Source organism: Myotis daubentonii, chromosome 1 (genome assembly GCF_963259705.1).
Source record: "Myotis daubentonii chromosome 1, mMyoDau2.1, whole genome shotgun sequence".
Classification (NCBI taxonomy): Eukaryota; Metazoa; Chordata; class Mammalia; order Chiroptera; family Vespertilionidae; genus Myotis; species Myotis daubentonii.
In genome coordinates this window covers 67,103,791-67,242,105 of record NC_081840.1, presented here as the reverse complement: position 1 = coordinate 67,242,105, position 138,315 = coordinate 67,103,791, and the positions used below count along the sequence as shown (strand labels likewise).

Below are 138,315 nucleotides of genomic sequence, written 5' to 3'. Positions count from 1 at the left end.
ATAGTCCCAGCCCTCCTCTAGGGGCCCCCACACTGGCCGGTGGGGAGCTGAGCGTCCCAGGCCTGGATTCCGGGGCTCCCGGGCACCCTGCCAGGAAAAGACACTCAGAACTATGGGGTAGAAGCAGAAAGTGCCCTTCGTTTGGAATGGAAATCCAGAGCCTACTAACCCCTTCCTCTCTCAGGTTTCACTGCCCCCGTGCAAACATTGGCTATGTTCCATCTCTAACCTGCTGTTTGCCATAGGCATGGTTTCCAGCCACTGGCTAGCTGTGTCTTTTGGGCCGTTACTTAGCCTCTCTGCCTACCATTTCCTCGTCTGTAAAACGGGGAGATAGTAGCACCTACCCACGGGGGTGCTGCAGGGGTGTGTGGCCAGGCCCAGAGTGAGGGCACCCAGCGGCTGTGAGCTAGAGCCAGGACTAGGTGCTGCTGCCACCTAGAGGTCGAACCTCACACGTGGCCGGTCCCTGGCTCCCTCCCGGCCCCACCCACTTGTCACCAGAGGTCCAGGTAGGGTAAGGGGCTGGATCACAGGTCTGGCTTACCCTCACTCTCACTGCAAGACCACCCAACATAGGGACTGGCCCGAGAACGGAAGAAAGGGTGGGAATTCTTGCTGGTGCTGCCTGGCCATGCCCCCATCCCCTCTGGAAGATATACCCTCCGAGCAGAATCCAAGCTGGCAGCCGTGTGCCTGAAGGCGCTCCGGCCCACGCCCGCTCCAGGTGACCCTTCTGCCCCCCGGTCCCTCGCTCTGGGCTTCTCACTCACGATCCGCTTGGCCTGGGGGAGGTGAGTGTGGGCACTGTGGCAGAGCTGGGGGAGGAGAGGCTGCACACCGGGCCCCGGGGCTGCCCCCACCACCCTGCTCACCTCGGCTTTGTTTTCCATGGTCACGGCCAGCTCCACCCGCTCCCCCAAGCAGAAAGTATCAGCGAGGTCCCCCACCTCCTCATCCTCCGGCATCTCATCGGCGGCTCCAGGCCGAAGGGTGCTCCTTGCCCAGTTCCGGCTGACCACCCGCTTCTCCTGCAGAATGAGGTGCTCTGCCCTCAGGCCTCGTGGGCAGTGCTGGGGGCTGGGTCCTTCGGGTGGCTCCCCAGGCTGGGCTCCACCCTGCCCCTCCCTGGAATGCCCACAGAGAAGCTGACTCCACGGGTGTTCACATGCCAGTGGCATTAGGTTATCGAGGCCTGGGGCCACCCTGGGGCCCAAGATGCCACAGTGACCGGTCATCTCTGAGCTGGGAAGTGCAGAGCAGTTGGACAATGGGGCTTTGTCCCTCATCCACTGTTCCTAGCGTTCAGTCCCAGTTCCCTGACCCCTGGGGTTTGGGGTTTGGGAGTAGCCCAGGCTTTGAGGCCCATGTACAGGGCTGTGGGGCTGAAAAGGGTATGAGGAGGCTTCTATTTGTTGGCCTTTCAGCTGTGGCCCTTAGGGGATGGGGGACAGCAGTGGCTTGGGCTGCGTGGGGTTGGGGGCTGGAGAGTAGCCCAGGACTGTAAGTGGGAGAAGCAGAGGGGCAGGGGTGTTGTCCTCCCCTGACGTGGGCTGGGCCTCCACCTCCTGCCGCCTGCCCTGCCTGCGGGTGGGGCTTACACCGGGAACCTGGCTGATGGTGACGGTGAGGCTGTCAGGGCACAGGAGCTCCGGCGTGGTCACAGCCATGCCCCCCTGCTCCGCCTGCCGCCGGTCCTCCTGGATCTCCTGGGGGACGAGCCGGGGTCAGCATAGGCCCCAGAAGCACAGAGACACAGACGCCGGCGGGACACCAGGAGGCAGTGTCCCACCAAGACCCTCCGGAGCCTCTCAGATGGACCACACCCACCCTTGCCCCGTCCCCAGCCGGAGCCCTCAGGGAGAGACCACCGCACAAGGGGTGCGGGTCAGACAGGGACGCCCAGCTGGTCCTCCCGCCCCTGGCACAGCCCACTCACCTGGTACCTGCGTAGTAGGGCCTGGTTCTTCTTGCGAAGAGCAACTATCCTCCGGTCCAGCTCTGCATCCTTCTCTTCCTGCCTGTTCATCGGGGACTCGGCTCCGTGAGGCCCCTGCAGAGGGCAGGGGGCCCGCGACCCTGACTGCTGGGCCCAACACTCACCAGTGCCCCAACCTCCCCACCAACCTGATTCTCACCACCCAAGGAACAGACCTGAGGCCCAGAGCTGGGGGCACAAGGGGAGACGGCACAGAGAGGGCCCAGCCCCGTCCCCCCTCCCTCCCCCCACACACACCCCCCCAAGGCCTGTCTGCCCATCGCTCTGCATTCTTGGGCTCAGGTCAAGGCCTCCTACCCAGGCCCCAGGCTCCCAGCAGGGGGCTGCCCCTCCCCCGGCTCTCCAGGGAGCGCCACTGCTGAGCACAGCCTGGAATGGGAGTTATAAATGGCTCTGGCAGCAGAACCTGCCGTGACTGGGAAGTTGCCAGGGGATTCAGGAGGCCGAGGAGCGAGTGGTTTGGCTCGTAGGCCGAGAACCACAGTGAGAAGAGAGGCCCCTGATTCGTCCTGAACTCCCAGGCCCTGGACCCCACTTCCCAGGCCTGCGCCCAGCCTGTGGGAAAGCGCTGTCCCCAGGGGTCCAGCCTCTCCGCTGTGAGCTGCTGGCAGTGGGCACAGGAGGGAGCCGGCTCCAGGGAGGCCCAGGTCCCTCCCTGTCTGGCTGCAGGGTCTCCTTGGTCACCAATGCCCCTGCCCAGCCCTCCGCCTGCCTAGGCACAGTCCTTTTCCTCCCAGGCCCAGCTGTCCCCAGCTGCCGCCAGAGCGTGGCTTCCTGATGTCTCATCCCTCTCCCAGCCCCAAGAAGCCCTCCACCAAGGGCGAGGTGCCACTCACAGCTGAGTGCATGGCAACAGCAGGCACGGAGAGAATTCCAGAGCAGCCCCGGGGGAGCCGAAGCAGGAGGGACGCTGGAGCCGCTGGAGCCAGGCCTCTGCCGGCCTCTCCCTGCCGGCTTCGCTGCTCAGCACACGAGATCATGTTGTGATTACAAAAGACTCCTCTGGGCTCCCGGCCAGGAACGCCTCGGCCGCTGCCCCCACCCATCCACCCTCAGAGGGCGAGGACCGGGCCGCCGGCAGCCAGCTGGTCCTGCCCAGCACCTCTCCCTGCCCTGCCCCAGTGTCCCCAGACAGACCCACAGGACTTCTCCCTGGCAGGTCGAGCCGACACAGGGGACCTGCCCCAGGCCCTGCTTTCCCCATGGCCCTGTGCCCAGCAAGGCCCCGCCTGGCCTGCCTGCAGCCAGATGGGCGGCCTTTAGCCCTCCCTTTAGTAGAGAAAGGCCCACAGGACACAGGACACAGCCCCTCGGCAACCTGGTCTGAGGGCCCCCGCCGCAGAGGAGCCTCCCTCCCTCTCCTCCCCAGCCCTCGTGAACATAATCTGAAGCGATCAAGAAGCTCACCTGATCTAGTCTCTGCTACCAAATACTACTCATACCTAAAATAACACCATTAGTCACTCATTCCTTTAGGCTGAACGTCGCCTTTCCTGTGTTTTAAAGCTCAGCCCCTCCTGGGAGGCTCAGCCATTTGCGTCTCTTTGGAACGGGGTGAAGGGTCCTTGCCACCACAGCTCACAGCTGGCCACCAGCCTCCCCTCCTCAGGCTCCTGACTCTGGGCCCAGGCTCTCTAGGGCTGGCCCTTTCGGCCTCCCTGACCCGGAGAAAGGAAGCAGCCTTTCTTGGGAAAGTTTCTCGCTCAACTTTCCCTGTACAGCTTCGGCTGCCCCTGTGCCCAGGGGAGCAGCTTGCCTGCGTCCCCTACCTCCCCGATTGACAAGGCCTCCGTTTCCCTAATCCCATGCCATGTCTCGTGCCCTTCTGGTTCCAGAGCAGAAAGCTCCTCTGCCCTCTCTGTCTTCCCAGCCCAGCCAGAGGTCCCACCTCTGCTCCTCTGGAACCCCCTTCCTGGGACCCTCCCCTCCCCACCACGGTTAGCCTCTTCCCTGGCCAGGCCCTCACACAGCACCCTAACCGCTCCTCAGTCTCCACACACCCAGAGTTCCCTTGCAAATGCCCCTGCTCTCTCTTCCTTTCCTGCCGGATGTTCCCACTGAGTCAGACTCATCTACTTTCCCAGCAACTGAGGCACCCAGGCTCCTGGCCCTGGGCCTCTCTCTCAGGCACACTCGCCCCATCTCCACCTTCTCCATGCGCTGCCCCCCATAGCCGCTGAGTTCCAGCAGAGCCTCTGAAGGCGGGCGGGGGGGGGGGGGCGGGGGAGGGCCAGGCCCCGGAGCGTGGCCGGCAGGCTTCCCGTCGGCTGCCCACACCGTGTTGGAGCCGGAGGCCTGCAGAGCATCAGCCTGGGAGAGGAGATGCAGCTGAGACGAATGTTCTCGACCACGTTTGCCACCCCGGCTCCCAGACCAGGCCGAGGAGGAGGGGTATAGATAGAAGAGGCTGCAAGGGTGAGGCAAGGTCTGCTGTCCCCCTGGGTCCCACTCCCAGCCAGGGGAACAGCAGGCACAGGTGGAAATCCAGCCGTCCCGGGAGAGGGTGACCCAGCGCTTCTGGAAGGGCCTGCCAGGAGGGACTCCACTGAGCTGGTGGCAGAAGCCCATCGGGCTGGAGGCCCACGTGCCCCGGACAAACCCGCAGCCAGAGCCCCGCAGTTTCTGGTCCGGGGCTGCCCACAGGACCTCCAGCCTGTGAGCTACATTGCCACACCTCAGAGCGGCCTCCACACACTCCTGTTTTCTCCGGGGCCTTATTTGCCTGTGTGCTCTCCCGCTGGACAGAGGCTCTCTGAGGGCAGAAATGGGTGCCCTTGGCACAGCGCCCTCGCAAACGACAGCCCCCCCCCCCCAGAATGAATATGTGAGGGAATAACCCATGCCATCCTGGGCGCAGCTGTGCGTATCTTATATATAGACAGGCTGTGCCTGCCTTTCACCCAGGCCGCAGGCAGCCCTGAGGGAGGCGGGGGCTGGTGACGGCCACTGAGAGGGAATCCCCCTTCCCTGTCTGGGGGAGGCAGGAGATGACCAGCGTGAGATTCCTGGAGACCCTGATTCTGTTACTCCGTGCCACCACTAGGGGGCAGCAGAGTCGCAAAAGCCCGGTTTGGGGGGGCGTGGTCTTCCCCTTCACTCCTCCTGCTCCCCCAGCTCCGCCTCCTTAAGTCTCTAATGCCCACCTCCCCACTCCACCAGGATGGAGGTGAGGAAGCTCAGAAAGGTAGCCGCATTTGCCTAGCCTGCACAGCCCCTATGAGGCACAGATGCAACTACTAGAAACCACCAGGGCGCCTGCCTCCCTTGCCCAGCGCTCTCCCCCGCCCCTCACAGGTCTGGGTCACATCTCTTCCCTTTGGAAGGTATTATGGGTCTATGGTCCACAGACCCAGAGCCAACCCTGAGGGCAGGTGGCTGCAAGTCTGGAGATTCTTGTCGAGGAAGAAAAGAGGAGGAACGCTTGCAGGGGAAGAAAGGCCCTCTGGACTACTCGCTGAGACGGGAGCACCGATCAGGCAGGGGCCACGCCCATGGAGCCGGCACTACTCAGGCCCTGGCCACTGTCTCCAGAAAGGGTGATGGTTAAATACAAGCACTCCTTGCCCTTCCTCAACCTTGTCATAATGGCAGATTCCAAATTAACTCCACCCCTTGCTGGCTGCGTGGCTTTTGGTAAGTTCCTTCTGCCTCTGGTCCTCATCTATAAAATGAGGTGTAACTACTTCGAGTCACTGGCAAATGAAATGAAAAAACACAGTAACATCCGTATGTGTCTCTACTAGGGTGAAGCTCAAAATAGTTTTCTTGCCTCAGGGAACCTTGATAGCCACCTCTGGATGCTTTCTCTGAGGCATCCCAAAGGAGCGGGGGCTGCACACACTGTAGACGCGTGGTGTGTGGAGACCTTCTGTGACCTGGTGCAGGAGATCCTGAGGCACGTACATGCTCAGCATCCTCTCTGCGCCTCCCTTCACGCTGTTCCCTGCCCGGAAAATCCTCCAAGGCCGGGCTCCTGCCCCACCCGCTCCAGGAGTCTTCTCTGCCTGCCCCCCTCCCCCAGGCCTTGTTGCCTCTGAACTCCAGGCTCCGGCTGCCACCCATCTCCAGCACCGGAGCTCCTGGCAGCAGTCCCTGTGCTTCACCTGCCTCTGGATCCCACCGGGTCCAGTTCCAGGCTCACGTCCCGGTGCCTGGGACCATTCTTTTTCACCGGGGCTAACCCTTAGAGGCCACTGGGCCCACTAGACAGCTCTGGGTGGGTGGGTGGATATTGAGGAAGAGGATGGGCAAAGCTAGATTGCACGAGAGCCCAGTTACTAGGCAGCAGCCCTGAGTCAGAAGAGACAAGAAGGTGGCTTAAAGCACAGTGTTCTTTTCCTACAGACCCACTTCCCCCACTCCCCCTATTCCTGGCTGAAGACACTGCTGTGCTCAGTCCTACTGACTAGGGCAGCGGCCGCCAGCCGGTGGTCCGCGGACCGCTGGTGGTCCGTGAGGTCCGAAAGGTTGACGACCGCTAGACTAGAGTATATGCAGGCCTTTCAGGTCCGGCCAGGCCTGGCCCTGGGTGAAGACTCAGAGTGCATGAGATTGGGCCAAACGGACCAATCCTGGGTAGGCTCCAGGTGCCAGGGACAAAGTCTGGGCCCGCCTCTCCCAACAACACACATGCCAGAGTGGGGCAGGGCCAAAGCCCTTAGACTGCAGCGGTTCTCAACCTTCCGGCCCTTTAAATACAGTTCCTCATGTGACCCAACCATAAAATTATTTTCACTGCTACTTCATAACTGTAATGTTGCTACTGTTATGAATCGTAATGTAAATATCTGATATGCAGGATGGTCTTAGGCGACCCCTGTGAAAGGGTCGTTCGACCGCCAAAGGGGTCGCGACCCACAGGTTGAGAACCGCTGCCTTAGAGGCATCAGGAAGCAGAAGGAAAGCTGGTCTGGGGACCCACCCCTCCGTTCTATCTCAGGGCACACCCGGGCGGGGCCTCTAGAGCTTTCCAGCTTTAGGCCTAGCAGTGGGAGGTGAACCCTTGTGTGGCACTGAACCCCCAGGGTCTCCCCTATGGGGACCTTTCTTCTCTCTGGAGGCTGCAAAGTAACTCGAGTGTTTTTCTCAGAGCTGCCCACACCAGAGGCCAAGTGCTGCCCCGTCAGGGCACCTACTGTGTGCTTCACCTGGCTGGGGGGACAAGGAGGTGAGCACACAAATAGGAAGCTGTGTCCAGAGCTGGGGGGGGGGAGGGGGGTCTGGGCCAGGCAGAGCAGTGGGGGTCCAGGGAGAGTGAGCAGGAGGCCTCAGAGTATTAGCACAACTGGGGGTGAGCACAGCGGAGAGGGGAAGGACCGATGCAACATCAAGGACTCAGGCCTGTGGACCCTGGAAGCGTGGAGCAGACGGGCTTGCCTGCGTGTGCCCAGGGTGCTCCTCCCTCTGGGCAGGCAGAGAGGGTTGCATGGGATAGACAGGCTCTCCTCCACCTTGAAGCTCACCTCAGGGGCCGCTCATGGGAGTGAGGTGCGGGTGGAGCCACATCCTCTAGGGATAGGTAGGGCAAGTTTTGAGGGGTAGAGAGCTGGCTGGTCTCATAAGAAGGAACGGCCAGGGGTGGTGTGCCCCATCTCTGGGTGGCGTGCCCTGGACTAGAGGCTTCAAGGCAGAAGAGGTCAACTACCGAGAGAGAGAGAGAGAGAGAGAGAGAGAGAGAGAGAGAGAGAGAGAGAGAATGCTGAAATGCCCAGGGCACCATATTCACCAAGGGGAAGAGGAAGCAGCCTGGGGGTGGGGCGAGCAGGAGGGCGACCAATTGTCCCCGTTTGCCTGGAACTGACCCCATTTTAGCACTGAAAGTCCTGCCTCCAGAAACCCCTCAATTCTAGGCAAACCTGGACATTTGGTTGGTTTCAGGGGAAGGACGGTGTTGCAAGAGGCTGGGGCGGGGAAGGGACTTCTCGGGAGCCTGTCAATGAGATGCCAGGGGCCAGCGGTGGAGCCCTGCCCACAGGAAGATCCCTGTGCGAGCGAGGGAATTTCAATAGGTCCCCGGTGCTCATGCTGACAATAGTAGCAACACCTCCCACTTACATCTGACAGTGCCAAACCCTCACACACCTGATGCCATTTGATCTGTCAAGCTCTGAAATCCACGAGTTAGCCAGGGCAGGTGTTATTAGCTTCTCTTTGGCCCAGGAGCCTGGGTGGAGGGGTGGAGGCCTCCCACTCACCTGCCTGCAGCACTCAGGCGCCTGCCCCCGCCCCGCCGCACACTCTCCAGGGCGTGCCCGGCGCTGGCCACCTTTGCCCTCCTGCAGTGAGAAACCTGTCCACCCAAAACAAGTAAAGAGCCTGCTGTGCTGCCTCCCTCCCCACCCACGGAGCCCAGGAGCAAGGGGCCTTGCAGGCTCTGCTGAGAGAGATGGGATGCCACAGAGCGGGACGTGGCGCCTTCCGGCCTTCACTGTCTGTGCGCACCTTCCCGAGACCCCGGCCCATGGCCTCTACCACTAGCAGACGCCCTCCCGCCTCTCCTCTCCCTGAGCCCAGACCCTCACCCAGCAATGTCTCCTTTGTGCCCCAGGCCTCCTTTCTCTTCCACGTGGCGCCTTTCTGGCAGTAAGGCGCCACCTCCCTAGCCAGGCAGTAAGCCCAAGCACTTGGCGCGCGCACCCCCGTCAGGCACGGAGCCGAGGGAAAGAGGGACACGTGCGGCTGAGGTCCTGCTTGCACGTCGTAGGGCTGGCTAGGGAGGACCAGAGCATCAGGCTCTGCTGTAGGCCGACTCTCACCTGCTGGCCTCCCACCCCAGCCAGGCTCCTCAGTCTGTCCTAGCTCCCCTGTCCCCTCATCAAGGCAGGTCTGCCGCCTCTCTTCCTCCCACCGCGCCCCTCAGTGAGCTCAGACCTTGACTCCAGAGATGGTGAGAACGGAGGCCCTGAACCCTGAGGCCAGAGCAGGGAGCCCTCACAGCGCTCCTCGAGCCTGCAGCCCCTCAGCCCCTCAGCCCCCTCGGGCCCTGGAGGACATAGGCCTCCCCTGAGGCTCCCTGCCAAAGCCGGGGTGTGTGGAGCGGGAGGTCATGTTTTCAGGGGCCCTGAAGGAGAAAAGGAGGATTCCTGGAATGGGGTCGGGGGCATGGAGGGCTGGCGAAGACGGCCCTGGGTGGACGCAAGTCCTGCCATTCACGCAGTGTGGGCTGAGGGCTGGGAGCACTGTGAGCACCACGCCTTCCTAAACTTCCCCGTGGGCCTCCCCCTTCCGTGCCCTGCCCCCCCCCCCGCCCCCCCCGGCTCACAGCAAATGCACAGGTGATGCAGTAGTAACTCCCCACCGAGTCATGGACCGAAGTCCTTTGCCCACAATGTTACCAAAGCAGGCCGCTATTGTTCCGAAGAGCATTCCTGAAAGGAGAGACAACTGTTGGGGGGGGTGGGGGGGAGAAGGGGTCCAGGCTAGACTCAGATCGCTGTGGTTGGGACTAACTGTACCCTGGCTGGGTGGCCTCAGGCAAATTTCCTAACGCCTCTGAATCCTGGATTTGTTTTTATCTACAAAAGAAGGGAAAATAAGACTAATCTTCAAGAGCTGATATGAGATAATTCTATATAAAAAAAGGCTAATATGCAAATGGACCGAACAGCGGAATGACCAGTCGCTATGACGTGCACTGACCACCAGGGGACAGACGCTCAATGCAGGAGCTCAATGCAGGAGCTGCCCCCTGGTGGTCAGCGGGCTTCCACAGGGGGAGAGCCGCTCAGCCAGAAGCCAGGTTCACGGCTGGCGAGTGCAGCGGAGGTGGCAGGAGCTTCTCCTGCCTCCGCAGCAGCAGCGCTAAGCCTGTCTGACTGATGGCATAGGCCCACTCCCGCCTAAGTCAGACATCCCCCAAGGGCTCCCAGACTGGAAGAAGGCACAGGCTGGGCTGAGGGACCCCTCCCCCCCCACCAAGGGCACAAATTTTGTGCACCAGGCCTCTAGTTGATACTATAAAGGAACCTGATACACAGAAATACTTTTCTGTCCACCATGAAAATAATGGAGAATCACTCTTTTTCCTTCTCTCCATTTTTCAAATAATTTTCTGGTGTGGTTGTTACTTCTGTTTTCACAGCCCTAAGTGAGAACAAATTGACGTACCATAAACTGCACAAATTGTGCGATTTGGTAAGTTTTGTCTGTGTATAATCCATGAACCATCACCACAATCAAGATAATGAAAATATCCATCAAACCCCAAAGTGTCCTGGTATCCCTTTCTAACATCTCCTTCCATCCCCTCCCATTTCCAAAATTCTAGAATTTTCTAGATAGAATTATACAGTATGTGTTGCTTCTTTCACTCGCAGTTATTTTGAGATTCAATCATATTTTAGCATATAGCAAAGTTCTTTTTTGTTGTTGTTAATCCTCACCCAAGGGTATTTTTTTCATTGATTTTTAGAGAGAGTGGAATGTGGGGAGAGGAAGGAGAGAGAGAGAGAGAGAGAGAGAGAGAGAGAGAGAGAGAGAGAGAGAGAAACATTGATGTAAATGAGACACATCGATTGGTTGCCTCCTGCACATGCCCAGACAGGGGCCTAGGATCAAACCTGCAATCCAAGTATGTGCCCTTGATAGGGAATCAAACAGACCCTTTGGTGTGCAGGCCAATGCTCTAACCACCTTGCCACATCGGCCAAGGCCAAAGTTTTTTTTGTTTTTTGTTTTTTTCTCCAAATATATGTATTTATTGATTCAGAGAGGAAGAAGGAGGGACAGAGAGAGAAGCACCAGTGATGAGAATCATTTATGGGCTGCCTCCTGCATGCCCCCTACTAGGGATGGAGCCTGCAACCCAGGCCTGTGTCCTGACCTGGAATTGTACCATGACCTCCTGATTCATAGGTCAACGTTCAACCACTGAGCCTCGCTCATCAAGGTCATCCCAATTTTTTACAGTTTTATTTGTAAAGCCAAGGCTGCACAGGTGCCGTTTGGATGAGCACCGGCTGTGACTTAGTGGAGTTTTAGGCGGTTAGTCTCCTTTGTAGCCTTGTCAGGACGCAGCCTTTGGCATGTTTTCGTGTGCTGAGAGCACGCGTGTTTGTGTGTGGTGAGCGCTGAGCTGGAGTTGCGGCCATGACGGTGCATTTGCTCCCCTGCTGAGCTCCCTGCTGCTCGGGGTCTGCAGTCTGTTCCGGCTTCAGGGTCTGTGCCGCTGTCCTTTCTGGGCGATGAGAAGGTCCCGCGTGATGTGCCGCCATGAAAGCCAGTCCCCTCCAGGTCCTTCCAACCCCGGGAATGGGGGAGTGGAGGGATAGGAAGCAGGTGGGGTGCAGCCCTAGCAGCAGTGCAGTGTGAACGGCTCCCCAGGCTGAGGATGTGGCCCTGGAGGGACAGGTGAGGGAGCTCCTGGCCCCTCACACGTTCCTTTACCTACAGTCATGCCCCTGCTGGGGCAGGAAGGGGCAGGGAACTCCCGTTCTTCTCTGGTCTGTGCACTCCTTTCTGTTCTGCGTTCTGCTGCTTCAAACCAAGGGAGGAAACCTGCCCTTTTCTGTGTCTACCTTATGGTTGTATCTCGTTTGGAATTCTTCAAGCAATTTACATCTCCTGTCTCATTCTTCTGTGCCATTGTGAAATCGCACAACGAACTCTCCACCCGAAGGACCTTGCCCGGGGCTGGCAGTCCTGGGCCCACGCGCCCAGAGCCTCTCCACCCGCAGACATGCTGGTCAGTGACCAAGCCTGACACCTCCCCAGCTGAGCCCCCGACTCTGAGGGCTGGAACAGAGACCACGCATCACTTTGCCGTCTCTGTGAGTCTGAAATCCTTGAATAGTCAGGTTAGAATTAGTAAAAAGCGGTTCCACCGTCTTGAAGTTTTGCATTGGCACCTCCACGGAAACCTTTCTTCTTAAGCTCTGGGGGCTCCCCTAACGGACCCAGCTGAGCCAGCAGAGGGGCCACAATGGCCTGAGGAACCCTCAGGTGCTCACAGCAACTGCACCCTGGGAAAAAGGGAGGGCACCCAGCTGCCCAGCCCAAGCCCCTCAGACCTAGGACTCGGGGGAGGGCCGTCTCGGGGCCGGGGGCAGAGAGGGGAAGCGGAGCTTCTGGAATCTGGGCTCTGACTCCACTTTGCTCTGCAGCCTCCATCCGAATCCTGGCACTGGAAAAAAAGCAGACCCTCCAGGGCACAGTCCAGGAGCTGCGGGGCGCCTCCCTGGTCCTGCAGGAGAGCAGCGTCAAGTGCACGGAGCTGCAGGAGAACGGGCAGCTCTGGAAGCAGGTAACGCTGGGTGGTGTCCGGAACGCTGGGTGAGCCGGGGGCCAGGTGACCCGTGGGGTGACAGGTGTGGGGTTTGCTTTAAAGCCAAGTTCAGTTTGTGACCTGACTGTGGGCTGGGTCGTTGGCTCCGCAGGCGGAAGAGTTGGGGACGCAACTACAAAAGGAAAAGGCCAGCAGCCAGCACTTGGGAGACCTTCAATGAAGAGCTGGAGGGAGACCTTGAGCAACGGTTCAACATCATACACACCCTGAGGGCGCACAGGGCTGCGCAGGTAGGCCCTCCAGAGCGCGTGCCCCGCTGGCGCCCTGCCTGCCAGAGGGAGCGTCCAGGGCCACAGCCATGTCCTGGTCATTGATCAGTGATTCCTGGGCGACCAGTTCCCTCTCTAGCTCCAGCTCAGACCAGCCATTCTCAGCCAGGGCAGGGAGACGGGGGCAGGTATGGCCTCCCAGGGGCACTGGCCATCTTGTTGATTGACAGAACTGGGGGGAGGAGAAGAGCCAGGCGGTCAGGCTGAGGTGAGTGCCGGCCACTGGCTGGATGACTGGCGGGCTCCCCAGGGCTCCTGTCCCTCCTTCCCTGTGGCCCCTCGTGTTTCCCTTGGACCCTCTGCTTCACGGGGACTGGAAGGGACCCTGGGGACACATGGGGGAGAGGGAAGGTGGGGGTCTATGGCTGGAGGAGACCCTTGCCCATCCCCGCCTCCTTAAGCCCTGCAGAGAGAGAAGCCACTCACAGAGGCTGTGCAGGCTCCTGTGAGTCTGTGCCTCGCGGGCGGGTTTCCCTCCTCAGGCAGCAGGACCAGCTCCAACAGGAGGCGGCTGCAGGAGCCGGGGAAGCTCCTGACCACCAAGCGGGGGGCCCTGCAGCAGGAGCAGGAGGCCAAGGTCCTGGCCGCAGAAGAGAACGAGAGGCTGCGGCAGGAGGTAGGCAGGTGCCCGCCTCCGCCCCTGCAGGGCAGCTTATAACGGGAGAGTTCACACTGTTTAAGTCCTCAGAACCTGCTGCATAGGTTGCATCTCAGCTCAGGCTGGCTGCGTGTTCAGTGCTCAGTGGCCACACGTGGCAGGGGCTGCCCGATTGGAAAGTGCACTTGGCCATCCCATGTCATGGGCCGTGTTGGCCCTTCCCACGGGTGTGATCACACCGAAACGGCATCTCTGTGACGTGGCCCTTTTCATCTTTTGGGAGCGGATGCCCAGCAGTGGAGTCACAGGGGCGTGCGGTGTGGGAGCCGTTGCTGATCTGGGTTTTAGCGCTCACCTGCATGAGGCAGACTTTGGAGGAAGAGAAACGTCACTTCAGGAGCCAGATCAAGAACCGGAGCAGAGCCGGAGCCTTCAACAAATGCTTCAAATGCAAAAACTTCCAGCATCACATCGGAGAAGTCTCTGAGCCTCATCAAGGAGCCCCCACTCCTGAGAGAAGGCAATGGCCGCGTCCTCAAAGTTCCTGTCTGTGCTGGACGCTGCGCCCTGGGCTGCGGGACCCGGGCGGCGCCGGCACCGAGGCTGGAGGGTCCGATGGGGTGAGGCTGAGGGGACTCTGTCGGCGGAGAGGAGTCGGGAGGCTGGGGACCCCAATCCCGGGTTTGGGGGCTCAACCAGCCTCAGGCCCGCCCTGCGCAGCCGGGACGCTGCCCACAAGCCTCCTCCTTCGCGCCACCAACGCTCAGCCGCGCGCTGAACCCTGCAGGTCCGTTAACCGAAGCCACAGGTCCGCCCCGAGGACGACACCGGAAGTCCCCGCCAAAGTTCTTTTTATTGTTGAGTAGTATTCCATCAAAAGCACGCACCACCATTTGTTTATTCATTCGCCTATTCATGGACATTTGAGAAGATCATGAGTTTTAGCTTTTCCAAACAAAGCTACTCTGAACATTCAAGGATAAGCCTTTGTGAGGATCTGTTTCCATTTCTCTCAGATATGCTACTTTTTTCTTTTTTTATTAAAATATTTTTCAATTACAGTTGGCATACAATATTACATTAGTTTCAGGTATGCAGCATAGTGATTAGACATTTGTATACCTTACAAATTGAACACCCAGATAAGTCTAGTTCCTATCTGCCAATAGATATGTTACTTTTTATATTTATTTTTTGGACTTAACAGTTTATTATTATTATTTTTTTAAATATATTTTATTGATTTTTTACAGAGAGAAAGGGAGAGGGACAGAGAGTCAGAAACATCGATGAAAGAGAAACATCGACCAGCCGCCTCCCGCACACCCCCCACTGGGGATGTGTCCACAACCAAGGTACATGCCCTTGACCGGAATCGAACCTGGGACCCTTCAGTCCACAGGCCGACGCTCTATTCACTGAGCCAAACCGGTTTGGCAGTTTATTATTATTTATAAGTGTCATTTTAAAAGCATTGATCCATTAAATCATGTAGAAATAAATATGCAAAAAGTTGGCAAAACAAAGCATACTTTAAACTTGTTTAAGTATAGAGATAATCTGAAATTCTGGATTTTTCAGTCACTTCATTATTATGCTGTGGCAGCCAAGTAATCCTTAACTTCAGTTGGAGTAAGCCTCCTAAATCCAGCTTCATGGCAGATTCCAGCTGCTACATTATCTTCTGTCACTGCCCTTCAAAGCTTTCCTTCAGGGTTAATAGGGCTGTATGAACGGCATCTTCAAGTTCTAGATCTTCATTATATCTTTTCTCAAGGAAAGTTTCCCATTCACCTGGTTCTTTCCCACTGCTGTGGCTTTCCAGGCAAAGTAGGCTCTTGATGGATCTAAATAAAATAAATATGGTCACCCTCTCATTCCAACCGCAAATTAGTAAAACTCTCCAATGGGCGAACATTACGTGACGGGGCGTATTCTTGCACCACAGAAGCTACTCTGCACCAGCTGAGCGGTGGGAATGGGTTCTTGGTAAACAAAATAAGATTGCTGAGTCAGATCCCAGCTCTGTGCCCAACACTCTAACCTGGGCGCGGGCCACCATAGCCAAGCCTGTATGTTTGGTGACTGGCTCCACTTTGTGTACACTTTGCTCATCATACAGAAAGGATTTCTGTTTCTCCTCAGTTGCCAAATACCACACCATTTGCAGCTTTAATTCCCACTGAAGCGGGGTGGGGGCTCCTCCAGCTACAGCAGCTAAAGCACATGCAGTCTGGACAAGTTTACCAGACGGCTGACCGTGATCAGCGAGGAGCTGTAACCTGCCCCAACCACACTCTGCCATCTTTACCCGGAGACTGGGTATGTAACTTTTTATCTGTTAATCCTCACTGGAGGATATTTTTCCATTTATTTTATAGAGTGGAAGGCGGGGGGGCGGGGGGGGAGAGAGAGAGAGAGAGAGATTGGGTGCCTCCTGCATGCGCCCTTGACCAGGAATCTAACATGCACAGGCAGACTTCTAACCACAGGCCATGGCTAGATGTGTTACTTTTTTTCATTTAATTGATTTCAGAGAGGAAGGGGGAGGGAGAGAGAATCATGAATCATGGATTGGCTGCCTCCTGCACGCCCCACACTGGGGATCAAAGTGGGCATGTGTCCTTTTGTCCTGATGGGAATCAAACCATAACCTCCTGGTTCAATAGGTCAACACTCAACCACTGAAACACACCAGCCCAGGCTAAGTGTGTTACTTTTTAAAAATGAATTTAATGCCGTTCAGGTGCAGGTAATTCTCCCAGGCTCTTTTAAGGACAACCTAGAACAGTGACTGTTTTAACTTCTCTGCTTTCTCTTGCAATTTCACATGGTTCTTGTTTTTGATTGAAACAGGAGCCACCCAAGCCCTCTGCCTGAGCATGGAGTCTCGGCTGGCCTCGGTGTTGCCCCACACTGTGAGCTCCAGGGTGGGCAGCAGGAGCTCAGTCCAGCCAGGGACTGTCATCATGGGAGATATTTTCCTCCTTCTTTAACCAGAAAAAATTAATTTTTAAAAATATGTAACAGCCAGGCTGGCATGGCTCAGTGGATGAGCATTGATCTATGAACTGATCTATAAACCAGGAGGTTACGGTTGGAGTCCTGGTGGGGGCACATGCCTGGGTTGCCAGCTCGATGCCCAGTAGGGGGCATGCAGGAGGCAGCCAATTGATGATTCTTATCAGTCATGTTTCTATCTCTCTCTCTCCCTCTCCTTTCCTCTCTGAAATCAATAAAATATATGTATGTATATTTAAAATATGTAACAGAAAAAACACAAAGCATAAACCACAGAAATGGATATATATATATATATATATATATATATATATATATATATATATATAATGTTTTCATTACTACCCAACAATAGCTACACTCCAACGTCACCAGATACTTACTGGGCACCTGCTAAGTGCCAGGAGAACTGCTAAGGGCCAGTCCCTGGGAATACTAAGGTGAGCACACAGTCCGGGGGGGGCAAGCAACATTAGAAGAAAGGACCAGGGAGATAGGAGTACAGGGGTACCTACTGTGTCTGCAGAGCGTAAGGGGAGGCCAGTGTAGCCAGAGCACACAGAGCAAAGGGTTGTGGCCCAAGCAGAGGTCAGGCTTAGTGGAGACCGGAGCACAGGGGCTTGCAGAGTGCAGAGCAAGTTGGCAGCCTGGACTTCAAAACCCCAGGCTCCTTTCTGTCTTGTCTAAGTTCCACCCCAAAAGCCCCTTTTTCTGACTTGTTCAATTTCCACTCGCAATATGGCTCCCTGGGTCGCAGCAGCGCATTTGAGCACTCAGGACCGGGACTTGGTATTCAGGGCACATCGTCCACCTGTCCCTTCCACCAGGTCACTATTTCCTCCTCCACCCATGGAAGCAGGTGAGAATCCTATCTATTTGGCAGGAATCAGTTGATTGAAGTGTGTGAAGCAGCAAAAGGCCTGGGGTTCAGTAGCAGCTCCACAAATATTTCGGGCCAGTCCCTGGGTGCTGAACAGTCTTGCCAGGGCCTGAAACCCCTGCCTTGGTTCCTGTTACCAGACCAATCAGGTAATGGGTTGTCCCCTACTCTCTCCACCTGCTACACACACACACACACACACACACACACACGTGCAAACTGCTTCCAGCTCCTCTTTGCCCAGATAAAGATTAGCCCATCCCCCCTTGTCCCCTCCCCACCCTCTGCCCATGATCCTCCCAGTGCAGCTGAGCCATCCCACCCTATACCAGTGATTTTCTTTTTAATACATTTTATTGATTTTTTACAGAGAGGAAGGGAGAGGGATAGAGGGTTAGAAACATCGATCAGCTGCCTCCTGCACACTCCCTACTGGGGATGTGCCCGCAACCAAGGGACATGCCCTTGGCTGGAATCGAACCTGGGACCCTTGAGTCTGTAGGCCGACGCTCTATCCATTGAGCCAAACCGGTCAGGGTTATACTAGTGATTTTCAACCTTTTTCATGTCATGGCACACATACTAGTGAACTACTTACTGAAATTCTGCCGCATGCCAAAAAATACATTTTTTTGCTGATTTGAACCCCCCCAAAAAATAGGTGTAATTTTGATTCATTCACACTAGACAGCTATTGTTGTGTTGGCTGTTATCACTTTTTTATTTGACAATCTAAAGGAAAAGAGGTCAGTGCCCCTGACTAAATAGTCAGGTATTGCATGTTTTTAAAAAATTCTTGTGACACACCGGTGTGCTGCAACACGCTGGTTGAAAACCGCGGCCCTATACAAATACACCCGCGGACCTGGGAGAGCCTCCGACTTCCCCCTGACCCCTGCTCTGCACTCTCAGGTAAGAGTCTGGCTCTGCTGGCTACGCAGGGCACAGGAGGGGCTCTCTGTGCGAGCCTGTGGTGGGTCTGTGTGGCCATAGTCTCTCTGGGTAGAAGTGTCTGTGTACTGAATTGGTATCTGTGCCCCTGTGTCTCTTAGTGTGGGTGTCATGCATCTGTGTGTGTTAGTCTGTGTCTCTCATCAATGCAGTGTGGGTCTGTGTGCTGTGTGTCTGTGTATCTGTGTCTGTTCACCTGCCCTGGTCCCATTCCTGGCCAAGCCCCTGAACCTCCACCTTCTGCTTGACTTATACTTGAATTTATAGCCTCTGCCATGCCAGGCAGGGGGGTTTTGCCGAGGGGTGAAGGGATTGAATGACTAGTTCCCTTTCAGAGCCACCAACTCCTATCCCTCAAGCACTTGTTCCGAATCGAGGAGACAGCCCAAGGCCTTTTTGTTTTTTAGGTTTAATTGACATATATTAGTTTAAGGTATGCAACAGTTTGTACCTTTTGATCCCCTTCTCTCATTTCACACCCCCCCCCCCCCCCGCCCCCGCCACCTTTGATAATCACCAATCTGCTTTCTGTGTCTATGAGCTGAGGGGTTTTTAAATTTTTTTGTTTGTTTTTGTTTTCTGTTTTTTTTTTAAATAGTCCACATATAAGTGAGATCATACAGTATTTGTCTTTCTCTGTCTGACTTATTTCACTTAGCATAATGTCTCAAGGTCCATCCATGTTGTTGCAAATGGGAAGATTTCCTTCCTTTTTTATGGCTGAATAATATCCGTGTGTGTGTGTGTGTGTGTGTGTGTGTGTGTGTGTGTGAACATTTGTGCTTCTATGTTCAGCAACTATATGAGTACCAGAGAGCCCTGATGTTAAGAATTTAGTCTTTCTGTTACATAATGTATTCTAATTTGTGGGTCAGGAAAAAATGAATGTACTGTGTGCGCACTTGGTCCATTCTGGGGTTGTCCATTGTGACCCCCCTGCCAGCCCCAAGCAAGATGAGGCCAACCTTGGCACCATCTTGAGTTCCTTAGTAGTCCATCCAATGAGAACACACTTGTTGGTGAATGACAACTTAGCTCAGACCCCAGGCCTCCCACCAACTTCCAATCCTGGTGGGAGGAGACAGGAACAAGCAGCTAGGACTCTGGAAGACTTTCCATTCACTTGCAAAGGTCTTTGGGTCCCTGGATCTTCCATAGGTCCCTCCCACTAACTCCATCCTGCTCTTCCCTGCTCTGGGTGAACTGATGTCACCAAGCCATCCTCTCCCACCTTTATGCCAGGTGTTTACTCAGGAACAGGGATCTATAGGATCACCATGAAAATCACATGGTAGGCACACAACATGAATAATTGACATGATTGACATTGACCCAAGTGGAACTGAATCTATAATAATAAAAGGGTAATATGCTAATTAGACCAGACGTTCGGACATCATTTCGGATGTCCTTCCAGATGAAGCCATGGCCGGAGGGAAGCCCCGGTCCCGGGTACCAGAGGGAAACTGGTGCCGGCAGCCAGGGGAAGGAAGGCCTACTCTTGCACAAATTCCATGCATCGGGCCTCTAGTTAATATATAATTGTGAGTCTGGGGGTCAAGTGTGAAGGTGTGTGGTTCAGGGACCAGTGCATGATGCTTTCATGTCTCTGTCCACCCACCATGCGGGTGAACCCACTGTATCCATTCAACACTCATATCTGGCACCTACTCAGTGCCCAGCTCCATACTGGGTACCAAGATGAGCCAGAGGGAGCAGTTCTATCCCTTTTATCCCTTGAATGGGCTGTGTGTATACATCCCTGAGAGAGAATAAGGAAAGGTGGAGATTTAGATTACAGTAAACTGAAACTTACCTGTTGAATCACAGGTGTTCCTTGTGTCACTCTCTGTACTTGCCCCATAAAGATGGAGCCAGGGAATTACTGTGGTTGGGAAGCTGTGGATGGAAGACGGAAGAGAGAAGGAAGAGAGGTAAAGGCAGGGGCAATCGATCAGCTCTAGTCCTGCATGCCAAGGATGTGTTTGTGTGATGGTGGTGGTAAGCTTCCAAAATGAAAGCAATCTCTTACACTTTGTAGAACACTTTACAGTTTAAGAAACATTCTCATACATCCTTCATCTTCAACCTCAGAGATAAAGCAGACAGATGCTTCTCCCATTGTACACATGAGGCCCGGGGAAATTAGGGGTTATGCTCAGGGGAGGCCATGGAGGTGTAGCTAGGCCTGGAGCCCAGAACTCAGCTCTTGGCAGCTGTGCCATTGGCTTCCCGCAAAAGGAACAAAAGCCCGGCCGGTGTATCTCAGCAACTGAGCGTCAGACTAAGAACCAGGAGGTCATGGTTTGATTCCCGGTCACATGCCCAGGTTTAAGACTCAATCCCCAGTGTGGGGCGTGCAGGAGGCGGCCAATCAATGACTATCTCTTATCTTTATGTTTCTATCTCTCCCTCTCCCTATCTCTTCCTCTTTGAAATCAATATATATAACAAATATAATATATATATATAAACAAAAGGCCATCCTGATCCTCAAGAAATATTTCTCCTTGAGTAGGCATTTCCCACCAAAGGAGCCCTTCAGAACACCCAAGACCACTCAGGTTGGGTACTAAAGAATGAGCCATTGGGTCGCAGCTGAGCGGCAGGGCAGGCAGAATGGCCCAATCTAACCAGACATCCTGCAGGAAAGCAACACAGAGTTGAGCAAGAGAGATTTTCAAGTAACAGGGGGTATGAGCAACGGCTAACAGAGGGAAATAGAAGATCATAAGCAGTAGCCAACAAACAGCTGAGGATCTGAGCAGAGACTGGGCTGAGAAAAGTGGGATAGGGGGAGGGGGAGATGAGGAGGCTGGGTGGGGCCTGTCTGGGTGTAGAAGCAGAAGAATCAGGGTTTGCCAGTGCAGAGTGTCTCCCTTAGTGTCATGGAGTTTGGCTGTGATTTGGAGGACAGACAGCCGACAGGGTGGGGACAAGAACCCACACTTCCTAACTGGCCCCACCCCACCTAGGAGGACTCAGCCAGCTCTTGAGCAAATGGGAATGCACAGCTGAACTTGGCACTAACTTTCAATATCCTGTTGTTGAGTGAATGAAGGAAGGAATAATGGTCAGGCAAGTGATCAAGTCTGAAGACCTTTGTTGGAGGTGGGGTGGGGGTGGGCACAAAATCAGCACCAGGGAGAGAACAGGCTTCTCGCTGCAGAACTAAATGACCAAAGCTGCTGCTTCTTGTCCCTTTCTCTCCCACAGGTCAGGAGGTAGGAAAGTTTCCCAGTCATCTTCCTTTCCCACCCTGCTGCTATGTCCTCCAGACCTCTAGCCGCCTTCTCAGACCTTCCCAATGAAGAGTGGGGAGCAGGCACAGCCATCGGCCCCATAGCGCTCATCCACCCCCTGCCGGTTACAGCCTTCTCTTCAGCTGCTCTCATATTTTCCATCTGTTTCTCTCCTTTCCTCTCACTCCCTTCCTGCCCCAGCAGCCCATCCTCTCTCCTGCTGCTTCCCCTCCTGTTCATGTTTCCTCCCTTCCTGGCTACCTCCACAGCCTTCCTGGCTGGCTGGCTTGCTCCCAAACCCCAACCACACTACAGGGCCCCGATGACCTGACTAGGCCAGAGAAGGGAGGGTGCCGGCTCTCGCCCCTGCTCCCCCAATCCCTCCATTGCTACCACCAGCAGACCCAGCTCCTAGGCCTGGAACTGGTCCTACCATAAAAATAGTCATGGAAGGAGAGGTGGGCAGGGTAGGAAGGGGCTATTTCCAGGCATCACCGAGCCTGGATGGGGCAGGGACTGCTCTCACATGGTCACAGGAAAGCCCCTAGTCCTGGAGCCTGCCTCCCCCTCATCCCCCATGCAGCCACCCCCATGGCAACCCCCACTCCCCAGGCTTTACCAGGTCCTAGGAGGCAGAAGCAGCCTGGGAAGGTATCCCACCCCTAGAGTAGGAGCATAGCCCTACCCCTGCTCCCTCAGGATCCCAGGCAAGGTCTTATCTCTCTTCTCTTCCCTCGGCCTGTGGCAAGAGGCAGAGCAACTCCTCTGACCTTGGGGCCTCCGGAGTGGTTCCAGCCAAGACTGAAGGTTAAACCACCCTCTTCCCAGGCCTCTGCTGGCTGAGGCAGTAAAGCATTGATTTTACTTTCTATTCGTTCTGGTTTCTTGAGTCTGGTCCCTGTTTAGGGACAGGCACAGGTTCACACACATTCCCATTGTCCTGTACCTACAACCATGCACATGCACCCATATGCATATATCTGTGTACACAGCAGGCATGTGTATGCACCACCCGTGCACATGTACACAGACACAGCTATTTTTATGTAACGAAGCACACACCCGTGTGCCCACACACTTGCATGCACTTCCTACATAGTGGACACAAAAAAAAAAGGTAGGACTTGCCACTTCCTACCTTTGGTCTCCTCCCACCCTCCAGCTGCCTTCCTCCTCCTCCTCCTCCACCGCCTCCTCCTCCTCCTCCTAATCTTCCTTTTCTCCTCCTCCTCCTCCATTCCTACAAATCCTGCAATTCCCCTGACCCTGCCTCCTGTCTCCTCCTTGCCTCTGGCCCACAGTGAGCTCCTCGGTAGCCTCCCCAGCCCCACCCTCACTTGGAAGTACAGTCAGCTTGCAGTTCCTAGCATGGCAAAACCTCTAGTCACTCCACAAGGGTTCCTGGGTGATGGAAGGGAGAAGATGAGATTGAGATAATTCTGCTTCTTTGTTACAGATAGAATAAAATAAGGCCCAGGGAGTGGGAGTCATATCTCAACTCAAGGAATGGAGAGAAATGAATCTAGCTTCCTCCCTTTTGTCTGCTCAGTACTCTGGTTTCATCAAAGCAAAAGGCCCAGAGCTAGGAACGGTCACTGCTGTCTGCCTCCCAACCCTCCAGCACCATCCCCTGCTAGGGCCCCAGAATCTTGAGTCCTCTACAGCAGGGGGCAGAGAGAAGGGAGAAGAGGAGTGTCGATTTGGGGTGAGATTGGCACTGACTCTAACATTGTTCATTTGGCTTTCCACAGGAGCACTGCCATGACGGTGGGCATGGCCATGACCCTGGCCCTGGGCACTGCCTGGAGGGGAGCCACGCCAAGGGTCCTGTGGGCCATCCCCTGGTTCACATCACTGAGCAAGCAGAACAAAGGCACAAGAATGGGAAGCCTGAGTGGGTTTCCCTGCTGACCTGACATGGAGCCTGAACCAGAGTCTTTTCTTCCTAAGAACAGCCTCCTAAAGGCTATGTTTTATTCCTTTTTTTTTTAAGAGAGAGAGAGAGAGAGGGAGAGAGAGAGACATGTGAGAGAGAAACATCGATCAGTTGCCTCCCGTACACGCCCCAACTGGGGATTGAACCTGGGTATGTGTCCTGACTGGGAACCAAACCCATGGCCCTTAGGTGCACGGGATGATGCTCCAACCAACTGAGCAACACAGGCCTGGGCACCATGTTTTACTCTTAAAAGAGCCTGTCTTCCTTCACATCCAACCTGTCGCTCAGGGGTCCAGCAGTCTCCGAGTTCCCTAGCTGTGAGAATGGGGTACCCAGCCAGGCATTCTTAGAACCTTGGCTCAGTGGTCCCCATAGCATCTGGCGGTATAAGGCCACCTCTCCTTTCACTTCTGCTTCCTCCCATCAGAGGGCCTCACATGTGGCCTATCACATACACCCTGACCTGGTGGGCCTTCCAACGTTCCATCTTACTTCACTTTATAGATCAGAAACCTTTAATGGATCCCTATTGTCCAGACGTATTTCTCACCAATCCCTGAACATACATTGAACTTTCCAGCCTCCTTAACTTTGCACAGTTCCTCACTGCCACCACCATCCCTGCCCTATCCCCAGGTCAGTAATTCCTTGCTTCCAAGCCACCTGAAGCTCCACCATCGATGGAGTTTTCCCTAAAGCCCATTAGGAAAAGAGAAGTCCGCTCTCTGCACACTGCCTCCTTCTCTGTAGCTTATATCAACTATCACATGGGCCTGACCACACCCTACCCAGTCAGCACCAATTTATGGGCTAGCCTTTTATCTCTCCAACCAAACTAAGGTACCCAGGGCAGGCCTACCACTTCTACACATCTAGATTTCCCTACCCCCGCCCCTTACTGACCTATGCCTTGTACAGAATGGCATTTGCACACAGCTTTGGGATATCTACACTCCAAATGCTTCTGGGTTCAAACTCTCCCCCCAGCCCCATTCTTCAACCAAGGCACTTCCCTGCACACACATCCAGCCTGCTTGCTGTGAAACCCTTTCTGCTTATGCAAACCCTACATCTGGGACCCTCTCCACTCGCCAACTCCCAGACTCCTTACATTGCCCTTATCTATTCTAGTCCTGCCACAGCCCTCTAGCCAGGCCTAGCCACAGCCCATCACACCTCCCCTCCCTCACAGTCATTCCCAGACGGGAAAGGCAGCAAGTGAGTGGGTACTGGGTACTTCCCAGGCTCAAGTAGGGTCATTATCAGAAAAGGAACCAGGGATTCTCTTGAGTGTCTTTCTTCCCCCTCTCCATTGCACTCCACGCAATAACAGAATTGGGGCTCCGTGTCTGATGGGCGCAGACTCAGGTCCAGGTCCAGATGAATGTACAGGAAGACCCAACTTGAGCAGATGCCCAGCCCCACTGGGGAGGAAAGGGGGTCGCTGATCGGAGCCGAGAGAAATGTGGGCCTTCACTCCTCAGTGCCCTGTGCCGTGCTCCCTCTTTCCGACTGGTAAAGTCTGCATTTCAAGTTGCGAGGCTCTGCACACTGTGCCCGGGTCGCGCTTCCTGGTTCCTTGCGGCGAGACCGATGCCGCTGAGGAAAGGCCGGTGTGCAGACCACAGCCAGAGAGCCGGACTCCTAACAGCGGCTCTCAGACTTGGCCTGGTTAAGGGGCCCACACCGCCAGCCCGGGGTCTCCAGGGTTAGCGAGCCTCCAGCTCCCGGCAGCCGGCGCCGCGGGTAGCCTCTGACCCCGCCCCCCGGCGCCGCGCCCATTGGTTGGGCTCCGGACCGGCCCCGCCCAGCAATCGGCCCGCCCGGCGCCTACGCATGCGCAGGAGCCCACCCCGAGACCGCTTCAGCACCAGCGCCCGGACAGCGGCACCGCCCACGGGCATGGACCGAGGTAGCTGCAGCAGCGGTAGCGGTTCGGCTCCCGGCCCGGGTCCGGAAGGGGAGCAGCGGCACGAGGGGGACCCTCTGGCCCCAGATGGCAGCTCCCCGGACAGGTAGGGCAGACCACTCCACAGACCCAACTCTCAGACCTTCTCAGCACCCCCGCCCCGGGTATCCCCAGTAGCCGCCATACATCACCCCATGCAATCCCAGCCCCTGTCGGAGCCCCTTCCGGCGCCTCCAGGCTCCAGGCCCCCTGGCCACGCCCTCATTCTGCCAAATCAATTTTCTCTCTCGCTGATACCCCCTACTGTCAGCTCCCACCTCCCTCGTCGCCCCGGGGGAACTGCCCCTCCCACTGTTCCTACCATACCTCTAAGGCCCGGGGTTCCCCCCACCCCACCCCATCCCACTCCACCCCACCCCCCACCCTACCCCACCGGCCTTCCGAGCCACTCCCTTTAGGCCCTGCCCACTCGCCTTCTCAGTGAGCCCCCAGCCTGCGGCCACCTCAGCCCGGGTTCCAGCGTGTCAGTGTGCTGGAGGGAGTGTGTGTATCGTAGACGGGAGGCTCGCCAAGGTGTGTGCCCTGGGGAGGGCGGACACTCGGCGGCCATGCCAGGGACTGTCTTTGTCCACTCTACCCTGCATGGCCAGCTGCGCACGTGTGGGCCAGAGTCCCCGCATGTGGCAGCTGCCTGACTCTCTGGAGGCACTAAAGTGGGCAGGCTCAGAGGCTCAGGCCACCGTCAGAACCATCTCCCGCCCCCCGCCCCCCCAAGGAGCCCCAGGAGGGCGGACGGAGGAACACATTCCCCGCTGAGGGCCCAGATCTTGGTGCTCCCCTCTCTCTGCCTCCACCATATGTGTGAGGGAACAGCCCAGCCAGGTAGCAATATGGCGCAATGTCTGTGCCCTGCTAGGTCTGCCGCCTCCAGAATCCCTCCCCTGACATGACACTGCCTTCCCATCCTTCCTGGGCTGAAATAAGAGGCATTCTTTGGAGGCTCAAAGCAGAGGTAGACACATGGTCTCCAGGCTGCTCCGATTAAAATGTACAGTCTGTACCTCAGAGCAAGAGGATGCCCCACAAGTGAAAAGAAATGTTTCCTTCCCTCTATTGTTAACACATCAGCCTGGACAGATTTAGCCACCTTTGCATCTGAAAGGCCCAGAGTTTTCTTCAAAGGGGTGAGACACAGGGTGGATGTGTTCCTGGACCAGGGTCTACCTGGGAGTGTCGCCTGACCAAAGAGCCAGGAGTGGACAGAGCAGGAAGAGTAACGGGGCAGAGCAGGATCCTGGGCCAGGAGCCTCCCCAGAAGGGACTGGAGAGTCATTTGGCATCTTGGATATTCTGCCAAGGATCAACACTGTCTGGTCTGCTCACCTCCCCTGCACATGAGGGTCAATCCTGAGCACAGGAATCACTTGCTCTCCTCCAACAACTCCCTGGGACCTCTGGCGCCTCTCTGTACATCCCCAGAGACGCTGGATTCTAATCAGGCAAATTGACTCTGGAGGATAGATTCATAGTGAATATGATGGCGTGCCTGTGTGCGCCCACACACAGTCCTTTACTAATGCATTGACTACAGAGCAATTTGAAAAGCTCATTCTTTGTGTTTTTATTTTCCTACTGGTGTGAGCTGCTTCCCCATCTCCCCTGGCCACTCTGCAGGGTCACATGGATGTCCATATGGCTATGTGTCTGTGGATTCGGGGGAAAGATTAATGCACATGTGCATTGCCCCTTATAAGCCTCCCAAGTGGGGACCCTGTGTCTGGAGCCCTGTCAGCAAGGCCCTGAATGCTGTGACTTTGGCCTCTTAAGGAGGCCTGCATCACTACTTTCCAACTCCCTGCCTGCCTGTCTCAGTCACTTGGCTTACAAGCCAGCCGGCCCAGGCAATCAGCCCAGAAAGTAGCTCATCCCAGTCAGAGCCATGGAACTGAGAGGGTGAGAATGAAAGCCTCCTGGGGAGGCAAGGTCTGGAGTGCTTAACTCATATTATTACTAGGTCTCCTGAGCATAGAGGGCAGCAGGGGCTAGCAAGAGAAAGCTTTTATTCTGAGGAGAGTTTGGCTGTTCTCCTTGAAAGAGTTGCGACAAAGGCCCAGTCCTACAGCAGTCAGAATGTGGAGTTTTCACATTTTACCATATTGCCCTGGCTGGTGTGGCTCAGTTGGTTGGGCATCATCCCATGCACTGAAAGGTGTTGGTTCAATTCCCAGTTAGGGTACATGCCCTGGTTGCAGGTTTGATCCCCGGTAGGGGGAGTGCAGGAGGCAGCTGATAGATCAATGTTTCCCTCTCCCTCCCCCTTCCTCTATTTCTCTCTCTTTGAAAAATCAATTTTAAAAAATTCTACCTGTTGACAATGACGGGCACAGTCAAAAAGAGTGACATTTAGGAACAGTAGATCCTAGGTCCCTGGAGAGGGAAAGAAGGGGTTAAAAGAAAAGGGATGGCTCCAGGAAGACCTTAGTAAAAGCAAATCAATGGTGGAAGCTGGAATCTCCCTTGAACAGAAGCCACCCAAAGGAGTTAGACTTATGAGGTTTGGTAGACTGGTCAAGGGAGTGTGCTCATGGTCTCCCCCAGCGCCCCCTGGAGTGCTGACTTCCCTTAATGAAAAAGAAACTGACGTGCTAAGTGGGACCGTGGCTCCTAGGACAAGTCAAGTACTCAGTGAGTGCTTTAAGGCCTTGGGAAGTTGGAATAAGCATCCTTGTTGCCCCACCCTCCTGACCTCTGGAAGGCAGGCCCTGCTCTAAAGAGGGAGACCAAGACTAATGGGTCATCTTCATTCTTCAGAATCCAACCCAGACCAAGCACCGTGCTCAGTGTGTGGTAGGTGCTCACAATATACCTGCAGAATAAAAATCTTAAAGAGGTAGATGTCCACACTTAAACACATAAACCCAGGCCATTTACGCAGCTTTCTTTTGGCCCATGGAGATGGGCCCATAAGGTCTTTTAACTGGCAGGACACTGGTTGCTATGTCATTAACTTTATGGGGTCATCTGAGGTCTTGCTTTAGAACAACATTGATCAAATTCCTATTTTTCTAAATGTTGTTAGTAAAAAGAAAAGTATCAGTGATTTAAATCATGACATCAAATTCCGATGAAGCTTTTGATGAACGAAAAAGAAAGTATTAAAAGAAAGGAAAGTATTTATAATTATATATGTAGTGAGATTCTCAGGGTGTGAGGAGTTCTCAAATAGAGATATATTATCTGAGGTGCCTAAAGAGGTCAAATTGTAAATATAAATATACTTCTTAAACTACATGCTCCCTGCAGCACTGAGTGTGAGGAGGGGCAGGAAAGCAAATGTGTCCCCACATATGTTATATCTGTTAATACCAAACCTGGGAGGGATCATTATCATCATACCCTTATGCCACAGACAAGGATGCCAGTGCTCTGAGAATTGTGTGTCTTTCCCAAGGTCCCAGAGCTAGAGGATGACGGGCCAGGAGGACACCACCACTGCTCCCCCATTTTGTTCTCAGCATAAGGGTCTGCCAGCCTTCTTGGAGGAAGAGGATGAGTTTGCCTATTCTTTGCCGCTCCTCTGCTTGGTCCCTGGGCAGAACCCCGCCTCTGTGGGCAATGCCCACTGGCATCAGGACTCCGGCCCACAACCCCTTCAGCAGTGCAGCAGGCAGGGCTAGAAGCCTGGTTGGTTCAGCATACGCCTTGCTCTCCCACAAGGGCTATGCAAGCTCTGGCAGGCCACAGGATCCAGGGAAATGGAGGGAAAGAGGCAGGGCTCTGGCAAGGCGACCCATCCCAGAACTCTGTTCTGTGGCCATCTCCTCGTGTTCTAAGTCTGGCAATTCTGTCACTGTGGGGGGTGGACTCCATCTGCCCCCACACCCAAGGGGTGCGCTGAGTCCCTACACAGAGTGTTGCCCTCATTAGTGATTTTGGAAGAGACAGCTATTTCTGAGTCCTCCTGGCAAGTTCCTGGGGGGTCCCAACTCTATCTCCCAACTGTGCACACCCTCACAAAGCAAACCTTCTGTCCCATGGCCCAAGGTTGGTGGAAAGGCAGTAACTGCCTTAGCCACACGTTCCCTGTCTATGCCCAGCCTTGTGAAGGCCGAGCCCTCCTCTGGGCTCCTTCAGCCCTCTGTGACCTCTCCCACAGCACTCAACATGTTAGACTGTCCACATCTCCCGCCTGCTCTGAGTGCCTAGAGGACAAGGGCTGGGACTTCTGTATCCTAGCACCACTATTAACAGACTGTCTGACACTCGGTATTCATTCAACAAACATTCCCTGGGCACCTTCTGTGCGCAAGGCACTGAGGATAGAGAGATGAACAAATGCTTCAGGCCCCTGCTCTCCTATAGCTCACATTTCATATGAGAAACAGGCAATAACCATGACAACTATATCATATAATGTCCAGTTGTGACAACTGCTCTGAAGAATTACAAAGCACGTAGGGGGATGGAGAAGTGGTGGGTGATTATTTAGAGAGGGTAGTCATGGGAGGCTTCTCCAAGAAGGTAATCAAACTGAGAACAGAGTGTGAGCCATGCAATTACCTGGGAGAGGAGCAGTTATCTGTGGGGACAAGAGTGTGGCAGGTGCTCAACAAATATCTAACAAGAGAATGAACCAATGACTGCAACAGAAAGAAAACAGGACTGCAAGTCAGAACTGGGCTCAAGGCCCAGCTCTTCACATCTCACTGAAACTCCGTTTTCAAATCTATAAACAAGGAAAGTACTTCCCCTGTAGGTTCTTGTAAAGCGTAATTAGGTCATACATGTAAAAGCATGTTTGTTGCCTAGCACAGTGTCTGGCATGTAGCAGGCTGAAAATAATTGTGTGTGTGTATGTGTGTGTGTGTGTGTGTGTTTTGAGTGCATGGACAGATGAGTCAATAAGACAATGGACCCCCAAGTAGATTGGGGCTATAGATCCACGGTCCCCACCCTCCTTGCCTGTCCTCCAGGACTAGTAATCGAAAACTCTCACCCTAGCCGGTTTGGCTCAGTGGATAGACCGTCGGCCTGGGGACTGAAGGGTCCTGGGTTCGATTTCGGCCAAGGGCACATGCCCGGGTTTTGGGCTCAATCCCCAGTAGGAGGCGTGCAAGAGGCAGCCAAACAATGATTCTCTCTCATCATTGATGTTTCTAGCTCTCTATCCCTCTCTCTTCCTCTTTGAAATCAACAAAAAAATATTTTTTTTAAAAAAAGAAAGAAAACTTTCACCAGTTTGCCTCACCCAATCTTCCCTGCCTCTTCTCTCCCCAGGTCCCAGAGCAAGGCTGTGGCCCCTGAGGCAAGCCCAGAAAGGAGCTGCTCCCTTCACAGCTGTCCCCTTGAGGACCCTTCCAGTTCTCTGGGGCCTCCACCGGCAACTTCTACCCTCCAGCCTGTGGGCCCGTCCAGCCCCTTGGCCCCTGCCCACTTCACTTATACCCGGGCACCAAAGGAATACCGAGGGGGCAGTTCCCTGCCAGGGCTTGGGGACCGAGCCGCTCTGTGCTCCCATGGCTCCAGCCTCAGCCCTTCCCCAGCCCCCTCACAGCATTATGGGGCCTGGAAGCCCCCATCTGTGCAGCACCACGTGATCAGCGTCAGGTAAGAGGGGTCTAGCAGCCTGCCAGCTGCCACTGGAAGGTAGGGCTGGGCTAAAAAGTAGGTCCACCCCCACCCCCCCGGACCCCCTCTACCCCCCCTACCCCCCGGGATCTGAACTCCATCATTCAGGCAGCCCAGGATGTCCCCTGCGTCTGATGAAGGAGGCAGCTTGGATGGAGGAGGAAGGGTTGTAGCTGTGGTATGAGAAAGCCTAAAAGGGTTAATGCCATCATCCTCTATCTTCCTACCCCCACCTCTCACCCTGTAAGAGGACTCTGACAAGCAAGTGTCTTTTCTTCTATTCCACAGGCAGGAACAGGCCTTCCGGATGCCGAAGAGGTAGGCCTAGGCCTTCTCTTGACCTCTAGAGTGACCAGGCTATGCCCACTACAGGTCCACTACTCCTTCTTGGTGGCTCCTAAGCTCACCATCCCCTCTACCTCACCCAACACCAATTCATGCGGGCTCTCCTCCTCTTTCCCAGCTATTCCCAGCTGATTGCTGAGTGGCCAGTGGTAGTGCTGCTGCTGTGTCTAGCTGTCATCCTCCTCTGCACCCTGGCTGGACTCTTGGGGGGCCACCTGCCCGACTTCTCCAAGCCCTTGCTGGTGAGGGGTCAAGGGGAGGGAGGGGGGCCCCAGGCCTGGCCACCTCAGCTCAGTCTGGGGCAACAAGTCAGAGTGGCCCAGCTGGGGGTGGGGTGGCAGTGGTGAGCTCTCAGCCTACAGAGAGAGTTGGGAAGAGGGTATAGAGGTGATACTCCCGTTCAACAATCCAGGCAAGTAGGCTGGCCTTCCCTGCTCCAGGGACTCAAGGGCGCAGAGCCAAGAAGGACCAGAGGGAAAACCCCTCCTCCTACTTGCCTCATCTTCCTCCTCCCGCAGGGCTTTGAGCCTCGGGACACAGACATTGGACGGAAGCTAGTGGTCTGGAGAGCACTGCAGACCCTCACGGGCCCCAGGAAGCTGCTTTCCCTCTCCCCAGACCTTGAGCTGAACAGGTAATGGGTTCCCATCCTCCCACACCACTGAGGGGAATGGGAGAAAAAATGAGGTCTCCAGAGAGAGGCCACTGGGTGACCTCCGCAAAGGTAGGTCAGAGGGGCTTGCTGGGGACCTCCGGGGAGTAGCGTCTGGCCTCCTCTGAGCACCCCACCCCTTGATGATGCCTGGCATTGCTTTTCTCTATACCTCAGCTCAAACCCGCACACCACGCTGAGCCCCACACCCTGGAGTAGTGCCCAGGAGGGCATGGTCCGGCCCCGGAGGATGGTGGAGCCCCTGGAGGACAGAGGGCAAGAGAATTTCTTCTGTGGCCCCCCTGGTAAGCTTCAGCTTGGCCAGTTCGTGGCTTTAATGGTGGTCCCGACCCCCACCTACTAGAACAGAAGGGGCCAGAAGAACAAATTTGGGCAGACAGAAAGGGAAGGAAGCAGCTGGCTATATTCAAGCGGAGGAAGTTGGGTTATATTTGGGAAGATGAGGCAGGTCTCAGGTGCTCCAGCCAGGTAGAGTCAAGCTGGGTGTGGGTGGGGCACACAAGCTGGGACGCAGGCCCAGGATGAAGCAGCCAGGAACAGGTTTCAGCCTCCTGAGAATCTGAACCTCATACGGGCCCTGGGTAAGAATCTTTCCTTTGGTGGGCCCAGGACCTGGGGCAACAAGGGCTGAGCTTTGGGGTGTGTTGCAGAGAAGAGCTATGCACAGCTGGTATTCATGTCCACCTCAGCGGGAAGCCTGTGGAACCTACACGCCATCCATTCCATGTGTCACATGGAACAGGATCAGGTGAGCTGACTGGGGAGGTACCAGGGGCTGGGTGTGGAGGGAACTAGGACACCAAGAACCTGACCCCGAGGAAATGCTGCTGAGCCAGGACTGCCAGAGTGGCCTGGGGAAGAGCCTTCCCTGCTTAGAAAATGATCCCAGTGCTGCTGAGAGGCTCCGGGGGGGGGGGGGGGGGGGGGGGTGTGTGTGTGTGTAGGAAGAGTCAGCTGTTTCCAGAAGAGCCAAAACACAAGTGTTGGAAGACAGAACATGCAGAGCCTGGGGCTTTCCTAAAGGTCCTAAAAAGGAGCTCAAGACTGTTAAAGAGGCCCCAGCCCAAGGGCCCAGGCCCATCAATCCAAGCGGTGCACACGGGTATCCGCCAAAAGACACTGCTGAAGAACATGTGCTCTGCCCCCGCCAGTCTGGCTCAGTGGATAGAGAGCAGTGATGGCGAGCCTTTTGAGCTCGGCGTGTCAGCATTTTGAAAAACCCTAACTTACCTCTGGTGCTGTGTCACATATAGAAATTTTTTGATATTTGCGACCATAGTAAAACAAAGACTTATATTTTTGATATTTATTTTATATATTTAAATGCCATTTAACAAAGAAAAATCAACCAAAAAAATGAGTTCGCGTGTCACCTCTGACACGCGTGTCATAGGTTCACCATCACTGGTCTAGAGCATCAGCCCCCGGACGGAAGGGTTGCAGGTTGGATTTCGGCCAAGGGCATATACCTCAATTGCAGGCTTGAGGTAACCAGTCAATGTCTCTCTCTCTCTTTCTCTCTCCCCCCTTTCTCTCTCTTCCTCTCTTCTTCCCATCCACTTTCTTTAAAAATCAATGGAAAAATATCCTTGGGTGAGGATTAACAAAACAAACAAAAAAGACCATGTGCTCTGGAGTCAGATGCTGATTTCAAGGCCAGCTCCAATACTCCCTAGGGCAGTGGTTCTCAACCTTCCTAATGCCGAGACCCTTTAAAACAGTTAGTTCCTCATGTTGTGGTGACCCCCAACCATAAAATTATTTTCGTTGCTACTTCATAACTGTAATTTTGCTACTGTTATGAATCGTAATGTAAACATCTGATATTCAGGATGTATTTTCATTGTTACAAATTGAAATAATTAAAGCATAGTGATTAATCACAAAAACAATATGTAATTATATATGTGTTTTCCAGTGGTCTTAGGTGACCCCTGTGAAAGGGTCATTCGACCTCCAAAGGAGTCGCGACCCACAGGTTGAGAACCTCTGCCCTAGGGGAATTCAGACTGCTGACTACCAGCGGCCCTCCCGCAAGCTGTGTGACTTCAGACATGTTTCTTAACCTCTCAGTGCCTCAGTCTTTGTATATATAAAGTGGGATAAGCCCTAGCCCGTTTGGCTCAGTGGATAGAGCATCAGCCTGTGGACTGAAGGGTCCCGGGTTCAATTCTGGTCAAGGGCACATGCCTGGGTTGCAGGCTCAATCCCCATTGTGGGGCATGCAGGAAGCAGCCGATCAATGATTCTCTATCATCATTGATGTTTCTATCTCTTCCTCTCTGAAGTCAATTTAAAAATATTTAAAATAAATAAATAAACAGAAAACAAATAATAAAGTGGGGATAAGAATGGTATTTCCTCATAAGGATGTTGTGACAAGTAAGATAGAGTTTGTAAAACTGTAACATAATGACTGGCAATAGTAATCTCAATAGATGTTACCATAGTCACCATGATCTCAGCGCCAAGGCCATACATCCAGCCGGTGGCAGAACAGAGCCTCTGGTTCCCAGGCGGGTGCTCTCTGTAAACTACACCAGCTGTTGTGATGTGTAAACTACAACAGCAAGTGGGAGAGAAAAGGAGGCATGAGGTCTGATAAAGACACAGACCTGTGCCTAAGAGGGTTGAAGCAGACAGAGGGTGGGGGGGCGCGAGGGTTTGGCAGTGACTCCGATCCTGGAATGTTTTGGCCTCCGCTTTTCTCACCGTTTGCTTCCAGTTCCCTGGACCTTTGGCCCTGTTCCATCTGTGACTGCCACTTCCACTCCGACTCCTGGCTCAGACAGTGTAGAGTTGAGGTGTGTGACCTGCAGGGGCCCTTAGGGCAGGACCTCTCAGGCTGGGGCCTCAGCACCATTCCTGAAGCTCCTCTTTGATGGAGTCAAGATGTTAAGTGCTGACACCTGGGCCACGAGCCAAAGGCAGCTCTGAGACAAGCCAGTTCTGCTGGGTTGTCAGGATGCCTCTCTCCCTCCGCTCTGCAGCCTGAAAGGAGGTGAGAAGGCCTTGGACAGGGCTGGGAAACCCGCCCCGGCACTGCCCTTGAGCTCTCTCCTGCTCTCTGTGCCCTACAGATTCGCTCCCATCACCGCTTTGGGGCTCTGTGCCAGCGCACAGCAGCCAACGAGTGCTGCCCCAGCTGGTCCCTGGGCAACTATGTGGCAGTGCTCTCCAACCGCTCCTCCTGCCTGGACACGACTCACGCAGACGCAGCCCGCATACTGGCCCTGCTCCGGACCTGTGCCCTCTACTACCACCGTGGGGCCCTGGGGCCCCCTTGTCTGGGACCTGGGCAGGACAAGCCCTCACGCTGTGCCCAGCTTCCCACCAAGTGCTCCCGGAGCAGCGCCGTCTACCAACTTCTGCACTTTCTGCTGGACAAGGACTTTCTGAGTCCCCAGACTGCTGACTACCAGGTGCCCTCCCTCAAGTACAGCCTGCTCTTCCTGCCCACCCCAAAGGGCGCCTCCATGATGGGCATCTACCTGGACCACCTAGCCACCCCCTGGGGGCTGTCTGACAATTACACGTCCATCACTGGCATGGATCTGGGCCTCAAGCAGGAGCTGTTGAGGCACTACCTAGCCCAGGACACGGTGTACCCCTTGCTGGCCCTGGCTGCCATCTTCCTCAGCATTGCTCTCTACCTGCGCTCCTTCTTCCTCACGCTCATGGTGCTGCTAGGGGTGCTGGGCTCCCTCCTGGTGGCCTTCTTTCTTTACCGAGTGGCCTTCCGCATGGCCTACTTCCCCTTCGTCAATCTGGCGGCCCTCGTCCTGCTCAGCAGCGTCTGCACCAACCACACCCTCGTCTTCTCCGACCTCTGGCGCCTCAGCAAGAGCCAGCTGCCCTCCGGGGGGCTGGTGCAGCGCGTGGGCCGCACCATGCATCACTTCGGCTACCTGCTGCTGGTCTCCGGCCTCACCACCAGCGCGGCCTTCTACGCCAGCTACCTGAGCCGCCTCCCGGCCGTGCGCTGCTTCGCCCTCTACATGGGCACGGCCGTGCTGGCGCACCTGGCGCTCGCGCTGGCCTGGCTGCCCTCTTCGTTCGTGCTCCACGAGCGCTACCTGGCGCGCAGCTGTGGGGGCCGGGGGCAGGGCCCGGGGGCCGGCAGCGCGCCCCGGCGGCTGGCGCTGGCGCTGCACCGGCGGCTCCGCGGCCTACGGAGGGCCGTGGCCGGGACCTCCCGCCTGCTCTTCCAGCGCCTCCTGCCCTGCGGCGTCATCAAGTTCCGCTACATCTGGATCTGCTGGTTCACGGCGCTGGCGGCAGGGGGCGCCTACATCGCCGGCGTCAGCCCCCGCCTGCGGCTGCCCACGCTGCTGCCGCCCCGCGGCCAGGTCTTCCGGCCCAGCCACCCCTTCGAGCGCTTCGACGCAGAGTACCGCCAGCAATTCCAGTTCGAGCGGCTGCCGGAGGGCGAGGGCGGCCACATGCCCGTGATCCTGGTGTGGGGCATCCTGCCCGTAGACACTGGGGACCCCCTGGACCCTCGCAGCAACAGCTCCCTGGTCAGTGACCCCGCCTTCTCTGCCAGCAGTCCCGAGGCCCAGCGCTGGCTGCTGGCACTCTGCTACGGGGCTCGGAACCAGAGTTTCTTTGGTGCCCAGCCGGAGGGCTGGCCCACGCTGTGCTTCGTGGAGGCCCTCCAACACTGGATGGCGAGCCCCAGCTGTGCTCGCCTGGGGCCTGGCCTCTGCTGTGGCCCCTCGGGCTTCCCCTGGGCGCCCCAGCTTTTCCTGCACTGCCTCAAGGTGATGGCTCTGGAGCAAGGCCCAGAGAGCACCCGGGACCTGGGGCTCCGCTTCAATACCCAGGGCAGCCTGACTGCCCTGGTCCTACAGTTCCAGACCAGCTTCCAGTACAGCCCGAACTACAGCCAGGCTCACCACTTCTACTCTGAGGTCAGCCACTGGCTGGCGGCGGAACTGAGCAGGGCGCCTCCCGGCCTCCGCCAGGGTTGGTTCACCAGCCGCCTGGAGCTGTACAGCCTGCAGCACAGCCTGAGCACCGAGCCCGCTGTGGTGCTAGGCCTGGCTCTGGCGCTGGCCTTTGCCACACTGTTGCTGGGCACCTGGAACGTTCCGCTTAGCCTGTTCTCCGTGACGGCGGTGGCAGGCACGGTACTGCTCACCGTGGGGCTCCTGGTTCTACTGGAGTGGCAGCTCAACACTGCCGAGGTGCTCTTCCTCTCTGCCTCCGTGGGCCTCTCGGTAGACTTCACTGTCAATTACTGCATCTCCTATCACCTGTGCCCACACCCGGACCGCCTGAGCCGCGTGGCCTTCTCGCTGCGCCAGACCAGCCGCGCCACAGCCATGGGGGCTGCAGCCCTGTTTGCCGCCGGTGTGCTCATGCTGCCCGCCACGGTGCTGCTCTATCGCAAGCTGGGCATTATCCTCATGATGGTCAAGTGCGTCAGCTGTGGCTTTGCCAGCTTCTTCTTCCAATCTCTCTGCTGTTTTTTTGGGCCAGAGAAGAACTGTGGGCAGATCCTCTGGCCCTGTGCCCACCTGCCGTGGGACGCCAGAGCCGGAGAGCCAGGTGGGGAGAAGGTAGGCCGCCCACGACCAGGGCCACCCGGGTCCTGCTCAGAGCAGTATGAGCTACAGCCCCTGGCACGGCGCCGGAGCCCCAGCTTTGACACCAGCACAGCCACCAGCAAACTGTCTCACCGGCCCTCCGTGCTCTCTGAGGATATACAGCTTCACGATGGCCCCTGCTGCTCCCGGCCCCCACTGGCCCCTGCCTCACCAAGAGAGCTGTTCCTGGACCACCAGGCAGTCTTCAGCCAGTGCCCAGCCCTGCAGACCTCCTCCCCTTATAAGCAGGCTGGCCCCAGCCCCCAAACCCAGGCCAGGCAGGACTCCCAAGGACAGAAGGCTGAGCCGGTGCAGGCCTCACCAGAAGCCCCAGCCCCAGCCAACGCCCCCAAGCCCAAGGCTGTAGAGCCCCCTGATTGCCTCTGCTCCTCAGCCAGCACCCTGGAGGGGCTCAGTGTCTCTGACGAGACCTGCCTAAGCACCTCTGAGCCCAGTGCCCGAGTACCAGATTCCATGGGTGCCTCCCCAGACGACCTGGATGACACTGAGCAATCAGTACCTGAGCGAGGCCAGCTGAACGGGAAGCGGGACACCCTGTGGCTGGCGCTGAAGGAGACTGTGTACGACCCATCACTGCCTGCCTCCCACCAGAGCAGCTCATCCTGGAAGGGCCGAGGGGGGCCAGGGGAAGGCAGCCCTGTGGTGCTGCCCAACAGCCAACCAGATCTGCCAGACGTTTGGCTGCGCAGGCCCAGCACCCACACTTCAGGCTACAGTAGTTGAGAGTGGCCCAGGAAGGCTGGGTCAGGGTACAGAGCCTGGACCAGGGTGCAGGCAGGGGCAGCATCAGGCCGGAGCTTGATGGTGTTTTCCCATGTCAGCATGGAGAGGCCTCACCCTGCAGCTTTGGATTTTAAACCCTGACAGGCATTCCAGCCTTGGTCCGGGCTGCTGCTTACACTCCACATCTGGAGGATTCCGTGGGGAGAGTCTTTGGAGGGGACACGCCCAGCTCTCCTTGTGACCTGCTGAGGACTCCTGAGCCCCCACAGTGCCAGCCAGGACCCGCCCCAGCGTATCTCACCAAGCAGGAGTCCCGGGGAACCTCAGCAGCCTCCTGGCCTCGTGCTTTTCAGGGGCTCTTTGTCAGGACACTTGCTTCTCTTTGGGGAGCTTCTCTGTGCCAGAGTGGGTCTGGGGCCTCTGTCCTGAACTGCCCTGCTCCCCTCACTCACCCAGTCTGACCAGAAGTTCAAGGCCAAGCTTGAGGTGGCGGGAGCAGGAGAAGGAGGGCTGCTCAGCCTCAGAGCATCCCTCTTATATTGCAGGCTGGTCCTTCCTAGGAAGCTGCTGTGGCAGGGAGAGTGGGTGCCCCTGTTAATCGGAATCCGTTCCATCCCTGCCTTAGGTTACGGAACACTTCCATACTTTTCTCCTTGGACTCTCACTTCCCGGCGGGGTAGCCTGCAGTTGGCCAGGTTCTTTTGCCCCCAACTAAGCTGATTTACCCAAAGCCACGTAGCTAGTACATGGCAAAGCAGGATCCCACACTCACTCCACCACTACAGCTCCCACTCTCCTGGCCACCTACCCCAAGGCTGTCCTGATCGTTTACCTCTAGCACCTTCCTGTGACCTGCCTTCTCAGATGTCTCTGAGTAAGCCCCACTCTCTCCCCTCACCCCACTTTACCTTCATTTCCAGAGCAAGCCTGGAGTTCCTCCCCATCCTCCCTGTGTGTCACTCCAAGTTCAGCTGAGGTGCCTCCCGGCCATAGGGTATCCTGGCTAATCCGATTCCCAGGTTCAGAGTGAGGGGCATGCCTCCCCACCGGAAGAGACACTGAGGGAAGTAGAGGGGGAGCAGAGTTCAATGAAGGCCAGAACCCAGGGCTGCCCCTTTGGGACTGTGAGGGTCTGAAGCTGTTCCCCAGGTAGGGTCCCCAGCTTCCTGAGGACAGGCATCCCTGGTGGCCAGCAGCAGACCAAGGGCCGCATCCTCCTCTCCACATCGAGGTACATGCCATCCACCTCTCCACATCGAGGTGAGTCTCTTCGGGAGGTTTTATCCCCTGTCAGAGCTCATGACGCTCAGAGCGTCAGCAACTTCCTAAACACCTGCTCTGCATACGGTACTGCACCGGGCAGAGGAAAATCGACATCTTCCCTCAAGGAGCTCACCTTCTGCCTGGGGAAACGGTTCACACATCTGTGCCTGTCACCCTCAGTATTGCTGGAGCTTGCGTACCAGGACTGGGTAACCAGGAAGGCTTCCTGGAAGAGGAACAACTTGCACTGGGCTTCAGAATCCTGAGTATCTCAGACTGGAAGGAATGATCCTCCGCTCCAGCAGTTTTCAAACTTGGTAGCCGCAGGACCCTTTCTTCAAAGGATTATTGTATGGAAACACAGTATATAGAACAGATAAAAAGCAGCTACTCTGGTGGGTGCTGGGTGGGGAGTACAGCTCAGCCCTCCTTTCCGCTGTGCCTGGGAAACCCCTCAAACTCTGAAGGCTCCACAGAATGTGGTGTGAAAACCCCTGAGAGTATCACCCATTTTACAGATGAGTATCACACAGGGGAAGGGAGTTCTCTAGGAACAAACAGTCTGGCAGAGCTGGAGACAAATCAAGGAGTGTTTTGGTTTTTCCTGTGTTGTTGAGACTCGCCTCTCACCCAAGTAGCTCATGAAGTGGGACAGAAGCCCAAATGAGACATGGGATTTGAAGACACAGAAGCCTGAGGGCAAGATAAGTAAATCAAACCCGTTTGACTCCCGACACCAGGAAGGGAGGGTAGTGACGAGGACATAACTTGGACCTGTCCCCGCAGAGATCTCCATGTCCAAGTAGAATTCAGCCTCTCTGGCCTAGGGCTGCTCATCAGGACTGTCTATGGACTGTCCTCCTGCTATCACACAGCCAGGCTGAGCGGGCCCTGGTCTCATCTGGGACCATCAGCTCCCAGAGGGAGGGCAGGTGAGCCCTTCCTCCTGAGCACGAGCAGACGTCTGGCCTTGACTCAAAAGAGAGTCCAGCATCTTAGTTGTTTCTCAGCAACTCACTGTTGTGGGAGGGCAGCAGGGACCTGGACCAAAAAACCCTGCTCCTCCACACCCTTTTCTGAAGGGTCTCAGGTTCAATTCTGGTCAAAGGCATGTACCTCGATCCTGGGCCCCAGTCTGGGCGTGTGCAGTAGGCAACCAATCGATGTGTCTCTCTCACATCAATGTTTCTCTCTCTGTCTCTCCCCTCCCCCTCCCTTCCACTGTCTAAAAACTCAATGGAAACAATATCCTTGGGTGAGGATTCAAAAAAAAAAAAAAAGGATGGCCCAACCAACAGCAGGCACCCCACTCCAGCAGGTAATCCAGCCACCTCTCTAACCTCAGTTTTAGAAAGCAGGATTTAAAGCATTTTCAATTTCCTTTGACTTTAGCAGGTCTATTCCCTTTATTATTGTTACAGGTGATTACAATGAATGTGTGGACCTGGACACATGTGGGGAGAGGCTTAGAAGCATGTTATGAGGCAGGGGGAAACCAGTCAAAGCATTCACATTTGCTCTTGAAAAGTGCAGAAATGATTTCTTAATACCGAGACACTTTAAAATAGAAGTCCATTAAAGTTCTCTTGGGACTTGAGAGTATTTCTCCCATTTGTGCCACTGATCCTTGAACTCACACTCAGTGTGTGTGTGCTGTGTTTTTAAAATGTAACTTGGTATAGTTTGTTACAATGGGAAAGCCCATCCTTCCATGGCTGTGGCGCTTTGATGACGATGGGAGACAGAGATTGATGTGACCGGCAGAATCTGAGATTTTTACTGGCACATGGCATATCCCATACCATAATAGTCAGTATCCCTACTTGAGCATGGTTCTGAAAGAGACATCTCACAAGAGATGTATAAGCCAGACTTCCTCAGCCCCCTCTGATTTCATTCTTCTCCCAGTGCACAACAGGACAAGGAGGCAGGGGAGGGGCAGCAGTTTTACAATCTTCACATTGTCTGGAGAGTTTCTGATCTTTTCTTCCATGTTGGCCTTATCTCAGCCTTTGATAATACACGCGGGCAATGACAAGCTCTCTGGCAGCCCACGCCACACATCAAGATCCCATTAGCTTGGGGATAGGAAAAACAGACATTCCAAACCCTTTCTACCCTGACCCCTGTTCACAGGGGCGACTGTAACTCAAGGTCTGGAGGTGTTTATGCTTAAGAGAAGAAATTGTAACATAATTCGTTGGGAAGATGAGAAATAAAAGAAAGCCATTATGTGCTATGTAAATGGCTGGCGTCCAAAGCCACCCTGTAACTGAAGAGCTCTGGAAGGACCTTGATAAACTATAATTATTATCAGGCCTCTGTGTGATTATTCACCGTTATCTCTCAATATAGGGGAAGGATCAGCATTTTACTGTTAGGCCGAATCAAATCATTGAATGGATACCCTCTCCCCTGGGAATGGACCTTTCGATCATTTCACAACCGACATTCCCTTTCACTTAGACCACATTCCATTTGCTAAGACCATTATCCTTCCCACCCAGAGAATTCTCCACTCAGAAAAAGCCCTTTAAAATCTCTGACTCCTCGTCCCTGGGTGTTGGCACCATTTTGGGGCTCAGCCCATCTGGGTTTCCAGATGACCTAATACATTTATAATTCTTTACCCCTTTTGGCCTTGTGCTCCCCTTTGACAACCCTAACGTTTACCAAATTCATAAATATCAAGCAAGAGCTTTAGTATTGCTAAAGAAAATCACACAGCTGGGCAGATTGATGTGGATCTAAATTCATGACCACCGACCTCAACTCGACCCTCAGCCCTGCCCAACTAGTTTCCATTCTAGTTACTAGTTTCCATTCTTTGTAATGACCATCTCATACTTTTTCGACCTTCCTCAAATATCTGATGCCCATATCCATCTTCCACAACCCCACTGTCAGTAGACAACCCATTCTTCATAAAGAAAGCTGGAAATTGACTCACCTCAAGGCATCAAGTCCTCAGCTTACCTAGCCCTGCTCCTGCCTGCGTCTGTCCCCATCCCTTCTATTAGCACAAAGGAATCAGTAATGGTTCCATCCATGGCTTCACACTGCACAAGAGGCCTTCAAACAAGGGCTTGCATTCCCACAGGGACATGAAGACTTTCTAAAAGGTAGGTGGACACAGACAGTTTTAAGGAAATCAATTTCCAGAGCTTCCTCCTTTCTCTGTTCCCTCTCTTTATATTGATCAGCCTAAGAAGGAGGCTTGGGTCAGTCAGTTCTTCTCTATCTCCAATTTCCCAGTTGACCCCTCCTTCATGTTGAATCCTACTCTGGCAACTCTCTCAAAGGACAACTTGAGAATACTCTGCTTGAGGGAGTCCTTGAAGGAGCAAGGCCTAGAGAGCCTCTATGAGAAGTTTCAGTTCTGTGCCTTCTCCATTTAATTTGAATTATTTGAATTGAAAAACAAAATTAAAAACAAAAATAATAAATAAAAAATTGAAAATCAGACATTTTGTAATAGAAAGTCAATCTGATTTGGCAGATGAGTTTGACACAGAGGACTGGTTTTGCAAATAGGAAATATGGTGGACATTTTCCAAAATTAGAATCATTTAAATCTGAAGCTTCATGATTTGAACAAAAATATATTTAAAGTGCATATACAACGTTCCCTTCTAGCCAAGACGGAGTAGCAAGGATCAGATTTACCTGTTGTTTTCCTGAAACAACAACCAAACAGGAAAAAAAAAGAAACAACATTTTTCATGCCACTAGATATCAGGCAAGAAAGGACAGTGATCCCTGATAGACAAGAAACAAATGAAGTGGGCCCTCTAATTGCTCAGCTTACTGCTTGAGAGAGTTTGCAGATAAATTGCAGGAAAGGAGACCCCAGGCAGGGTCATGCAGACTTCCTGAGCTAAGGAGATAGCTCAGGGTTTGGGGCAACCAAGGTAGCTAGAGAGCTCAGGACAGAATACTGGATAGGAGAAAGGTGCAGAGAGAGAGTTCTGGAGATCTGCAAAGGGCCTCCCTGAGTGTTCTGCAGAGCACTGCTCAACAGATAAATGTGAGGAAACTACTTGAGACCAAGGAAAGACCCACCCAAAATGATTAGAAGGAACAGTAGTCACTAGTTACACAGGGCTGGAACATAGTCTTTTCCCATTAGCTAAACTGAAAAGCCTCATAATTTATGGAGCATTGGTTAGAATTTTCAAAAAGTTCTTGGCTCAGTTTTGGGGACTCGTTAGACCTAGTTTAAACACTGATTGCTCCCACCTAATAAATCTCAAAAGCAAGACCTGAAGGGATCAAACTGTTTCTAAGTAATGTAATGTTATCCCAGAACAAACCTTCAGAATATTTACAGGAATACAAAAATAACAAGCACCCAAAAACATAAAATTCACAATGTCTGGGGTCAAATAAAAAATTACCAATCATGCAAAGAAGCAGAAAATTATGACCCATATCAATTGACACCAATCCAGAACTGATACTTATATGAGAATTACCTGACAAGGACATAAAAAAATTATTGTAACTGTATCCCATGTATTCACATAGCTAAGTGGAAACTTGGAAGGTATTTTTAAAATATGCAAATTGAACTTGTAGAAATGAAAAATCACTGGATGGAATTAAAAACAGTTTAGACCAGTGATGGCGAACCTATGACACGCGTGTCAGAGGTGACACTCGAACTCATTTTTTTGGTTGATTTTTCTTTGTTAAATGGCATTAAATATATAAAATAACTATCAAAAATATAAATGTTTGTTTTACTATGGTTGCAAATATCAAAAAATTTCTATATGTGACACAGCACCAGAGTTAAGTTAGGGTTTTTCAAAATGCTGACACGCTGAGCTCAAAAGGTTCGCCATCACTGGTTTAGACACTGCAGAAAAAGATTAGTAAACTTGAAGACATAGAAAATTACCCAAAATGAAATATCAAAAGAAAAAATAATTTTAGAAATGAATAAATATGATGCATACTATATAATAAGTAGAAAGTATATGTCCTTTATAAGTATTTAAAATTATGAAAACATTTATTAGGCATCAACTGAAACATTGTTTTTTGTCTTGTTATTTTGTGGGGTATATGAACAAAAGACCTGGAAGATGCTGCTGTAGATCCATCTTCCATCCCTCTTTCTCTATGCCTTTCTCCTTTGATCATCCCCTCTCCCCTCTGAAGCACCCTTTTCTTCCTCTCAGCTGGCGCATGAATCAAGTAGTATCTGCACCTTCAAGCACCCAACCCGCCTCCAGTTACTGCTTAACTGCGCCTCCATTCACAAGCTCTCAGTCTATACCTGCCCTCTCCGCCTCCTCTCGCATGCACTCTTCAACCTGCTCCCACATGGCTGCCACTCAACCTCTGCACCAGACTTTCTCTTCCTATACTCACCAATGACTGCTTTGTTGCTAAGTTAAATGGATCCTTTTTCTTTCTCATCTCACCCTTTCGTGTTGATTTTCAATAGTTTACCATCCCCTCCTTCACTCCTTCAGCAGTTTTCCTTCTTAGCTTCTAGGACACCACCCCCGCCCCCCTTTTTTTCCCCCTTCTCACCTCTCTGGCACCTCTTTATCATGTTTCCTGGCTGGCACCTCCTTATTACAACTTCTAAATGCTGCTGTCCCTAAGGCTCTCTGTGCACTTCTTCCCTTGGTGATCTCATCCGATAGTGTGGATTTAAATGCATCCATATGCCCATAACTCCCAAAGTGTATCTCCAACCTAGACTCTCTTCTGGGCTCAAAGCCTATATTTCCCATTGGCTACCTAATAGTTTAAACACTTGAATGTCTCAGAGGCATTTCAAGTTTATCACGTTCCAAACTAAATGCTCAATCTCCCCACAATACAAAGTAGTGGTTCTAATCACCTAATTATTCAAGCCAGGGAGTCATCCTTAAGATTTCCCTCTCCCTTCTCCTCCACTCCCTGCCCCACTTCCAATCTAGCACTGAGTTCTGTGATCCGATCTCCAGAAGTTGTCTTAAATGTATCTGATTGTTTCTTCGTTTCCACTAATACCACCACCCTCATGGCTAACCCCCCATCTTCTCCCACTTGAATGATTACAGTAGCCTCCCAATTGTCTTCCTAGTTCCACTCTTGCCCCCTTCCAACCCATTCTCTGGGGTAGCCAGAATGAGCTTTAAAAATATGTATATATGTGTTTTTTTTAATTGATTTCAGAGAGGAAGGGAGAGGGAGAGATAGAAACATCAATCATGAGAGAGAATCATTGATTGGCTGCACACCCTTTACTGGGGATCGAGCCAAAAACCCGGGCATGTGCCCTGACTGGAAATCAAACTGTAAGCTCCTGGTTCACAGGTTGATGCACAATCATTGAGCCACACTGGCCGAGCCAGAATGAGCTTTTTAAAATATAACTTGGCCCTAACCGGTTTGGCTCAGTAGATAGAGCGTCGGCCTGCAGACTGAAAGGTCCCAGGTTCGATTCCGGTCAAGAGCGTGTACCTTGGTTGCGGTCACATCCCCAGTTGGGGGTGTGCAGGAGGCGGCTGATCAATGTTTCTCTCTCATCGATGTTTCTAACTCTCTATCCCTCTCCCTTCCTCTCTGTGAAAAATCAATAAAATATATTTAAAAATATATATATAACTTGAACCCGGCTGGTGTGGCTCAGTGGATTGAGCGTTGTCCCTTGTATCAAGAGGTCTCCAGTTTGATTCCTGGTCAGAGTACATGCCCCAGTTGGAGCTGAATCCGCAGTAGGGGGCATGAAGGAGGCAATCTATTGATCGATCAATTGATTTATGTTTCTATCTCCCTCTTTTCCTCTTTATCTAAAAATCAATAAAAGCATATTTAAAAAATAAATAAAATATAACGTGAAGAATACTCCCCTGCTCTACTCCTATCCTATATAATAAAAGCCTAATATGCAAATCGACCGAAGGGCAGAACGACCAGTTGCTAATGATGTGCGATCGCTGGCCAGGCAGAGGGACCCTACCCCGTGCAGGAATTTTGTGCACCCTCTAGTACTTCGATAGCTTCCCGTTACTCTTAGATAAAATCTAATCTCTTTACCTTTGGCCTACAAAGGCTGCCATTCTTCCAACTCTACCTGTACCACTCTCCTTGAATTTTTCAGTCCCTTCTAGGAGAAAAGCCCACTCCAGCCTCAGGACTTTGCATCTCTGCCACTCCCCCACCGGTAATCTGATTAAGTTCCACTTATCCTGACATCACTGGGACATGGTCCCTTAAATCTAAACTTGCTTTCCCTGCTTTTCTCTCTTGCAGAACATTGTACTCTTCCTTCATAGTTTTACTACAGTTGGCAAATACATATCTATTTGACATATATCCAGCTTTATTGATATTAATTGACAAGTTCATATGATTATTTGTTCGCTAGATTGTAAGCTCCAGGAGCGCAGAAACAAGGTCTCAATACTTGTCTCTCTCTTTCTCGCCCCCCGCCCCCTCCACACACACACTTAGTGTAGTGCCCGGCACACAGCAGGTGCTCCAATTTGTAGCGTGAAATGATCAAGTTAGAATTGCCTGTAGGCGCCTCAGGGATTTCAGCCCACAGGCCCGCTTCCAACCCCATCTGCCACTCCCCACCCTGCCACGGGTACTTTTACGCCCATTGAAATACCCTTTGCGCCAGGCACTCAGGCAGCGTGCAATGTCCCTGACCATCGCGGACCAAACAAAGAGAAGGATTGTGACATGGACTCTAAACTTGGCTGCGTCTGCGTCCCGAGCTGGAAAGTGACGCCGGTGGGTCACAGCTCCATTCAGGCCCACAAAGAGCACCACTCCCCGCCCCGGCCCAGACCCAGGGACTCCACCACCCCCCGCCGCGGGAACCGGTGAGGCTCGGACCTTCCGTACCGCATGGCAGCCCCCGCAGGCGCCGCCCAGGGCCGGGCCGCCGGCAACACACGGCCGCCCGCGGGGCGCGCGCCGCAGCCCCGCCCCCGCCCCGCCCCGCCCCGCCCCCGCCCACCGGAAGTTTCCATTTGAAACCCCGGCGGCAGACGCGGCCGGCAGCGCGGCCGTTTCCGCGGAGGGCGTTTTGAGTCGGAGCGACGAGGACTGCGGGCGGGAGCAGCAGGCGCCTGGGTTCGGCCCTCCCGGGGCAGGGGATCGGGCTGCTGAGGGCGGACGGGTTGGGTGGACGTGGACGAGTTTCTCCCTGCGCCTCCCCGGAGCCGGAAAGGCTGGGTCGCGCTCTCCCGGGCCCTCCACCTGCTCGGGGCCGGGGGTCCCCTGGCCACCACGGGGTAATGTGCACCTTCCGCCTCCCAGGGCCAAGCCTTGCCGCCCCGCGACCATGACCAGCGTGGCTAAGACAGTGCACGCCCTGCAGCCCGCCTCCGTGCTGAGTGGCGGCCCGCTCGCCGGTGAGTGTCCGCCCCGCCCCCGGGAGTCAGGGGGCCCGTCCGTGGCCGGGAGTCCGGGGCGCAGGAAGCCCTTCGTCAGCAGTTACCGGCTTTATTTTCAGACGCGCCATCTGGAGAGTCGTTTGAGAAACGAGATACTTAGGGGAGAGCACTAGGGTTTCCCACCACGTCTGGGTCACATTTGTGTCTGCACAGTGCCTGTCCTGCAGTACCTTCTCCATAAACATTTGTGGCGTGAAGTGGGGGTGTCAGGCCCAGCTAGAGCATTCGAGGAACTTCGATACAGGACTACGTTGTGTTGATTGCTTTGCCACCTGGCCTGTGGCCGACAGTCATTGCCCGGGGTCTGCAGGCGTCCAGCTGCCTCAGCTGGAGATTGTAGCACAAAATAAGCTTCAAACATCAGAACCTGTTACGGGGCAGGTAGACGGTCCAGTTAAATTTAGAAGAGCGAGTTGATAGCTTGTATTTGTTTTTCAAATTCAGTTAATCCTGTTGTGGGAGATTTTGAAGCAGCTAAGATCCCATCCCAGTGACTCCATGCAGCTGGCTGAGGAAGTAGCAGGATTTACCTGTGCAGAAAATAGGCTTTTCTCCCAAGGCTTAAAGCAGTGGTTCTCAACCTTGGCCGCACATTAGAATCACCTGGGAATCCTTTTAAAATCCTGACTTCTGGGCCTCATCCTCCGGAAATTCAGACGTCTGTCTTCCAGGCTTTTTGTTTTCGTTTTGGGCATAAGTTGGTTGTTTTTACGTTTCAGTTTTTTTGTTTCTTTTTATTACATTTAGTGGGGTAGCATTGGTTAATAACATTATATATATAAATTTCAGGTATACAACTTTATAATACAGCATCTGTATATTATGTCCTCAGAACCCAAAGTCTATTTTTTCTAAATAACTATATTTTTTATTGATTGCCTTTTTTAAAGAGAGGGGGAGGGAGAGAAAGAGAAAGACACATCAATTTGTTGTTCCACATATTTCTGCATTCATGGGTTGATTCTTGTTGGTGCCCTGACCAGGGGTTAAACCCACAGCCTTGGTGTATCGGGAGAACGCTCTAACCAGCTGAGCTACTCAGACAAGGCTTGTCTCCTTCTGTCACAATGTGTTTGATCCCCTTCCATTCTGGTGACCACCGTTCTGTTGTCTGTATCAATGAGTTTGATTTTTTGTTTGTATGTTTGTTGCTTTTTGTTTATATCCCACATACAAGTGAAATCATGCAGTTGCTCTTTTTCTGTTTGATTTATTAATTAGCATAATACTCTCAAAATCCTTCCACATTGTCACAAATAGCAATAGTTCATCTTTTTAACGGCTGAGTAGTATTCCATTGTATATATGTACATATTGTGTTTTTCCAGTCATCGGGCGAAGGACACGTGTCACAGGTTGTTTCCATGTCTTGACTGATGTGAATAGTGCTACAATGAATGCAGTGGTACATATGTCTTTACAAATAAGTGTTTTCACATTTTTAAGGTATATAGACCCAGAAGAGGTATTACTGGCTCATATAGTAGCTCTGTTAATTTTTTGAGGAACCTCCATACAGTTTTTCATAGTGGCTGCACCAATTTACATTCCCACCAGCAGTATATGAGGGTTCCCTTTTCTCCATCGCCTCTTATTGATTATAGCCATTCTAACAGGTGTGAGGAGGTATCTCATTGTGGTTTTGCTTTACCGCTTCCCTTATAACTAGTGATGTTGAGTATCTTTTCATATTTCTGTTAGTCATATGTGACTTCCTTATAAAAATCTTATTCAGTCTTCTGCCCATTTCTTAAATAGGATTGTTTTTGTTGTTAAGTTATATGAGTTCTTTATATATTTCAGATATTAACCCTTTATCAGAGGTATTGTTTGCAAATATCTTCTCCCATTCTGTTGGATACCTTTTTGTTTTGTTGATGGTTTCTTTTGCTGTGCAGAAGCTTTTTAATTTGATGTAGTCCCGGTCATTTATTTTTGCTTTTACTTCCCTTGCATTTGGTGTCAAGTTCACCAAAACCCCTCTGAGACCAAGATCCATAAGTTTAGTGCCTATGTTTCTTTCTATGTATTTTATTGTTTCAGGTCTTATATTCAAGTCTTTACTCCATTTTAAGTTAGTTTTTGTGTATGGTGTCAAATAGCAGTCTAGGTTTTATTTTGCATGTGGCTTTCCAGTTTTCCCAAATGTATTGAAGAGACTTTCCTTTCTCCATTATATCTCTTTGGCTCCTTTGTTGAAAATTGCCCATATTTATTTTTGGATTCTCAATTTTGTTCCATTGGTCTTTGTGTCTGTTTTTCTGCCAATACCATGTTGTTTTAATTATTGTAGCTTTGTAGTATAGTTTATCTTTTTTTTCCCTCAGGATTGCTTTGGCTATTTGGGATCTTTTGTGATTCCATACAGATCTGAGGATTTTTTTGTTCTATTACTGTGAAAAAAGGCCATTGGGATTTTGATAGAGATTGCATTAAATCTTTCAACAGTGTCTTGTAGTTTTTAGTGTACAGATTCTTCATCTCCCAACTTTATTCTTAGGTATTTTGGTGTGTGTTTTTTTGTTATGATCTTAATGGGATTGTTTTCTTCATTTCTCTTTCAGATATTTTGTTGTTAGTATATGGTAATGCAACAGGTTTTTATATCTTGATTTTGTATCCTGCAACTTTGCTGTATTTGTTAGTCATTTCTAATAGTTTTTTGGTGGGATCTTTAGGTTTTTTTTGTTGTTGTTGTTGTTGTTTTGTTTTTTTTAAAATATATTTTATTGATTTTTTACAGAGAGGAAGAGAGAGAGAGAGAGAGTTAGAAACATCGATGAGAGAGAAACATCGATCAGCTGCCTCCTGCACATCTCCTACCAGGGATGTGCCCGCAACCCAGGTACATGCCCTTGACCGGAATCGAACCTGGGACCTTTCAGTTCGCAGGCCGATGCTCTATCCACTGAGCCAAACCGGTTTTGGCGATCTTTAGGTTTTTCTGTATATAGAGTCATGTCATCTGCGAATAGTGACAGTTTTACTTCTTCATTCCCAATCTGGATGCCTTTTCTTTCTTTTTCTGTTTAATTGCTCTGGCCAGGGCTTCCAGTACTACTGAACAGCAGTGATGAGAGTGAGCATCCTTGTCTTGTTCCTGATCTTAGAGGAAACATTTTAAGTTTCTCACCATTGAGTATGATGGTACCTGAAGGTTTGTTATAATGGACTTTATAATGTTGAGGTACTTTCCTCCTGTACCCATTTTATTAATGAGTGTCTTACTATAAATGGATGTTATAACTTGTCAAGTGCTTTTCCTGCACCTATTGTTATAATCACATTGATTGGTTTATGGATGTTGAACCATCCTTGCATCCCTGGAATGAACCCCACTTGATCATGACTCTGATTCTTTTAATATATTGCTGTATTCAATTTGCTAGTATTTTGTTTAGGATTTTGCATCTATGTTTATCAGAGATATTGGCCTGGTGTGTGTGTGTGTGTGTGTGTGTGTGTGTGTGTGTGTGTGTGTGTGTGTGATCGTGTTCCTTGCCTGGTTTTGGTATCAGGGTAATTAATGTTGGCCTCAAAATGAGTTAGGAAGTATTCTCTCTTCAATTTTTTGGAAGAGGTTGAGGATTGATATTAATCTTCTTTGAATACTTGGTGGAATTCACCAATGAAGCCTTCAGGTCCTGGACTTTTTTTTTTTTAAGAGTTTTGTTTTTGTTTTTTAAATAATATATTTCTTTATTGATTTCGGAGAGGAAGGGAGGAGAGAGAGATAGAAACATCAATGGTGAGAGAGAATCATTGATTGGCTGCCTCCTGCACACCCTACTGGGGATTGAGCCCAAAACTCAGGCATGTGCCCTTGGCTGGAATCGAACCTGGGACCCTTCAGTCCTCAGGCCAACACTCTATCCACTGAGCCAAGCCGGCTAGGGCAAGATTTTTTTTAAATTACTGTTTCAATTTCCTTACTAGTGATCCATCTATATGCGTTTTCCACTTCATGATTCGGTCTAGGAAGGTTGAATACTTCTAAGAATTCATACGTTTTTCCTAGGTTATTGAGTTTGGTGGTGTATATCTTTTCATGGTATTCTAGTATAATCCTTTGTATTTCTGCAGTGTCCATTGTAACTTCCTCTTTCATTTCTGATTTTATTTATTTGAGTCTTCTCTCTTTTCTCCTGTAGCCAGAGGTTTATCTTTGTTTTATTGTCTTTTCTCTATCTCATTTATTGCTCTATTTTTATTACTTCCTTCTACTGAATTTGTGCCTCATTTGTTCTTTTTCTAGTTATTTGAGGTATAATGTTAGATTGTTTATTTGGGGTTTTTTTTGTTTCTTGAGGTAGGCCTATAATGGTATAAACATCCCTCTTGGTGCTGCTTTTGCTGCACACCTAAAATTTTCTTACATCATATCTTCATTTTAATTTGTCTCTGTATTTTTTGGTCTCTAATTTCTTCTTTGACCCAGCAGTAATTCAGTAGCATGTTGTTTAATCTCCACATATTTATTGTTTTTCCAGCTTTCTTCTTGTAGTTAATTTCCAGTATCATACCACGTGGTCAGAAAATATGCTTGGTATGATTTCAGTCTTAAATTTATTGAGACTAGTTTTGTGCACTAACATATAGTCTGTCCTTGAGAATTCCAGTGTGCACTTGAGAATGTGTATTCTAGTATTTGGAGATGGAAAGTTCTGTCAATATCAATTAAGTCTATTTGGTCTAATGAGTCATTTAAAGCAGTATTTCCTTATTGACTTTCTGTCTGGATGATCTATGAGTCGGGTGTTCAGGTCGCCTATTATAATTGCAATTTTGTCAGTTTCTTCCTTTAAGTCTGTTTGTAATTGCTTTATATGTTTTGATGTTCCCAGGTTTGGTACATATTTATTGATAAGTGTTATGTCTTCTTGATGAATTATCCCCTTTATCATTATTAAATGTCCATCTTTGATTCTCTAACTTATTATTTTGAAATCTATTTTGTCTCATATAGGTACTGCTACACCCACTTTTTTCTCTGAATGCCATTTTTTTGGAGTGACATCTTCCACCCCTTCTCTTTAAGCCTATGTTTATCTTTGGAGCTGAGTCTCCTGCAGGCAACATATAGTTCGTTCTTTTGTAATCCATCTAGATACTCTATACCTTTTGATTGGTGAGTTTAGTCCATTTACATTTAGGGTGATTATTGACATATGAGAACATAACAACAGCCATTTTTTGTTTTCTGGTTACTCTGTGTCTCCACTGTTTCTTTACTCTTGTGATTCTCTCTCATATTTTAATTTGGTGGTTTTCTATGATTTTTTCCTCCTTTATTCCCTCTTTTTAAATCTAATGGGGTGAAACAAAGGAGTCTTCTCACTGTGCCATGATGCTTACTTACATCACTCCCAAGTTTTACATAACTCCAAGTTTTAGTTTTATGACTGGTACCATATACACATAAAAAAAAATCCAAAGTTAGGAAACAATACGTAGTGAAAAACAAGACCCCTTTCCTTCTTTGAGCACCCGCATTCAGTTTCCCCCCAGCACCTCTCATTTTAAGAAGACAGTCTGTTAAATCCTGCTAAATTTGTCCTGCAATGAAATCCTTAGGTTCAGATCAACCAAAGGACTTGTATGCATGCATATAAGCATAACCAATGGACACAAGACACTGGGGGGTAGGGGAGGCCAGGGGAATGTCGGAGGGTGGGGGGGGGGGGAAGGAGACATTTGTAATGCTCTTTGTAATACTTTAAGCAATAAAACAAAATTTAAAAATCCTTAGGTTCTAGTAAATACGGGTTATTGGAACTAATTACAGCCAATGAATTTATGATTTAGCACCTTTTTACATGGGATGGATTTGTTACTATGAATAACTTATAAATACTTGAGAGAGGAGAAGGTAAATACATTCCTCCACCGTTACCTTTTATTTCAGACAGAGACCTCAGGAAGAACCTGTTTAATCTTTGTTTTGTGAGTAAAAGTATGGAAAATAGAGTATAAGTGCCCAGTGAGTAAACCTATAAATGAAATAATTTGTTAACCTGAGAAATCATAATTATTCCAAACTTATACAGTTAGAGTCATCAAAATAAAAACTCTTTCAAATACGAATACAAAATTTCCTAATCCCTGTGATCCAGTGCTTTGTACCTCATTTTTTCAACTTGATTTCATTATTATGGCTTCTTCTTTAGGTTAAGCTTAAAGGAGCCATTTTACAATGAACAAAGTAAAAGTTAGTATAAACTAGAAAATCATGGGGGCAGGGAGGGAGTGTGCTTAATTCCAGAAGAAGTTACTACTTGAATTTGGTATGGGATATAAATGGTAAGAAGTGTGGTGGAGGATAGGGTAGCATAAGGTTATGGGAAAATACTCTCTTGTAGGGAAGAAGAGTCATGGCAGGGCCATTTCTCTGCTATTCTGGCAATAGCCTGACAAAAGGACCAGAACAGAATGCCAGAGAGGGGACCTCTGAACTTGATGGGTAAACAAATTAAAGGCTGACATAAAGGTAGTCAGCATGGAAGAGGGAAAGAAGTCTAGAAGAGATTATCTAGAGATGATGTGCGAATAATGCATGAGACCATGAAGTGTACCACTTGTTCAACAAGCAGGTATTGAACCTGCTGCTATGCCAGATACTCTCCTAAGCGCTGGGACACAAGACATATTTTTGAGTCGTTAGGAAGACAGGCTGGTGAAAACAACTAAAGCGATATTTAAAGGAGAGACTCGAAGCGGTTTGAGTGTGTCCTCCGGAGAGTGTGCAGAGAGCCTAGGAGCTCAACAAGAGGGCTTGATTCTTCTGGTGTTTGATGAGGGATTCTATGGTGTTTTGCCCTGCTGACTGCTACACTGCCTCTCATTTAGCTCTTTGCTTGTGTCAACCCCCACTTTATACCATCTGGCCATTCCATTTGATATGTCATGAAGCTTTTGGCTACCCTTAAACACACTGCACTGTTACATTTACAGAATTTCGGTTTAGCCTTGGCCAGTTTTGCTAAGTGGTTAGAGTGTTGGCCCTCAGACCAAAGGGTCTTGGGCTCTATTCCTGTGTCTTGGTTGTGGGTTCAATCCCAGCCCCCGTCAGGGTGCATGTGGGAAGCAGCCAGTTGCTGTATCTCTCTCACATTGATGTTTCTCTGTCTCTCTCCCTCTCTCCCATTCTCCCTCCCTTCTACTCTCTAAAGATCAATAGAAGCCCGTGTGGCTCAGTGGTTGAGTGTCAACCCATGCACCAAAAGGTCGCTGGTTCGATCTTCACAAATTGAGATTGGCCAGAATGAAATACAAGTTTCTAACAACTTAGAATGGAACTCTGCTTGAGGCTTCACCCTCCTGTTTTCCTTTGCAGACACACAAACTCGAGCCACTTCTAAGAGCTTATTACCTGTGAAGTCTAAAGAAGTCGATGCTTCCAGATCTCTTCATCCAGGAGCTTCAGAAAATGATGTAATGAAAGGCATCAAACCAAGACGAGAGAATGGGTGGGTCAGATTATTGGTATCCAATTAGAAATTGCTCAGTACCAAGAATTAGAAAGTGGGGGTTTGAGAGCATAAGGCACCTGAACAATTAGCCTGGAGTCAGGGACCTGGATCAGTGCCGCATTGCTGAGCTGTTGTCAGGACCCTCTGTGTCGATCAGTTCTGAAGAGGCACAGCAAGGGTTATGCTAAGAGACATCCTTTCCCTTCTCACCGCTGCTCGGAGTGTACAATGGCTAACTGTGGTCATACCCCAGCCCTGAATGGTAGTCACGGTGGGTGGGCTGGTTGTTAGCCTGTTTTGCTGGTCTGAGCACAGTCCAGCCCAGTGTGCATGTGTGTCCTCCACCCAGTGCTCAGTCCCCATGTAAGTGAGGTTGTCATGAGAAGGCCATTCGTTTTTGAGTAGGAGGGGAGTTCATTATTAGTAAGCCTTTTTCAGTCCGGGCTGAAACAAAGTGCATGGGCTTCAGAGCTTCTCAGTCTCGTGTTATTTGTATTGTTTAAAATCTCTGGTTCTTTTCCTCAGAAAACCAGCTCTTTGTTCTGCTTTGCTCACAACACATATAACAACCTGTTACAATTCCCTGCTTGAGTCCATTGTCGTTGGCTTTTAATTAAGGCATTGACTACATTATAGTTGCAATTATGCAACATAATGATGTGATATGTGTACATATTGCAAAATGTCTGCCACAATAAGTCAAGTTACATTCTGATTTCTTTGTCTTCGCTCCGCTAGGCAGGGGAAAGCTGCAGATCCTGCCATCAAGAGGAATATCAAAAAGAGGTGAGCATCAGGGTAAATGAAGGTTGGGCACTGTTAGTGGATCTCAGTCCTGGGTGTGCAGGGTTTGTTGGGACTTGTTTAATGTGTTACAGTCTGGGTGCCACCCAGAAATCTGAATGGAATTTTCAGGGGTGAGGCACAGCTAGATTTGAGAAACACTATCAGGGCACGATTAGTGAAGCTACCATCTTGAGTGCCAGTCAAGAGCTTTTGGGGCTCCGTGCCAGGACCACTGCTGACCAGAAGTCAAACCCAGCTGTGACCTCTCAACAGGAGTGTGAAGCCTTCAGGATCAGAGGGGCTGCGTGTAGTTAGCAACTTCAAGGTGGTATTTCTGGTGAAGGAGAAATCCACGAGAAGGGCCTGTCATTCTGTCGTGGAGGCTAGCTTGGACATTTTGCAGTCCTGAAGACAGAAATAATGTAAGCTGAAAATTCTGCAGAAACAGGTTCTAATTTCAAATCTGGGCATGTTTTAAAAGTTCTGAAAACAAAACTCTATCCAAGAAGAACTCTGAGAAATTTGAAAAGAACGTTTAATATTAATGGTGATAATTGCTGTTATTTATTAAATGTTTACTATGTGTCAGTGGCGTGCTAAGAGTGGTACATGTGTTCTTTCTCTTATTCTTCACAATAATAATATTATGAGAGGTAGGTATTATCCTAATTCCGGAAATAAGGAAACCAAGCCTCAGAGAGGTTATGCAACTCACTGAAGGTCATATACCACTATGTGATGAAGCCAGGATTCGAACTCCTATCTGTGAGACTACCCAGTCCATACTCTTTACCCCCCACCACTTCATATAAGCACAGTTATCATTACAGCTACAGGCCGTTGAGTAAGCAGAAGTCAGAGGAAGAGCTCAAGGATAAGAACCAGATCTTAGAGGCCGTCAACAAGCAGTTACACCAGAAGTTGACTGAAACTCAGGTAAGAGACCCACCAGACCTGTGCCATCAGCCACACTGGGTGATGCATGTGGAACCCCGAGGGACAGCCGCTCAGACCACCCTGAGGAGTGGCACCGGCCTGATCTGTGCATGGCACCATAGGGAAAGCTGAAGGACCTGACTGAAAAGGTGGAGCTGCTGCAGAAGTTTCAGGACAACAGTTTGGCGATTTTGGAGAGCAAGGGCCTCAACCCAGGTAAGAAACAGCACACAGCAGCCTTCAAAGGAATCGGTGTGCGTGCCCCCTGCTGCGGTGGTTCTGGGCTGTGTGTTAGGGTCCAGCGTGGCAGCAGCTGCCTAGGCATGCAGAGGTTGGGAGCATCTTTTTTTCTCTGGAGGCGCTGACTGTGCCTGACCAATTCCAGGTGGTTGTGGAGAGAGGATTAGCGCTTTCTTATCTGAACACTTTGGTGCCCAAAGGTGTGACCTTGCAAATTAGACCAGAAATATTTTATTTCTTTCAAGATTGGTAGCATACAGTTAACTTTCTCAAGTGGGAAGAGAGAGAGATGATACTGTTTCTGGCTAATCGGCAGAATCCCAGCGGTGAAAGCGGGTTCCAGCTCTGACCCTCTCCCTAGAGGTCAGTGTAGAGCAGAGAGGAGACGGAGCAGAGGGGCCTGAGCGTCCCAGGGAAGGCCCCGAGCTGCTTGAATTAAGGAATGCTGACTGGATGCTACTGGTTAACTGTACAGTTTAGGATATATTCTTCATATATGTTTTTATATTATTTTAATTTATTATGTGTATGCACTACTTTTATCAAAAATGATAATATTTAAGGCCTAAAAAACTTTAAGAATAGTTCTGTGTTTTGTAAACAAAACTATACGTTGCCTTTGGACAAATTTTCTGAGGAGAGAGCGGAATGAATTTTTGGCCATATCCAAACACAGAAAGGAAGGAGCTAAAACGTATCTTGAGGCAGGCGTGGGCACACTGCCAGGGTGAAAACTCGGGAGAGTCAGGAGCAGCTCTTAGAGGACTTTCCCTCATGAAAACTCTTGTGCTTGTCCTTGTCCTAGAGGGGTTTTGGGGGTGTTTATTTTGTGGAAGGCACAGTTCCCTAGGCGAGGCCAATTTTGTTGTCTCCATTACATTTAGACAGTGAAACCCTGGAATCACAGCAAGAATCCAACCCGGATCACGTGGACTCAATGGTGAGGGCCTGGGTATGAGTGGGCGGTGGCCGAGGGGCGAGGGCGGAGGGACCGTGGCTCCAGATCGCTGCCATATGCTCAGTAAACCCCGAGAAGCAGCCTTTGGGACCCAGGATAGTGGAAGAAGAGAGTGGTGGGTATGTACTCAAAAGAGCATATCTTAGCAGGTGACCTGTGCTTTCGAATATGAGTGAGTCTGAATTGAAAATGTGCTACTTTAAAACACAGAACAGGATAGACCTGTATACAGAGCTTTCTGGTTTCTGTTTTATACTAGACCAATTTCTCTCCTTATTCCTTCGCTGAGAACTAGATAATGAGGTAGGAAGGTAATTGTTTGGGATTAAAGTCTCTTGAGTTTCTATGATCAGAAGATGAGTTGTCATCTTAAAGTCATAGAGCACTAGGTATGGAACCATCCTCAGCTCTCCCAGGTTATTAGTCCCCCCTTCAGTGGATACGTGTGTTCATGTTGCTTGTGTAGCAGAACTCATGGAGGTGGGATAATCCTTCGTCCCTCCGGGGGACTGAGCTCCTCCACGGTGCCCAGTAGAGAAGCCAGAGGTGTGTGGATGCAGCAATGGCTGAATGATGTTAGCAGTCATCTAATTCAGCTTCCCTTTTATACAAAGAGATTAGTTTATATGAAGAAAATGTTCGCATACTAATGAAGATTTGTACTTTATTTTACTAATTGTACTTTCCTCTTAGTTGCTGTTAGAAACTTTGCAAGATGAATTGAAGCTTTTTAACGAAACAGCAAAAAAGCAGATGGAGGAGTTACAGGTGAGAGGCAGACATCACCCTGAGGCAAAATTATATTCCTGCTACAGTAGAGGGCTCGCGCTCACTCCCTCTCTCGCGCTCGTGCTCTCTCTCTCTCTCTCTCTCTTTTTAATCCTCACCCAAGGATATTTTTTCCATTGATTTTTAGAAAGAGTGGAAGAGAGAGAGAGAGAGAGAGAGAGAGAGAGAGAGAGAGAAACACGGATGCGAGAGAGACACATCGATTGGTTGCCTCCCACATGCCCCCAACCAGGGCAGGAGCCTGCAACCATGGTACGTGCCCTTGACCAGAATCACACCCGGGACCTTCAGTCCACAGGCCAACACTCTATCCACTGAGCCAAACCAGCTAGGGTTGGAGGGCTCTCTCTTATTTATCTATTTCTTTATTTTAATAAAATATTTTGTAATCATTTTAGATTTACAGAAAATTTGCAAAGAGAATTCAGTTCCCCTACAAATACAGAGAATTCTTCCTCAATGGGACAGAAGCATGATGTTTCAAAGTTTTTGTTTGTTTTTGTCTATTTTAATATCTTTCCAAACAGGCCTTAAAAGTAAAGTTGAAGATGAAAGAAGAAGAGAGGGCCCGGTTCCTAGAGCAGCAGACCCTATGTAACAGCCAAGTAAATGATTTTACAGCAGCCCTTGAGGAAATGGAGCAGCTATTAGAAATGTGATAAAAAGCAAGTGGCCAGATGGCTCTCTCTTGGGGATTAACTCTTGGAGGAAGCCACTAAGGACATCTGCTTCTTGGCCGTGATCTTCACCATTCCAAGAATGAAACCAGTTTGTGCAGTAGGATTAAGGATAGTTAGTGCTGGAATCGCAGTTCCTCCTTTAAGAAAGTGTTCTCACTCGTCAGATTGGTCAGCTCTCTGAACCTCACGTGTACATAATTAAGGTGTACAAGAAGGGAATCTGGAAGCTTGGATCAACTCCTGGGCAGCAAAGCGACCCACTGTTAGAAACAGGAGACTAAACCAGCCACAGCCAGAGGATCCAAAAGGTTACATTCAGATGTGCAGGGAGAAACCCTGAATCGTACCATGGGGCACAGGTCTCCATAGGAAACACCACTGAGGAGCCATGCAGGCCCTCTAATTTGGACACATGGGAACTTAAAATCACTTGAAATGGCTTAATAAATGGGGTGAAGGTATAGATAGCAATAACACCAACTGAAACAATACACTTTGGAGCTTTTAATCTAAATCACTTCTGTGTTTTTATATGTGTATATATATAAAGTGCTAATTTTAAAATAAATATTTCTGTAACTTCAGATTGCAATGAGAAGTGAAAATAGCCTTTTAATTTAAATATATTCACTGACTATTGAACTAATGTAGACAAGTTCACACCTCTAACTTAATCCAGAATCTTTTCCTTCCACTCATTAAGTGCTCCATGCCTACCCGATCCCTTCTTCCGGAACCTTCGCTTGCCTTCTGAGGGCGTTCCCTGTTTGTAGCAGTGGGCCAGACTCCACCCACCAGATTTGTGTCAGGAGCTGCCTGTTCTCCCTGTACTCCCGAGCATGATTATGTTCCTGCTCTTTGCTTTGCACAGCCAATCCTGGACCTGGCTTCATGGATCCTTAATCAACTGAAGTTCATGGCAGGCTGCCCTTCCTCTCCCCCTGCTGGTTTACCCAAGGCACAGCCATATTTCATTGCTTAGACAAGGCAGTCATTGGCCAGCCCCTTTCCTTCTTTTCCTGCAGTTTTTTCATCAAACCTATCCACTATTCAGCATTGCTGCGGTTGCCCAGAGCCACCCATTAATGCCCCAACCCTAACTTACAGGGCTAAATTCTTTTGCCTTCACACACACGTTCATGCAGTTGGTTATGTCTCAAATATTTTGAAGGGGGGAAATCCAGTTAAACAGTTCTCACCAATGAGAGGGGCTGAACATTGTCTTCTACCCATTTTCAAGATGTTTACAGTTTAAAAGATTGTTTACAGCAAATGAATTTGTTATTGCTATTTCAGGACCCCCAAGAAGTTTTACTTCCTTTTTGGAAGGAGAGGGTGGGAAACTCAGTTGTGGGATCCTCACCGCCTTGTCATGCCTCCCTAGGTAACGCCTGGGAATGGAATGATCTTAATGTCTACCATACTCCTCTTCCCCGTGTAGAGACCCTGCTCTCATGGCCTGGTCTCCCCAAGGGGCTTTCACTTCATGGTTCTGCTTTGCACCACCGGCCAGCCTTGGTGCACTCTTGACTTTATCCCTCTGACCTGTGCTGTTGCATCTGTTGCTTGTACATGTGGCTTAATCTGATCTGGAACCTAAACAGATTCATACATAAACCCAGCAAATAGTGATCTGCACCCTCCGCTTTGCTAGATGCTATAGGAAACTTAATGTAGCATGACATTCTAAACCCCAAAGCTTACAGCCTTATTTGGTGAAACAAAAAATGCAAGTCATAAACAAGTTAAATAACAAAAGATAATGCTTTATCAACAATGGGTGGTGTGATAACCGTTGTGTTCTACAGTAGTTAACTGTGGGCTAGGCTTATGGAGGAGGTAGACTGGGAACTGAAGGAAAAGTAACATTTGAAGAGGCTGGCAAAAAAGTTGAGGACCTTCCAAGTTGGTGAACACATGGAGAATTGGCGAGAGTGGCAGATCATTGGAAACTCCAGGGAGAAAATAAAATCACGAAAGATTAAGAGAGACGGCGGGGATCCAGATGAGTCTTGGGGAACATAGTAAGGACAATGGGCTGTTCAGAGGGTTCAAGATGAGAAGGGATTATGTCTGACATTTAATCGAACATTTGTAATATGCAAATGTGTCTATGTTCCTCATGTATAGTCTCATGGAATCCTCGTTATAAGCATACAAGGTAAGCACTGCTCCATTTTACAGCTGGGGAGATAGCTCAGAGAAGTTAAATTGATTCGCCCAAGGTCAAACAACAAGCAAGTATTGGAGAAAAATCTGAGCCAGGGAATAATGAGGGTAAAAGGTACGTGGTGTTACCAGAAGATTTGAACCTTGAATGCCAGGCTAAGAAGTGTGGGTTTTTATAATTTAGGCCAGAGGTTTCCAACTTTCTCAGCTCATGATGCCCTTATTATCTCAGTAATCAATTTTTTTATTTTAAAAATGTTATTATCAACTGTCTCTGTAGTTTGCTTGCTCTTATTAGCTGGTAAAAAAAATTCCAGAGCAGAGCGATTCACCAGCACTGTCACTAAGTTGTGAATCTATCCGTTGTCACAGAGCAAGAATACACTCAGATCAACTCAATAACTTCACAGAAAAGTGTCACAGAAGCACCCATATCCATTTATCATGCATCCCAGTGTCCTATAGTCCCCTTTGCAGTTGCCTAACTTCTAACCCAGTTTCATTTTGTAGTCTGAAAATAAGGAATCACTCAAGTGAGATGTCCCTTCAGAGCACTGTTGAAAATATATTATACATAGAGATCCCATATCCCTGTTCTAAACGTTAAAGATATATTAGCGCATAGAGAAAACACCCACAGGTATCATCTATCTTCTAATTAGTTTTTGTTTCCCCTTTTTTGATATCTGCAACTTCTGAGGCCCTTCCTTTGTAGTCATTTGGTTCTATCATATTTAACTTCTTTTGATACTCCAGTGGCAAACCATTCTATTTTTGCACCCATGCAAATGACCTTTTTATACTGGGGTGAGAGGGGAGCATTTAATTTTAGATTTATTGGAGTGACATTAGTCAACATTAACATACAGGTTTCAGGTGTGGGTTTCTATGTTACAAGATCTGTATATTACACCATGTGCCCACCACCCAAAGTCAAATCCCCCGTCGCCATATATTAGAATCTCCCGCCCAGCCGGGTGTAGCTCAGCGGTAGAGCGTCGACCTAGGAACCAAGAGGTCACCAGTTTGATTCCCGGTCAGGGCATATGCCCAGGTTGCGGGCTTGATCCCCCAGTGGGGGGCGTGCAGGAGGCAGCCAATCCATGATTCTCTCTCATCATTGATGTTTCTATCTCTCTCCCTCTCCCTTCCTCTCTGAAATCAATAAAAATATATTTAAAAAAAAAAAAAAGAATCTCCCTTTCTCCCCCGCCACACCCTTCCCTCTGGCAGCCACCACACTACTGTTGGTGTTCATGAGTCAGTTTTAATATCCCACATATGAGTGAAGTCATGCTTAGCTTTTCCTGACTGACTTATTTCACTTAGCATCATGTTCTCAAGGTCCATCAATGTTGTTGCAAATGGTGCTATGTCATCCTTTGTTATGGCTGAGTAATATTCCATAGTGTCTATGTCCACATCCTCTTTATCCAGTCCTCTATTACAGGACACTTTGGTTGTCTCCATGTCTTGGCCACCATGAATCATGCTGCAGTGAACATAGGGGTGCATATATCTTTGCAAATACATGATTTCGAGTTTTTCGGGTATATACCCAGAAGAGGGATTGCTGGGTTGTATGGTAGCTCTATTCTTAAGTTTTTGAGGAATCGCCAGACTGCTTTCCATAGTGGTTGTACCAGTCTACATTCCCACCAGCAGTGAAAGGGTTCCCTTTTTTCCATAAACTCTCCAACGTTTCTTATTGTCTTATTGATAATGGCCACTCTAATAGGTATGAGGTGGTACCTCACTGTAGTTTTGATTTGTAATTTTTTTATCTGATAACTTCAGGTTATTTTCCTTCTTGAATGTAAACATTAATTTCTATTGGGACATATGTTCCACTATTAATCCCTTCTTGCTTTTGTTCATTTCCCATACTTCATCACCAGGACTTTGAAAAATGGTGGCTATACCTCCACACCAAGTTTCACTTGTTTTGCCATGAGAATTGCCAAAGTCAAGCTTAAAATCCTATAAATGAAAACAAAATTGATTGATAAGTATCTGAACTTCTTTCCTACATTTGGGGAATTCCCTACTTCATGCGTATGGAGTTTATAACCACAGGAGCTGGCTTTCCAGCTTTGCTTGCAGTCAGGGCATGGGCACGTGGCCAAGACTTAGCCAACAACACCGTCTGGGGTTTTGAATTCTACCCAAAGACAGCAGAAGCTCCACCCTGGTGGTGGCAGCCACAACGGGGTTTGGGGAACTGCAGGGGTGTAGTGACAGTGGCAGGCAGGGCCCAGAGCAGGCGGTGCTGTTAGGTCAGCTTTGTGGTCCTAACTTCCTGGTCATTCTATAAGCTCTCCAACAGCCTTTCAACACATCTGCTTATCTCAGCCACTTTCTGTTGCTGCAACTAAGAACGCTGTGGGTGGGCCACGCAGCAGAATGCAAACCCAGGGGTTTCCGAGATGGATCGGCTGGGTTCAGCAGGGTCCTGGCAAACTCTCCTCCTCCTGCCCCCAGGTCCTCGCAGCCTGAGTTCACCATGCAGACGCCTGCACGCCGCCCCACCATGTCTGCAGCAGGGTTATAAACAGCAAGCACAGCCACCACCTCACATCAGGAGTTAGAAGAAAGGCGGGAAGTGTGGGCCCTATTATCTCAGTAATATTTTTTTGACAGCAAAAGAAATACCTAACTTCCCTGGCTGGTTTGGCTCAGTGGATAGAGCGTCAGCCTGCGGATTGAAGGGTCCCAGGTTCGATTCCAGCCAAGGGCACATGCCTGAGTTGCGGGCTTTATCCCCAGTGGGGGATGTGCAGGGGGCAGCCATTCAATGATTCTCTCTCATCATTGATGTTTCTATCTCTCTTTCCCTCTCCCTTCCTCTCTGAAATCAATAAAGATAAATATTTTTAAAAAAAGAAATACCTAGCTACTGTAAGTAGTTACATCCAAATAATAAGTACATATGTCCTAACAACTTATTAGCTATTTGAAAAAATAATACACAAAACTAAAGAATTTTTTTTTTTATTTCATTGCTCAGTAACTACAATTATTTACTAACGGGATGTTGGGCATTGCTTAATTTCTCAAACCTTGGAATCAAATTGGACACTACTGCCTGCACTCCCTGTTTGACATTGGAAGGAATGTGGCGTGATCTAATGTCGAAACTGACCTACTTCAAGCTCGTAGCTCACGTGTCTAACATGTCAAGTATCACTGAGATTCCCCCAAAAGTTCAAAATAGCCCATGGAGTGCCTGTGAGTTTGTTGCCCCAGGGTGCCTTAACTCACAATCTGGGAACCACAAAAAAAAGGGCAATGGAATCAGTGAAACATTCTGAGCAGGCAGTCATCATGATGAATGTTTTAGAAAACTGAATCTGGCATTGGTGTTAAAGATGGATGGCCGCGTTAAAATACAATAAACAAATGGAGGCCAGCCTTGACAATTCCAAGGAGACAGAACCAGTTTAGTCACACAAACAAATCGTAATTTAGCTTATTTTGCAACACCAGCTTGCCCTAGTTCGTGTCTTGCTTTTGCTTCAGGAAATCATAAGCAAAATTTGACCCCTTTCATGAGGTTAACATAAGGTAGCCACTGAAAATCGCTGTGAAGAATAAGCAATCACTGCGAGTTTGTACTAGTAACTTCAGAACCAGCTCAAAATGGTCCTATCCTGTTTCTGACACATTACTGAGTTGCCTCTCATAGTCAACAGACCAAAACTGCAACTCATGAAGCCAAAGCATGCGCAGAGGAGTAAACTTTGGCCTCCAGCTATACACAGGACCAAGAAACTGGGACATGACCAGTATCTGAACACCAAAACCCTTTCAGAAGCAAAGGGTCAGTTGTGCAGGAAGATCAATGCTGAAGCCCCTTGCCAGAATTTACCATAAATGGACAAGTTTCAAAGCTCTCCAACACCTGTACCACCAGTGCTTCCACATACCAGCAGCCTGTTCCCCTTAACCCTCAGCCTTTGCCTTTAAAACCCCTTGATTAAAAGCAAACTCCATCGGGAGTTGGGGTTTTAAGTGATTGCTTCCTGTTTCCTTGCTTGACTCCCTGCAAATACTAGTAAAACAGCTTTAATCTCTCCATTGTAAATTTCGATGTGCAGTGTTTGGCTTTGCTGCACATAGGGCAAGCAGACCCTTGATTGGTTTGGTTTGGTAACATTTTCTCACCATATAATCTGCTTTATAACAATACTAGAGGCCCGGTGCATGAAATTCGCGCACTGGGGGGGGGGGGGGAAGGGATCCCTCAGCCCAGCCTGCACCCTCTCCAATCTGGGCCCCTCGGGGGACATCCCTCTCACAAGTCGGGACTGCTGGCTCCTAACCACTCACCTGCCTGCCTGATTGCCCCTAACCGCTTCTGCCTGCCAGCATGATCACCCCCTAACCACGCCCCTGTCAGCCTGATCAACGCCTAACTGCCCCCCTGCTGGCCCAATCGCCCCCCAACTGCCCTCCCCTGCCAACCTAATCGCCCCTAACTGCCCTCCCCTGCAGGCCTGGTCACCCCTAACTGCCATCCCCTGCAGGCCTGGTCCCCCCCAATTGCCCTCCCTCCCCTGCAGGCCCAGTCACCCCCAACTGCCTTCCACTGCCAGCCTGGTTGCCCCCAACTGCCCTCCCCTGCCGGCCATCTTGTGACCACATGTGGGCGGCCATCCTGTGCCCACATGGGGGCAGCCATCTTGTGCGAGGGTGTGATGGTCAATTTGCATATTACCGCTTTATTATATAGGATACCCCTGAGACTTATTCCATGTTTTAGTTTGAGTGCTCCTGGTTTGCACAATAAACTTCTATTACTTACTACTTCAGAGATTCATTGGCTGTACTTTGGCTATTTTGAAAGTTTTAAGAGGATTAAGAGAATAGAGTCAAGGACATCAGGACAATGTAGGAATCAAATGTGTTAGGGCCATAGCAGCAAAGGTGTAAAGAAAGATTTGAACACAAGAAAGCTACAGGAATTAATTGATAGCGTAGGGTGTGGGGGGAAGGAATCCATATACATAGAAGTTTTGAGCAAGGTGACAGAATAGGAATTAGTTATAAAATTAGGATGTTAAAACTTCAGCTTGCAGCCCATCCCAGCCAGACAAATCTGGATTGGAATCCCAGCCTACACACTGTTCATCAAACTGGAGGCTTTGGCTAGAAATAAATGATAAAGATTTATTCAAGGGTCTTAGGATTTGCAAACTGGAACACAACTAGGCAATGCCCCGAGTGTTCTGAAAAAGACAGAAAAGCTAAGGGTTCTCACAGTAAAAACTACATTCTTGAAAAGAATGAGTTCTGCATTCATAGCCTCTGGATTAGTCCAGAATGGTAATCCTCTAGAATCTAGATGACCTGAGGTCTGGATAATGGCTGTCAGTACTTTGGATATGTGAACATTCTTTCCTTCGTCTTTCAAGGAGTGATCAGAAAGTCACCTGGAGGTTTTATGTATATCCAGGTATTGATGTTGGACTAGAAATTTCAAAAGTCAGTTCCCAGGCTAGTTAAAACAAGAATAGAATCATTTCCTCATACTTCAATCTGCTTTTTTCAAAAATTTAGCAGCTTGACTATAGTGATTCCATTTTATTTATTCACTCTATTTCTCACCACTAAAAGCTGGTCTTTGACAAATTACTTCTCTCAGCCTAATTTCTTACCAGTAATATAGGGATAATTGTGTCCAGCACCTGGCAAAGGTACTCAAATTCTGATGGTAATTAGTATTAAAATTCAAACTTTATCTTGATAAATTATTTCTTTCATAATCTTGCCCTTAACCATGCTGGCACTCTCTCCTGCTCTTTAGTGCCCTAATTTTACTATGGCTTTGCAAACCTCAGCTATTCAACTTCCCTGTCACTGGGATCTCTTAGGCTCAAATACGACCACCTTGAAAACAAACAAACAAACAAACAAAACACCTCCAGCTACCATCTATCTCCTATTCATTCATTCACTGTCCTTTTTCCCTTCCAGTCTGATTACATGAGGATACCTAGAGTACGCAAATTAATAGAGACAGAAAGTAGAATAGAGGTTACCAGTGTCTGGGTGGAGAAAGGAACAAGAACTTTAAAATGTACAGTTCCTGTTTGGCAAGATGAAAAGTTCTGGAAATGCATAGTGGTGATGGATGCGCAACACTGCAAATGTACTTAATGTCACTGATGTACACTTAAATAGTTAAAATGGCAAATTTTGTTACGTATACTACCAGAGGCCTGGTGCACAAAATTAATGCGGGGGGGGGGGGGTGGTGGTGGTGTCCCTCAGCCCAGTCTGCACCCTCTCCAATCTGGGACCCCTTGGGGGATGTCCAACTGCCCGTTTAGGCCCAATCTCAGTGGGATCACAATCTCACAATCCAGGACTGCTGGCTCCCAACTGCTCACCTGCTTGCACCTAACCGCTTCTGCCTGCCAGCCTGATCACCTCTTAACCATTCCCCTGCCAGACTGATCAACACCTAACTGCTACCCTGCTGGCCCAATTGTCCCTAACTGCCCTCCCCTGCTGGCCTGGTCCCCCCAAACTGCCCTCTCCTAAAGGCCTGGTCCCTCCAACTGCCTTCCCCTGCAGGCCTGGTCCCCCCTAACTGCCCTCCCCTGCTGGCCTGGTCCCCCCAAACTGCCCTCTCCTAAAGGCCTGGTCCCTCCAACTGCCTTCCCCTGCAGGCCTGGTCCCCCCTAACTGCCCTCCCCTGCTGGCCTGGTCCCCCCTAACTGCCCTCCCCTGCTGGCCTGGTCCCCCCTAACTGCCCTCTCCTAAAGGCCTGGTCCCCCCTAACTGCCCTCCCCTGCTGGCCTGGTCCCCCCTAACTGCCCTCCCCTGCTGGCCTGGTTACCCTTAACTGCCCTCCCCTGCAGGCCTGGTTCCCCACAACTGCCCTCCCCTGCCAACCACCTTGTGTCCACATGGGGATGGCCATCTTTGACCACATGAGGGCAGCTATCTTTGTGTGTTGGAGTGATGGTCAATTTGCATATTAGCTTTTTATTATATAGAATTATTATATAGGATACTACAATTCTTAATAAAATGTACTGAGGTTTACCAAAGTTTACTAACCTTAAGTATACAGGTTAATAAATTACTACCTCCCTCTGTAGTAGGCAGTTAGCCAGACATGAGCAGAGCAAGGACAATGGGCCAAGTGCAGAAGGTCTCTGGTGTGGAAAGCCCCGGAGCCTAGCAACAAGAAAAAACTGGGAAAACAAGGACCTCGCACCGAGGGTGACCTGTCTTCCCCTACCATATCACTGGTCATTTGGTTTAGACTCCCTGACCCTCCCCTGAACTCTCCTCCCCCGGCATGTTGGTAGTCATGTAGGTTAGACCCCCTTAGAGGGGGAACAAAAATTGGTGCCCACGAACAGCCATTAAATATTAAGCCCCCAGGACAATGAGGTTCTGACCTGCATCAGATACATTTAGGCCTCAGTTGTGTTTCAGCTCCAGGCCCAGAAAAGCAGCAAAACCTCAGGACTAGTTTTGTTGACTAATGACCCCCTGCCCTGGGGCCCATCCATCAGTGGAAACCACGACCCTGAAAGGACACACCTGGAAAGCTGATGGATAGTCTATTGAGGTTCTCCCCTGGGACTTCCCCTAGAATGTCCACCCTTAAGAGCCCTTAGGGCTGGAGGACACAGTGGTTCTCCCTCTCTGGAGAATGCCCACTCCTTTCCCGCCTTCCCCGCCCCCTCATCCCCCCCACCCCCACCCCACCCCCAGGCAAGTTACTGTTACCTTTCTCTCTTTCTCCTAAACTCCAAGGACCCTTCTTTTTTTTTGTTTATTTGTTAATCCTCACCTGAGGATATTTTTCCATTGATTTTCAGAGAGAGAGGAAAGGAGGGGGAGAGACAAAGAGAACTATTGATATTAGAGAGACACATGGATTGGTTGCCTCCCGCATGTGCTCTTATCAGGGCCGCGGATCAAGCTGCAACTAACATGTGCCCTTGACTGGAATTGAACCCGGGACCCTTCGGTCCGCAGGCTGACACTCTATCCACTGAGCCAAACCAGCTAGGGCAGCCCTTCTTTTGCTTCTGTAACTTGTTTTCTGAGCACATTTCTTCTACAGCTCAGTTCTTCTGCCTCTGTAACTTTCTGAATAAACTTTCTCTTATAGTTTGAGTCTTATCTCTGAATATTTTCTTGCCAGAACTCAAGTACCCAGGTTCAATCACCAGTAAAATTCTGGTGTCCTTTTTGCTGCCACCACCACCTCCAGAGAGGAGCACTATTCTGACAGAAAAATCGCCATCTATGAGTATTCTTTTGCTGAATTTCATATAAGTGGATTTGTCCATTTCGTCATTGTCAAATGTGTTGGCATGAATTGCTCAAAATATCCTCTTATATTTTTCATATCAGTAGGTTCTGAAGGCTATCCCCTTTCTCATTCTTGATATTAGTAATTTGTAATTTCTCTTTTCTCTTGATTGGTCTTGTTAGTGTTTCATCAATTTTATGTTGCTTTTCTTTGTTGTAAATCTGCTCTCTCTTTAGGCATTTCCACTCTTATTATTCATTTCCATCTATATTTGTTGTAATTTAGTGTTCTTTTTCTATCCTCTTAAAACAGAAGACTAGATAACTTCATTTCAAGTTTTCTCATATCCAGTTGTCAAACAAAGAAACAACAGACAAAATGGAGTCAATTCTGCTAAGCTAACTCACCAAACCAAAACTAAATAAGTAACCTAACTGCAGTTTCTGACTCTCCCTGGAGTCAAATTTTTAAACCAATTAGTCTGAAATTTCCTGGTCAGCACTGAGGTAATCTACCTAATAAGATCTCTCGCCTATTTACTTGCCAAAATAATCCACTCTTTTAACTTCTTAGTCCCACCCACTTTCTGCCTACAGAACTATTTCATTTTGTTCAACTCAGTTGAACTTTCTAGTTGCCAAATCGGACGCTGCCCAATTTATGGATTGCTTAATAAAGCCAATTAGATCTTCAAATTTACTCTGTTGAATTTTGCTTTCACAACTATAAATTTTTCTCTAAGGGCCAGATAGCTGCATCCCACACATTTGGCTATGTCATATTTTCTTTACTTATCATTGTGTTTAAAATATTTTCCAATTTCTATTGTGATTTTTTTCTTTCACCTATGCATAATCTGACTTCTTGTCTCATTACTTTATCAAGACAATCTTCGCTAAGGTCACCAATGATTTGCTTGTGGGTAAATCCATTAGACTTTCGGTTTCATTTTGACCTTTAAGCAGCTGAGGACACTTTTAACTACTTCCTTGAAGTTTGGGCTCTTGCCTCTGCCGGAGAAGAACAAATTTTCCTCTACTCTCAAGGGTCTTCTGGCTGGTCTAATAATCAAATAGACATGAGAAAGATTAGTAAGAAAAAATAACCAAATTTAATAGATACAAAGACCCCACATGCATATGAGGCTCAGAGATAGAAAGGGGGATTAGCCCAAATGGTGTGGCTCAGTGGTTGAGCATCAACTTATGAACCAGGAGGTCATGGTTCGATTCCCAGTCAGGGCACATGCCCTGGTTGTGAGCTCGATCCCTGTTGGGTATTCAGGAGGCAGTCAATCAATGATTCTCATCATTGATATTTCTATCTCTCTCTCCCTCTCCCTTCCTCTCTGAAATCAATAAAAATATATTTAAAAATATAATAATAATAAAATTAAAAAACAAAAGATAGGGGGATTAGCTCTAGCTGGGTTGGCTCAGTGGATAGAGTGTTGGCCAGCAGACTGAAGGGTCCCAGGTTCAATCTAGCTCAATCCCTGGCTCTTGTTGGGGCATGCGGGAGGCAACCAATCAATTGACTCTCTCACATCGATATTTCTCTCTCTCTCTCTCTCTCTCTCTCTCTCTCTCCTTCCACTCTCTCTAAAAATCAATGGGAAAATATCCTCAGGTAAGATTAACAAAAAAATAAATAATCTATACTAATAAAAGGGTAATATGCTAATTAGACCGGTCCACCAGACATCTTCCAGTTGTCCTGCCTTCCTTCCAGACAAAGCCATGGTGGTGGGGGCTAAGGTAGAGGTGGTTAGGGATCATCAGGCCAGCAGGGGAAGGCAGTTAGGGTTGATCAGGCAGGCAGGGAGAGGGGTTAGGGGAGATCAGGCAGGCAGGCAGGTAAGCAGTTAGGATCCAGTGATCCCAGATTGCAAGAGGGATGTCCCGGATTGGAGAGGGTGCAGGCCAGGCAGAGGGACCCCCACCCCATGCACGAATTTTGTGCACCAGGCCTCTAGGCCATATATATATATATATATATATATATATATATATATATATATATATATATATATGGCTGTCCGACCATCCGGCCGGTAGCTATGATGCACACTGGCCACACTGGACAGATGCTCAACACAGGAGCTGCCGAACTGTGGTGACTTAGCAGTTGCGGTTCTTGGGTGACACACCTGGAACCAGAGAGCAGGGAACCCGATTCTGGGGTGCATCACCCGAGAACTGCCCTCTCACAATCCAGGATCCCTCAGGGGATGTCTGAGAGCCTATTTCAGCCTGATCCATGTAGGCCAGGCAGAGGGACCCCACTGGTGCACGAATCCGTGCACCAGGCCTCTAGTAAATAAATAAAAATTAAAATGCAAACTAGCCCTGGCTGGTGTGGCTCAATTGATTGGGCATTATCCCATGCACCATAAGATTGCTGGTTCCATTCACAGTCAGGGCACATGCCCAAGTTGTGGACTCGATCTCCAGTAAGGGGCAGAGGGTAGCTAATCCATGTTCTGTTATCACATTGATGTTTCTCTCTCTCTCTCTCCCCCTTCCTCTCTCTCTAAAAATCAATTTAAAAATCTTTTTTTAAATGCAAACTAACTTTGGCCAAGTGGTTCAATTGATTGGAGCATGATAGTGTACACCAAAAGGTTGCAGGTTTCATTCCTGGTCAGGGCATATACCTAAGTTTTGTGTTTGATCCCCAGTTGGGGTGTGTATGTGAGGCAACTGATATGTGTTTCTCTGTCATATTTCTCTCTCTCCCCTCCCCCCCCCCCTTCCTTTTTCTGGGGATCAGTAAAAACATATCCTCAGGTGAGAATCTATCCTATCTAATAATAGACAAACATGGTAATTAACCATACCTCCGCTACGCTTCCCATTGGCTAATCAGCAGGATATGCAAATTAACTGCCAACAAAGATGGCGGCTGGCAGCCACACAGCTGAAGCGAACATGAGGCTTGCTTGCTCCAGTGATGGAGAAAGCCAAGGTTCCCCGCCTGCCACGGCCCAACTCTGAGCTCTGGAAGCAACAATGTTTCAATTATAGAAGCTAAACAAACCCCAGATACCTGCTTTCAGCCAGCTGGGGCCTCAGAGCTTAGAGCGCCAGTGATGGCAACAGAGTTTCAATTATAGAAGGTAAATAAATCCCAGAATAAAAAAAAAAAAAAGAAAAAAAGGAGTGGCTGGGAGCTTCAGTCACAGGCCAGCCTGAAAACGGTCCTCAGCCCCTCACCCAGGCTGGCCAGGCACCCCAGTGGGGACCCCCACCCTGAAGGGGGTGTGACCAGCTGCAAACAGCCATCAGCCCCTCACCCAGGCTGGCCAGGCACCCAAGCGGGACCCCACTCTGATCCAGGACACCCTTCAGGGCAAACCAGCTGGCCCCCACCCATGCACCAGGCCTCTATCCTATATAGTAAAAGGGTAATATGCAAACTGACCCTAACAGCAGAAAGACTGGGAATGACTGGTCACTATGACACACACTGACCACCAGGGGGCAGACGCTCAATGCAGGAGCTGCCCCCTGGTGGTCAGTGCACTCTCACAGGGGGGAACTCTGCTCAGCCACAAGCCAGGCTGATGGCTGCCAGTACAGTGGTGGTGGTGGGAGCCTCTCCTGCCTCCTCAGCAGCGCTAAGGATGTCTGACTGCAGTTTAGGCCTGCTCCCCGCTGGCAAGTGGACATCCCCTGAGGGCTGCCGGGCTGCCAGAGGGATGTCTGATTGCCATCTTAGGCCAAATCCCCTGGGGAGCAGGCCTAAGCCAGCAAGTGGTCACCCCCAAGGGGTCCCAGACTGCAAGAGGGCACAGGCCGGGCTGAGGGACCCCCTACCCCCGAGTGCACAAATTTTTGTGCACCAGGCCTCTAGTCTATATATAAAAGGTTAATATGCAAAGTGTCCCCTCGGAAGTTCAACTGGGAGACCAGGAGTTCGATTGCTCGCTATGACATGCCCTGACTATCAGGGGGTGGGGTGGAATGAAGGAAGGCCCCGGCTGGCAGCCAGAAGGAAGGCTCCGGCCAGCAGCCAGAAGGCCCCAATCGGCCCTGAGTGCCACAGGCCTAGGGACCCTACCTGTGCACAAATTTCATGCACCAGGCATCTAGTTTAAAAATTAAAATACAACCTATGCTCTGGCTGGATAGCTCTGTTTGTTAGAGTGTCACCCCAATATGCCAAGGTTGTGGGTTCGATACCCCATCAGGGCACATATAAGAATCAACCAATGAATGCATAAATAAGTGAAACAACAAACTGAGGTTTCTCTCTCTCCCTTCCTCTCTCTCAAATTAATAAATTAAAAAGTGTTAAAAATGCAACCTACTTGAATATTAATTTTGTATCTTGCTACTTTACCGACTTCATTGATCAGTTATAGTAGGATATGTAGTGTTCTCTATATATTAGTATAGTATCATGTCTTCTGTAAATAATAAATTTTACTTCTTCCTTTCCAATTTGGATGCCTTTTATTTCTTTTCTTGTCTGATTGCTGTGATTAGATTTTGAATGCTATGTTGAACATGGACAACTCTGTGTTGTTCCTGATCTTAACAAAAATGCTGTTAGCTGTGGGTTTGTCACATATGGCCTTTATTGTGTTGAGGTACATTCCCTCTACTTCCCCATCATAAATAAATGCTGGATTTTGTAAAATGTTTTTTCTGCATCTATTGATATGATCATATGACATTTAGCGCTCATTTTGTTTATTGTTTATGTGGTGTGTCATGTTAATTGATTTGTGGATTTCGAACCAACCTTGCATCCCAGGAAATAGTGTATAATCTTTTAAGTGTATTGCTGAATTCGGATTGCTAGGTAGAGTAGCCTTAGTTGTAGATCCTTGCTTTAATCACTTTGAATATTTCATGCCAATCCCTTTTAGTCCGAAATGTTTTTGTTGAGAAATCAGCTGACAGTTTTATGGGAGCCCCCTTGTCGGTAACTAACTGCTTTTCTCTTGCTGCTAGAGTCTATTCGTGTTTAACCTTTGCCATTTTGTTTTTTTAATATATATTTATTGATTTCAGAGAGGAAAGGAGCGGGAGGGAGAGAGAGAGCTATCGGCTGCCTCCTGCAAGCCCCCCAGTGGGGATCGAGCCCACAATCCAGGCATGTGCCCTTGACCTGAATCGAACCTGGGACCCTTCAGTCCTCAGGCCAACGCGCCATCTACTGAGCCAAACGAGCCAGGTCTCTCTTTGCTGTTTTAACACCCGGTTTTCAGAGGAGGAGAAGTACTACGTCCTCCACTCAGAAGAGGAAGACGCAGCTCTTGCTGTTCTACTGAAAGAAGACCCAGCCCGGCTGACGCCAGCGGGTCCCGCGCCGGGCACTCAGACCGCCTCCCGCGGGGTCACCGCCGAGGAGCTCTGGCGCGGGCGGAGGGCAGCGGGCCGCCGCGGGCCGCGGGAGTGATAGGCTGCTGCAGACCCATCCCCCTCGCCGATTGGTGGGGCAGCGCAGCCGGATTGGCGGAGCCCATAGGGCGGGCTCATCTCCGCTCGGCTCGGCTCGGTGCGCTGCGGCGATGGCGACTGCGGCTCGGCTGCTGGGGCTGCGTGCGAGGAGCTGGAGGCTGCAGGCGCCGCTGTCGCCGCTGGCCCGCGTCGTTTCCCGGCGGGCCCACTCGCTGCTGGCGGTGGACGATGCGATCAACGGGCTGACTGAGGAGCAGAAGCAGGTAGGGAGCCTGACCCTCCCCCCGGCCCCTAGGCCTCCCGGCCTGGCCCCAGCTGCCCGCTTCGGGGTCGCCTTGGCGCTCGCCTGCCCACCGGCCACCCGTGCGCCCGGCTGCGGGGGGAGATGCGGGGGCAGGCAGGACAGCCGCTGGGACGGAGCGTGTTCTGGGGGCGGTCTGGCAGGGGCCACCGGTGCGTGGCAAGGGGGCCTCGGCCCGCCTGCAGCCCGCTCACACTGAGGGAACGCCAAGGTTAATCATTCCCCCCCCCCCCCCGAGAAATCGCTTTCCAACACACACCCCGGGGGCTTTGAGAGGCGGTGGAATCTCACCCACAGAGTCAGGGCACAAAGCACTTGAAAGATGTCATTACAACTGGAGCTGAGGCAGAGCCCCTCCAGGAGGGAGGAGCCTTCACTTGGCACGGTTCGCCCGGCAGGTGATTTTCCTGTGGCAACAGCGAGCATGTGCCCGTGTCCCGGAACTCCAAGCCCCCTCGGGCTCACAGACAGCAGGCAGGGCTTTCAATCACGCCGGAGAACTAGAAAGCAGGTCTAGTCTCAAACTTTCCTGCCAAGAGGAGTTTCTGATCTCGTTGAGTAATCCCTTTGAGAAAAAGGGCAGAAAGGAGCTGACAGGTGCTTACAACGGTGGCCGGGGTGGGAGGGGAGGGGGGACTGGAGAAGGCTGGAAGGGCTGGGTTGATAGGGTCAGTTCATGCAGGGCCTCGGCCTTCTAAGTACGAAGGAAAGCCATGGAATGATTTTATGTAGGGGAGTGACATTTAAAAAATAATCATGAAGCCGTCTTACTGAGGACCTCAAGAAAGAGGGGCGAAGATGATCTCTGAGGAAGCATAAACTAGGGGTCTCTTAGGTTTCCGTCTGATGCCGTTTGGGGAGGTGTCGTGGAGCCTGTTTCCCCGAATGTGTCCTCAGCAGTGGAGACGCCGTCCGCAGTGGCAATAATGTTAAAGAGGCATCTGTGCACCTCTCTCCCTCTAGCTTCGTCACACCCTCTCTAAGTTCCTGCAGGAGCACCTAGCCCCCCAGGCCCAGGAGATTGATCGAAGCAATGAATTCAAGAACCTTCGAGTGAGTCCTGAGGTCCACACTGGGGGTGCAGGGGGCCAGTCTGGGAGCTGGGGGGTGCTGGGAGTTACACTGCAGCCTGGAAGAACTCATACAGTCTTCTGGTAAATGAAACCTCCTTAAAAATGCAGCCCCTTTCTGTGAAGGGTTTGGGTCTCCTTGTTCCAGGTGCCCAGGCACCTGTGACTGGCTGCCTTCTCACCACCCACTGTGCTCTCTCCATTCTGTTGGCAGGAGTTTTGGAAGCAGCTGGGGAAACTGGGAGTCCTGGGCATCACAGCCCCTGGTGAGTATCGTTTCATTCCCTAAAGAGAACTTTTCTTGCATGCCCTTTAACACCAGAACTAAAAGAAGCAGGAAAGGAATGAAGGGGTGTTTAAGACTGTGCTTAAAGAAAAAAAAAAAAAAGGATTGTGCTTAAAGAAACCCAGAACCTCTTCCCCCTTGGTCCTAGGAAAGCTCGCATTGACTGTCAGCCCTTCTATTTTCTTAGGCAGTGACGTTGAGATGACAAAGGGATTAGGCCAGTGTGATTCACTTGGGTCAGGATTACTCGGACTCTTTTTTTTTTTTTTTTTTTTGACTTAAAACGAAAGAAGTTTATTCTCTTATATAAGGTTCTGGAAGCTGGAAGTCTGAAACCAGTGGAGCTGTGCTCCCTGCAGAGGCTGTAGGGGAGAGTTCGTTCCTTGCTGCTTCAGGCAACTGTCTGGGTGTTTCCAGGCTTTAGGCTACATCATTCCAATCTCTGCTCCCACCTTCCCATGGCCACTGCCTCTACTTGGACTCTTGAAGTCTGCTTGCTGAATAAGCTCCCCCAGGTGATATTGGCAGCCTCGTCCCTTAGTCTAGTCCCTAAGCCCTTAACTCTTCTACCAATAACATCTAGGCACGCAGCTTGGTCCTGGGGCTCATTTGGAAACAGATGAAGTTGTGGAGGAATGCTGAGCCTCCACATGAGGTGGCCAGATGACGTGTTAAATACACTGTCCCTGGGCCTGCCCTGTGTCCCCTGTGGGTCTTACTACTTGTTTCCAGGGATAAAGGGCAGGGAGCTGGTGGTCTCTGATTTGGATGTTGGCCTCTGAAGGAGAGGCCCAGTCTGGCTTGCAATGCCCAATAAATAGATGAGACTGTGGCCTCGCCAGCTAAAGCCTGGGATGGCACAGCCTGCCTCCGCTTGTAGTCCTTGGGCATTGGAATGGAGGTGGAAAACAATATACTTCTCCTTACATCTCCCCCTCAGCCCCTTGGAGACAGTTCTTGGTTTTGAGCTGATCATAGAAAGTTAGATCATGAGTAATGATCAAATGAAACCACTTAAAAATTAATTTAGACCACCTTCATGGGAAATAGGGGGAAGGCCACTGGAAACTCCTAAACAAGACTTTCTTCCTCTGTGTCTTGGGGGTTTATGAACCCCATAAAGAATATGTTTCTGCCCTAACTGGTTTGGCTCAGTGGATAGAGAGTCGGCCTGCGGACTGAAAGGTCCCAGGTTCGATTCCGGTCAAGGGCATGTACCTTGGTTGCAGGCACATCCCCAGTAGGGAGTGTGCAGGAGGCAGCTGGTCGATGTTTCTAACTCTCTATCCCTCTCCCTTCTCTGTAAAAAATCAATAAAATATATTAAAAAAATTAAAATTAAAAAGAATATGTTTCTGAACCAGATGGTATTTTAATGGATGAAGAAGGTAGTTAGAAATCAGAAACTTGAAAGGAAGCCAGATATAAGTTCTGTTTTCTGCCTGATTGTCCTGGTGGCTTTTTCCAGTGTCACCACCTGAGGGCTTTCCTTCCCGGAATTGCAGGGGGCGGGCCAGCCTTTCCAGAGAGCCTTGGATGAGCCTGACTTCTTGGTCAAGAGTGAACATGTGCAGAGAATCTCACCAGGGTTTACCCAAATAGCAGGGCAGCGGTTGGTACCAGTGGACCCAGCCACTTTTCTTCTTATTATTATTGATTTCAGAGAGGAAGGGAGAGGGGGAGAGAGAGATAGAAACATCAGTGATGAGAGAGAATCATTGATCAGCTACCTCCTGCACACCCCATACTGGGGATCAAGCCCGAAACCAGGCATGTGCCCTTGACTAGAATCGAACCCGGGATCCTTCAGTCCGCAGGCCAATGCTCTATCCACTGAGCCAGCCATTTTGATTTAGGACTTCCTGCCAAGGAAAAGGCACATTTTTATGAAGAGTTCCGAAATTCCCTAACCAGCATCTCGACTGCACTGCCCACCAGATTTTCTCTCAGGCTGTGGCTCTCCTGTTCCTGTTACTAATCTTGCTTTTTTTCTCTTTTTTTAACTGTTTTCATTGAGATATAACTGACGTGTAACCTTATGTATGTTTAAGGTGTACAATTTGTTTATGTGATAGTCCTGTTTCTTTAGGTCCAAACCTATGCTGTGCACATCTCACTTGCCTCAGGCCTTTTACACAAACATCTGTCTTGCACTTCCGGTTCTCCTGCCTTCATTAAGAGGTCTGTCTGGGATAAAGTGGGGGTTGCAATGGCTGTTTTCTGAACCACCTCAGCTGACAGAGGCAGCAAACAGAACCGGTTCTGTGTGTATGTAGACAGACTCCATGGCATCAACCTGTTGACTCTGTCAGCAAGAACTTGGAATAGGTGCTACAAGGATGTTTCTCTGCTGCCAATAACTGTTTGGATCCTGTCAGTGTCCTGAGTTAATCTGAGCTGCCTTTTCTGTTCCCCTGCACAACCTCTACTCCCAGCCCAGTATGGCGGCTCGGGCATGGGCTACCTGGAACATGTGCTGGTGATGGAGGAAATATCCCGAGTTTCTGGAGCCGTGGGACTCAGTTACGGTGCCCACTCCAATCTCTGCATCAATCAGATTGTGCGCAATGGAAACGAGGCCCAGAAGGAGAAGTACCTCCCCAAGGTGAGGCAATGGGAATGGAGAAACACACCCTGATCTCGGAGCAACCACCCAACACGAGGCACCCTCCCTGTGGTCGAGGGCCGGTCAGATTTGCTTTCCGTCGCACGCTGCCCTGAACCAGATTCAGCTAGGAAGGGGTCAGGTTTTTGCTTTCAAATACTTAAGTCAAAAAAATTAAAACTATGGCCAAACCTTCCGAGTTCATCACTGGGCAGCATTTGCAGGGAGCACTCTCAGAAGCTGAAGACTAGGACTTGCTTCTGTGCAAAGGGACTAGGAAAGGGAGAGAGATTTCCAGCCTTGTACAGACGGGGCTTCTTTTGTAAGACTTTACCAATCGCCTGATCTTTGAGAGAAGTGTGAAGGGGTGTCATGCAAACAGGCAGGAAGTATCTCAGCTCCTGTAGGTACTTCTAAAGTCATAACCAGGCCCTTTGGGGTTTCCCTTGCAGCTGATCAGTGGGGAGTACGTCGGAGCCCTGGCCATGAGTGAGCCCAATGCTGGCTCCGACGTTGTCTCCATGAAGCTAAAAGCTGAAAAGAAAGGTGAGGCCTCTTTCGACTTGGGAGCTGAAAAGGCAGAGGGACAATCTTTGGGGTGGCCTCTGCTAGATTTCCAGAACTATTTCCGGCCGGGCAGCTTCCTGCTTAGCAGTCTGTGGACTGACTGGCTGAGATGGGCCAACATGGCTGGTGTTAAGTAGCCAAATTCCTGTTCTTAGGAGATCACTACATCCTGAATGGCAACAAGTTCTGGATCACCAACGGCCCTGATGCCGACGTCCTTGTTGTCTATGCCAAGACCGACCTGGCTGCTGTGCCCGCTTCTCGGGGCATCACCGCCTTCATCGTGGAGAAGGTGAATGGAGGGGGGTGCAGGTGGGAGGCCTTTGTCTCCTGACAGTGATGCCAGAGAGAGAGCCCTTCCCCTGTTGGCAAACACGAGCGATCCTGTGCGCCCTGCCAAGGCTCCCGGGGTGGGGTGAAGAGCAGACTGAAAGGCAGGGGACATCAGGGAGGCTGCGTCAAGCCTGAGATTGGTGGAGCCGCCCACCAAGCCAGGCCGCACACAGGGGCAGGATGATGAGGACTGAGGAGAACTGGACTTGACAATGAAGGTGTCATCAGGGGGCTGCTGAGAGCAGCTGTGGAAGACTGAAGTGGAAGTGTGAATGGGAATGCGAGTGGAGACGGAATGAAGACTGCACCTTTCAAATCTTTTCTTTATATATATATTTTTATTGATTTCAGAGAGGAAGGGAGAGGGATAGATAGAAACATCAAATTGCAGGGCAGCGGTTGGTACCAGTGGACCCAGCCACTTTTATTATTATTGTTATTGATTTCAGAGAGGAAGGGAGAGGGGGAGAGAGAGATAGAAACATCAGTGATGAGAGAGAATCATTGATCAGCTACCTCCTGCACAGCCCATACTGGGGATCAAGCCCGAAACTAGGCATTGATTGGCTGCCTCCTGCATGCCCCCTACTGGGGATCGAGCCTGCAACCTGGGCATGTGCCCTTGTGCCCTTGACTGGAATCGAACCCAGGACCCTTTGGTCCACAGACGGACACTCTATCTATTGAGCCAAACCGGCTAGGGCCAGATCTTGAAAATAAAAGCAAGAGGGAGATGGGGCAGAAGGTAGAATGAAAAGTTGGGAGTTTGGCCCTAGCCAAACTGGTTAGAGCGCCACTTCCGGTCAAGGGCATGTACCTCGATTGCAGGCTTAATCCAGGAGGCAACCAGTCAGTGTGTCTCTTTCATATCAATGTTTCTCTCTCTGTCTCTCCCCCTCCCTTCCATTCTCTCTAAAAAAAATCAATGGAAAAAATATCCTCTGGTGAGGATTAACAACAACAACAAAAGTTGGGAGTTTGAGTTTGTTTTTAAGAATGGGAGAGATGCCCTGACCGGTTTGGCTCAGTGGATAGAGCTTCAGCCTGTGGACTCAAGGGTCCCAGGTTCGATTCCACTCAAGGGCATGTACCTTGGTTGCGGGCACATCCCCAGTAGGGGGTTTGCAGGAGGCAACTGAACAATGTTTCTCTCTCATCAATGTTTCTAACTCTTGATCCCTCTCCCTTCCTCTCTGTAAAAAATCAATAAAATATATTTTTTTGAAAAAAGAATGGGAGAGAGCCCTGACCGGTTTGGCTCAGTGGATAGAGCGTTGGCCTGCGGACTGAAGGGTCCCAGGTTCAATTCCAGTTGCAGGCACAGCCCCAGTAGGGGGTATGCAGGAGACAGTTGATCGATGTTTCTAACTCTCTATCCCTCTTCCTTCCTTCCTTTTATTGATAAAAAATCAATAAAATATTTTTTAAAAAGAATGGGAGAGAACTGAGCAAATTTTTTGATAAAGAGAAAGAAATTCAGGAGAGGGAGAACTTGAGATGTGTCTGAGCAAGTGAGCAAAACACAATGGAGAGTTGAGGAAGAAGAGGTAAGGCTGGTACAGGTGATGGGGGAGGAAGATGTGCCTGGTGACCTTGAGGTGGAAAGCCGGGGCATCTGTGAGGGCTGGGGACCACAGGGATGAGGGACTTGGTAGTGTCTTAAGGGTTTGCAATACCCTCCCTAGGGAGAGGCTGGCTAGGATTGGAGGATGAGAATTGGGTAGCCCATAGGGCTTGGCTAAGATAGGAAATCTCAAGGTTGTGTAACGCCACTCAGCAGCCAGGACGTTAGGGAAGCAAAACGTGCGCTCAGAGCACTTGCCCATGCACAGTGCATCTGATTAGTCTAGGCCCGTGGTTGGCAAACTGCGGCTCTCGAGCCACATGCGGCTCTTTGGCCCCTTGAGTGTGGCTCTTCCTAAGCCTTAGGAGCACCCTAATTAAGTTAATAACAATGTACCTACCTATATAGTTTAAGTTTAAAAAATTTGGCTCTCAAAAGAAATTTCAATCATTGTACTGTCGATATTTGGCTCTGTTGACGAATGAGTTTGCCGACCACTGGTCCAGGCCAAAGCACACAGGTGGTTGAATTGATCCCAGCTGTGATTCAATTAGGTACAGATGGCAGAGGAACAAAGGGCCAAAGGAATTGCATGGGCCCCTGAGAATATCTTGGAAATTATTTCCCTAAGGAAAGGAAACAAAGCTAGGAAGGGTCAACCGGGCCCTAGGGATCAGGCGTTTGAGAAAGAAGTGCCCCCGTGAGAAGTGGGGAGAGCGCAAGCTATCGGCAGAGAAGGCTAGGGTCTGGTGGGGTGTTAGGGCTGGAGCTTCCAGGAGTGGACCAGTGCAGGGTGGGCCCTGGGATCGGAATGCTGGTGTGCCGTGGGAGTACTGGGACTGGGTGGGAAGGTGGGCTTTTTGCAAGGGTCTTCCCTTTACTAGACCCTGTTGGGCCTGGTCTGTACTCAAGGCCACCTTTTGTTTCTGTGAAGAGCATGCCTGGCTTCAGCACCGCCAAGAAGCTGGACAAGCTGGGGATGAGGGGTTCTAACACCTGTGAGCTCATCTTTGAAGACTGCAAGGTTCCTGGTGAGTCTAAGAAAGGGTGAGCCCCTGTGCTGACCCCTTCATAAGCTGAGAAAGCCCATCTCTGGGTTAGAGAGGCTCCCATTGTTAGCTTACCAATGACTGTGGCTGGCCCACGGGCCCGTACGTGTGGGACTCTGGGGCTGAGGGGCCGCTGTTTTCCCCGTGTGCCTGTTTCCTGTGTGGATAGCACACTGTGTCTGGGTTGGATTCCAGTATCTGGAATAGAAAAATAAGATCCGCTCTGGCCCACTAAGGTCCTTCAGACGTCCTTGTTTGCATGTTTCAAGTACAGCCTGTGTGAGGTGTTCATTCACAATGCTAAAACACCATCCAAGTACGCTGACGGAAGCCGGACTCAGTGAAGGGAAGGCATCAGTTTGGGCATTTTCTCCCCTGAAGTGTAACTGAAAATGTGACACGTTGTGGGAGATCCAGCACACCCTTCATGTGCTAATGAGACCAAAGACATAGATTTGATCACCGACTAGGTTTACTCTGCACCTCAGCCACAGACCACGCCTCCCCCTCATGATCCACCACCCAAGAAAAGTATGCTTTGGTTACTAAGAGCATCAAGGGAGTGGGGGATCAGTGCAGATCCTCCTTCGTAAGCAGGAAAACACTCGGAGGTCACCCAAGGTCCCGGCTTCCGGGGTGGAGAGGGGCTCAGCAGTTTTTGACACCAGTGTGGACTGGCCCATCTCCTGAACAATGACTGTTCCATGGACACTCTTGGAGGGGAGGGGGCGGGCGATACTGGACCAGAGCAGGCTCAACCTGAGGGAAAGGGTAATTACGGACACAGGCGTGAAAATACTAGGAAGGGTTCAGGTGACTTCTAGACCAAATTGGCTTTTCTTCTTCCCATCCAAGGCAGCGGAGGAGGAAAAGACCTAAGAGTCGGGCCTTTGTGTCTGATCCTGTGGATCGTGTGTGTATGGGGGCGGGGATGGCTGTCTGGCAAGCTCTGCTTCTGACAGGGAGTGGTAAACTCCATCCTTTTCTCTCATCCAGAATCTCCCTCGTTGAAGGTCAGGTGACATATTTTAGTGCCTGGTATGAGAGCCATGGTACCAAACCTAGTAGCTCTTATAAAGGGAGAAGTCTGTGGGCCGTGGACAGCCCTCTTCCCTCTGACCAGCACTTTTCCCAGCAGCTGAGAACATCTTGGGCCATCTAAGTAAGGGCGTCTACGTGCTGATGAGTGGGCTGGACCTGGAGCGGCTGGTGCTGGCTGGTGGGCCCCTCGGGTGAGTGTGAGGCTCAGGGTGGGGGTGGGGGAGCTGGGCTCTTAGCTTCCCCGGCAAGCAGTGCCCTGGCAAACAGCAGCCACAGCCGCACTTCTCCTCCTGGCCGATGCACCTTATTTCCTGGAAATGAAAACAACCTCCTACTCCCATGCGTTATTTCTTCACACTGAAGGTAAAGAACATTCTTTGAAAGACAAAATGCCTGAGGAGCAATACCGCTTGGTCACCTGAGATGTGAAACAGGACACCCAGGCTCTAAGGCCCCACTGCACAGGGGTCTTGCCGCTCTGTCTGGTCTTGGGGTGCAGTGACCGAGCAGGGGCAACCAGTGTCCTCAGTCTCCTTTTCTCCTCTCTAGAACTCCAGCTCTTTGTCTCACTGAGCTGTCCCCTCCCGCCCCCCAAGCCTTTTCACACTGGCACTTTGCCACCCCAGCTGGCAGCGGGGGGACAGTGTCTCTGTCCTCCCCACAGGATCATGCAGGCCGTCCTGGACCACACCATTCCCTACCTGCACGTGAGGGAAGCCTTTGGCCAGAAGATTGGCCACTTCCAGGTGAGTGGAATGCTTTGTCGACGTGTCCTCTTTCATTGGGTTCAAGTTTTCCTTCACAAATGAGAACGCGGAGCATGTGCTGTGGGCATCTGCCCCCCTTCCCCAGCAGAGTGAGTTTGAATGCTTGGAGGGCAGGCTTCGTCAGCGTGCCACCTGGCTTGGGAGGTTGTCGGGAAGTTCACACGTCTCCTCACTTCTCGTTTGAGATGAATGAACTAGGCATTGTGAGGGTGAGGCGTGGGGTACCGGGGGCGGCGTTTCTAGTCACCCTTTCTGATGTGAAGACGCTGCAGGATGTCAATGAGGGTGGTGGTGGGTGGAGGGCCACTTCAGGGAGCAGCAGCGGCCCTCTACCCTCTCTGTCACCCTAGGCAAGTCCTGTCCGCTTTCTGTGCCCTGATGTTGCCATTCTGGCTGTCAGGTTGCTGCTGCCAAGCTGCTTTTGATAACTAGGGAGAGTATCTAAGAGGAAAGTTGACGTGTGACCTCCCTTTGTGCCCAGCTGATGCAGGGGAAGATGGCCGACATGTACACCCGCCTCATGGCATGTCGGCAGTACGTCTACAACGTCGCCAAGGCCTGCGACGAGGGCCACTGCACCGCCAAGGTGAGGGCGGGCCTGCCCAGAAGGAGGCGGCGGGCGGGTGCCGGGACTCGCTCTCTGTGTGGCCTGGCAGGGCCTGCTGACCGGGGCCTCCTCCCACAGGACTGCGCGGGTGTGATTCTCTACACAGCTGAGTGTGCCACACAGGTGGCCCTGGATGGCATCCAGTGTTTCGGTGAGTGGCCCCCCTCCCCACTCCCCTTCCCAGGGCTTGCCTGTGGCTGCCTCCAGAAAGAGGTGTCCTCCTCACCCCTCACTCTGAGCTTCAGCTAGCTGCAGCCGAGCTGGTGCTATTCAGCTGCTTCTGCCCCAGTTATTACGAGAACATGGAAAAGCAAATGAGAAAACTGCTGGAGGCAGCACGCCCCGCTCACGCCTCGTCCTACGGACACCGGGAAGTGGAGAGAGATGCCTCAGAGCGGGGTGGACAGCCTGGTTTCGAAGCTGCACAGTGGTTAAGAGCACAGACTCGAGCCAGATGGCCTAGGTTTGAGTCTTGGTTTTACCACGGACCAGCTTTGTGACTTGTGCAAATTACCTCACTTCTCTGAACCTGGCACCCCGTAAATGCTATGCAGTATCGCCTGATCCCCCTTCCCCATGTCCGCCAGCGGTCCTCTTGCCTGCCTGCTGCCCTCTGCCCTCTGGGTGGCCTCCCGGCCCCTTGTCCCCTGTCCTCCCGAGTAAGGTGTTCCCCACACCTGCCCTCTCACCAGCTTTTGCTGGTTCTCCTTCATCAGTCTCTCTTCCTCTGGCCTGTTTCTGTATCCTTGGCCTTCCGTTTGCTTCTCTTGCTTTGCCCACTTCCCATCACTTTTCCTGTTGTCCTCTCTTCTCTGCCCACACCCTGGCTACAGGCGGCAACGGCTACATCAATGACTTCCCCATGGGCCGCTTCCTGCGAGATGCCAAGCTGTATGAGATCGGGGCCGGGACCAGTGAGGTGAGGCGGCTGGTCATCGGCAGAGCCTTCAACACGGACTTCCACTAACGCCGAGACCGCACCCTCTTCCCAGCACCTCGAGGCCTTTCTTTGGAAGCAGAGTGGTGGCAGCTCTCATCCCCTGCCTGAGGCAGGTCCTGGGGCTTGGCTGCCCTTGCACTTGCCTGCTGGCCTCTGCAACGAGGTTGCGTCCTCTACAATGGCAGCCGAGCCCTGTGGGCCGCGGAGCCAGGCCAGCCAGCCTAGGAAGTGTCCAGTGGCTTAAAATGGGCTCGACAGGAAGCACAGTGGCTTTTCTGGGCTACGGGGATGGGCTTTGGTGACGGGCCTTGCTCTCTAAATTCCAAGCCTGACGCACCCACCTCCCACGGTGGTCACGTGGGGGCAGGCAGGCAGTCACCTCCTTTTGGGGGGTGAGCCTTGGCAGGGAGCCCTCTGCTCATTTACTTGAACCTGGTGGCTTTTCCAGGGGGAAAACCCCCGAAACCTAGCCTTTCTTTCTGCTGATTTCCAGAGGCATCAGCCCCTCGCAGCTTGTGAGCAGGCACCCACTCTTCACAGCCCTGCATCCTTCCAGGGGCTTCACTCTTTAGGGCTGAAATCCCCCACTCAGGGGTGGAGCTCTGGGAACAGGCATCTCAGAACATGTGCCATGTAGACCAGCGGTCACCAACCGGTGGTCCGCGAGGTCCGAAAGGTTGGTGACCGCTGGTTTAAGGAAACCTTTGGAGCAGCGGTCGCCAACCGGTGGTCCGCAGACCACTGGTGGTCTGTGAGGTCCGAAAGGTTGGCGACCGCTGATCTAGACTCTGCGGTGGGGTAGAGGTCAGCATGCTTGTAAAGGACCAGCACCTCTGAGCCCTTCAGCACTGCTGGGCCACCACCACCATCGTCCTGGCCATGTGACAGCCCGCAGCTGACCGGGCAGCAGGCCTGCGTTGGCTGGCTCCACTCCAGCGAGGGCTGCCTGTGTACATTTCTCTGGACACCCTACGGCTAATTCTGTTACAACTGCACAGCGGCTGCTGCCATTTTATATTAAACGTAGACCCATCTGCTTCTACTCTGGTGTTTTTGGGGAGAAGCAATTGGCTTGCCTCCTGTCTGGCTCCAGCCCCGTGGAGAGTGACTGGTCTGGGTCCTGCCCTCTAGTCTGCTCATTGAAAGGGGGACACCGGCGTGAAATCAGCCCTTAGAAGAGAAGAAGTCTCAGCCTCTCTTTTCCAGATCCCCAGAGATTTTATAAAGGCAGTTGGAAGCCAGAGTAGCAAGAGCCTTGGAGCTAGAAGGAAGCTCATAAATTTTTGGAAACCATCCCCATGGTTTGTTTGTTTATTTGTTTGTTTGTTAGTCCTCACCCAAGGATACCTTTTTCATTAATTTTTTTAGAGAAAGTGGAGGGGAGAGAGGTGAGGGAGAGTGAGAGAAACATTGATGAGAAAGAGACACATCTATTGGTTGCCTCCTGCATGCACCTGTCCAGGGCCAAGGGGTGAGCCCTTGAGCAGACCGGAACCCAGGACCCTTCAGTTCGAGGGCCAACCCTCTAACCCAGCCGTGGGCAAACTACGGCCCGCGGGCCGGATCCGGCCCGTTCGGCTGGTCTATCCGGCCCGCGGAGACTGAAACAGCGGAGGGTTCTCTTGCTCTCCCCTCCGCTCCTTCACCAGCAGCAGTGTTAACATGTATTAGTTCACACAAACACTCCATCCATGCTTTTGTTCCAGCCCTCCGGTCCAGTTTAAGAACCCATTGTGGCCCTGGAGTCAAAAAGTTTGCCCCCCCCCCGCTCTAACCACTGAGCAAAACTGGCTAGGGCCATCCCCATGTTTTTTAAAAGAGCAAGACAGTTTGATTTTTCCCAAGGTCAGAACTGGAAATCTAGAATCCATAGCAACAGAAATGGGCATTCTGAAAATGCCATCATGGGCCCCCACTGCACAGCTGCCTGGATGGAGCACAGAGGGGAACAGGTTAGGCTGTTCCATTCCATCCAGGTTCCCTAGAAGAGAGCAGTGGTTTTCTGGGTTCTCAGTCCAGTGATGCCCCTTTTGACTTTTGGTCCCGGCCTGTAGCCAAGTGCTGTTCCATACCTACCCCAGCCCGTTCCAGCCTCAGGGAAGTATCCTGGGCTCGTGGCACTGCCCCCTCACTTCCCCCCTCGCCCTCTAGTTGTGTTGATGAATGTGGCTGACATGGTGGTCTTACTGGGTTTAGTGTGTAGCTGGAACAACCAGCCCTGAGACGTTCACAGTGACAGAATGGGATGTTCCGTCCAGTCAAGATGGGTTACACACCTTGCCACCAACTTGGGAAGAAAGCGATCGTTCTTGTAACACCAAAAAACTGTGTAGCTTGAGTGAGTCATGAATGGAAGAGCAGGGGCCCTTCCACTTTGGTTCTTGTGGGAGTCCTTGCTTGTTTACAGGCACTGTGGAACTCTAGGGCCTCGGGGTGGCCAGCCCTCCTCCTGTCTGGGGCTGCCTCTAATTCCACTCCAATTGTAAGCCAGTCACACTATCAGCCCAAGCTCCCCTGTTGACCACCATCCCTGCTTTCCCACTGCTTGCCCTGTGGGATGGTAGAAGCTAAGGGAATGGTTCTCCAAGTGTGGTCTGGGCACACCCGTTGTGAGAGCTTGGCAATCTGTAAAAAAATAAAATGCAGATTCCTGGATGGGCTCCAGACCTAATCACATCTCCAGGGGTAATCCTGAGGCACAGGCCACCTTTCAGAACTGGTCTATCTGGGGCTGTAGCTACAGGACGCTTCCAGAGGCCTGAGTCCTAATTCTAAACCCATATAACCTAGTAATGGCAATACCTTACCTATGCAGCCCTCTCAACTCTCGTTTTCACATATTAATTCCTTGATCATCCTGACAACCGGGTTGTGAAGACAAGGTTGCACACGGGGGTGGGGGTGGGGTGGGGGTGGGGGTCGGTGGAGATGGAAGAGAGCATAAGGGAAAAATAAATCAATTAAAGGTTGCACAAGAGCCCCATTCCAAGAGACGGGTAAGGTGAGTGGCCCATGGGCACGCGAACAAATCGGAGTTGAGCCAGCCCCGCCCAGACGCTGGGTGGACCCAGAGCTGGTGTCAACACAGCGTGGAGGGGGCGCTCAGTTCACATCCTGCCCCGCGGAGCCCGGACTCATGACCCAGGTGGCTGTTCGTCGTGACCCCCCAGTTCAAGGTAGGTGTAGGGCCCTCCGTCTGCCCCTCTCCCCGAAGGCACCGCGCGCCCAGAAACCCGGCTCTGGCTCTCGGGTTCGGCGCGGCTCCGCGGGCCGTGCGTGGGGCTCGCCTGACCCCTGCCGGCCGGCCGCGGGGTCGCAGGCGCGCAGAACCTGCGCTCAGCCTTTGGTAGGTGCTCTGCACGGCTCCGCTCAGTGAGAACAGGGGAGAAAAAAGCCTGCTGTCTTTGTGTCTTTTCCTACAAGAAAGTCCACTGTTAGCAATTAAAAGAAAGGACTTAAACTCAGAACAAAGGCCAGTGGTGCTTTTTATAATTTTGTATGTTTTATGAGTTTTTAAATATGATCGTTTAAAAGGCTTATTTTAGCCATAACCGGTTTGGCTCAGTGGATAGAGCCTCAGTCTGCAGACTGAAAGGTCCCAAGTTGGATTCCAGTCAAAGGCATGTACCTTGGTTGCGGACACATGCCCAGTAGGGGTTGTGCAGGAGGCAGCTGATCGATGTTTCTCTCTCATCGATGTTTCTAACTATCCCTCTCCCTTCCTCTCTGTAAAAAATCAATAAAATATATGTTTTTAAAAAGGCTTATTTTAAAACCCTTTAAATTAAAAATAAAATCCTTGTCTCCAATGCCTCATCCCTCACCCCCCACCAAAAAACAAACAAAACAAAAAAAACGCTCACCACTTTTGAATCTTTAAGAGATTTATTCTGGTAATTCACTTAATGCCTGTAAGTGATATGCATGTTGATTTAATTGCAGACGCTTCTAAGGATGGTTCTTTAAAGAGCATACATTTGGCTTATAAGAAGCTCATTACATGCCCGTATTTTCCTCACTTTCTCAGACCAGTCCTGTCCACAAGCCAGAATTTGGGAGCCCTGGGACCAGATGGTGCAGCGTCCCATCCACATGCCTGGCTGTCCCCTGACTCTGCCCATACTTAATGCTCCCCAGTTCCCAGAGCCACACTCGTTCCAGGTGGGAGCCCGCCTCTCCCTGTGTGCTCCGCCTGGTCACTCCAGCAGAGAGCTGTTTGCGAAGCTGGCCTTTCTCACCATCCACCCTCTCAGACACAGCTAGCCTGTCTAAATATTTCTTGGATCCACAATAGTCTGACAACTTGCCTTCCTTCTTCCAATCCATGCCCCTCAACCCTTCCTCTATACCAGGGGTCCTCAAACTTTTTAAACAGGGGGCCAGTTCACTGTCCCTCAGACCGTTGGATGGCCGGACTATAGTTTAAAAAAAAAAACTATGGGCCCGTTGGGGGTGGAGGGAGGGGTTTAAAAATAAATAAATAAATAAACAAACAAACAAACTATGAACAAATTCCTATGCACACAGCGGCGGAAAAAACACCCGGCGGGCCGGAAAAATGTTTTCGGCGGGCCGCATGTGGCCCGCGGGCCGCAGTTTGAGGACCCCTGCTCTATAGTGAGCCAGAGTGAACTACCAAGCTCCCCCTAAACACTTCAGGGGCTCCCAGCACCTGTAAGATCCAAGATCTGGCAAGGCAAATAGGACCCTGATCTGGCCCAGTGTCCCCCTCCTGTGGCTCCTCTCCCCATGCCCGTGAGTGAGGACTTGGGTTCAGTTGCAGGTAGTACCTACAGTGCTGCTTCTTACTCCTGTGCCTTTGCCCCAGCTGATTCCTCTGCAGAGGATGCCCTGGCCCTGCCGCTTGCCCTTGCCTCCCCACCCAGAATGCTCAGTTCAGGAGCTGGCCCCTCAGGAAGACCTCCCTTCTCCGGCCTTTTCCCACTGCTCGTCCCCACCCTGCGCATCCTGAGAGGAACCCCTTCCTGCGTCTCCCTGGCCATGTCTACGCCTGTGGGCTTGCCCGCTGTTATATTCATCTCGTTTATGTGTCTGTTTCCCCTGGATCAGCCTAAGAACTTAAGGGCCAGGATTGTGATTTAACTGCCTTTACCATGCTCACCATCCCGCATGGCTCCTGGCACATAACAGATGCTCAACAAATGTTTATTGAAAGAGTAGCTGGGTTGTCATGTGTCACTTAGCTCACAGTTTCTGGTATCATGGTTATTTGTGTATGTGATCACCTCTGAGAATATTGTAAAATCTTTGAGGCCAAAGACCATTTCTCACTTACCCGAATCCTCCCAACAGCGTCCAAGGCTTACAGAAAGCCCTCAGCTACGTTCATGCCGAATGAGTGAAACAACAGGTGGGCGAGAGCCTTGGCCTAAGCCCCAAAGTTGGCAGGAACAGCACAGCCAGCCGGCCTCGCCTGGCCCTGCGTTCCCATCACCCTGGAGTGGCCAGGACCCAGCTGCAGAGGGGAGGCCCTCACCCCCCAAATTCCTCTCGCCCACTCAGTAACAGGAAGGAACTGCGATGAAGGACGCTGGCCCCTCTTCTGCCAGCTGAGGACAAGAATGGGGGGGGGGGGGTGTTGAATGTGTGGTAATGCAATGTCTATGCAATGCAAAGAACAGTAATAAATTCCTATGTACCAGCACCAGGTCAGTGAGGAGAATATTCCAATTACCTTAGAAGCTCATGTTCCCCTCCCTGACACATTTCCCCCAAAGGAAACAGCATCCTGAATTTAGTGGAAGTCCTCTCCTCACTTTTCCTTATGTGTATACCCCTAAACAATATTGCTTAGATTGCCTGTTTTTAAATTTTCTCCATTGGACTCAGACTTAATATAGTCTTCCATGTCTTGTTTCATGGGGTCATCATTGTACAGGTTTTAAAGATTTCTTCATATCAATGAGTAGAGCTGTAATTTGGTCAAATTTTATTTTCTTGTATAGTATTCCGTTCTGTGAAAATGCTGCAATTTAATATCCATCCTAGTGTTCATGGACGTGTGGGTTGCTACCAGCTTGGGGCTACTCGAAAACATTATATGTCTTCTGGTTTGTGTGTGCAAGAATGGAAGTTCTGTGTGATAGGGTGTACACCTGATCAAATTTACTAGGTAATTCCAAACTGTTTTCAAAGTCGTTGTGCACCTATATTTTTTAGGATAATGCCACCAGAGGTGACCCAGGGCAGAAGTGGCATGCCAGCCACAGGGCCAGCTGCATGAGCTGATGTTCAGCAAGGGAGAAAAGTCAGATGCAAGAGTGTGCACCGGGCTTCCCTGCTCGGGCCCATCAACCTCATGGTCACCAAACCTTTACAGACAAGCTGAGAGCCATGCCCTGGGCCAGGGGCTGGGGGACAGCACTGAGCTAGTGCAGAGCCGCCTGAGAGAGAGACAGTTGTGTTCCCACTTATGCTGCCAGGCAGCCTGACACAGCTTTGCCCTGGAATACATGGGAGAGTAAGGGCGGGATGGGTAAATGGGAGTTTCGGGAAGGAGGAACAATATGTCAGGCTCAGGATATCCCAGCACAGGCACTGTCTTCCTCCTCCTCAGAGGAGCCGGATCAGGGGAGGAAGGACAGAGGCCTGCCCTTGCCATCACTAGAGGGAAGGAAGGAAGAAAGATTAGGGCTCCCTGAACCACAGAGATGGACCCCTCCCCATTCAAACACACCTGTTTCCTTGTGCCCATCCAAAGGCAGACATGGCACACACTGAGAGACAGACTGTTAGATATGCTACAGGAGCAAAGGCCAGAAGCATGAGCTTGCAGCTGCCCGCAGGAGATAAGCCTAGCTCAGGGGCCGGCCTGGCCTGCCCTGAGGGTCCCCCTGGCACATCCGCCTGGGCTCCCAAGAGGCAGCCTCTGCAAAGCCTAGTGTCTTCAGGACAACCTGGGGTCCCACCCCAAATGCTTGCTCTATTTATGGAAATGGGGTAGCAAAGTCACTTAGTCCCTACTCCACCCCCACCAGCCACCCCCCACCCCCACCCCTTCGGTCTGATGCTGCCAGGATGGACAGGGTTGACTCTGCAGTAGGTCCCTTTACTTGGTGAAGTAAAATTGTTTAATTAAATTTATTATAAGATGAATTAAAATTTAAAATAAGGGGAGGAGGACTCTGAAATGAGAAACAGGCTAGTCAGATGAGACCCTGTGTCCTCTCATAACTGGCCTGCAGCCTGCCCTGTCCTTCCTTTCTTTCCAGACTCCCACTGTTGGCCCAGAGTGGAGGGTGGGGTCTGTTGACCCAGAGTGGAAGGGTGGGGCTGGGGCCATTGCGAGGTTGCTAATTAAGGCTGGAGGTATGTGAATTTGATATGACTGTTGCTGCCTGAGAAAACAGGGATCTGCTCCCCAATGCGGAGACTGCTTCCAGTGGCTGAGCTGGCCATGCTTCGGGCTAACGCATCACCACCTAGCTATTCAGACCCAGCAAGCACCAGCCCCTCTCACTGTGCTCTCCCTGCTCCCGCCCCCCAGGTGGCCATGGGCAGAGTACACACTTGGGCCCTGCAAGGCTGAGAAGAGGGGGGAGGGACGCAGGTTGGTCTTGGAGATCTCCATCTCCTTGGGGTACCTCCCTCCCTGGGAGGCTACCAGGCTCCAGAGTGAAGGAAGGTGAAGTTCTCACTGGAAAGTAAGTGGGCCCCCCTTAGTCTTCTGTGGGGGGATACCGAGATGCTTGGAACCCTGCCACACACTCCTCTATGTCCCCCGCGTCCCCCCCCCCCCGCCCCGCCCCCGTTCGCTGACCCTTAGGGGCCAATTGGAGAGCTTCATGCGGCAGTTTTTCTGCTCTCCACACCTGGTCACCCACATCTGCAAGGGGCAGCCTCGTGTCCAGGACTCCTGAGCCCTGGAGAGAGGCCCTGGGGGTGCGGGCCTCGGAGTGCGGAGCCTGTTGTCGACAGGCGCAAAATAACCTATAACTGCGGCTGTTAGTGCTCCCCAAAGAAGAGGCAAAGCAACTTGGGTTGATTCCTGGCCAGGGCACATACTAGGTTTGGGATTCAAACCACCACTCCCCCCCGCCCCCTCCCCCACTGGTGCAGGAGGCAACCAATGGATGTTTCTCTTTCAAATCAATAAAGAAAAACAAAAAGGGTCAAAGCTGGCTTCTCAGTCTTAGCTGAGAGCAGATCCCTCACTAAAGGATGCCCTTCCCTACCCCATATTCTGCTTTCCTAAAACTTCCACGTTCCCCTCTGCTTCAAGTGGACACTCCTGTGGGCTCAGCCCTCTTGTGATGCCCCACAGGGTCCTCTGATAAGCCCCTTCCCTCCACCCAACCCCTCACCCCAGCCTGCCCCTCCCACCAGGACAGCCACCGAAACTCATTTCCCTCCTGCCTCCTGGAACCTTCATCTCTCTGCACCTCCTGTGAGGGTTTCAGTCCCCAGTCAGTGGGTGGACCTGCTTGTCCAGCTTCCTGCCCCCAGTCAGCACATCCCTGGCTCAGCCCATTGAGTAACCCATCCTTGCACCCACCAATCCCTGGCTCAGAGCAAAACAGGCATTTACTGAGTGGCTGCTTTGCACCAGGGGGTGCTGGGGATTCCAAGACCAGTAACAGTCATGGGGCCAAAGGTGATTACAGTTTAGTTGAGGAAATAGACATAAAACAGATCAGTTCAATCACTCCAATCAATTCTAATGTTATTTATTCTTTAAGGCCTATCGTGAGCACCGCTCACCCAAACATTACCTGTCTGTGGTATGCTGCTGTATCCCCAGCATTAAGTCTGGCTTAATGGAGGCGCTTAATAAGAAATATTTGCATGATGAATGCCTGCCCTGGGGGGTTGCAGGAGGGGACCACCTCTATCCTGTCTCTCTCAACCAAGCTTATCTAAATGAAATCAGATTTAACTGAAACATCACGGGCAGACTTGCAGGGGCATAGGGGGAGGGGTGGTGGGGGGCGGGCGGGGGGGTGCCAAAGTGGGAAGGGGAAATCCCAAGGCTTTGCCTCGAACTAAATTCTCCAATCTTTATAGTAGCAGCTAAAAGATTGGGGTTCCGGGGCCCACAGACTCTAACTTCTTAGAGAAGCCATCTGGTCTGCCAGAGCCAGAACTGTAAATTTTATGTCTCCAGATTTCAAAGGCTCTGCCCTGTCAAACCCATAACTTGGAATCCAGTCACTGCATTCATCAAGTCAGTAAACTTTATAGTAAAAATGTACACAAATCACAAACCCCACTAACACTGGAGACTCAGAGACCAAGGTAACGTCACAGTGACTCCAGAAAATAGGCAAACTGGGCTGGAAGGAGCGAGTCTAAGGGCAGCAGGCAGGGCCTGGCACACAGTGTGGCTCGAGGAAGTAGTTTTCCAGCGCTGTGATCACGTGGCAAAGCAGCCGGACTGCAGAGCTAAGGAGGCCCAGGCAAGGCTTCATTCCTCTGCCAGTCATTTGTGTATTCATCGTTTGGTAATTGTTACTGAGAGCCTACCACGCGCATTGCCCTGCCAGGCTGTGGGGAAACAGTGGGACCCGATGCAGACGTCCCCACCCTCGCCTAGTCCGGAAGACAGCCCTCACTGGAACCACTCCCTTGACAAGCTGGGCTTGGGAGGGAGGGAGGGAGGGAGGGAGGGAGGGAACGTCGCAGGTTCAGGAGTGAGATTGGGGGGCGGGGCATGTAGGGGTCAGCCGCCTCCCGGCTGAGGCAGCCTCAGGGGTCTGCTTCAGATTTGGATAGCAGGAGCTACAGACGGGTTTAAGCGGGAGGAGGATGCGATGCGATCTGTTTTGGAAGGATCCCGGTGGCAGGTGCGTGGGAAAGTCTGGGGGGCGAGGGGTGGGGGGATGGGAAGGGCCGAAGGGCTGCGGGAGGCCAGGGCTGCGGTTGCTGGGGTGGGGAGGAGGTTCGGCTCCAGGCGTGGAGGTAAATGACAGTCAGGCTGTAGCGATGGCTTAGATATGGGTGGCGGCTGGGAGGGAGAGGGAGGTGCCAAGGATGACTCCTGCAGGTTCCTGGCTTTTGAAACTGGGTGGGAGGTGGTGCTTTTACCCCCAAATGGAAGCCCTGGGAGAGCACTGGGTTTGTTGGTGGTTGGAAGGCAGTTGAAGTGTATCTGATGTTCCTGAAGGACCACCTTGCTATTTCAGTGTCAAAATGAGTGCAGAGGGCAGGGAAGGGTACTTTTGATGAGACTTTGCACAAGGACTATTTCTTTTTACAAATAAATATGACAATACACGCGCAACATTTTACCTCCAGTCTGATAGTGGCTTACAGCACCTTTATGAGTAAAATCCAAGTGATTTGCTAAACGATGGCCGGAAAACGTAAGAACAGAGAGTTGTCTGGGGAAACTCACTTTGGAACAAATGATGGAGGAACAATTCAAAGTGACAAGGCTCAGACCCACCACTTCTTAGCTGTGTGACTTTGGGCAAGTTATTGAAACTGTCTACGCCTCAGGTTCCTCATCAGTAAAGTGGGAATAATAACACTACCTAGTTCATAAGGCTGGTTGAGGATTAAGAGAGTGTATACTCTTTCCAGCTGGCAAGCCATGGGCATCTCTCAGGATAACTGGTGCAAGCGTGCAAGACCTGGGGGTGGCGGGGTAGCAAGAGAAAAGCTTACCACAAGAAGCCAAAACATGAGCTGGGAAGCCCTGCTGCCTACACTAAGATTGCCCCCCCCCCCCCGCCTCCACCCCCACCCACCACATACACTGTCTGAGTGCGGAGCCTTGAGGCTGGGTGTCGGCAACTTCTCCTGGGGCTCGGAGGGCTGTACGTGCAAAATAAAGATTATCGATGTTGTCTACAATGCATGCCCCTACAAAGCGGACCACACCGAGACCCCAGTAAAGACCTGCATTGTGCTCATTGACGGCACACTCTACCCACAGAGGTCCGAGTGCCACCAGGCAGTGGTCTGGGCCACAGGAAAGGGGTCAAGCTGACTCCTGAAGAGGGACAGATTTTAAACAAAAAACGATCAAAGAAAATTCAAAAGAAATATGATAAAAGGAAAAATAATGCCAAAATCAGCAGTCTTCTAGAGGAGCCAGTCCAGCAGGGCAAGCTTCTTGCGTTGATCACTTCAAGACCAGGCCACTGCGGCTCAACAGATGGCTTTGTGCTGGAGGGCAAGGAGCTGCAGTTCTGAGGAAAATCAAGGCCTGGAACGGCAAATAATCCTTCTTCCCTCCTATCTTAGCTCATTACTAAAGGTGTTTATTCTAGAGAGAGAGAGAGAGAGAGAGAGAGAGAGAGAGAGAGAGAGAGAAGAATTTAACACAATACCTAGCTCATGGAATCTCTCTAGGGATATTACCTATCACTACAAACTATACTCCAACAGAGAGAAACAAATGAAAAAGGAAACTGCTGACTTATACATATGCTTTGCAATAATAAAGAAGACTTGCCCATATAACTAGCACGACTTTTACAAATCCCTTTAAAATACTTTTTTAACACAGAATTATTCACAAATCAGAGGGGAAAATTGTTAGTCCTGGTGCCTGAGTCTAGATGTCACCTACCCAGCTATTTTTTGCCTGGCCCAGTCGTTCTTGGGTTATATATGCTTCGCTGGGATCTTTAGTTTCAGAGGCTCAGCAAGGTGGAATGGAAGCTTTCCAAGGTCAAAAGCAATGTTATCTGCATCATCTTCCAGGACTCCTTGGTTCCTGAACAGTGCTGAGTGTGAGTGAGGCTGTGGTTGGTTAGCAGGGGACTGTAGTTTGGAGACCACTCCAGGGTGCATTTGTGCTGGGAGAGGCTGGTCCTGGCTCTCCTGGGTACATCGTGGTTAAGGGAAAGTGGCAAAAGAGCCATTGGCTGGTGGCTGTGGCTGAAAGCATGTAGAAGATGGAGCCACCTCACCTTGGGGAATGTGATTAGGGATGCCATGGAAAGTCTTTCCAAATGTAAAGGAAGATGATGGCTAAGGTCACAGAGACAGCCCTGGTGTTGGGAGGGTGGATTGGGAAAGCCATGGGGAGGGAGGCTGGCCCCTCCTCCAGACCCAGCAAAGGGAGGCACAGCCTGACTAAGGCCAGAGTGGGACACGCTGCAGCTGGATGGACAGAATACAGCCATGGACGCCACATAGTAGGGACTCCATATGGGAGACAGAGGTGCAAACAGGGGTTGCAGGACTGGCTTCCAGAAACAGGGCAGTCTATAGACATGGCCGAGTGGGGGTATGATGAAGTAGGAATGTTACCTACCACAAATGGGGGGGTGGGCATTTGCTAAGAGTCGGGTACTCTTCTAAGTACTTTGCATGTTTTAAGATGCTGCAGAGCCAGAACCCCAACTCAGGAAGTCTAGCTGCAGAGTTTGTATTCTATAGCCACTACATTATATGAAATGTAGAAAGAGTAAGGGTTTCAGACCTACGGAGGGTTAGACCTCTGTTTAACCTTTATGCTAACTGCTATATTTTAAAAAGCAAAGGTCTGGAGCCACTCCAAGCCTGTGTGATCTTGAGCAGTTACTTAGATACTCCAGGTGTCTTATTTGTTTGTAAATTTGAGAATATTTACCTAAAAGGGTTATTTAGGATTAAATAAAGAAATGTGGCCCTAGCCAGTTTGGCTCAGTGAATAGAGCATCAGCCTGCGGACTGACGGGTCCTGGGTTCGATTCTGGTCAAGGGCACATGCCTGGGTTGTGGGCTTGATCCCCAGTAGGGAGCATGCAGGAGGCAGCCAATCAATGATTCTCTCTCATCATTGATGTTTCTATCTCTCTCCCTCTCCCTTCCTTTCTGAAATAAATAAAAATATATATATATAAAAAAAGAAAGGTGTTTGTGTGCCCATGCCTTCTGTAAGACCCTTGGTTTTGGAAGACATTGCCTGTTCCAGATCTGGGTGTCTTCATCATCCCAGGAGTCTGCAGGTCTGGGTTCAAGGAACCATAGTGGGTATACTCCTGGACTTCCAGTCCACAGCCTCTGGGGTTCCTCAGGGAGGGGCCCCCTTTAACATACTCCTATTTGAGCAAAGCGTCCTAATAGCAGTGATCCTGAGCAAGCTGAGGTCCCAAGCGACCACATCCAGATCATCACAGGCATTTCATGCTTCTTGGAACCCTCCCCGCTTCACCATTAATTTATTCAGTTGCTATTTACCAATCATCTACTATTCAGTTCATCAAATATTATTAGGCATCAACTATCTGCCAGGCGTTATGTCATGTTCTTAGGAGTAGAAGCCCACAGGTGCTGGCTCATGTTTAATTTCCCTTTCCATCTCCAGCCTAGTTTCATGGATCTTGGAGAGCACTCATTAAACATCTGGACCTGAGGCAATAATAAAGGCTGTATTAGAGATGGGCTGTGAGAATGTAACAAGGCTCTCCAAGTAGGTCCAATGGAGGTAGACACTCCAAAAGCTTAGACCATCCTTGTCTGTGGCCACAATGCAAGGATCACAAACTGAAAACCTTCAAGAGTCAGGCAGGTCTCCTAAGTGCCCGAAGAGGGCAAGGTGGGACCATGGCAAACTAGAGCCGGCCTGCCCCGTAAAGATGGCATTTGCTACTTGGCACTAGCCTATTATTGCAAGTGGAAATGTGGGCCAAAGATAGTCAGATCTTCTAAGTTTTCAAGAGAAATTGGAAATTTGGCTTTTTATTTTAAACCTCCAAAAATATCAGCATTGGCTCCTAATTTAAATCTTTTTTAAAGTCCTGTGAAACAAACACTTGTCAAAACAGAGCTTGTCTGCCTGCTGAATTCTGCTTAAAGGTTGTCATTTGGGACCCGAGTGGATCTGTGGTAGCGGAGAGTTAAAGGGCTTTCTGTCCTGGGGCCAGGTTCTGAGAGACCCAGAATGCCACCCTTCTTTGGGTGCATGGAAGTGCCAGACACACAGGCAGCCATAAAGGGGAAGTTGAAGCCATAGTGCTGCCTTCCAGAGGTAAGTAGTCTCATCACAGACCAAGGCAAAGCAGCAGAGGGTCAGGAAGGCATAGCAGGAGACCGTGTGGGGCCCTAGGAATTCAGGGCATCAGGGAGCAAGATCTCACTTCGGAGACCTTCTCCTGAGCTTTGAAAGACTTTTCCAGGAATTCAGGCTTAAGACTCTGAAGATGAGGATGAGGATTTCGGAGACAGAGAGTTCAAGGAGCTCCAGGAACAAACACGGACAGGCACGACCTGTTCTGGGGACCCCGAAGAAAAGCCCTGAAGGGTTAGCTTCCAGGTGTAGTGGGAAACAGCTCGCTGGAAAAGGCAGGGCTGTGCGATGACACCCACACTCTGTTTGACTTGACCTGGCAATCCCTGACTGTGACGACAGTGGTCCCAACGGGCAGGCTAGTGGGGCCAGGTTCTCTAGGCTTGTAGAAGGCAGCGCTGTGGGCTGGGGCTACGGGGAGTCCAACCCTGACATGAGAGTCAGGCAGAGCAGACTGTCATCCTCGGGACGGGCATTCATGGCTTTAAGCCTCGGTTTCCTCATCTGAGAAATGGCAACAGTGAGCCTATCTATCTCCTGGCGATGAGGGGGCGAGGACGAAACCAGCTCCCAAAGTAAAGTTCTCAGTCTGATGCCAGCCCCAGTGAGGGATCTTTGCCAGCATCTTTATATGGTTCTTATCAGCAATGCCCACTCCTGAGAATTCTAGTCCCAAGTCGGGTGAGGAAAGAGCACCTGGAGGGTAAAGCTGGTCTCCATGTTTTTGCCTTCTTTACTGTGGTTGTTACAGGAAGTGGCATTGATTCTGGGAGGGCAGGAGCGGGTGAGGGAGGAGGTGGGGAGGAGCGAGGCAGAGCCCCCTGCTTAGCCATGGTGGGAGCGGGCTTGGGAGCAGCGCCGAGGCATGGCTCTTCCCCAGGGTTGGACCCTTTCTGCCTGACCCCCACCTACGACGCGGGCAGAGACTCAAGGTTAAATACCCCCGGGGAAGGCAGCTTTGATGAAAAGCAAAGTGCAACGTCCCTCCTCCATGAGCCACCCCAGGCTGCTCCCCATTTGCCTTCCCAGACCTCTGTCAGATACAGATCCGACCAGAACCTTGCTTCCCTTAAGAAAGCCCCGTGTCCCCAATGCCTTTGGGGTGAAGGTCCTGGGCCAGACTTACAAAGCCTAGGCGGCCCCACCTCACCCCCTACTTATTTCACAGCTCGACACCACCCCTAAAGCCGTACCCCTGTGTGGATGTCCCCAACTTTCGTTCGACTGATGGCAGACCTGCGGGAAGAATGAATGCCTGCGCCTTCATCAAGATTCTGCTCTTGGCTTAGCTCCTTCTCAGAACGTGCTCGCACCTCGCTCCAGCCCCGCGCGGGGGAGACCCTGGCACGCCTCCCTTTGCCTCCTCGGCAGCCATTACGTGTTGCTGTCGTGGAGTTGTGTTTGGCACCCTGTTTTCTGTTTCCTTGTCCCCCTGCCCCGACTGGAAGCTTCCTGAGAGCAGGAAAAGTCTTGCTCCCCGTGTCAACCCGAGGGCCAGCTGACCCTTTCGCCTGGGGCATTCTGGCCACTCCACACGGGACGGACCCCGGGCGGGGGCGCCGGCGAGTGGGCAGCTGGATGGAAGAACCGCAGCAGCGGGTGGGGGTGCCTTTCTGGAAGCCGCGGGAGTGGGGGCGAGGCCAGCTCTCCGGCCTCTGCATAGGCTCCCGCCGACCCCGGCCCAGCCGGCCCGGCTCCCTCCCGCTCCGGGAGCCCGTGCCCACCGGGCCAGGTGATCTCGAACCTTCTCCCTCTCACACCCCAACAACAAACAACCCTCGCTCTCTCCCTCCAGAGAAAGGAGGTGGAGCCTGACCTCCGCCGGAGGCTGCTGCAGCTGCCGAGGGGGGTGGGGTAGAGCTCGGAGCTCCAGTCCAGAGGGGAGCCTGTCCTCCAGGGAGTGGCTGGGGTGGGGGCCTTGGCGAGTTCCCAGGCGCCCGGGAAGCCCTCCCTCGGCAGCCCCGACCCTCCCCGGGCGAAGGGAGGAGGGGCAGAAGGGGTGGCTGCAGTGAGTGCCTGCTTCCGACTCTGCCCCTCTCTGGAGCTGGAGTGCCCTCGGACCCCCTCCGCCCCATTCACACCCACCCTTCCTCGAACCCTGCAGCCTCACGGGCAGGGTGAGACCAGGAGCCCAGCAGACCGGAGGGAGAGGATGCAGCTCAGTGGGGCAACGGGGAGCCAGGGTGTGCCCATCCCCCACCCCCTTGGCTGGGAGGGGGGAGGGCGCAGGGTGGAGAGACAGACCTCCGGGACACAGCCGACTGAGGCCTAAAAGGGCGCGAAATGGGGTGTCCTCTGTAGTTGTTAGGGCTATGGTGGAGGCAACTTGGATAAGGGGGGGAGAGGGAACCCCAAAGGGGAAGGCCTAGGGTCCCAAAGACGGGAAGAGGAGTTGGGAGAGAAGGAGAATGCAGAAGCAGCTTCTTGGGGAGCAGCAGCCTGCAAAGACTTCCCTGGCCAGCAGTCTGGAGGCTAGCACTGGACACATGGGGGTTTGGGACACAGCGCATTGGACATGTGTTCCTCAAAGTCTGAGTGCATGGAACACCCCCCTCCCTTGTTCCTTCTTATGAAGTTGAAGGTCCTGGGCCCACACAGGCCCCGGCTTCATTTTGACACCTCCCCCCCCCCCCCCCCAGGGCTTTGGCAGTGGGTGCCATTAGAGGAGGAAGAGGTCCTGTTCTTTGCTGAGCATTTAACAGCTGGTTCCTTGGCAGGGCCTTGCCCCTCCAGTTCAGTCACAGAAAGAGTACTTCTGCCTCCCCACCCCTAGGGAAGGGCCCCAGCAGGTAAAGACCCTGCAGGCGCAGGCGGCTGGCTGCACTTGCTTTTGCCTAGGGGCAAATCATTTCTGGAGATCCTTTAAGGAGGACGTTCCCGATCCCTTTAAGAGGGAGTGGGTCAGATAAAAGGACAATAAAAACCCACCTTTCATTATTGGGGAGAGAGGGAGGGTTCCTATGACGGAGGGGCAAGCACTGCAGCCGAATTTAACTGATGCCCTGGGATCTTTCTCTCAAGGAGCTATGCCCTTCAGTTTGTCCAGTGGGACTGAGACCAAGTGTCTCAGTAAGTATTCCTGGGACCTAGAGTTCAGACACTTTAAGGGGGGGTGGGGAGCAGCTGGCCCACACCCTGGAAAGATGGGACCAGCGCATGGAATGGAGGAAGGGGAGGGTGGTTACAGCCACCACTATAAGGACTGTGTTGCCCCGCTGGGGTGTCCTGCCTGGTGCCAGGTGGCTGGAACCTGGGGCCAGCAGTCTGCAGGGACTGCGCGAGCAGTGGGGAGGTGCCTGGCGGCTGGACTGGAGATGACAGAGCAGCCAGTCCGTCCTGGCTGTCAGTCTGGTCGTAGGTGGTGGGGGAGGGGTGTGCGGTGTGTTTGCTCGAAGCCCTGTTTTTTTCCTCTCTGCATCTCCCTCTCTCGGCTCTGCTCTCTTGCTCTGAGGCAGTTAATCCTTCCTGATGGGTCTGGAAGCTCCAGGGTAGAGAGAGTCCCTGTCTGGAGGCAGGGAGGGGGTGGCCCTGGAGACCTAATGGATCCACTCCTCTCTCCAGACCCAGCCACAAACCCCTTTTAGTGGGGAACCTCTGGGCTGCTGGGTGTGCCAAGGTGCCTTGGAGTGGGGTGGGGGCAGCACTCATTCAGGAAAGGTTAGAGGAGATGAAGGAAGGAGGAAGCGGTGGAGTCCTTTCCAGGTGTAGACGGGCTCTGGATTGGGAAGGAAGGAGGCCCGGTCACAGAGGTCCCTGGAAGTGAGGTGAAGGAGTCCTGGCCGAAAGGTCCCTGGGGGAGGGGCAGGGTGTGCAGCCCAGGGCCTCTTCTTCCCTGGCTTGTTGACCAGTTTTAACAAAGTGGGAGAGAAGAGGGGTAAACCAGTGCACTGGCATAGGAGGAACAACAAATGCTTTTGGCCAGCCTGTCTCTGAACCTAGCCCCCTCAGTCCGAGTCTCCTGGGGAAAAGGACACGGCCACCCACATGGGGGAGGCTCTGCAGGTAGAATTCCTCCAGCTGCCAGGCAGGGCAAGCTGGGCAGGCTTGAATGGGTCCTCACGACCACCCTGCCTCCTCTCCAGTCAGTGATCCCTTTTTTCCCTCCCAAGAGGGCCCCATATAAAGACAACTCTCTCTCCCCTATCCCTTAACCCAGGGCCACTGGATGCTGAGGAAACGCCCAGACCTCCAACCTTATCCTACAACCACTTCCTAGCAGGGGCTTTCTGCTACTTGGGACTCCTTCATTTCTCTTCTGACCCTTGTAGCCTCAATCCCTCTCTACCCGTTCGTGGGCATGAAGCCAAGGTCAGCCCAGGTTGAGCTGCTGACAGGAGCTCTGTCCCCTCTTTTGTCTTGGCTCCAGGCTGCCAATGGGGGCATCAGCCCATGGGAGACTGGAGCAGGGAGAGGGTGCATTTTGTGAGGTGGGGATAGAGCTGGCCTGGTGATGGTGGGGAATCTTTGTCCTGGGAAGCTCAGGGAGGGGAGAATCTTTAGTGTCCTTTTTTTACAGCTTGGATGATTTTCCTTTGTAGAGGCAGTTGTCCTAGGAGAACTTGATTCTTTGAGTTTCCCTGACGCAGTTTTAGCTTCCATCCACACAGTTGACTTGCTGGGTGGCCCCCTCCTTTAAACATCTCCCCCAACATATCCAAAACAGACAGCTCTAAAGGCAGATGGGGAACCATCCTTTAGGGTTCCATTTTCCAGCCATGGAGGCAAATAGCCCTGATTGTCTTCAAGGCTGCCTGCCGGTGAGTGCTTGAGTTTCAAGGTCTAGGAAAGGCGAGAGCGTGTGAGGCGCAGGAAGAGCCCCCCAGTCACACTCCTAGGCTGGGTTTCTCCTCCAGCCTAGGCGGCCCCCGGCATTTGCGGGTGCTTCTCTCAGCTGGAGGAGGTACCTCCCTGGGCTGTTCCCAGCCCTCTGATGACTTGACATTACCCTTTTTGTTGCTGCTCCTTTTAACTCCCAACGCTCCCCTCCCCCTCCTGAATGGGGAATGAGGCTTTGTTCTGGGGTGGACTCAGTATGTCTCAAGAACCTACTATGTGCACATTCAACGCTGGTTGAAGTGAAGCCCTACGCCGGCTTTGGCGATACTAGGTGCCCAAGACAGCCCCTTCCCGCACCTCACAGGGACCTCCCACACCTCCATGTGACCTCAGCCTGCTGTGCCCACCCACCCCGCTGACCCCGCGAGCATGCTCGGGCTTGGAAAGGCACGTCTGTGGGTGTGAGACGGAGCCACAGCATTCGGTGAGTAGGGGGAAGCCAGGTAAGTGTCCATACTGGGTCCCATCCTAGCTTGGGGACCAAAGGGAGGAAGTGCAGCGTGGGCTGTCAGGCTGCCGCTCCCCGCCCCCCCCCCCCCCCCAGCCCTCCACCGACCCGCTCCCGGAGGAAAGCTCTGATGTTCCCCGCGATGGTGGGAGAGGGTATGTGGGTGTCAAGGACTCTCAGACCAGACTCTGCTGTCGGCTGGAAATGGATAAGGGTTCCACACTCTGCTTCCGAGAAGGGTGAATTAGGAGCTGGAGTGGGGGGCGGTAGGAAAAGGGGAGAAAGAGGAAAAAGAGATGCGGGTGAGGGGTTACGGAGCCAGGACCGACCTTGCTTGAAAGGAAAGGAGACGTGGCAGGCAGGGAAGTCGGAAAGATGAGGCAAGGGCGGGAGGGGCTTCTCAGCGGTCGGGGCCCTTTCGCTGGAGTCTGGGGCCCTTCCTGCAGGAAAGGGGGGTTGTCCTCGATTGATTTTTGTCCGGTCTTCCCGAAGCTTTGCCCTGGGGGCAGCAGCCGCTGGCGAGGGCGGGGGGTGTTCCTTGGCCCGCAATTTTCTCCAGTGGGTGCTAGGGAGGAGAAGAGGGAAGAGGGATGCAGAGGGGTTACGGCCAGGGCGGGGACAAGATTTCTCGGGTGGGGGCAGCAGCTGGGGGATTGCGACTTCAGGGTCGGGTCACCATGGGATGCGGGCTCAGGCTCTGCAGACGAAGAAAAAAATACCAGAAGCCCGGAAAGAAAACCACCACCCGCCACCACCCTTGGCACCGTACCCCTCCCCCCAGGCCCCACCACTCCCCGCACCGCCTCCCCCAGCCGCCTCGTGCTGCCCCCTGCGTTGGGACGACCGACCCACGGTTCTGATTGGCCGGAGACTGGGAGGGGGAGCCGAGGGCCGGATTGGCTGGCGGGGCCAGCGCAGGGCGGGGCGGCTGATTGGCGGAGCTGGCCGAGGGGCGCTCCTCTGATTGGCCGGGGACGAGGAAGCAGGAAGGAGGGTGGCGGAGGCTCCGCTCTTGGGGAGTTTGTGGAGGAGCCGCGAGCAGCGTAACGGATCCCGGAGCCCGGCCCCCGCCGCCCGCCCGTCCGGCTGCCTGCCCCGCCCGTCCGGCCCTCACCGTCCGCCCGCCTCGGCGCGCCCGCCCCCCCGACGGCCCCGCCCGGCCTCGGCCCCCGCTCCGCCCGCCCGGCCCCGGCCCCCAGGAGGAGGCGCTGACGCAGCAGCGTGGAGCCCGGGAATTGAGCGCCCCCGGGGGGTTCCAGCCGCCGGATTCCAGCCCGGCTGGGGCCTGCGGGCGCCCAGAGCCGCGCCGTCCGCGCCACCGTCCCGGTGAGCTAAGGGCTGGGGTCGAGTAGGGGGGAAGGGGCGAGTGGGCAGGAGAGAACGAGCAAGGGAGGCGGACGAGTGAAGGGGAGATGACCGGCCGCCCGTCAGCGCGCCCCACCGAGAGCGCCGCGCCGCCGCCCCCGCCAGCCCGGGAAGGGACGGACGGACGGACGACGCGAAGCAGGTGCGGCCGCCCGCTCACTCGCGCCGCCTCCCTCCCCGGGGTCCGGCGCCACAGTCCCGCCATCGGGGAGCGCGGCACGCTTCGAGGTGACAGCCCCCGGGGGCCTCTCGCTTCGATGGTCGGGGGCGGGGTGGGTGGCGGCCGCAGGGTGGCAGCTCGGCCGTGCGGCGGCGGCGCGGGCGTCCCGGGCCGCGGAGGGCGGGAGGACGCCGGTTGTTTCCTCGCCGCTGCGTAGCCGGCTCGCCTCCGAGTGCGCGGGCGGCGAGGCCCCGGCCCCCCCGCGCCGCGCCCCCTTCCCCCGCCGCACCCCCTCCCCCATCGCGGTCCCCGAGGCTAGGGGCCGAGGCCGGGGGCGGCGCCGCGGGATTGCCCGCTCTGGGTGGGGGGCGCTCTCCCGCGCTGGGAGCTGACCGGTTATTGCTGGATGGGGGGCAGGGGACGGGGGCCGCGCCGGGGCGGGGGGTAGTGTAGACCCGACCGGATCGGACTGAGAGGAAGGGAGGCGCCGAAGACGGAAGGGAACCGGTTCGAGGAGCGAGTGTGGGCCGCGGGAGGCCCGGCGGGGACCGTGCCGAGCGGCGGCCGAGTCTTAGGTGGGGCGGAGGGATCGAAGTTGTCAGACCGCCTCTAAGTGACAGCAGGACCCCGTGCTCGCGGCCCGGCCTGGTCCTGCCCTGCCCGCCTCGCCGCCGCTCCTCTGGGGCCGGGTCAGGTCGGGCCCAAGGGGCCCGCTCGGCGTTGAAGCGCCGGACAAAGGCGGCGCCGGAGCGGGCGCAGGTGGTGGCGTCGGGGAGGGGAGCGGGTCCGAACGACCCACCCCGAGGGGCGGGCGACAGGCCCGTACTCTGCCCCGGGGCCGGCGGGGGGCCGGGGTGCCCGCCGGGAGGAGCTGTGGCACCGGTTCACCGCTCCCGCCGCGGATCGCCTTGAGGTTCTAGGAAGAGTGGGGGTCGACCCGGTCAGGGTGGAGGGGCACAGGAGCAGAGGTGAGGGAGCCAATTCGGTGGGCCTGGCAGGTAACGACGAGGGTGCTGAACTCACCTAGGCAACAGCCCTGTGAACCCCTAGAGCCTGCCAGGAATGAGGCTTTCAGCAAGCAGTCTGCCCACGGGCAGAGGTTTAATCCCACCTGGGACATCTCCCCGTCACCCATTGTCGACAGTTTTAAGAGGACAGATCAGTTGTATTGGGGACTAGGAGACACTGCAAGATGTGCTCCAGCAATCCGTCCACACTGCTTTCAGCACTTTTTTTTTTTTTTTTTTTTTTGCCAAAGAAGGTATCCACATAGAGAAATGAAAAGCTGTTTATAAATCCAGGCAGAAATTTAATGATTAGATAAAAAAAGGCTTGCAATCCTTTTCCTTTGTGCCACCTGAGGGACTTTACTTCCATCCCATGTCTTCCCCAAAAGGGCCCCAGAGGGACAACATGTTCTGAAGGGGCAGCCCTGTACTTGGCCAGCTCGAGGACACTTTGGAACCAGTGGCTTAAGCTGTGAGTTCCTCTGACCCCCACCAGCGACCATCTCTAAACTGGATGCTGTTTTCCCAGTTGTAAAAACCCACTCAGAGCTCCCCCCATGTGATCCCCAAATGGAAGAGTTGGGAACACAAAGACGGGGAGACTCGGGCTGTATAGAATGCAGACTTTTGCTGAGAATCTGGGTTTGAGTCCCACCTCAGATAGGTGTTGGTTAAGAGCTGCTCCCAGCTGTGGTTGGCTGTAATCTCACTCTGGGAAAGCCGCCTGTCAGCCTTGCTTAGTATGGGCATGGAGTTAATTTATGCCCACTCTCCATCTTCCCCAGGGGGGGGTCTAGACCCCAGCCTGAGTGAAGTTGAGGCTTGTAGGATGAGATGTGTTACCTCATGTGAGAGATTAAAGTTTGTTCTGAGATAATTTAATTGTATGTCTAAGATTCAGAGAATGATGAAGGCCCTCGTGCCTGGTCTGGAGCTATACAGTATGTGATTTCTTTTGGTGGCAGTAAGAAGAGGGTAACCTGGTCTGGCCACTGGATGTAAAGGGTAATTAATTGCCACAACAGTGATTTTCCTCTTTGACAGGCTCTTACCTGGCAGGAGTCTCATGTCAGTCAGCTCAAGTGTTTAGGAGGGTTTACTCTGGAGAGGTTGGCCAGTGAAGAGTTTCTGTCTTTTATATCTCCCTCCTTTTCTTCCTTTCTGTTGTCCTGCTGTTCCAGTGTCAGACCTGTGTTGTCATGGCCTCCCTTTTCCTCTGGTCCATCTGACCCAGTCTGTCCACAGCTGCTAGGTCATTCTTCCTAAAGCACTTCTTCCCCCTGTAACTTCCCTATCCAAGGACTTGCAGTGGCTCCCATTTTCCTGCAGCCTGATCCCTGACAGCTCCCCTATGACTCTCCTCTAGCCATGTCATCTACATTTATCTCCCTGCATCTTTGCTCCTGCTGCTTTCCACAGTTGTCCCCAGTGAAGAGCCCTTTACCTTCCTCTCCTCTAGCCTAAACCCTACTGCTCCATCCTCTCCCTGTCACTCAGACCACTCCAGGCCAATATTGAGTGTTAAACGTGTGTGTGTGTGTGTGTGTGTGTGTGTGTGTGTGTGTGTGTGTGTTTTGTGCCCCGTAGAGTGCTATTGCTTTTATTGAATGAGTAAATGCAGTTGACTGCTTAGTTGGGTGGGAACAGAGGGAAGACTTCCCTTCTGCTTTCCCAGCAATGCTCAGTGTAGAGCCCTTCGTGCGGTTTCCAATCTTTTCTGTCAAAGCTTTATAGATGGGGCATCTTTGGGATGCTTTAGCATGGAGAACAAATGAAATTTAGCTCTTTCTGATATTCTGGCTGGTGAAGAATCTGTCATGGATTGCTCACATGACACCACAGAGATATGAATTGGAAAAAGACTATAATCCTGTTTTTCTCCTACCTCACCAGGCCATTCCCTTCACCCGGCTTTGCTGCTCTTATGCAATCTTCCTGTTGTCCATGCTAAATGAATCCATATGTTTTATCTCTTCTCAATCCTGGGTGTAAATGGGGAGAAAACAGGGTTCTGACAACAGAAAAGAAAAGGATTCCTGGATTTGACCCATGGATGGGACTTTGGGCACTGGTGTTGGATGAGGTGTTTATCGGGGCATTGCTGACATGGGAGATAGCATTAGCCCCATACTGGACCCCTCAGAGAGGAGAGCTATGATCCCAGCTGTCTCAGAACTTCAGTTTTTGTTTACCATCAACCTTGGACCATGGGGGAAATAGGAATGAGGACTGTGACTGGTTTGAGTCTAGACAGTGAAAAAATAAATTCTGCATCCATCCCCTTTCCCCCAAACCTCCCTTTTGTGCCCCAGTTTGATGATTAATGGACCAGCATTTCCCTTCCAAGCTGGAAGGCTACCCCTCACAGTTGCCATGGCAATGTAGACCGCTCCCCGTCAATTAAAAAAAAAATTCCTACTTCTCTCCTCCTTGCTTCTGTAGCAGGAGACAAGCTACCCCAGAATGTCGTTCCTGGGCTCTCTCCTCAGCTACTCCGGCTGTTTTTGCTGTGTGTTCTAGAACATAGCCCTTCTTCTCTTTCTGGGGTTTTCCTGAGTTTCTTCACCCTGAGCAAATTGTGCCCCTCTTAGATCCAACAAACCCTGAAATACTTCTATGAAGAAGCAAAGAAAATAATATTTTTTTATTCGTCTGCCATCCAAATTAAAAACCAGAAAGAGCCCTCTTCTAACTTTTTCTTTGGGGTTAAAAAACAACAACCCTCCACACCTTCTCTGGTATATAGGGGTATAAGTTGGGGAGCATTTTGACATCCATAAAGGAAGTTTCAGTAAACCTGAAAGGAATTCAGCTTACCAATATACTTACTTTACGTTGGAGTTCTATAGAGATTTTTCAATTTATTTATTTTCATTCATCTCTACCTCTCTGTCCCAATATTCAGGAGGACTTATGTATTTTTATTTTATCTGTTCTTATTCCTCTTGGCCTTGCTTGGGCAACATCTGGCCTCAGTGCCCTGTTGCAAGGTGAGTCATTAAAGAGAAAAAAAATCTTAAGGGAAAAATGTCTCTGGAATTTAGAAGTAGCCTGTGTTGAACTAAGGCTGCCAGCCGAAGCTGCCAGGTTTATGGAGCATTATACAGACAGCCCCAACATTAAAGGGCCTCCTTTTTATGAATGGGTTGGGAAGAATGTAAATAAAGCAGCATCTCTCAATGGGGAAGCATTTTACATAAGCAGCACTACCCCAGTCTAAGTATTTATGGGAATTGCTAGCACAATCTGGCAGGACTCACTTGCTTTGTGAACTTGCTGATGTGCTTTGGAGGGACAAGGAGAGTATGCTTTGATACTCAGGGCGGACCCAGCACTCCTGCTCTGCAGGTCCCTGGCCTTGACTTGATGGGCCAGCTCATGGCTAGAAGTGCCTGTTCACTCTGAAAAGATGGGAAATACAGAGTTTAGTCAAAAGTTCATGATGATTGGAAGCACTGGCTCTGATGCCTGGGGTCCTGAGATTCTACAGTTCCTGGCCTTTGTGCTGCTTCAGTCTCCCCAGAACAGGGGACAGAGAGGACCTGGATGATGAAATCTGGCCTGGTTTTATGGGAGGCACCTAACTGGAGTAAAATGGACTGGTTTGAATTTCAGTTCCTTTATGTTTCCCCTGCTCACCTCCTGGTACGGCCACTAATGAGCAGTAAACCGGCTAACAGGGAGGAAGAGTAGTGGCAGCCGGCCTACTCAGGACCAGACGAAGAGCTGCTGAGTACCAACCAACAGGGCCCTTGGATTTCAGTGAGGGGAATTGGTACCCTGCCTTAGGCAACTTGGTCTAGAAACTTGGGGACCAGAGAATTGTAGGTTTGGTGAGCAGGCCTCAGGGCAGTTATGTCCAGGACTTTGTGTTGTGTCCTGAGAAGGATTTTCATCCAGAGTCCATCCATACCAGTGTGATATACCTGCAAGAGTGGTTGGTTATTCACCTGATTCAGTGTCCGTGCCTCCCCCCCCCCCCCCCGAAAGAGAACTGTCCTTGAGGTCCTCTGCAGGCCTGATCTACCAGAAATAAAAGAATGGGTTTGTCTCTTAGCCTCTGTGAGATGTAAAATGGGAACTTTTTTCCCACGGCACAATGACCAAGTTATCTGAATGAAAAAAAATGACAAGTGACTTTTCTTAATTAACAGTATGGGTGCAGGCTGGAATTTGGGGTCTACATCTTCTTTCTCACATCAGTTTTTCAGGGTTTGGGAGGAGGTGCTTCCCTGTCCTCAGTTAAGGCAAAGTGACCTGTTGCATTTCTGCTTTTAGTGACCCCGGGAACTCACCTGGAGTGGTGTTGACTGCTTCTACTTTCCAGTCTATCTCCACTGCCTGTTTGGGCCCTTCACCCTCCCTCGATGCAGCTTTCAGTTTCCTGCCTGCAGAGAAGGGTGGCCTACACTTAAGCCCTTTTCCAACTGCCGCTACCTGTCTGAAATGTTTGGGGGGATTTCAATTTATTAATCACATTCTTACTTGGCCAAGTAGTGTAAAGGTGATTTATCCGTTTTTAGAGGCTCTTTATAGAAATCATGGGAAAGGTGTTAGGGTGCTGCTTGATGCCAGGATATCCTGACAAGTATGTCAGAAGGGAAGATTCATATTTCCGCTATAGACCCTCCTCCAAAGTGATGGGTGTCCCCTGTTGTGTGCCTGGAGGGGTTCATACAGTTTGGACATAATGTAAAAAATAATTATAAAATTGATGAAATGACTGTAAGACATGATCTTCAGAGAAAATTGAAAGGACTTGGATTTATTCGGTCCCAAGGGAGGGGGCCAAGGGGCAGTTACTATGTCTTCTCACATTAAGGCGTCTGTTTGGAGTATGACCAAATGTCAGTCTTCATTGCAGTTCAGGCTGGAAGAAGGATATTGTACCTGATTAAAGAGGTGTGGTTAGATGTGGGAGGGAAGTCTAGACTTTTCTGGATTTACCGTAAAATCAAGACAAGATGCTTTTGAAGCCTTTGCAAAACCCTTTCTAGGATATGAAATGGGTTTGTTTTCAAAAGTGCATGTAAGCCCTAGCCGGTTTGGCTCAGTGGATAGAGCGTCCGCCAGCGGACTGAAGGGTCCCGGATTTGATTCCGGTCAAGGGCACATGCCTGGGTTGTGGGCTCATTCCCCAGTATGGTGTGTGCAGGAAGCAACCAAGATCAATGATTTTTCTCTCATTGATGTTTCTATCTCTCTCCCTTCCTCTCTGAAATCAATAAAAAAATATATATTTTTTAAAAAGGGCATATACTAGTAAGAATTTATTGGGATCTTTGAGCAAACTTTTCTGTAGAAACAGTCTGTAAAATTATGTTTATGTTTGTAGCTCCCTGATGCCATTTAATTGGAATACACCTTCAATTCCTTTAAGATGAAAAATTAGGAAAAACTATTAATGTGTTATGCCAATAATTAAAACGGCACAGAAAAACAAAATTGAATTTGCAAGTTGAACTTGAATGTTGGTCTGTGACCCAGCAGCTGTCCTCTGTTGCAGGGGTGGTGTACAGAAGGTAAAAGAATTTGCCTCTTTGTACCACTGTTTTCTCCTTTTTCAGATGGGGTAAATAACTATCCTGTGAGGATAAATGAGACTGAATGTAATGTGCTTAGCTGGCAGCAGGAGCATAGTGAGTGCTTGACAACATGAGCCATCGGTTATACCCGAAGCCTCTGGTGGATCAGGAATTCCCTACCTTGCACATGTAGGGGATTCAGGACTGAGAATGCTAGCTCTGGTTCTTTGCTACTGCGTTCACCTTAGTATTCATGACATTCTTTGTCTTGATAGAAGTGTGCCTCCAGCACCAGCCTTGCTCTTTTAATGGTTTGGGATAAGTGAATGAGGTCCCTGGCCTTGACTTGATGGGCCAGCTCATGGCTAGAAGTGCCTATTAATCCTGAAAGGATAGCTGGGCAGGTTGGGAGAGAGAAGAAAGAGGATAGTAGTGAAAGAGGGTTGTGCAGTGTAAATATAAGAGATTTCCTGAAGTAGTCCTATTGAACTTCGGCTTACACTGAAGAGGCTCCTGGGGATGGGGGAGAGTTTGAGTGTCAGAGTTTCTTGTCCTGGGCTCCAAGTGATGCCGTTAGTCTAGAGCAGTGGTCGGTAAACCGCGGCTCGCGAGCCACATGCGGCTCTTTGGCCCCTTGAGTGTGGCTCTTCCACAAAATACCACATGCAGGCACGCACGTATAGTGCAATTGAAACTTCTTGGGCCATGCGCAGAAGTCGGTTTTCGGAAAGGCCTTCCCAATGCTCCACCAGCACAAGCAGAACCACAAAGCAGAGCCTAAAACAAGTATACAAGACGAGTGTGGATGGGAGAGTTGGAAGGGATCGACCTCAGCGAACGTACCTCAATCAGATTGAGGACATTTTTAGCAAAGGCCAGCTTAGGAGTACCCTAATTAAGTTAATAACAATGTACCTACCTATATAGTTTAATAAAAAAAATTGGCTCTTGCCCTGGCCGGTTTGGCTCACTGGATAGAGCGTCAGCCTAGGGACTGAAGAGTCCCGGGTTCAATTCTGGTCAAGGGCATGTACCTTGGTTGCGGGCACATCCCCAGTAGGGGGTGTGCAGGAGGCAGCTGATCCATGTTTCTCTCTCATCGATGTTTTTAACTCTCTATCCCTCTCCCTTCCTCTCTGTAAAAAATCAATAAAAAACATTTTTAAAAAATTGGCTCTCAAAACAAATTTCAATCGTTGTACTGTTGATATTTGGCTCTGTTGACTAATGAGTTTGCCGACCACTGGTCTAGAGTAGAAATATTATATGGGAGGGGACAGGTGGGCAGCCAGATCTTCATTGATTAAGTTCTTATTAAGTCCTGTGGATGGGATATAGTGGTAAGGAAAACAGAGCCTGCCTCTCCCCATAGAGGTTACATCCTAATGGTGGTGGCACTAATAACTTAGTTAATTAGTTAGGTTGTAAGATACTGAGTTGGGTGTCCATAACTCTGGTAGGCTCTGCTTTGTGGTTCTGCTTGTGCTGGGGGAGCATTGGGAAGGCCTGTCTTGGGTCTTGTTCCTCATGGCTGGTTGGTTCAGGAGGTTAACACACTTGCTGGAGATGCTGAGGGCAGAGCTCCCATCTCTGCCTGGCTGGACAGTTTCTTCTGTTCAGGACAAGAGAGCACCTAAAGTCTTGACAAGCCTTCTTAGAAATCTAAATTGTTAGTTCTTGGAGTCTCCTGGCGGTTAAACCAACACATATTCTTTGCCACTCCTGGGCATGGGCCTGGAGCAGGCTGGTGCGCTATTGTGTTTTTTGAAGAATGGTGCATTAGTAACATGAGGTTTCCACCTGATTCTACGGAGAGCTGTTGCTGAGTTTGGGGAACCCAGCCCTATTTCTGTTTTATTTATCCCACATTTTTAACTGCCCAGAACAAATGGGTCTTCCTTCAGGAGGAGATTTGTTGCTGGCTCAGCCTGGGCACTGCTGGTTCTAGGTGGGAGCGTCTGAGGAAGCTTAGCCAGGCTCCACGTCCCCAGCCTGAAATGTCTCATGGAACCAGTAGGACTGAGTTCTGAGGAAAGGGGCATTTGTCTCCTGCCTCAAAAAGACTTCAGCTTTTGTCTGTTGCCCCTTCCTGCATCCAAATGTTTGTGAAGCCAATTTCTCAGAATGCTGCCCACTCCCTGCTGGGCTTTTTTTTTTTTTTTTTTTTTAATATATTTTTAATTGATTTTTTACAGAGAGGAAGGGAGAGGGACAGAGAGTTAGAAACATCAATGAGAGAGAAACACCGATCAGCTGCCTCCTGCACACCCCCTACTGGGGATGTGCCCACAACCAAGGTACATGCCCCTGACGGGAATCGAACCCGGGACCTTTCAGTCCGCAGGCCGACGCTCCATCCACTGGGCCAAACGGCCAGGGCCCATGCTGGGCTTTTGTTCTGCCAGTACACCTGGCATGAAGGAGGACCTCTGTCTGAATGAAGTTCTGGCTCAAGTGTGCCCTCTGTGAAGCTGCAGTGGGAAGAGAGCTCTTTCCACTGAGTTCCAAGCACTTCATCACAGTCCCTGTCACACTCTCTTGCCCTCTGTCTTCCTACCAGCCCAAAGCTTCCAATTTCTTAGGCTTTTTGCATTTTTCTTTCAGCACTTAACCTAATACTTGAAATATAGGGGGAAAGAATGAGCTTGTATTGAGCACCTTTTGTATACCAGGCACTCTGCTAGGCACTTAACACATTCTTATTTAACTTGATCCTCATAACAACCTCGTTGGGTAGACAAGGAAACCATAGCTCAGAGAAGTTCAGTTCATTGACCAAGCCCACTAGGATTAGCAGCAGCACCAAGAGGATTCCAGCACCAAGTGGTCATCGAATGTTGGCTGGCTGAGCAAAGGTCACAGAGGTGCCATAGGTCTGGGAATGAGCCACGGTGCTCTGGCTTAGTTGGACCCACACCTGCAGGTATAGGTCTGCCTCGGCCATATAGGAGCTGTGCTCTGGGAAGAAGCTAGGGGAAGGCAGATTGCTTCAAGTAAGGGGATGTACCTTTAGAGAAAGCCGTAAAGGCTAGTTTTGTACCGTACCCGGTTACTTTCTAATTTGTCAGGTTAGAGTTTCTTAAAGCAGAGCACTGTTGTATGACTAAAATACAATGCTCTCTGCCCACTGTCCTAGCTCAGAGGTCTGTGTGTATACATCAACGTCTAGATCTGAGGGTACACTGTCTCTCTCTCAGCCCACTACCTGCAGGAAGGACTTTGCCCTACAAGTAGGGCACTGGCAGTTTCCAGTGAGGAGGAGATTCCACCAACTCTACTGTTAATATGCAGTGGCAAAAGTAGGTTTACAGTTGTTCATATGGAAAATACAAAAATTAATAAATAATATAAGATTAAACTTTTGAATATTCACAACTGTAAACCTACTTTTGCCCACTCCTATAGGTTTATACTTAATTACTATTCTTACATAAAATGGGGGCGTCCCACTTTATTATAATCTGAGTTAAAACTCCCTTCCCTCCCCATTAAGATTTATGTTCCTTTATAGCAGGGGTGGGAAACATCTGGCCTGTGGGCTGTATAAGGTCCGAGAAATCATTTGGTCTGGCCCTGCCAGGGCATTGGAGGTGAGTTAATTAAATGTTTGACCAGCCCATAGAACATCGGCCTGCAGACCAAAGGGTCCTGGGTTTGATTCCAGTCAAGGGCACATATCTTGGTTGCCGGCTCCTCCCTGGCCTGGTCCCTGGTTGGGGCTCATGAAGGAGGCAATTAATCGATGTTTCTCTCTTCCACTCTCCCTAAAAATCAATGGAAGAATATCTTTGGGTGAGGATTAACAAAACAAACAAAAATGTTTGACCAAATATAGCAGGCTAATTTTTAAATTGATAATTTGTATGGCCCGTGAATGATGTTATAAATATCCAAATGGCCCTTGGCAGAAAAAAGGTTCCCCACCCCTGCTTTACAGTTACAAGAGATGGGATGTCTGGTTTTGCATTTGGAGCCAGAGTTAGTGGAGGTTCTGAATACTTGGGTGCAGTTCTGGGCCTGTGTGTCTGGGCTGTCCTACTGGGATGGCCAGAGTGGACAGGAGTAGGCAAAGACAGGGCCAGCTGCACCCCAGACCCCACGTGGTGTGGGTATGGATTTTCCCAACTGGGCTGCTCCTGTGTCACTGGGCTCCTGGGATCCCCCAGTGTGAAGTGTGAGGAGCAGGTGGTCTGACAGGCTGTAGATAGGCTTGGTGCCTCTGGGGGACAGGCTCAGCTCTTCAAATGGCTGCCAGACCTCAGGGCATGTATAACACAAGCTGAGTCCAGGGGCGTCAGGCCAGTTCTCTTTGGTTGGGAGCCCCTTGCTTCCTGCCCAGGTGTTTGTAGGATCCTAACCTGATTTCATAGTGAATTGAGACCCTGAAGTAGTGAGTAAGGCAGAATGGGCACAAGGGAGCTGGGGCCCTGGGGCAGTCAGATGGCGGGAACAGGCAGGATGCAAACCCTCTGATCCCATTCCTGGGCCTTTAGCATCTGAGGAGCTCCTCTTTCACTGTAGTTGTTTCTCGGTGTGGAGTTGTAGTTCAGGGTCTTTTGGGGTACAGTTTTTGCCCCTGTGCTCTTACTGTATTATAAATTGAACCTCCCATAATTCATCCCACAGTGGATCCTGCATGGGAAAGAAGCAGTGTCTTCATCAATCTCTAAGGTTGACACTTTTGGGTTTTCAGTGGACTAGTAGCAGAGCAGAGTTGAGGTGCACCCTGGGTTTTCAGATTTCCCACAGAGGAAGTTTGACTCCTACTGTGGGGAACCACTGACGCCCAGGGCAGACCTACCTCTGTCTGTGGGTTTGGAAGCGGGGAAGGATGTTGGTTCCTACCCTTGTAGGTTTGTGCACAGTGACTCTATCATCCTTACCATCACTCTTAAGTAAGGTTCATTTTGGTGTATCCTTTTTAGATGAGGAATCTGGAGTTCAGAGAAGAAAGTTGCTCTGAGGGCCAGAGCTGGCATTTAAATCCAGGTCTGCCTGACTAAAAGGTTTGGTTCTTTTTACTCTACCAGCTCTTGGGGATACCAGCCACATCTCTGTACTTACACGATCATAAGAATTTCAGCAGTTTCACCTCTCTGTTTCCTCATGAAATAGCATCAACTAAATTAAAATGAACAGGAACCTACCTTTGTGCTCTTGCTCTTCTCTGATAGAAGATTGAAGAAACTCAGTGCTCATGAGAAAGTGTTATTCCTTCGGGAGGGGAGGGAGGTGATTCCAAGAGAGATTGCAGAGGAAGGCAATATTTAACTTAGTACCAGTTGTGTGGCTTTAGGTATAATTGGGAGGTGGCTTGAGTCAGGGCTCTTCTTGGACCTTTCTCCGGTGACCAAGTGGGTCTTTATCTAAGACCCTCTTGAATACGCCACTCCCATTAAAAATAAATCAAAAAGCCCTAAGAGTAAAATTTTTAAAAATTGAATGAGAAAGAGGGAGAGAAAGATACATCAATTTGTTATTCCACTTATGCATTCATTGGTTGATTCTTGTATGTGTCCTGACCAGGGATTGAACCCACAACCTTGGCATGTCAGGATAACCCTCTAACCAACTGAGCTACTTGGCCTGGGCCTAATAAGCAAAATGTAAAATGCAGTGGATAAGAAAGGTTTCAGAAAGGGCAGTAGGGCAGAGCCCCAAGTCTGGGGGTGGGAGTGTGGCCTAGAGCTGGGTAAGTAAAGGGAGAACCTTGGTGGAGAGGCTCAGACCTTTTCCTGCCATAGACCAGCCTCTGCTCTCTGGAACTGCCTATTCAGGGTTTCCCCTCAGTCGAGCCCAACAGGCCACACTTCTCCAAGCTTCTGGCTCTCCTTTGCTCACTCCTTGGATATGCTCCACCTGGGCTGGTGTGGAGTGGGTGCACAGTGCTGCTGCAGCTTGAGGGCAAAAGACCAGTCCTCCCCTTTCTATTTCTGTGGAGATGACTTCCCCCAGCAGACTCTTATTTGACACTCCAGCTAGGCCTGATCTCCCCCTTGATTTCGAGACCTGATGTGCCTGGGGCTGAGATGGCTCTTTGGCTGTCTTTAGAGTACACTTGTGATTTTGCCCCTGGCTGGGGTGGCTCAGTTGGTTGGGCATCTTCTCATGCACTGAAAGGTTTCTGGTTCCATTCTTGATCAGGGCAAATGCTCGTGTTGTGGACTCCATCCCCAGTAGGAGACATGTAGAAGCCAGCTGATTGATGTTTCACTCTCACATCAATATTTCTCTCTCTCTCTCTCTCTCTCTCTCTCTCTCTCTCTCTCTCTCTCTTTCACAAAAGCAATGAAGTAATCAACCAAAGACCTTGTATGCATATATGCATAACCCATGGACACAGACAATAGGATGCTGAAAACTGGGGGTGGCTGGAGGGGGTCACTGGGGGAAAAGGGAGAACATACGTAATATTTTCAGCAATAAAAAATAATTTTTAAAAAATCAATGAAAATATTTTTTTAAAATAGAGTACACTTGGGATTTTGGACTGAACATGTGGTTTGCTGGCCATCCTTCATGGTAGTTGGCTATTTGCTCTTCAGAGCTGGGAACAGTCAGGCTGGTTTTCTTCAGTGAGAGCTTGCTTGACATGGTCTTAAGTGAGTGGTAATATGCCCTGGGAAATCCCTCCTAGGAACCTTCCCCCAAGGGGACCTGGACTGCCTGTGCCTGGGAAGACAGGGCTTCCCAGAGAGGAAGAGAGTAATGCTGGGAGAACCCAGGCACCCTTGTCTCTTGCAGTTAGACAAGTTCCTGGTTGAGCTGGTGTATAAGTGGGAGGGGCAGGAGAGCAGAAGGATTGGCAGAGCTGGAATGGGAACCAAGCCTACTGCTTTCCAGGATTTTGTTTCTCCAAGGAGTTGGGTCACCCCCTGCAGGCTAGGAGCCCCCTCCACCCAGTCCCATCTGGGGAAGGGGGAAGCTGTAGCCCCAGCTTCAAAGCATGACTCACACTTGCTCTCAGTTTGGAGTGCAGTGAAACAGGCAGTAGAGACCCCTGCCTCTTCTCAGGGTGATGAGTGACATTGCAGCCTTAGGCACCACATGGAAGCTAAGAATTGTTTTGCAATGTGCCTTTGATGGCCTTGGGTGTTTTTAGTGGATGACGGGATTTGGCAGAATCAAGGGAGGCTAGCAAGAGGCTCGTATGCTTGATTTGGAAATGTGACTCGTCCTCAATGATTTAGAGGCTTCCCTGGATAGTCAGCCAGAGAATCAGGGCATCAGTATGGAGGGATTGGAAGCGGGAGGGGGCCAGTGGGTGTCCCTGAGGGACTGGATGTAAAGAGAGGGCTACTCTACAGGGCAGGGCAGAAGCAGGGACAGACCAGTTCCCCTCAGCTCTTTTGCTCTTTCGTTTTCCAGGCTTGAAAGCACCGCCCTGTGCTCTCTCTCCTTCCCATCCACCCCCTCCTTGCTCTGTATTTGTCCGTGTCCTTAAAGGCCACAAGCCTAGGTGACCTCAGCCTTGGCTCCCCGCCATTCTCAGGCCTGACTCCTCTGGTAACTTGGGGCCTGTTTAGGGGCTTTGGCCCCTGCTCCGCTGTGTGGTCTGTTCACTGTCCTCCATCTCCAGGCCCTCTGGGGGTGGGAGAGGGCTGGGTCTAGGCTTTCCTAGGAAATACAGATGTGTTTCTCCTTGTTGCTGCTCCTCCACCTCTGGCACAGGGGTATCCTGCATTTGAGAAAAGGGCTCGTGAGTTATAAGTAACTGGGGTGCTTTTAAACATGAAAGAATACATTGCTAATCAGCATGCTGAGCAAACAGAGATGAGTGGTCACCATGATTAGAAGCAGGAGTCTAAAGGAGCCTAGCAGATGCCTGGGATTTTTTAGGACCTCTCCTGTCTATGCTTCAGGAATGAAATGGATTTACCTTCTGTGACTATGAGGCATGCCTGGGGTCTGGTCTCTGGGCAGTGGCAGGTTCCCCGCATTGTGGCCAGAGCAACCCTGGGCATGCTGTTTCTCTTTTCCAGTTTTCCACGTTCTTTCTCAGGGATGAGGGACACCCATGCTGCCCTGGTTTTCTGAGCACTCTGTCTCAATTAGTGCAGTATGTCTCGGGAGAGTAGATACTCAGTGACCCCAGCCATTGACCCAAGGCCACTGGGGCTAGCTGGGAAGGGCTCTGGAATCCCTGGGAGCCCTTAGGCCTGGGACTTTCAGGGTTAAATCCTGGCCCAGCAGGAGTCCGTGTCCCCCCCCCCCCCTCCCCAGAGTGAGTGTGAATAACAATTACAGTGGGAAAATAAAGCTGGAAAGCCTAGGCCTACTGGGTGGGGAGGGGGTTGCTGGGTACCAGGGAGGGCAGAGCCTAATCTGGCACCTTACTTGGCAGCACCTTGCTTTGGGTTAGGGAGTATATGAGGAATGAGCCACTCAGTAGTCTCTGACCACCGACAACTCTCCTCCCCACTACTCTGTTGCCTTGGCCATAATAGCTTTTAGCGCACACCTGGCTCTGGCCTCCCTCCCAGAATGGGATCCAGGCTGCCCCAGGTATGTTGGGGATGAGGGGAAGTGTTTGACAAGCAAAGTTAGGGGATGGTGCCTGGGCATGGGCATTTTTTTTTTTTGTCAGGGGCTCTGGGTTTCCTGGTATTCGGGCCATCCTGCCTCTTGCCTGGAGTCTTGCTTATCAGGTAGAAGACCTGCAGAATAGGGCAGGATTAATAAGACAGCTCCCATTAGCCTCCTGAGTTAGTTCTTCTCCATGATATTTTCTTTTCCCAGCTCTTAGTGGCTATTGGAGGAGTTAAAGATGTACCACACTAGTGTGTGGTCTCTGTGTTTTCCCCCCAAAATTGCTGGCCCTGGCTTTACTGACATTCTTTCCCTAGGCACTAGCACTATTTAGGCTGCCCTTCCCTGGAATCCCCTGAGTCAAGTTGGGTCTGGCTCCTAGGGCTGGCTGAAACCTCCCCTGACCACCGACTTCTCAAAGCCAGGCTTTCACCCTTCCTTGGCTTTTCCAGCAAGACCAGATTATAGCTGTCAGCCCTACATGCTCAGCAGGGTCCTCACAAGCTGGACTCTGCCTCCTCCATGGCCCGGCAGGCAGCTTCCTCATCTCAACTCCTCACTGTCCATTTCCTTATCATCCTATGGCCAGTCTCAGAAGCCCCATCAAGGGGGAGGGGGTTGGTAATATTTTTGAAGAAATAGATGGACTCCCACCACCTAAGCCCCCATCCTGGCTCAGTGTCTTCAGAGCCTCTTCCTGTCTAGAGAAGAGTAGCTAGCCGGAGAAAAACAATCAGAGAATTAAGAGCTTAGCTCCTATTTGCTCCTGTCTGCTGACCCTGGGGCCTGCATTGCTCTGTAGGCTCTCCCAGGGCTTAGTTCAAAGAAGGGCCCTAGACTAAAAGAAGAATGGGACAGCCCTAGCTGGTTTGGCTCAGTGGATAGAGTGTAGGACTGAAGGGTCCCAGGTTCAATTCTGGTCAAGGGCACATGCCCAGGTTGTGGGCTCAATCCCCAGTAGGGGGTGTGCAGAAAGCAGCCAATCAATGATTCTCTCTCATCATTGATGTTTCTGTCTCTCCCTCTCCCTTCCTCTCTCGGATCAATAAAAATATATTTAAAAAATAAAAGAAGAATGGGGCAGCCATTCCTTGCACAGCTGCTGATACCCTGACCTCATTGAACTTTTGCACTGTGGAAGAGGATCCCGTGAAAATCCAGGCTGGAGATGGGTGAGGGGAGGCCGGAGTTACTGTAGGTGGGGCTGGATAGGCTGCAGTGGGGGGAAAAGCAGGGCAGGGCAGGGCAGGCTTTTCTCATTGCCTTCCTTCTCTCCTGCAGATTGGAGGTACTTCATGACACACACTCGGAGGAAGTCCCTTCCCATGCTGAGTTCGGGCCCCATTGGCCGCCGGGAGCCCCTGCAAATGGAAGGCAGCAATATGGAGCAGGGGGCGGAGGGTATGGACCCAGGCATGCCTGAGAGCCCAGGGCACCTCACAGGGCGCCGCAAGAACTACCCACTGCGTAAGCGTCCCTTGGTTCCTGAGAAGCCCAAGGCCTGCAAAGTGCTGCTGACTCGCCTAGAAAATGTGGCCGATCCACGGAGTGCAGATGAGGCTGATGAGCTGCCCCCTGACCTTCCCAAACCCCCCAGCCCGGATCCATCCAGTGAGGACACTGGCCTCACCCAGCCCCGCAAGCGGCGCCTGGCCTCCCTCAATGCCGAGGCCCTGAATAACCTGCTGCTGGAGCGGGAGGACGCCAGCAGCCTGGCGGGCAGCCGCCGCAGTCGAGGCGGAGACCACCACCACAGTCGGGACCGTGACAGGGCCACTGGAGGCTGGTCTTCCTCCAAGAAGCGGCCACGACTGGAGGACCGCGGAGGAGAAAGTCGGGATCTGTCCCCAGAGCCAGCACCGGATGAAGGTGCCCGCCGAGATGGTGACCTAGCTCCCAAGAGACTGGCCAGCCTGAATGCAGCTGCCTTCCTAAAGCTGAGCCAGGAGCGGGAGCTACCCCTGCGACCACCTCGTGCCCACACAGAAGCAGACAGGCGCTCCACTGAGCCACCAGCACTGAAGGCTCTGAGGCCAAAGTGGGCCAAAGTCAATGGCAAGAACTACCCCAAGGCCCAGCAGGGGGTTGGCTCTGGGGAGGCTGCAAGCCCACCCAGCTGGCAAGGTTGCCCTGAGGAGCCATGGTTATCTGCAACCCCTCATGGACCATCCAGCCAGCTACCTTACCAGCCCCTGAGCAAGGCTCTGGAGAGCCCCTTAGGGCTGCGCCCCCACTTGCCCCTGCTGATGGGTGGACAGGCAGCCCTGAAGCCAGAGCCTGGGCGCCCAGGAGAGGAGTCACCTGCCCCCAAGCAGGAACTGCACCAGCCCTCTTTCCCTACACCCCAGCTGTCCCTCCTGCCTATGCCTGGCAACCCCGCCGACTACAGTGGGCTGTGTGGTCGGCCTGAGCTCACTGCGCTAGGCAGCTTCTACCTGTATTGCAGCCAAGATGGGCTGCAGTGTGGGGGCTACTCCCCATGCCCCATGCTCCCCGAGGGCAAGCTGTCCCCTGTGGCTGCACCTACCGAGGGGCCCCTCGTGGCCCCGAGCTCAGTGCCTGCGGGCACCCCTTTCCTGCACCCTCCCTGGGGTTCTCACTACTGTTCCAGTGAGGATGCTGAAGTGAATGGCTATAGCATCTGTGAAATGTTGCCCCCTTCTCTTACCCACATTGGCACTACCTGTGGCGGCTGTTCCTACAAAATGCCTTTTGCAGCAGGTAAGCCTTCCTGAGGATGGGATGTACTAGAGAGTCTCTGAGACACTGTCCCAGGAGGGTGGGTTGTGGGCTCCTTGAGGTACTACTGCATGGGAGGTAGGGGGCTTTGGAAGGGAAGGACTTCCCTTGTTTTGTGCCCCAAGCCTAGGAGCAGTTCCAGGAAAGGGGTCAGTGTTTAGCTTTTAGCAGCCCTGCTCTGTCCCCACTGTCTATGGAGAGATTTCTTGGCCTGACAGCATTGGCTGCCATAGGTAGCATTATTGTGGTGGAGGGGACAGGAGGGGCCTCTTCCCTCCCCATTGGGATTGCCAATCTTAGACTCTGAGTAGCAAGTTATTAAAATGAGGGCTTTTGCCAAGTTGTTTCCATGTCCCTTCTGTCCTCCTTGAAGAAAGCTAGAATTCCTTACTTTCCAGGAGCCCAGACCATTTGCATGCCAGCCAAGTACAGCATTCATAGAAAGGGTGGGGGTTACAAGGTCCAGTAGGTGATGCCAGCTGCAGTAGAACAGCTTTACCCTGGCTATACAGGCTTTGAAAGAGAAGAAGTGCCCAGGCTTAGCATCACCTTGCTAGGGGTGGATAGGGTGGGCACACTCTAAGAACAGACAGAGTTCCCTGGCACTGGCAGAGTGCTCGCAGGGCCTGTGGCTTTGGTGTCTGCCTTCCTGGCAAGACCCAGACACCTGAGAGGCTCGTGATGCAGCTGATGAGACACCCCCACAGTGATCTCTCTTCCCCCAAATTGGCAGCAGTGTCCTCACATGCTTCTCCAGGCTCCCTTCCTGGCTCCTGAGTGGAAACAAGGTGACCAGAGCCATCCTGGCTGGCAGGTTGGCCCTGCTGCTGGTGAAGTGAGAGGCCAGGCCTTCCCAGGCTTCCCCTCCCTCACACCCCTCTTGTAGGGGGTCTATAAAACAACTTTATAGACCAGCTGACTCTGACCAGACTGGTTGTTTCAGCTTCTGGTGTGAGTTGGAGTTCTTAGAAATGAGAATAGGCTTCTCGGGCTTTTCCTTCTCTTTTGGACCACTTTCCAAGTCTGGACACCTAACCTGTGGGACCCAAGGTCCTTACCCTCTTGTCCTGGGACCGTGTGGAAGCACCATGTGCCAGCACAGCTCTAAAGCACTTTACAGATGGGAGGCCACCTGGCATGTAATTGAGCATAGACTGTGGAGCCAGACTTGGAGCGAAAGGTTCTCTCCCACTTCCTTAGTCACGTGACTGGGACAAGCCAATAACTAACTATTCAATGTCTCAGTTTCCTTAATTGTAAAATAGGAATAATGGTCCCTTTCTCATAAGGTTGTTGTAAGGATGAGGTGAGTTAATACATTGATAAGAAGAACACCTAGGCCCTAACCGGTTTGGCTCACTGGATAGAGCGTCGGCCTGCGGACTGAAGGGTCCCGGGTTCGATTCCGATCAAGGGCATGTACCTTGGTTGCAGGCACATCCCCAGTAGGGGGTGTGCAGGAGGCAGCTGATTGATGTTTCTCTCTCATTCATGTTTCTAACTCTCTATCCCTCTCCCTTCCTCTCTGTAAAAAAATAAATAAAATATATATATATATATATAAAAAAGAAAAATACCTAGAACAGACTACATATTTGCAACTACTACTATTGCAAGACACTGAGAGGTCAAGGGACTTGCCTGAGGTCACACAACTAAGTGGCAGGTTTGGGATTCATATCCTGAGCTGTCTGATTCCAGCTCCTCTGCTCCTAAGCACTGTGGAAGCTTTAGAGGAGATTAAATCAGAGCTAGAAAAGCTGTTCCCATTATACACCGCCTTCTTTCAGGTTAGAAGGGGAGATGGAGATGACTGGCCCAATCTCTAAGGTCAAGAAACACCCTTGGCTAGTCACTCTGACAATCCACTTTAAAGGCCCCTGACCCAACTTTTCACCTCTGCAGCCTTTGGGCTCACACTTAGAATTAAAATAGGAGCAGGTTCTGAAAGCAGAGAGGCCAGGGTGGGGTTACTGCTTGTCCTTACTTGTCTTGACCTTCTTTCTCCTTTTCCCAGAAGGCTGCAGGTCCCTGGGCCAGCTGGAATTTCCTCTTCCAGAAGCTGGCCACCCAGCCTCACCTGCCCACCCTCTCCTGGGATGCCCTGTGCCCAGCGTACCACCTGCAGCAGAGCCCGTCCCTCATCTTCAGACACCCACCTCAGAGCCTCAGACAGTAGCCCGTGCATGCCCTCAAAGCGCCAAGCCTCCTAGTGGCTCCAAGTCAGGTTTACGCACAGGCTCCAGCTGTAGGCACACTGTGAGGAGCAAGACTGCCCGCAGGCCCAGCCACCCCAAGCAACCACGTGTCCAGCGCCCACGCCCACGCCGCCATCGCCGCCGCCGCACTAACGGCTGGGTACCTGTTGGGGCTGCCTGTGAGAAGGCGGTCTATGTCTTGGTGAGTACCAACTCTTAGCTGATGGGGGAAGAGAGGGTGACATTGGGGACATAGGACCTGAAGTGAGTTGCATCTCAGGAATCTTGGCTCTAGCTACTCTGAAAGATGACAAGAGGCTCCAGCTCACTTGTGCTCCAGGAACCAGTCATGCTGGCCCAGCCTGCTCCCCTGTCCTGTACTGATCCAGTACTGTGCACCTCGGGGAGGTCAGAGGATGCACACAGACAGCTGGTGGCTGCCATCTCTGTCTTGGACTCTCAGGGAAGTTATCTGAAGTGTTTTCATTTCTCATCCCTGCTTATGCTGTCCCTTCTATTCTGGATTTTAAAATGGAGGACTTTCACTCATCTAGGTGGCTCAGTTGGTTGGAGCGTTGTCCTGTACACCAAAAAGGTTGCGGGTTCGATTTCCACTCAGGGCACATTCCTAGGTTGTGGGTTCAATTCCCTGTATGGGAAGCAACCAATCAATGTTTCTCTCTCTCCCAAATCAATAAAACATATCTTTCATAGAGGCTTTTTAGGTAAGTATGTATATGGAAAACTGGGATAGGCAGAGAAAATCAGTGATATAGGAACATCTGGGATGATGAAAAGAATGTTGACTAAAATTTACTGAGTACTTCTGAGGTGCCAGAACTGTGCTAATTACATGCATTACCTGCTTTCATCCTTACCACTACCCTATGAGGTACATACCCCATGTTCCTATAATTATCCTCATTTCACAGATGAGGAAACTGAGGCTTAGCAGTAGTAATTAATTTACCTAAGGCTACACCACCTACAGTGGTGGTTGAAGGGCCAAACCTGGACTATCCCATTAGGAAGCTTGAGGACCTACCCAGTGCTGGGGGTTGGAGTGAGTCGGTTATTGGGGTATGGTAGTCGGTGCAGCCACACAAGCCTTTTTATATCATTGATTTATTGCACAGGATGAACCAGAACCAGCCATTCGAAAGAGCTACCAAGCGGTGGAGCGACATGGAGAGACCATTCGAGTCCGGGATACTGTCCTCCTCAAGTCAGGCCCACGAAAGACGTCTACACCTTATGTGGCCAAGATCTCTGCCCTCTGGGAGAATCCTGAATCAGGTACCCCCCCTTCCTGGAGTTTGACCTGGCACTGGTCTCCCCGTGTTTTTGGCACAGTTTGCCTTCCACTCATCCGGGGTCTGTCTGCTACCGAGGGCTACAGACTGACGGCCTTGTCGCTTAGGTTGCATCAGCTCATTAACCTTTCCAGCCACCAGAACCTGGGCACCTCCCCCCCTTCCTCACCTGTCATTGCTTTTCCCCCCCGTCTCCCTTCATACCTAATGGCATTCCAGGCTTCTGAATGCCAGGCTTGGCTTGAGGCAGAGGCTCAGCACTGGCCCAGCACTGAAGTTGGATGAGCCTCCAGGGCAAGTGGCCAGCCTGCCTGCCGAAATAACTCTGGGGTTGCCAGCTCAAGCCTTGACTGCTTCTCTTGTACCCCCAGGAGAGCTGATGATGAGCCTCCTGTGGTATTACAGACCAGAGCACTTACAGGGAGGCCGCAGTCCCAGCATGCACGAGGTGAGTTACCAGGCAAATGGAATGGGGAAGGCAGGGTTTGGCAGAAGGATATGTTGTAGCATAAGGAGGTGATACTGGGTGGACAGCCATGGGTAGTCAAGTACCTAGACTTGTTACCTTGGATACCAGAGAACTTGGGGAAGGGCCTGGGTTTCAGCCTCTTTTCCCCAATTCATGTTTCAAAGGGTTAGGGGAAGTGGAGTCACACCTAGCCCCCTTTGATGCTGTCTGCAGCATGAGAGGGAGGGGGAGAAAGACTGCTCCTAACATTCCTTAGCACCATACCCAGTGGTGTGCTAGAAGTGGTAATGCCCTCTGGCTGTGGTTCCTGTGTCCCGTCCCCGTCCCCCCCCCCCCCCCCCCCCCCGGCCGTCTGAGCCTGCTTTCACTCTGTCCCTCTGGCACTTTTTGGGAAGATGCACACTGACTCCCCCTCCTCCCCTGGCTGGGGGTTAGGAATCTTAATGAGGGGCTGGAGAGGGTACCTGGGTTCTCCAGGTGCTCCCTCAGAATCTGGGAGGAATGTCTTGGGGTTCCAGGTGAGGAGATGTTAGGCCCACATTCCAGGGAAGCTCCCCGGCTTTCTGGGCACTAGCTGGAGTGGTCTCAGGTCAGGAGTTTCAGCAGAGGGGTTGGCGTTAATGTCCACTTTTTCCCTGGAATTAAGTGCTTCCAACTCCGGTAACTGATCTCCTCTCTCCCCTTGAGCCTTTGCAGAATGAAGTCTTTGCATCGAGACATCAGGACCAGAACAGTGTGGCCTGCATCGAGGAAAAGTGCTATGTGCTGACTTTTGCAGAGTACTGCAGGTGGGTGGTGGCCTGTGTCTCTGGCTAGCCTCTCCCCTCAGACTCTTCAGGGCTATTTGGGGGCTGCCTGTAATCTCACTGGGCCTGACCTCCCAGAAGGTTCTTCTTTACAGCCTGCTTCTGCCATCTAATATTTTTAGAAGAAAAAAATAATTGTTGTTTGTCTGAGGCAGAGTGGTTGGACAGAATTGGGGGTAGTTACAGTACGGCTCTCAGAAAATACCAAGAATTGGCAGGTGGTCATGAGGGAGGCCTTGGCAGGTGTGTTTCCCCAGTGACAGACTGGCAATTGGCAGAGAGGGTGTAGCCCCTAGGACAGGTGAGGCAGGACCAGCCCAAGTGGGGGGTCGAAGGCTACTTTTCAGCTCTCTGAGCGGGAAAGGGAAGGGAAGGTCTTTCTGCAAAGGTGGCTTTGATAAAGGTGAATGATGTGTCACTGCAGATTCTGTGCCATGGCCAAGCGCAGAGGCGAGGGTCTACCCAGCCGAAAGACAGCACTGGTGCCCCCCTCTGCAGACTACTCCACTCCGCCACACCGCACAGTACCCGAGGACACGGACCCTGAGCTGGTGTTTCTTTGCCGCCACGTCTATGACTTCCGCCATGGCCGCATCCTCAAAAACCCCCAGTAGCCTCCTCCTGCCCATGGGCAAGTGGGGCTCGGGCGAGGGGGCATTGCTTGAAGCACAGCACTTGGTTAAGGGGCCACAGGGACCCGAGGTTGCTGGCCTGTGGTTCTCTTGGGGGGAGGGCAAGGGCCCCTGTGGGTTCCGGGTCTTATGGGAGGGAAGGGATATAGGGAAAGCATCAGAGCCCACAGCTTGGCCCAGCGTACCTCTCTGTGGTCCCTGGGCAGAGACTCCTGAAGAAGGCAGTCTCCCTGAGCCTGGGCCAGGCTTGAGGGGCATGGGACCCTGCGGGGAGGAGGAGGTCCTTCAGGAACCAGGCCCAACAGGCCATTCTTTATCCTCCTCTGGGCCCTTCAAGGGATCGTGGGAGCCAGCTTTACCTCACCCACTGTGACCTGCTGCTTCCCCATCAGCCTGGGACCAGCCTCTTTCAGATTCTAGTACTGCTCCCAGCTCATTCCTTTGAGGCATAGAGAGCCAGAGTCTGGCTTCCAGAGCGTTGACTTCCTCTTCCTGGATTCAGGGCCTTTCCCTGGCTTTCCTCCTTTGCCCCTGCAATAGCCCCTGGTGCTGGGACAAGTTACCTGGCCCTCAGAGTCATGGGTGTCAGCTTCCTGTTTGCCACCCAGCAGGTCTGGCTTCCCTGAAGTTAACTGATCAACATGGGGTTTTTCATGTCTGGGAGGGCAAAAGGGAGCTAGGAGGGGGTAGGGGACAGGGGGCAAGGAAAATTGCTACCTGATTTATTGAAGATTTTCCTCATGCCTTACACTTGGAGGTTCTAGGAAACCTCTTGCAGAACTTCACACATGACTCTTCAAGCTACACCCACCTGAAATCAAACCTGCCTTTATTACAATATGTTGTCATGAGTCCATTTGTGTTGTCCCACAGCATAGCAGATCCAGCCCCAGGGACAGCCCCATAAGGCAGCAAGCAGGGCTGGGACCCCAGAATCTGGTAAGGCATGAGGTGGAACTGGGCTGAGAGGTGGTTTTGGGCCCGGGGAAGGCTGTCCTCTCTGGCCCAGCTGCAGCCCACAGTCTAGGTGAGGGCTCAGAATGGCCTGGAGCTCCTGAGCCTTATCACCAGGCGGCGAGCCGAGTGGAGTGGAAGCTGTCAGTGTGCTGTTGGGCCAAGAATGTCAGGAGCAGCAGCATTGCGGCCTTGGTGTCTGGTGGGATCTTGTCATCAGCCTGAATGAGGCTACAGATGTCCAGGAGCCACATCTACAACCTGGTCAGGGCTGCTCTGGTATAGGAAGCTGAAGCGGTGCCCTATGGTGACCCACTCCTCCAAGTCCTCCTTCAGTGGCAGGGCGTGCGGCAGGACAGCCAGCACCTGGGGCTCTGGCTTTCTTGTGGGACTGGCCATCAGTAGATGGGTGAGTGCCCCACAGATAAGATAACATGGACACGATTGCAATGCTCCCGTGCCAGGAGGGTCAACAGGAGGCCCACCAGCTTGGGGAAGTATTCCTGGGCAGGGCAGCCCCTGTGATCAGCCAGCACACCCAGCCCGAAGATGGCATTGCTCTACACTTCGGAGTCTGCCTCCCAGGCAGCGCTCAGCAATGGGGAACAGGTGGGACACAAACTGGTCTGAGGCAGCACCCAGGCCCTTAATAGACTCCCCACTGCAAAGGACTTACCTGCCACTGTGCAGCCCCGTTTCGTCTTGCAGAGCAATAATGGCAAAGACCCAGCAAAGAAGGGGGCGAAAGCGTCTTCCCCAGCCGCAGCTGTCAGGGCAGGAATGGCCTCACCAGCGTCCTCTATAGCGACGGTGTCGTTTTCAGCCTGGTCCTCGTCCTCATCAGTGCCCGACAGGCTGTCTTCCTCTGCAGCATGGCCTTGAGCATGTTGCAGAGCTCACTGAAGCGCCCAGGGCGCTGCAATGTGAGGGTCCCAGAGCTGCGCAGCACCCGTCAGGGCCTCCAGCACGGCCATCAGCACTGTCACCATTTGGCACTCCCACTCCCCGTATACTGCCTGCGTGTAGGACAGTACCACCTCGGCCAGGGTGGCCTGCAGAGCAGCAGTGTTGGGTTCTAAGGGGCAGCTTTGACAGGCCTTGTGCAGTGCACTGCAGAACTGACCCATGGGCTGCCTTGCACACTCAGGTGAGGGCTTCAGAGCTTTGAATACTTCTTCAAAGATACTCTCCATGTAGGGAAGGGAGGCCACACTGGTGTTCCCCTTGCCCTGCCACCCCTCACCCTAGTCTTTTGTAGATTGCACTAATTTACATCCCAGTGAAAAAAACAACACTGAATCAGTCCGCAGACCTGCTGAGCTGCAGCCACTCACTCTAGGAACTAAAGACCCCATTTTATTCTTGTTGCCCAGGGGCCCTGTTCTCAGACTGCTCCCCACAGTAGATTAGGAGACTCAGCCCCCTGTTGTCATTTCCAGAGCTAGGCCCTACCATGAAGTTCTCTGTGGGAGGGCTGGAGCAGCCTGGTTCTTCCCTGTTTGTACCAAAGAGGAGCATGTGGGGAGGGAGAAGAGCCCTGTGTGGCTTGGGCCCGGTGCTGGGAGCCTGCTTGTGAGCACATCCCTGGGGGCAGGAGACAAGGAGGGCAGCACTGGGTCCTTTACCCCCACATGGGCAGACACGGACCCAGCAGGCTGAGTAGGTGGCATTGGGGGGGGGGGGGGTCAGGTCAGGTCTGGAGGAGATGGAAGTGAATCCTGAGAGCACTCCAGCAGCCCTGACCCTATGCTCTTCCTGAGAAAACTGGGCTGCTCCTGCTTGGTCATGGAGGTGAGGGAGGCCTGGATGCTTGAGTGAATTTACACAGGGAAAGCCCAATCCCAAGCCTGAAGAGAAGGGACTCAGGTTCCCTTGAATGGAATAAGCTGTTTGGAGGAAGGCATCGGTCTAGGGGGGCTGTGCAGTAGGAGAGGTTGGCAGACTAGGGGCTCTGAAGAGCCAGTCTTGGAGCCTGCTGATTTGATTCCCAGGGTGCTGGGTCCTTGCCACCTAGGAGCCCAGCCCCCCCCCCCCCCCCCCCCAGCAGGAGAAATCAAGGCCCTTCCTCCCAGGGTCTGCTACCCAGAACTTAAATGCTTTTGAAATCTCTTAGATGTGGAAATATTTTTTCGAACCTGAAAATGCAGCTGGTAGAATTTCAATGGAGCATAATTCATGTAAAATATATTTTAGTTGATAATTTTGTAAAATGCACTTTTTGTGTGTGTCGACCCTGGTTTCTCAGATCTGTATTTCAGTGTTTACAAGGGAGGGAGGATCTTTCCTCACCTCCCTTTTGACAGAGATTAGAAGTACTTCTTTAAGAAAAATAAATTTGAGAAATTGTATTGATTTAGAAAAGGATCATTTTCTGTGTGTCCTGTCATCTTTTTGAGTGTGGGTACGGGGGCGCTCATTCATTGTTTTGGGGGTCCCTTTTAACCCTTGCAGTGCAGGGGCTTAGAGATCAAGAAAGTAGAGGGAGGAGAGGAGACGGAATGAGAGTTGACTTGTTAGCACCGTGGTGGCCAGAGCCACCTCCGTGGACTGAAATCTTTGTGTTGCCAGCCCTCATCAGGCTGGTGACCTGGGAACTGGTCAGTGAAGATAGATAGCACCTCATCACCTTAGGCCATTCCCTTGGGAAGCTGGCCAGCAGGAATTGGCCTAGAGCCCCGATACCTAGGTACTGGTACTCTGCTGAGGGAATGATGGTTCATCCTATGTGCTCATATTGTTAGGATTGGGGGGCAACCAAGACTTCTAGCTTCATTTCATCCCTCAACCCCTCATCCTTCTGAATTCATCTGATCGATGGTAGTGCCATTCTCCCACTAAACTCAAAGCCTCTGGCCTCTACTGATCCATCACCCACCCCCTCAGTACAGTGTGTCCTGGGTCAGCTACTTCCTCCTTCCCAACCATTCTACTTTTGTACTCCATCTCTGAAGCATGGAATTCAGGTTTTAGAATCAGGCCCATCCATAGTCTCAGCTTCCTGGAGCCTGTTTCTTCAGCTGCACAGTGGGAAATGCCCATGACATCTCACTCCCAGGGTGACTGTGACAAATGAAGGAGAGAATACAAAGACCTGCCTCAAGAAGTGTGGATTCTCAACAGCACTACTGTGCTTCAGAGCTCCCTGGCTCTGCACACATGACACGGTGAAGTCTGGGTACTTAGCAAAGAATCCAGTTCAGGTGGGGAAAGGCTGGCCACTGACATCCGAGGCATTCCCCCATCAGCCTCTGGCCCAGGTGGCCAACCTGGTACCTTTGAGCATGTGTTTGGCTCCAGGCAAGGAAGCTCTGTCCCTGCAGCCGCTCACCCTTCAAAATGTGTGCTGACCACATCGTTGGTCAGAAGGCACCAACTTGTCATTGGCTCCTCACTAGTTATCCCACCTCTTCATGCCTGGGGGAGGGATATTCAGCATTACAGTGGATAAACACTAATCTGCCAGGTAGTTAAATTTAAGGGTCCCCATGGAGAGGAGCCCCTGGTCAGTGGAGTGGCCAGGACAGGGGGAGTACACTGGGGGCCCTGCTCCAAGCTAGAAACGGGCCTCTCAATAGTTTGGACTCGAGTGCTGGGAGGGGGTCGGGGCTCCTCCAGTTAGAAGGGAAGGGCTCAGCCAGGCCAGCGTGTGCGGCAGGCTGTAGAGTGCAAGTCCTCTCCGTCCAGCTCCCTGGAGGCACTCGCCGGGGCCTGGATCTTTTTGGCCTTCGGGACCTCGTCAGTTTTTGCCTCCAAACCCGGAGGACCAGAGTGGCCCTGCATTAGGCGCAGGTAGGGGTCTGCTCGCGCACGCCCAGCCCGTTCCCAGCAGGGGTGTCCGCCCCTCTCTCCGCCTCCGGCTGGGCCCGCCCCCGCGCCTGTGTCACCGCGGGGCTGGGGGTGGAGAGCTGTCGGGCGGGACATCCGGCCCGGCCCGTTCTCTCCCTGCACTCTCCCGCCGCCCGCCTCCCGCTCCGGCGCCTCCGCTGGGGAGCCGGCCGCCTCCGCGTGCGCCTTGGTCTCGGGTCAGCGCTCCCCTCCCGGACCCCAGCCCGCGTTGCGGCCCCAAACCATCGGCGCCGGGCCCCAGCCGCAGCCCGTCTCCCCGACAGGCAGCCCGGGATCGGCCGGCCCGCGCAGGCCCCCAGCACCGAGCACCATGTTCCCCCGCCCGCTGACCCCGCTGGCGGCCCCAAATGGCGCCGAGCCCCTGGGCCGGGCGCTGAGGCGGACCCCCTTGGGCCGGGCCCGGGCCGGGCCGGGGGCGCCGCCCCTGCTGCTGCCGTCCATGCTGATGTTCGCGGTGATCGTGGCCTCCAGCGGGCTGCTGCTCATGATCGAGCGGGGTATCCTGGCCGAAATGAAGCCCCTTCCCCTGTACCCTTCCAACCGCGAGGGCGCAGCCTGGCGCAGGACGGTCCGCCGGCCTGGGGGGCTGACCCTGGATGCCGGGGACTTGGACTTGCAGGTGAGGCAGGACATCCGAAACCGGACCTTGCGGGCAGTGTGCGGACAGCCGGGCATGCCCCGGGACCCTTGGGACTTGCCAGTGGGACAGCGGCGCACCCTGTTGCGCCACATCCTCGTGAGTGATCGCTACCACTTCCTCTACTGCTACGTCCCCAAAGTGGCCTGCTCCAACTGGAAGCGGGTGCTGAAGGTGCTGGCGGGCGTCCTGGACAGCGTGGACGTCCGCCTCAAGATGGACCACCACAATGACCTGGTGTTCCTGGCCGACCTGCGGCCTGAGGAGATCCGCTACCGCCTGCAGCACTACTTCAAGTTCCTGTTTGTGCGGGACCCATTGGAACGCCTTTTCTCTGCTTACCGAAATAAGTTTGGTGAGATCCGAGAGTACCAGCAGCGCTATGGGGCTGAGATCGTGAGAAGGTACAGGCCAGGAGCTGGGCCCAGCCCTGCAGGGGACGACGTCACCTTCCCTGAATTCCTGAGGTACCTGGTAGACGAGGACCCTGAGCGCATGAATGAGCATTGGATGCCTGTGTACCACCTGTGCCAGCCTTGTGCTGTCCGCTATGACTTTGTAGGCTCCTATGAAAGGCTGGAGGCTGATGCCAACCAGGTGCTGGAGTGGGTGCGGGCACCACCCCATGTCCTATTCCCAGCTCGCCAGGCCTGGTACCGGCCTGCCAGCCAGGAAAGCCTGCACTACCACCTGTGCAGTGCCCCACGGTCCCTGCTGCAGGATTTGCTGCCTAAGTATATCCTGGACTTCTCCCTCTTTGCCTACCCATTGCCCAATGTCACTAGGGAGGCCTGTCACCAGTGACCATGGGAAAGGGCCAGCAGCTGTTGGAGGCTGGTTTTGACAGTGCCAGCTTCTCATGCCTGCCATTCAGAGAAATCCTGGCTCTGAGCCTGGAGCTTCTCCAGATATCTGGATGACAGGGACGGCCCTTGGAAGTTTTTTGTCCAGGGTGGGTGCCCAACATGGCTCAGAGGATGGGGTTGGACAGGAGGCCTGGTGCTCTCCCATTGGGGGCATTTCTTGGGGCCAGTATGATCCTTCTAATCCTGGCAGAGCCAGATACTAGTTTGCCAGTGAAGTAACACATCTGTTCTGTAGACTAACTGCACGGATTGGGCCCTTGGCTCACCTTAACCTGTGGCCAAACCCAGAGGTGGCACCCATCAGGAGCGCAACCAGAGCCAGGGGCCCTGTGGCTATGGTCACCCGTTCATCTACGAGTCAGAAGTCATGCCTTACAAATAACTTTTGTGCCTTTCTGCTTCAGACTCAGTTTCCTACACTTGCCATGTCCTTTCTATATTTCCAAGGAAAGGAACACTGAGTTAGGGCTCTTGCCTGGTAGCTCCAGGACCCACCCCTGCAGGCATCCAAAGAACCCTGTGCCCAGCCTCTTCTTGGAGCTCTGGGCACCTCCTCCCTTCCCCCAAGGCTGTGACTGTGGCTGGTGTATTTGGCTGTCACTTTTCTGACACATTTATTTAAAATTTGTACTTTTTGATAGAACCCTTGTGAAAGCTTTGTTTTTTCTAATAGCTGCATTTTTATTAAAGATGTTTTGTACACAAAGTCAGCATCTCTGATTCTCCTTCTGAGCTCCTCTGCATCGAGCAAATCTCCCAAATGTCCATCTCCCCAGGTCAGGAGAGGGAGCTTACAGGTACAGAAAGGAAGACAAAATGTAACTTGTTTGGGCCAGACTGGTGGGCCACTGCCATAGCATGGAGAATTTGGGAGCTTCCCGTAGGCCATACCTGATCACAGACTCAGCTTCTGGGCTGCCACCACTGGCTGGGCAAACCCCATTAGGAATGGCACACCCCCATGGCTTATTCCCTGGAGAAGGAGGTGGGTATGAGACACTGGCTCCTACTCCTCTTAGGCAGGAATAGTTCTTGACTAAGGATGCCCCAGATGAAAAGGGGGATTGTTTTGTGAGCAAGGGGAGGTTACTATATTCCTGGCCTTGAGAATTACAAGGAAGGCAAGGAGGTTGAGTGAGGAGCAGGCTTTTGCTGACTTAGGTCCAGAGGAAGTGATGGGCGATGTGGGAGGATGTATAGCTAGCCTTGCTATTGGCCTGGCGTTGGAGGAGAAGTTGGGGAAGGGGGCTTCTATGGACACTCGCCTTGACTCACCAGGAGGCCTTACTTGCCTTATCTGATCTCTTGTCTGGGTCAGGTGCCACTCTTCAGGGCCCCCTTGGCTCAGGGGACTCCACCTCAGATAGCACTTACCATGCTCTGTTGCAATGGCCCAGTTACTTGTCAGTCTCCCTACTGAGACTGAAT

General features: G+C 51.7%; 6 protein-coding genes and 3 pseudogenes across 16 annotated transcripts in view; 6 read left to right on the top strand and 3 right to left on the bottom strand.

Moving 5' to 3' along the window:
* The window catches only part of CCDC9B (coiled-coil domain containing 9B), a 9,260-nt gene extending 6,094 nt beyond the window's left edge, over window positions 1–3,166 (bottom strand). The window contains exons 1-6 of one of the 4 annotated variants that reach the window (XM_059656721.1): window positions 2,836–3,155; window positions 1,940–2,053; window positions 1,602–1,709; window positions 876–1,031; window positions 663–785; window positions 1–87 (exon numbers count right to left, since the gene is read on the bottom strand). The exon at window positions 1–87 is cut by the window's left edge and continues 110 nt beyond it. In XM_059656721.1, coding sequence (XP_059512704.1) covers window positions 1–87; window positions 663–785; window positions 876–1,031; window positions 1,602–1,709; window positions 1,940–2,053; window positions 2,836–3,045 — 798 coding nt within the window. In that variant the 5' untranslated portion in view covers window positions 3,046–3,155. Of the gene's footprint in view, window positions 88–662; window positions 786–875; window positions 1,032–1,601; window positions 1,710–1,939; window positions 2,054–2,154; window positions 2,784–2,835 lie in introns of those variants that run through there. The other 3 variants (XM_059656812.1, XM_059656900.1, XM_059656980.1) reach the window with 3 other exon arrangements.
* An 11,425-nt stretch (window positions 3,167–14,591) lies between these two features.
* Window positions 14,592–15,453, bottom strand: LOC132227898 (proteasome subunit alpha type-2-like; annotated as a pseudogene).
* Window positions 15,454–25,044: 9,591 nt separating this feature from the next.
* DISP2 (dispatched RND transporter family member 2) lies at window positions 25,045–39,294 on the top strand. Its single transcript, XM_059704916.1, has 8 exons — window positions 25,045–25,196; window positions 30,368–30,697; window positions 31,007–31,036; window positions 31,182–31,305; window positions 31,582–31,697; window positions 31,893–32,020; window positions 32,387–32,484; window positions 34,817–39,294. The coding sequence occupies exons 1-8, from the start codon at window positions 25,084–25,086 to the stop codon at window positions 38,069–38,071; spliced, it is 4,194 nt and encodes a 1,397-aa protein (XP_059560899.1). The 5' UTR covers window positions 25,045–25,083; the 3' UTR covers window positions 38,072–39,294.
* Window positions 39,295–47,026: 7,732 nt separating this feature from the next.
* On the top strand, window positions 47,027–60,195 carry KNSTRN (kinetochore localized astrin (SPAG5) binding protein). The gene is made up of 10 exons (XM_059683546.1): window positions 47,027–47,077; window positions 47,202–47,422; window positions 47,609–47,703; window positions 55,079–55,211; window positions 55,953–56,000; window positions 56,831–56,936; window positions 57,059–57,152; window positions 58,061–58,116; window positions 58,828–58,902; window positions 59,451–60,195. The coding sequence occupies exons 1-10, from the start codon at window positions 47,027–47,029 to the stop codon at window positions 59,580–59,582; spliced, it is 1,011 nt and encodes a 336-aa protein (XP_059539529.1). The 3' UTR covers window positions 59,583–60,195.
* A 15,342-nt stretch (window positions 60,196–75,537) lies between these two features.
* Window positions 75,538–87,889, top strand: IVD (isovaleryl-CoA dehydrogenase). 4 transcript variants are annotated; one of them, XR_009447703.1, is made up of 13 exons: window positions 75,538–75,727; window positions 76,729–76,818; window positions 77,050–77,101; window positions 79,557–79,726; window positions 80,179–80,272; window positions 80,449–80,585; window positions 83,125–83,221; window positions 84,375–84,471; window positions 84,945–85,026; window positions 85,529–85,633; window positions 85,733–85,805; window positions 86,488–86,707; window positions 87,305–87,889. XR_009447703.1 is itself a non-coding variant. In XM_059657880.1 (12 exons), the coding sequence occupies exons 1-12, from the start codon at window positions 75,575–75,577 to the stop codon at window positions 86,619–86,621; spliced, it is 1,281 nt and encodes a 426-aa protein (XP_059513863.1). In that variant the 5' UTR covers window positions 75,538–75,574; the 3' UTR covers window positions 86,622–87,889. The 4 variants fall into 4 exon arrangements, 2 of the variants coding, with proteins under 2 accessions (XP_059513863.1, XP_059513679.1); XR_009447701.1 differs by having other exon boundaries at window positions 86,488–87,220; window positions 87,292–87,889; XM_059657880.1 differs by having other exon boundaries at window positions 84,378–84,471; window positions 86,488–87,889.
* Window positions 87,890–97,146: 9,257 nt separating this feature from the next.
* On the top strand, window positions 97,147–97,780 carry LOC132220047 (small ribosomal subunit protein eS8-like; annotated as a pseudogene).
* A 9,053-nt stretch (window positions 97,781–106,833) lies between these two features.
* BAHD1 (bromo adjacent homology domain containing 1) lies at window positions 106,834–133,902 on the top strand. Of its 5 annotated transcripts, none has more exons than XM_059704908.1 (7): window positions 106,834–107,167; window positions 123,709–125,148; window positions 127,184–127,566; window positions 128,501–128,660; window positions 129,049–129,125; window positions 129,834–129,934; window positions 130,377–133,902. In XM_059704908.1, exons 2-7 carry the CDS (start codon window positions 123,723–123,725, stop codon window positions 130,564–130,566), a joined length of 2,337 nt encoding a protein of 778 aa, XP_059560891.1. In that variant the 5' UTR covers window positions 106,834–107,167; window positions 123,709–123,722; the 3' UTR covers window positions 130,567–133,902. The 5 variants fall into 5 exon arrangements, with proteins under 5 accessions (XP_059560891.1, XP_059560888.1, XP_059560887.1 ...); XM_059704905.1 differs by lacking the exon at window positions 106,834–107,167 and adding an exon at window positions 107,198–107,434 and having other exon boundaries at window positions 127,187–127,566; XM_059704904.1 differs by lacking the exon at window positions 106,834–107,167 and adding an exon at window positions 107,200–107,434.
* LOC132225836 (importin-4-like) lies at window positions 131,417–133,056 on the bottom strand (annotated as a pseudogene).
* A 1,547-nt stretch (window positions 133,903–135,449) lies between the features above and the next one.
* Window positions 135,450–137,593, top strand: CHST14 (carbohydrate sulfotransferase 14). Its single transcript, XM_059704911.1, has one exon. It carries the CDS (start codon window positions 135,695–135,697, stop codon window positions 136,823–136,825), a length of 1,131 nt encoding a protein of 376 aa, XP_059560894.1. The 5' UTR covers window positions 135,450–135,694; the 3' UTR covers window positions 136,826–137,593.
* Window positions 137,594–138,315: the final 722 nt, after the last annotated feature.

Bases quoted from the DNA above. Each gene is read 5' to 3' on its own strand.
- KNSTRN (XM_059683546.1), top strand. From the start codon at position 47,027: ATGGACTCTAAACTTGGCTGCGTCTGCGTCCCGAGCTGGAAAGTGACG. The intron at 47,078-47,201 runs GTGGGTCACAGC...ACCGCATGGCAG, and splicing joins CGAGCTGGAAAGTGACGCCG to CCCCCGCAGGCGCCGCCCAG. The intron at 47,423-47,608 runs GTTCGGCCCTCC...TCCGCCTCCCAG, and splicing joins CGGGAGCAGCAGGCGCCTGG to GGCCAAGCCTTGCCGCCCCG.
- CHST14 (XM_059704911.1), top strand. From the start codon at position 135,695: ATGTTCCCCCGCCCGCTGACCCCGCTGGCGGCCCCAAATGGCGCCGAG.
- IVD (XM_059657696.1), top strand. From the start codon at position 75,575: ATGGCGACTGCGGCTCGGCTGCTGGGGCTGCGTGCGAGGAGCTGGAGG. The intron at 83,222-84,374 runs GTGAGTCTAAGA...CACTTTTCCCAG, and splicing joins TGAAGACTGCAAGGTTCCTG to CAGCTGAGAACATCTTGGGC. The intron at 85,634-85,732 runs GTGAGGGCGGGC...CTCCTCCCACAG, and splicing joins AGGGCCACTGCACCGCCAAG to GACTGCGCGGGTGTGATTCT.
- BAHD1 (XM_059704904.1), top strand. From the start codon at position 107,254: ATGACCGGCCGCCCGTCAGCGCGCCCCACCGAGAGCGCCGCGCCGCCG. The intron at 125,149-127,183 runs GTAAGCCTTCCT...TCCTTTTCCCAG, and splicing joins CAAAATGCCTTTTGCAGCAG to AAGGCTGCAGGTCCCTGGGC. The intron at 129,935-130,376 runs GTGGGTGGTGGC...GTGTCACTGCAG, and splicing joins ACTTTTGCAGAGTACTGCAG to ATTCTGTGCCATGGCCAAGC.
- DISP2 (XM_059704916.1), top strand. From the start codon at position 25,084: ATGGACCGAGGTAGCTGCAGCAGCGGTAGCGGTTCGGCTCCCGGCCCG. The intron at 32,021-32,386 runs GTAAGCTTCAGC...GGTGTGTTGCAG, and splicing joins TTTCTTCTGTGGCCCCCCTG to AGAAGAGCTATGCACAGCTG. The intron at 32,485-34,816 runs GTGAGCTGACTG...TGTGCCCTACAG, and splicing joins GTCACATGGAACAGGATCAG to ATTCGCTCCCATCACCGCTT.